The following is a 144179-nucleotide window of genomic DNA, read 5'->3' on the forward strand; positions in this document are numbered from 1 at the left end:
AAGATGAAACACCCGCTGCCGACAGCTAGCACTAGCAGTAATGCTAGCACCAGTGAGCAACGGACCGGCGTCAGCACTGAACAGTCAGCACTGAACAACCCTCTCACCCCGAGTGAGAGGGTTTTTTCCCTGGCAGGCAACACTGTCACCCGAAAGCGGTCAAGCCTCCTTCCCCCACATATCGATGCGTTGGTGTTCAAACCAAACAAAAAATATGGAAAGGTGGACGTTATCGTGGAGGACAGCGAAGTGTTGCGCAATGCGCTGTTGCGCACTGGATTTACGTGGCATTTATGTAAACAAGAGTTTTTTGCTATCGATTTTGGTGAGTCCAGTTACTGTTTGTTATTTACTGAGCCATGTAACACAAATTAAAATGCAGTGTTTAATGTTACTGTATGAGTTCCAATATAAAATACAGTTGTACACCTCTCTTTGTGTGTCTTTATTATGACGTAACGACTAGTCGACTGCTATTTTGAAAAATGTGTCGACTAGTAAATATTGGTAGTTGTGAAACCCCTAATACACATATATATATATATACACACACACAGAACACTCACAGGCCAGTTAATGCTGAAGGCAAGGCGACAGACGTAACACTGCCCGACATGAGTCCATGTAGCTAAAGTTAGCTAGCTAGATGTCTCCTAATAATGCTACTTAGAGGTAAGAAGGTATAGGTAGTTAACAATCACGATGATGTTTTAGATGTTTTAGTCTGTACCAGAAACACCCCCTGTTAAGCTATGAACAACCGACCGGTGACCTGAGCACAATTATTGAAAATGATTGTTAGATACAGGCTACTAACCCACAAGTACAGCTTTGTATGTACAAACTCTATGAACAAGATTCCCCAGCAGATAGTGGCGACATTGCAGATATGTCCAGTCACAAAAGTTACTAAGGTTCTAAACAGTGTTGAAAGTGTGCCGGTCCTACCCGGTCCTTAGTACCGGTAAGAGATTTCCAGGCGGTCCGGAGGACCAGGAAGAATTGACAGCTCCACCCGTGGAATTTATACTACGAAGGGCAGATATTTTGGTTTGGATTACTGGTCTGGGGGAAGCTCGCGAGTGTGTGTGTGTGTGTGTGTGTGTGTGTGTGTGTGTGTGTGTGTGTGTGTGTGTGTGTGTGTGTGTGTGTGTGTGTGTGTGTGTGTGTGTGTGTGTGTGTGTGTGTGTGTGTGTGTGTGTGTGTGTGTGTGTATACGTCTGTGTGTTTGTGTATTTTTGCGTTTGTGCGTATTGTGTTTGTGTCCCGGGGAAAACAGTAACGAGAAACACCGGCTGTTGTTATGCCTGCTGTGACCTCAAGTTACTCCGTTCTCCGCTTGTAATTATGCCGTTACAAGCTTCTAAGTTGTATTTATCATCTGAATTTGTCGGAACAAGTTTCATATTCTGAAAGCCAAGACTTTGTTTATTTAAAATCAAACAAAACACCCGAACCCCGGAAAACTATTTTTTTACGCAAATCCACGTTTATTTTGAAATGAGCCGTTGCGACTTCCGACTGATTTCGAAAGAGCGGGTCACATATTAGCTTTTTCCCACTTGATCAGAACAGCGGGAGGAGAAAAGAATGGAGTGACTGAATGACAGCTAGAAAATTAGGCTACGTGGTAATTAAAGCAAACATGCAAACGACGACTCTTCAGATGTTTAAGAGAAAGGAGAGAGATGAAGAAACTCAGAATGTGCTTAAAATTTGAAAAACAACGCCCACAGATGACACAGGTGATGATGCTTATTTAGCCCAGAGAATGGACATGAACCTGGCCATGATGAATATAATAAGTTAGCTAACTAGCAAACTGTATATCTCTATATGGGGTGCCCAACCAGTCGATCCCCAGTCGATCTCGAGATGTCTAAAAGTAGAACAACAATATTCTGTTTTATCGTTAATGTCCTACAACAGGGGTGGCCAAACTTTTTGGCTCAGGGGCCACAATGATGTATCAATGTGACAGCCGGGCCGGAGGGCATTGTTTGGTTCCGTCTTGATTCATGTCGGGCTGAGGGTTGTTTTAATCTCATTCTCCCGCGCGCGGGGCGACGTCCACGCGCAGCTGCGACGACCAGGGAGGAAGGGACTTTTCGCGGCGCGTGCGACGTGTGGACAGTGGGGGATAACATAAATAAAAATTGGATCGTTGTATTTTAGACTTTAAGGCTTTTTAAGATCAGCGCGGGAACCCTGGCTCATTTATACCAATATTGGACGGGCCACATTAAACACATCAACGGGCCGCATGTGGCCCGCGGGCCATAGTTTGGCCACCTCCAGGCCCGGTTCTACGGGGGTGCATAAGGGTCCCAGTTGAATGTTATGCACCCTCACTTGAAAAAGAGAAGGGAATGAAAAATATTACATATACAATAACAGGCAGACAATGGCAGACAATATGAAAAAAAGACTCTTCACAACCACAGCAAACAGAGCACAGGCCAGTGTTGCAGCCAACCGAAAAGAGGCTTATAACAGCCTTATCAATCAAATGGCAGTCCTCAACCCTGACAACTGGGACCATGACAATCCTCGATTTGGAGATAATGAGGTTAGGGCTTTGTGTGATGTCCTACATGTGAACCAACAATAGGCCCATCTTGGATTCACAGAATACAAGGCCAGTGGAGGAAGAAACATTCCCAACAAAATGAAGAAGTTGCTCATGGCAGTGGCACTGTCTCCAAGCAATGCTGACTGTGAACGGGGGTTCAGCACAATGAATAACATCATAACTGAGTATAGGAGCAAACTTACAACAAAAAATGCAGCAAATCTCCTCTTCATCAGCTCTGTGGGACCACCATGCAGACAGTGGGATCCACTGCCTTATGTGAAGACCTGGCTGGGCAAAGGAAGAAGAGCAGCCCACTCAACAAGCTGCATGGCTTGCCGGTACACAGAAGAGGAGAGCTACTTCAGCCCTCTGTGGAAAATGTGGAAAAGTGTGTAGTTTACGTCCCTCAACATGCCTTGCTAATGGTCTGTTAAGTTTTGACACAAGTTGTATGCACAATTGAAAATAAATAATTGACGATACATATTGTCAAGTGTTTCTAATTTCTACCCAATAAAGACATTAAAAATGTGAAGTTTGTGTTCAGGGATGCATGAAGCTGGGGGCGGGAGGAGAACAATATGAACCAATGAAGGTCGGGGTAGCATTATAGTACCTGCAAGAAATTCAAACCACTTTCACCCCTGCTGTCTTCATCTACGAAGTCATCTAAGTGACTAGATTTCCTCCTTTCTCTAGTTGGATACCTCCTAGTCTCAGGTTCATCACCTGTCACACTCTGTTGTGTTTGGTTATGGCCATTTGGCCTCATAACTGCACCTGGACCACCACTATGTGTACTTCTACTCCGCACACTTGGCTCTTGAGCATTCTCCGCTCTCCTATTGACCTCTTGCTTGGTCTCGCTAGTCCTAGGCTGTCTCATATGGCCATAGCCATCATTTGGGTCTGTCTCTCCTGTCTGTGTCTGTTTCTCTACAGCTGCCCTGCTCACAAACTTCACTAGCCTGTGTTTGTGTACTTTATTAGTATCTGGATTATATACCAAATACGCCGGGCTGTTTTTGTCATATCCCACAAAACACCCCTGGTCACACCTGGAATCCAGTTTACCCTTATCCTGTTTGTAAATGTAGCATACAGACCCACATTTCTGCATGTTAGATACATTAGCCTTCTTGCCTGTCAGCAGCTGGTAAGGGGTCTGCCCTGTACGCCTATTAAAGCATCTGTTACGTACCACCGCTGCTGTTTGTATTGCATAGTGCCATAGCTGTTTTGGTAGCTTGCTTTCAACTAGCATGCACCTGCCCATCTCAAATAGAGTACGCCAACCCCTCTCAGCAGTCCCGTTCTGGTGCGGGGAATACGGAGCTGACGTTTCATGTCTGATTTTATTTTTCCTCATCAGTGTTTGGAAATCATTGCATGTATACTCCGTTCCGTTATCTGATCGCATGCACATCACTTTCCCATAAGGGGATATATCTGCTAGGAACTTTTCCGTAGCTTGTACTGTGTCGCTTTTCTTTTTCAGAAAATATACGAACACTGCGCTCGAGTAATCGTCAGTGAACGACAGCGCATATTTGTAACCATCTGCTGACTGTGTGGCTACAGGACCTGCTAGGTCTGTGTGCACCATCTGTAAGGGAGCCTCTGCTCTGGTATCAGGGTTTCTATTTCTCGTTTGGGCAAACTTTCCTTGAATACACACCTCACACTCATGTTCGGGCCTAACTGCTTTGCCCTTGATCTGCATACCCTCAACCACATTCTGCAACTTAAGAACATCGTCATAATTACAGTGGCCTAATATCTCATGCCATGTCTGAATGTCATGACATGCATTACATTTGTCATTAGACTCATCCTCAGTATGCAGATAGTACAATTTTCCATAAACATGAATGTCAAATCTGGTACCGTCTCTGGTTATCAGTGAGTCTTCCTCTTACGACGGTATGAATAAAGCGTCTCTCAGCGTCGCCTTGTGTCGCCGTCCTCCGCTGTCGATTAGGGAAACCTCAGCATTTCCCCTTCTCTGAGTGACCCCGCTGCATCGGGTGCCGTCTGCCAACTCGACGCTGTGCTTTTCTGGTCTGAACGCGCTGTCGAAATCTTTGAACTGGGTCACGTCGGTGATGATATGTGATGTGGCTCCCGTGTCCACCATCAGGCCCTTCTCCTGGATGCCGCTCGCCGGCTGCTGCTCCCCGTCCCTCATCTTGAACGCAAAGTCGGTGCCGTCATCATCTTCTGTGATTTTACACGCTCCATCCCTTTTGTCCTTACCGTCCTTATCCTTACGCCTACATGTGGCGTCTTTGTGTGTGTCGCTTCTGCATCGACTACACCATGTCTTCTGTCGACAGTCTTTCGCTCGGTGACCTTTGGTGCCACACTTGAAGCACACCATCTCTGTGTCTTCTTTGTACCGGTCACGTGCGTTTGTCTTGGCGGGTCGCCGCCCGGTTCTCCCCTGGGTCTTCATCACACTGTCGCCCAACTCAGCTGCATTTGTCTTCTCTGTTTCTTCAAAACTTCGTAGCTTAGTCTTGAATTCAGCAAATGTGATATTATCATTTGTATGTGCCACATGTATTGCGAATGGCTTAAAACTCCCAGGCAGTCCTTTTAAGACCATAGCTACTAGTAGACCATCTCCCAACGTCTCACCTGCATTTCGCAGTGCTGTGCGGTTTCTGCTCTGATGATGTAGTCCATAATACTTTCGTCGCCCGCTTTCTGGAGCGATGTAAGCATGGTGTACAGGTTAATTATCCGGGGTTTTCCCTTCCCGGCATAATACTCTCTTAATATGTTTAGAGCCTTTCTTCCATCGTCGGCAGCATCCCTCATAACTAATGAGAGGCTCTTGTCGTCCAACAGTTGAATCATCTCGGCATACGCGTCGGCATTTTTCTTGTCGTCTGCCGCTCTTTCCGCTTCAGTCCTCGGTTCTCCCAGGACCGTGTGTTTTAGTCCAATTAAATGGAAATGTCCCAACATTTTGGTCTCCCAAATCTCATATTTGGTCTCATCTCCGTCGAACGCCAGTCGAGGCAACCTGCTTGTTCCTCGTTGATCCATGATGCTAGCTTGCTCTCCTTGCTACCTTAGCAACCCGTTAGCACGCTGTTTGTTGCGACTACTACATGGTGGAAACCGACAAACTTTTCTTCCGAACGACTCCTGGGCCCATAACCTGTTAAGTTACGCTTGGTTCTGCAGCTTAACGTTGCATTCGGAGAAAAACACGGAGATGTAATCCATTTAGCCAAGCCTGGCATATTTTATTATAAGGGCTGCACGCATCACTCTCACGGGGACAGCCTCCACTGGAATGAACTGGTTCAACACACACGTGGCAATCAAGAGCTGCGATTAGCCTATAGGAGGCAGGCATGCATCCTATACCCCTTGTCCTTGCGCCTCACTGTGGCACAAGCACAACATTGCACATCACATGGAACAGTACAGTACCACATACAAGTGAGGACATATATCCCATCAAATCTCAACACATCAGTTTTCATGTAACACATTCTAAACGCTGTAATCAATACTCTAAAATATACAGAAAATACTTCACGGCTGGTTTGGTTTCCGGTCATTCCGGATGTTGTCACATGCTACTCTCGTCTGTAAACAATATTGTATTCAAATAAACTGTACCTTCATTTAAGATTCAGCATGGTAGTATCTCGACATCTATAGTTGTAGTGTTAAATCAGTAGGTTTCGGTTTGCACCACTCCATGTCATTTCGCTACTAAATTCACCTCTTTAGGAAATTGTATATTAGCCACATGCTAAATGCTAACGGGAGATGAAGGATTTTCAGAATAAAAGCTTAGCTGGTTGTGCACGAGAAATTTCTGGTTTTTCAGTATAAAAGAGCATTTAACTTGACAGTATGTTTAAACTACATTATACCATCAAAACATTGATTTTAAATTTCTAAAACTAGTAACGTTATTAGTTACCACAAAAGGTAGTTGTATGCGTTAGTTTGTAACACGTTAGTCCCAACACTGGTAAACACACACCTGATCAGCTGCCGTTTCATTCAGACTGTTTAAAAAAAAAAAACGGTCTGATCTTAACAACTCAATGTGTGATTGTTATAGCAGTAATATTAGACACTAATAATACAGTAAACTATTAACACTGTACATATTATTGTTTGCCCGTGGAATTAGGATTATCGGTAGTGAGAGCCATGCTGCATTTTCCTCCGGTCGGATGTGATATAAAAACAAAGCTATTATTTTTGTTGTTGTAAACTCACGTGGATTAAACTACATGTATTAGTGCATTCATTTCAATTCGCAAACATATGATACATTAAATGATCGTGAGGATGATGATTGAAAATCGTTTGTTTGAGCCGGGCTGCATCTCCTGATGAAAAAACATAGCGATGGTTTTGTACTTACGCCAACGTGAATTAAACAACATTATTTTGTTAAATAAATACATGGTGATGTTTTGTAAATGATTACATGTCTCTTATTTAGCACAGAATATGATCCTATCCGTGACATATGGATCTTAACAAATATCCGCTATATCAGACACCTGTAGATCTATCAGCTGTTTATTTCACATGAGTTCCAGTGTGGCAGCTTTTCACGCCCCCCTCCCTGGTGGATCCATGATCCATTGCAGCTGGTTTCATTAAAATTACATTTATTTATCAATGGGGCGTATCAAGTCCTGCGGGGGGGTTTCCTTTTCAGCAGGGGCCCACCCCGTGCAGATCACGGACCCGCACGGGTAGGCGTCTGAAATGAAAAGCTACATCTGTAGTCAGTGGAGTTGTTAGATGGCTGCTTGATTTCGATGTGGGTTCCGTCCACTGCTCCTAAACATTTTGGCATGCGATGTGCACAATGGAACCCCTCAACCAGATCCGCGGTCTCGGGATCAGTAAAAGGCAGCTTGATATATTTTGGACCCAGGTGGATGGAGATCGCTCTGCATGTCTGCCTAATAATGAGGGACAAAGCCTGGCGCGAAACACCGAAGGCGTTAGCAGTCTTCCGCATCCTTCCCCCATCGCTCAGGTAATACAGTACTAACGCAACCATTTTCAGTGGATCAATTGGTGCCCTCATGTTTGTTGTTTCCTTTTCGATATATGGGCACAGTTCTTCGGTCAGGGCGACGACAGAGGCTCTGGACATGCAGAAGTTCTCCCTCCATTCATCATCCACGACAACGCCATTGACAAAATTGTCCCACCAACTGCTGCTTCTGCCCGGTCTTACCCAAAACCTTCTCCTGGTTGCCCTTCTGGTTATTCCCCGCTGTAGTCTTAGCAATATGTAGGTCATGTTCTCCATGTCATGTTTTTGCTGATGGAGGGTCTGCTGTAGATGTTGCACAAAGAACTGTAGCATGTCCAGTAGCGTCCGGAGCACAATAGCAACTCTGTGATCCGCCACTGTTGTTGTTGTTAGTGGCGAAACACATCAGCAATGACGCGGGGTACGCAGAGGTGAGCAGCAGAGGTGGGGAGAGGCGGGGCTATTGCAGAATCATTATCAGAAAATGATCGTATAGTGCGTACACACGGAGCCGTTGGACCCCCCAGAGTGCTGCGTATGCCGTTCTATCCACCTTGGGACCCGTTATCGTTTCCGCAGTTGTTTACTGTCATATTTGGTCGTCCTCGTGTGGCCGAACGGTCTATATGACACTAAACAGTAACGCAAACGACCGTTTTCGTCCTCGTGTGGCCGGGGCCTGAAATGCAATCCATTTGAACACAGACAGTGGCAGAATATCAGTGTTAGTATTATTAGATCTCAGCGCTGCCTTTGATACTGTTGACCACAACATATTGTTAGACCGCCTGAAAAACTGGGTGGGAGTTTCAGCAAAAGCTCTAAATTGGTTTAGCTCCTACTTGAAGGACGGAACAAACTTTGTCTCAATAGGCAATTACAAATCAACCCTGATAAATATGTCATGCGGGGTTCCTCAAGGCTCCATCTTAGCTTTGCTTTTTAATGTTTATATGCTACCTCTTGCTGAAATTATTTAAAAGAGCGTTCTAAGCTATCACATCGATGCAGACGACACCCAGATTTATTTTAAAATTACACCGGGAGACTACTCTCCGATTACACAAGCTGGTGGGGGATGGAATTTCTTGGAGTGGTATGACACAGTGCGCTCCACCTCACGATCAGTTCCAATACATCTGCACGCTGCGCATCAGGCAAGTGGGCTAAATGTGACTCAATATTTACCAGAGTCTCCGCAGCGATCGGGGCTTTCGAGGTGACAGGGGAGCCACTTTCAGCACTGGACAGCGCCATCACACAGGCAGCGACAGGGTTATGAACAGCCCCGGGGCTTATCGTGCCTTCCTTCCCACCCTCACGCCACGATGGAGGGTCCCTGATCGGTCTGTCCAATCCCGTAGCCGTACAACTGTCGCGGGTGACTGCAACCGCATTCACCCCCGGCTTAACGAGCACTCTGCCACCGGCTAAATCATTCCCCAAGACCAAATCTACCCCTTCAATGGGAAGACATGGCTGAACCCCGACAGCTACCAGACCTTTGACCAGATTTGACTCAAGGTGAATATTATGCAATGGCGAACCCACACACTGCATGTCAAACCCCCTCACAAGAACACCCGAACCCACAGCAGACTCCTTAGAGAGGGGCAACACATCCCTCACCATAAAGGATTGTGACGCAGCCGTACCCCTCAAAATGGTCACTGGAACCCTGTTGTTCTTCTCCGGTAAAGACACCATTCCTTTCATGAGAAACGGAGCAAAAACTTCCAGTTCTGATTTGAGAGACCCTGGCTTTGAAGTACTCATCAAGGCGACCGTCTTTACAGGCTTCTCCTCATCCCGCAAAGCATAACAATTCGCAACAACATGACCTCTTTTCTTGCAGAAATAACACACTGGGCTATCCCTAGGTCCCCAATTCACCTCTCCCGGTTTTTCCTCAACATTTCCTAGCCTGCTGGACTGCCATGGCATGTTAGTGGAGACTGGGGTTTCCCTGATGTTGTTGTCCACAAACCGGGCCTGTGCCCTACCCCTCTCACTGAAGACAGACTTGTGAGTAAGCACATAATCATCAGCCAAAACCGCAGCATCAGACAATCTGACAGTTTTTTGCTCATTGAGATATGTGGCCACTCTGTCAGGTAAACAGTTTTTAAATTCTTCCATGAGTAATAAGGTTTTCAGGTCCTCTAGAGACTTTACCCCGGTCGACGAGCACCATCATTCAAACGGAACCTCTTTCTCACGGGTGAACTCCACATAAGCCTAACAATCATTTTTTTTTAAACTACGAAACCTCTGACGGTATGCCTCTGGCACCAGCTCATAGGCGCGCAGAATCGCAGCTTTTACCTGCTCATAATCCAGGCTAACCTCCTCAGATAATGCAGCATACACCTCCTGTGCTTTACCCATGAGAACGCACTGCAGCATAACAGTCCACATGTTCTTAGACCATTTCAATGTGGTTGCTACCTGTTCAAAAAGGACAAAATAATTATCAACGTCCCTCTCGTGGAACACTGGGATAAATCGAGTATATCTACCCACGTCAAAGTCATGAGATTGTGCCGAGTCCAACTGCTGAGTCTGGTGCGATAATGTCGTCAACTCCAGCTCCTTCAAACGAAACATGCGATTAGTCTCCTCATCAACCTTCCTGATTTCGAGGTTACAGTCGACCTCCTTCCCTTTCAGTTTATTGTCAATCTCCTTCTCTCTCAGGCTATTTTCAATCTCCTTCTCCCTAATAATCAGCTTGTGCAACTCCATCTGAAGTTGAAGCTTGCTCATTGTCGGAGCGACCTCTTTCTCCTCGTCTTCGGGAAAACAAGCAACGCCCCCTTCCTCCTCCGACAACACTTCCTGCTCTACCAGCGCAGCCAACTGCTGTTCTTTAATTACTTGTTTCTTGCTCTGCTTACTAAATGCAACGTTAAACCTGCCTGCGATTAGTTCAAGTTGTTGTTTGTTACATGCATCCAACTTCCCCCGAGTTAGATCAATAACAAACTCCTCCAAGTCACAATCCATATCTCCACGTTGAAACTCACCCTAACAAAAAAACAACAACAACACTAAAACCAGGTAGGCTATTTAGGCAACTCTATACTGCACACAAACAAACACAAACATATGCTATCAAGGGCCATTCTACAAAAGAAACACAACTCACCACACCGGCACCTGCCCGAGACAGCCTTTAGACGAGCCCCCATATGTTACGACCCGCCCTCTACTTAGTGGTAGTGGCTCGTGGGGAGACCCGCAACATAAAATAAAACACACCAAACAGGCAGCACTTAATGGCGTTCATTTATTTAGACACACCACCGTACTCACATGGGCCAATCGGCAAATGAACAAGGTCTGGAGGACAGGAAAAACCAACAAAAGGAAGAAGGGGGCCTGGGTCAGCCACACCACGGGCCGTAGGACCCAGAGCTTCCCTCCCCTACCCAGAGATCAAACAAATCCCTACGGGTAAAATAAAGCCGCAAAAACCTATACTACCTGGTCCTCCAGAGTACATATATAGACAAAATAACACAAGGGATCTACAGATCCTAAACAGCAGAGAGTAATGTTCATCGACGAAGTCTTCCGGCATAAGGATAGAGATAGAGCGTATTCTCCTCCAGCTTCTCCTTTTAAGCTGAATGGATTTAGGACACCCGGGGGAGGCGGAGCCAGGGGCGGACCAGGTGTACCTGTGCAGCAGAGAGACAGAGAAGAAAACAGAAAAGGGAGCACGTAACAATAGCATATTTTATTAACACGCTAATTTGATATGAAAATCAATGGAGGCTGAGTTAACTTTTTAGGAAAACCTACCGTCCATGATGCCCCTGAGCTGTGTTTTATTTGATAACTTCATATTTTTCATTTCCTAAAACATTTATTTTCCTCTCATATTAACAGTGGATCATTGAGACAGCGTGGTGTCTTATCCCGTTTTCCCACTTCCTCTGAGGGGAAAGCAAGGAGGGGGGGCATGAAGAAAGACCTGCATCAGCTTCATCCACGCTGGGCGTTGCTGTTACTTATCACTGGCTCAGTGTCATTTCATTTGACCAAATAATAGTCTTTACACATACATTTAATAGATTATATTATTATCCACCTTTTTGTTTTATGTCCTTTTATTTAAAACATTCTTTGAGACTTCATCTTCTGGTTTAAATTTCAATAAATGTAATTTGTATAATCACTCTTTTGTATTTATTCTACATGAACATTTTAGAGATTCCATTCAAATCTGTTGATTATTCATATCTTCCTCAGGCTAGGAATAGTATGTCAAGTTTTTAATGCTAAATGTACTGTATATCATTTTCTCACAGGATATAGAATGAGACAACACAGTTTGTATCCATTGTGTGTGAATGCTTCAGCTCTTCAGACCAACATAGTAAGATGTGGTTTGCAACCTAGGTCTGGTCTATTTAATAAAGCAAATCTGCCACTTTTATATTGTAGAATTAAAGCAGTCTTTAATTGTTTATCCTAAAAATAGCAATATATGCTTTTGAAATGTAACATGTCTTGGAAAAAATAACAGTCGATATTGTTTCATATAGTTGTTTCTACACGGACCACTATTGCGGTAAGCATGTTGTAACTTCCGGTTCTTGTTGTCATCTCCGGGTATCCCGTGTGCCTGTTCTGTTGCTGATAGCTTATTATCTTAACTTAATCGATCGTTTTAAAACTCTTGATCACGGCAACTGCCTGACGTTGTAATCACACGTTACTACAGCTTAAGCACTCACAACTCTCCTTCTCTTAGTGACTGTAACTCCACAGTTGCCTACACTCTTTTCGGGTTTGCTAACTGTAGCTACTTTAGCTTGATAGCTAGCCATGGCTCTTTCCCCACCCTCGGGTGCTATTTCCTGCTCTAACTGTCTCATGTTTGGTTACTTCCCTACCTCCTTTACTGATACCGATACATGTGTTAAATGTAGTATAGTTGTTAGGTTGGAGGCGGCAATCATAGCCATAGAAGCCCGGCTCCGCATCTTAGAAAATAACTCAGCTACAGTAAAGCCCATGTTAGCCGGTGCGGACCGGCAAAAGGTAGCTCCTCTTAGCCATCCCCCGGCAACTCCCGAGCAGCAGGGAGATTGGGTGACTGTTCAGAAGGGGCATAACGCGAAACCCACAGGTCCCCACCAACCCGTTCACGTATCTAACAGATATTCCCCACTCAGCGAGACACCCGCTGAGAAGCCAACTCTGGTTATTGGTAGCTCTATTATGAGACACGTGAATTTAGAGACCGAAGCGTCCACAGTCACATGCATTCCGGGGGCCAGAGTGGGCGACGTTGAGGCGCATCTTAAACTGCTGGCTAAAAGTAAACGTAAATACAGTAGGATTGTTATTCAAGTCGGTGGTAATGATGTTCGTTTACGCCAATCAGAATGCACCAAACTTAATGTGGCGTCGGTGTGTAGTTATGCTAAAACAATGTCGGACACCGTAATCTTCTCTGGTCCCCTCCCCAATCTGATCAATGATGACATGTATAGCCGCATGTCATAATTTCAGCGCTGGTTGTCTTGGTGGTGCCCAGCAAACAATGTGGGCTTCGTAAATAATTGGACAGCTTTCTGGGGAAAACCTGGTCTGATTAAGAGAGACGGCATTCATCCTACTTTGGAAGGTGCAAATCTCATTTCGGTAAACATTTCAGGGCTTTGTGGACTTAATCCATGACAAACTGGAGTTGAGACCAGGAGGCAGAGTCGCAGTCTTACACGCTTCTCTGCGCTCTCTCCTAGGCAGTCATCCATAGGAATCCCGAACCCAATAAAATACCCAATATTAACGGTGTGTGTGTCTGCCCAAGGACAATTTAAGGTAAAACCTACTAGAGGTGTCATACATAATAACCTAATAAAAGTAAATGTAACAACTACTACAGTGCAACAAAACAGGAAGATTAAATGTGGTCTCTTAAACATAAGATCTCTAGCATCTAAAGCAATACTGGTAAATGATTTAATATCAGATTATAATATTGATATATGCTGTCTCACTGAAACTTGGTTGAGACATGAAGAATATGTCAGCATAAATGAGGCCACTCCACCCAGCCATATCAACACTCATATTGCCCGAGGCACGGGCCGAGGAGGTGGAGTTGCAGAAATCTTTGACTCAAGTTTACTTATCAATACTAAACAAAAATTAAATTATACCTCCTTTGAAAGCCTCATTTTCAGTCTTACGCATCCGACCTGGAAAACTTTGCAGCCAATCTTATTTGTTACAGTGTATCGTGCACCAGGTCCTTATTCAGAATTCTTATCAGAATTCTCTGAGTTTTTATCAACTTTGGTTCTTAAAACAGATAAAGTAATTATCGTAGGTGACTTTAATATTCATGTTGACGATGATAAAAATAGCCTTACTGTTGCATTTAACTCTATATTAGATTCTGTTGGTTTCTGTCAGAGTGTAAATAAACCAACCCACTCCTATAATCACACTCTTGACCTTGTTCTGACTTATGGTATTGAAATTGAGCAACTATTAGTCGAACCGCATAATCCTGCTTTATCCGACCATTTCTTAGTAACTTTTGAAGTACTGTTACTAGACTACAAAGCATTAGCCAAAAGCTCCTGCCGCAGAAACCTATCTGTTAGTGCTATAGCCAAATGTAAGGAAGAGATTCCACCAATACTTAACTCGATAGCATGTCTGCATGTAGGGGAGGAAACTTATACAAAATGTACACCACCCCAAATTGATCATGTTGTTGATAGTGCTACAGATGCGCTGCGAATAAAATTAGACTCTGTTGCTCCTTTGAAAAAGAAGAAAATAAAACAACATAGATTAGCTCCATGGCATAATGCCGAAACCCGCAAAATAAAGCAAAAGTCGAGACAACTTGAAAGGATATGGCGTTCCACTAAACTTGAAGAATCTCGTTTAATTTGGCATATTACTCTCAATGAATATAAGAAAGCACTGCGTAAAGCGAGAGCAGCATACTACTCTTCATTAATAGATGAGAATAAGAATAATGCAATATTTCTTTTCAGCACTGTAGCCAGGCTGACAGAGAGCCACAGCTCGACTGAGCCTTCTATTCCCATAGCACTCAGTAGTAAGGATTTTATGTGCTTTTTTAACGATAAAATTGATACTCTTAGAAACAAAATCAATGACCTCTTGCCTTTGACCAGTATAGTATTATCAACAGCTCCCGGAAACGTAAGTTCTAATATTACACTAGATAGTAAACTAAAATGCTTTTCAGCCATAAACCTTGAACAATTAAATTCAATGATTCTCTCTTCTAAACCATCAACGTGTATCTTAGACCCGATTCCAACTAAGCTGTTAAAATAAGTTTTTCCATTAATTAGCACTTCTTTATTAAATATTATGAATATATCTTTATTATCAGGCTATGTTCCACAATCATTCAAAGTAGCAGTGATAAAACCGCTTCTTAAAAAGCACAACCTCGATCCAGAGGTTTTAGCCAACTATAGACCTATTTCTAATCTTCCGTTCCTCTCAAAAATTATTGAGAAAGCAGTCGCAAAACAGCTGTGTGATTACTTAAAAAACTATGATTTATTTGAAGATTTTCAGTCTGGCTTTAGAACACAACATAGCACAGAGACAGCTCTGGTTAAAGTCACAAATGACATTCTAATAGCCTCTGACAAGGGACTTGTCTCTATTCTTGTCTTGCTCGATCTGAGTGCTGCATTTGATACTATCGACCATGATATCCTATTGTAAAGACTAGAGCACTTAGTTGGCATACAGGGAACTGCTTTAGGCTGGTTTAGGTCCTATCTATCTGAACGCTCTCAGTTTGTACGTGTCAACGATGAATCTTCCATGCAAACCAAAGTTAGCCATGGAGTGCCACAGGGCTCAGTGCTTGGACCTATTTTGTTCACACTATATATGCTTCCGTTCTGGAAGGAATCATTCTGTAAACTTTCATTGTTATGCGGATGATACTCAACTATATTTATCAGTCAAGCCTGATGAAATTAATCATCTAAATAAAATTCAAGACTGCCTCAAGGACTTAAAAACGTGGATGACCTTACATTTTTTGATGTTAAACACGACCAAAACTGAAGTTATTGTACTTGGCCCAAAGAATCTACGAAACAAATTATCTAAAGATATATTAACTACGGATGGCATTAATTTGGCCTCCAGTGAGACTGTAAGGAATCTTGGTGTTATATTTGATCAGGATTTATCCTTTAAAACCCACATAAAATCAATTTCAAGGACCGCCTACTTCCATCTAAGTAACATTGCAAAAATCAGGCATATCTTGCCTCAAAACGATGCAGAGAAACTAGTCCATGCATTTGTTACTTCAAGGCTGGATTATTGTAACTCCTTATTATCAGGGTGTACCAAGAAGTCAGTCAAGTCGCTTCAGTTGATTCAAAATGCTGCAGCTCGTGTACTAACCAGAGTTAGGAAAAGGGACCACATTACTCCTGTTCTGGCTGCCTTACACTGGCTCCCTATAGAACACAGGATAGAATTTCAAATTCTTCTTCTCGCCTACAAAGCCCTTAATGGGCAGGCGCCATCTTACCTTAAAGAACTCATTATACCCTATTGTCCTACTAGGGCAGGAGTCTGCAACCTTTTTGACCAAAAGAGCCATTTTGCTCCTTTTTCCCCAAACATTTTTTGTCTGGAGCCGCAAAACATATTTCATAGCTTGATAGCTAATAAAGTTGTATTTATTGTTATATCAGACAAAAGCTACAGTTTTTTTGCATTTATTAGGCTATTTATTACATTCTATACAACTGTTAACCTCTAATAAGAAACAAAGAACTCCTATAAGGAGAATTACAAATAATACACAGGCCTACTTTAAAATAAATTAAACACAGCACTTGGGGAGTCCTCTGAACATTTGAAGGAAAAAAAAATATTATTAAAATGGGCCCACTTTGAAATAAATAAAACATATAGCTGCACCCTAAAAAGAGTTAAAGGTAGGGTAGTTAAGAATGGAGAAACCAGCTCGAGTGTGCTAGAATTTGAAAATACACAACTGGAAAAAATAGGCCTCTTCCTTCAGACTTTCTTAAAGAGTCCCTCCTCCAACACATACGAACGTGCATCATCAATGAGGCCACGAGATAAGTTTGTGCACAGATGGAACAGAGATGGAAGGCTGACAAGCAGGTAGGCCATCCAGTTATTTTAGCTGGGTCGGCTAAAATGATTGGTCGTGCTTTTTACAGCGCTCCGGCTTCCAGAGATGAATTTTTGTATGTATTTATTGTCAAAGCATTTAATATATTCATTGCTATCGGGCCGTTAAGAGCATTGCATGGAATATAACAAAAAGTGTTTTCTGAAATAAATTACATACCCCATTGAATTATGAATGAAGATTGTCAGCTGTCTTCCTCTCCCATGTTGTTCCTCGATACGTAAAGGCTGCAGCACCTTTGACAACTTCTCTCTAGATATCAAACATACCGGTAAACCAGCATCGTTTGCTGTGAAAGCATATAACTCTGTCCACACAGAATTAAATCCTGTGTTCCTCCGGTACTTTTCTTTGATTTATCCATAGTTCGCTCATCGAGCTGGGGGTCCCCGCGCGAGTGCCTCCAAGAAAAGGCGCTCGCGCGGGACTGTAGCAGGATGTGATGCATATTTTAGTTGACCTAATTAAAACCGTTTTGTTTTTTATTTATGTGTCACAGTATCACCTCAAAATACAAGATACGAAACATTTTCAACCGTGCAACAAAATATAAATAGTCCTACAAGTACTTTTATTTTATTTCCTTCTTATTTTTGTCTAAACTCAAGGGAGCCAGAGCAGAGGGCTTAAAGGGCCGCATGCGGCCCGTGGGCCGCGGGTTGCCGACCCCTGTACTAGGGCATTGCGTTCCAAGAATGCAGGGTTGTTGGTTGTTCCTAGAGTCTCTAAAAGTACAATGGGAGCCAGAGCCTTTTCTTATCAAGCTCCACTTTTGTGCAATCAGCTTCCAGTTTGTGTTCGGACGGCAGACACCCTATCCGTTTTTAAGAGTGTGCTTAAGACCTTCCTTTTTGATAAAGCTTATAGTTAGGGCTGATTAGATTCAGCCCCTAGTTTTGCTGATATAGGCTTAGTTTGTCGGGGGACATCTTACTTCTTCCTTCTCTCTGTCTATACCTGTGTACTCTCATGTTCCGATTTTCTTTCTTTTTGGTGTCTATATACGCCGGGATCCGGAGTCATTGGTGATCCTGCGGTCCTGTGTCATGGATTGCGAGTCCTGGATCTTGAGTCGTGGCTGTGGTCCTGGATCATAAGTCCTGGATGGATATACTCGTGGATTCATCTTCCTATTATACACACATGCATTTCCAAACATTTGGACTACCTATGTTGCAAATGTATTATCTTTTCAATTTACACACGGCATCTATTGCACGTCTGTCCGTCCTGGGAGAGGGATCCCTCCTCTGTTGCTCTCCCTGAGGTTTCTCCCATTTTTCCCTTTAAACTGTGGGTTTTCTCTGGAAGTTTTTCCTTGTACGATGTGAGGGTCTAAGGACAGAGGGTGTCGTATTGTCATACAGATATTCTGTACAAACTGTGAAGTCCACTGAGACAAATGTAACATTTGTGATATTGGGCTATATAAATAAACATTGATTGATTGATTGATTAGTTACCTAGCAAGCTGACAGAGCCACATGAATCCTGTATGCTTCGGTGCAAAGCGAATGATTAAACTATGGAACAGTAGCGTGGCGTGGGGAAAAAATTAGGGGAAGCCAATAATACGTCCTTTCTTTTGGGGGGGGGGGGGGTGTGGTGGTCAATGTAATAACGTAACCAGATGAGTGATTACAGCGCACGGTATCATTTTACACACATTTGTATCATACAGATGCAGGACTTACACACGCCTGTTATCTAACCGACAGGTCCGCACGCACTCTCCAGCCGAAACTCTAATAAGCATTCATTCACAAACTAAATCAGGAGACCTTTAACGTTTTACATCCGGTTCGCTCCTTTGTTCCTCGCTGTACACAGCTCCAGTTTGGGCATTGGCCTGTCATCAGATTGTATTTGTTGTTGCTGCTGCTGCAGCGGAAGTTTAGTACAATTATTTTTGATTAAATACTCCAAATCTCCACCCTCCATAATTGCACTTGCTTCAGTTGCTTGCTACTTTCTAACGGCAGTGAGATTGGTGCAGTGACGCTATCTATCTTCTATCGATTAGATTTATGATTCGAAAATTATAAAAGTAGGGTAGACATGTGGATATTATCCGACTGAACAAAACGTGCATTTACCTAACAGGTTCGTTTTCCACTGACCTTTTTTCAAGCTATTTTCCAAAATCCTATGGAGAAATCCCATTGCTATTTTGTCGAGGGAAACCGGGCGTAGCTTACTTCCGCTTTTTGGGACGCGTCACTGCACCACTAAGTTGATGCGATTTGATTGGATTGTGAGGCAAGGGAAGCCAGCCGCCTCTGGCTTCCCTTGGCATGGCCCTGACCAATCACAGGTTGGCAGGGGCATGACGTGAGCCTCATCTGATTGGTCAATCCCCCCATTTTTTTTCACCAAGGGAAGCAAATTTCGGCTGGCCTCCTCTCGCAACAGAGAGTGCAATCTACTGTTTCACCGTAACATCTAGAGGGGCGCTGTTTCACTCTTTGTAAAATAATCAATGAGAATGGGGGAGAGACGGGCCGGTAGCAACACACAACAAAGAATTTCCGAAACTAAACGAAGTGTTTTCATTTATTTATTAAAATTATAACTACAATCCGAAAAAACAGGGGAAGCCTGGCTTCCCTTGGCCTCCGGGAGAAAACGCCACTGCTATGGAATGCTTCCAGAGATGATGTTTGGTATGTACTCGAGATCTTCTTGATGTCCTGAAGTACATGGGGATTGGTTAAGATGTCATTCAGCAGCTCAGCTGGCTTAGATCCTGCAATAAATAGTTTACATTTTTAGGGAAAGAGATTAACACCAGGACTGCTGCCTGGGTAGGTGGCTTTCTGATTTGGCAACTAAATTTGACTCTTCATTTTGCCTTTAAATTATTCTAGTATGTGCAAAAACATTTTCCATGTACCTGGTTTAAGCCATTGTTTATTTCTATTGTCATCTAGTAAATGGGCATTGCCACACATGGGGTATATCTCTCGGTATCATGCTCATGTATGTCTTGCACATGGTTAGCAACAGACTTCCACTTTTCCCCTAACAAGTCAGCCTGCCCTTCTGGAACTGTCCCTGCGACATAGTACATTTCAATCAGGAGAGACGTGATGTATGGAATACATGTTTATTATCGGGTCACATTATATAAATGAAACATAATGATGACAGTTTATAACAAGTGAATGAAATGGTGTTTGGCGATTAGGCCCAGGTTTTGTAGGATGTCATTGGGGAAGGGAAGAACCGTTTCCGATGAACCCCCCCGGGTCTAGACACTGGTGGTGGTGATAAGTGGTTAGGTCCGGTTGGAAGGGAGAAGGTTGGGCTTGGCCCTGAGTTGGAAGCAGGAGGCGAAGGGGTGGAGGAGGGTTGCGCGTTGACACCTGGAAGACAGCTGATGGAAAAGGGGAGAGCATATATAGAGGGATTAACAGGTGCGATGATTAGGCTTGTGAACGGAGGGAAGTGATAGGTTAGCTGAGGAGTGGCGCTCCCTATCATTTAGTGAAGGGAGCGAGTATTGCCATGACGCGCAATACAAAGTGATAGGTCTTCCTGCCTGAACTTGCGCTGAGCTTCATTTCAATCAGGAGAGACGTGATGTATGGAATACATGTTTATTATCGGGTCACATTATATAAATGAAACATAATGATGACAGTTTATAACAAGTGAATGAAATGGTGTTTGGCGATTAGGCCCAGGTTTTGTAGGATGTCATTCGGGAAGGGAAGAACCGTTTCCGATGAACCCCCAAAAGAAGTGAAAGTATGAAGTACTGAACGTGATGAAATCTTACCTTGTGGGATGCATTGGAAATCTATGGATGAAATGAGAGGTTTATACATGTGGGGATTTAGACGTACTGATGCCTCCTAGGCATCCTCCCTGGACGTACAGGGCTTCCTGGACGTACAGGGCATCCTGGACGTACAAGGCGTCCTGGACATACAGGGCTTCCCGGATGTACGGGGCATCCCGGACGAACGGGGCATCCTGGACGTACAGGGCATCCCGGACGTACGGGGCAGCCTGACTTCGCAGGGACACATTTTATACAGACCCAAAGGTTACAACCTGGACGTACAGGGTTAGACATGCAAGGATAAACATGAGCCGCGGGGCGAATATACGTGCTGACATGCTAAGAACCACCACCAGTTATATGCATACGTACCAATTTGAAGGTTGGAGAGACCTTTGGATAGCCAGCACGGCACTGGGGTTCGGACGAATGTAGGATGAGAAGCGGTTGTTGTAGGGAAGAGGAACAATTACCTTGATTGCGGCAGGTTTGCTGCACCTATCCTGAACGAGCCCTGAAATGCTCTTAAGACACCACCACCAGTTATATGCATGTTTACCAGAGGTAAGCTGGAGAGATCTTGGATAGCCGGCACGAGCCGATGCCCGGCGAAGAGGGAGATGTAGACAATGTAATGCGGCTGTTAGCTTGAGTACAATGATGCATGAATATCATACCCTGCTTAACATAAGCCATGTGAGCATGAAACCAAATATATGAGTGCAATATGAGCGGCATGAAATAATATTCGCTTAGGTAAATGCTGAGACATGACCCATGATATAGGCAGGGCTCAACGCTAACTTTTAAAAGTGGTTGCCAGGCTGGCAACCAGGCATCCGCTTTTGGTTGCCAACAGAAAATACGGTTGCTCTTTTTTTTTCATACCTTATATTTTAAATAATTAAGATGCTATACAGTTATACATCAACTTAATAATGAACATGTGACACAAGAATGTTCAAATGCTTTACGATAAGTAATTAACGCACTTATTTGAACCTAAGTGGTAGTAATCTTGTCCACCCTCAATTGCTGGTATGCAAAATACCAGTAGTGCTGCTGTTGTTCTGTCTTCATAGATCCCTCACAAATGAATTGAGCAAGTCACCAGTTTCTCGATCATCCGTTGTCTCCCTTTCAAATGTGGGTTTTCTTGAACTTTGTGCTGACCCCCCACCATAGACCCGTTGGCCCTTCAGCATTGAAGTCTTGGATTGGCCAGACTAATACATTTCTAATGTTAAATAAATGAAAACCATCCATAGTTAAACATTTGATATTAATTATTGATGCTGTAAATTACCTTTAATATATCTAACTATCTTTCAAATGTGTTACCTTTTTATAGAAGTGATTATAATTTAATGCAACCATTTTCTATGGTAAAGTTTCGTTTTGCACTTTTATTTTGGTAGTAATAAGATCGGGACTCTTATTTTGAAGGAACTTTTACCGGAAGTGAATGGAAAACATTCCTCTTTGTTTTTCGTTCGGGTTTTACCTTACGCTCCATCAGTTGAATCACTTTGAACATTCATTGGAGAAGTTGAGGTGTTGGCTGAACTTTTTATCACAGTCAAGCAACTTATTTTTGCTTCGCCATTTTGTTGTAAAACAAACACACGGCGCACCGCGCACGCGAGTAAACGTGCATCGCTTTCTGGCTCCGTAATCACGCCAATGCACGTGCAATTTAAGTATCAGGTTCCGACTGGTCACAACAATTAAATATCACTCTTAAAAGCGAATATGAACATTTATCTATTTTGGGGTGCACGTTTTGCTGTCCTTATTTCTTATGTTAAAAACTGGTTGCCACTGATGGCAACCAAAGTCCAAGAAGTGGTTGACATTTTTCAAATGGTTGCCAATGGCAACCTGGCAATCGTTACTGTCGAGCCCTGGTATAGGACTAGCTTAATTAGCAGTTTAATTACGCCACGGTGAGACGTAGATGCTGATGTGCTGGTTGGGTGATTAGACTGTCTTCTATCCTCTTACATGAGCTTCTCTTTCTCCCTGAAAGAAACCCCCCAAAACCACGGATGGGCGGCATCCGTGGCTGTGTTGAAGCTTGAGACAGCGGTACTTACTGAGCATTGTGACGGGTAGTAGTTACCCGAACTGCATAACTCCATGCTGTAACGCGTTACACCCGTTACGTATTGCGCCGAGGCTTCGGAGCGTGTGTCGAGTAATCCCCGAATCTTTGTGAAGCATGTATCGAGGCTTGTATCGTTTCGGGCCAGTGACGTCATCGATGACGAACGAACCTCGCTGCCTGTCGATACCACGTGACTGCTTCGGGAAGCGATTCGGATCATTTGAACCGTTGAGCCACAACGCTCATAATACCCATGGATGTATAACAAGAACCATATTACCCCTCCTGTACCCGGGTCCGCTGGTGACACGATGGAATTAAAAGAGCTCAGACCCTCACTTATATAGAGGTCGGAAAATGTCATAAGTATAAATAGATACAAGCATAAATAAATGTAGGAATAAAACATGAATAAATAAATGAATAAATGCAGATTAGATATATCCAGTGTTTTTGGGTAGATTCAGCGTGTGGGCTGTGGCTCGCTGGAAAGCAGCCGACCCACGACCGCCGGGTTTGCTTATAGGAGCTACAGCTAAATGAGATAATGCAGTTAATAAATGTATTCCTGATATGGTTTAGCCTTCTCAGGCTACGACGTGGTTAAGTTTATGAATAATATTAAGGAATACGAATCCCTCTCTGCAATGTTTACCAGCCTCCTATAGGCTTTTCAATCACAATCTTTCAACTGGAATGAAAACAATATTGTTAACATGAAAATAGGATTTTATGTCCGTTGTTTAGAGTTATTCTAAGGCTTTACTCATTGGGAACTCGGTATGAGATAGAGCGCAACCGTTGAGATTTCCAATTTGCCTGTTTTACACGCTTTGACCAACAGGGGGTTTATGTTCAAATGAAGCCCATGATGAAGCCTCATGAGATGAACCCTTTGCGAACCAGTTGGCTGGAAATCTTCAAAGCTTCATAAGGCTTCATCTCGCCATCACTACTTGCTTGCCACCTAAGACGCACTTATAGACCAGTACTGCTACTGAGCCGGAAGGAGAAGTAGCTTCGATGAGATGTAGCTTGAGCCCTGCCTGCCTGCAAGAGGGGTTGTGTTTGAAGCCGGAAGTGGGTGAAGCTTCGCAAGCGATGAGGGCCCGTTCCGCGTGAAGGCCGGAAGCGCCGCATTTGAGCGGCCCTGATGCCAGTGATGCCCTCTCGAGAGACTGAAGGCGTGTGTCAATTGTTTGCCTGAAGTAGCCCATTTCCATTAAGCCGGAGGAACTTCCGTGGAGCTCAGTATCCTTGTCTTTTTCTTCCGCATCCGGGTTTGCGGGGTGGCCGGCTAGAACCGCTAGCCAACTGGGGAACGCCCCCTGTAGGTTAATCCGCAAAACTGCGGAGCTGATGAATAAATACCCGGAGCTGGGACGAAGCCCTGCTGCTGCTTGCGCGTTGACACCTGGAAGACAGCTGATGGAAAAGGGGAGAGCATATATAGAGGGATTAACAGGTGCGATGATTAGGCTTGTGAACGGAGGGAATTGATAGGTTAGCTGAGGAGTGGCGCTCCCTATCATTTAGTGAAGGGAGCGAGTATTGCCATGACGCGCATTACAAAGTGATAGGTCTTCCTGCCTGAACTTGCGCTGAGCTTCATATGGTGAATGATCGATTTCTTCCACAAACCAACATCTTCACAACCCTACTTTTTGGCGAGGGCATCGATCTTTTTACCAAGTCCTGTAATTAAAAGATTTAATTAATTACCAACATACATGTAGCAAAGAAGCATATATATACAACACAACACAAATGTACAATAATCTAATAAATTCAGTTCTACTTCCATAATGAGCACACAAATTCACACCTTTCGCTATATGCCATGCATCGAAGTGATGTTTCAGCTCTGCTGTGCGGGGGTTGTGTGGAGTTTCTTCTCTCAGGTACTTTGCAATAGATTTGTGCCGGTCAGTTACCATAGATGCGACATCCAGCTCATTCGTCTCGGTCAGGAGTGTCAGACACCTCTTCAAGCCCTCGAGCTCACAAGCATTGCTGCTGGTTACCTCATTGCTCTGAATAACGACATAAACAACATTGGTAATATGTCATCATTGTCCTATACTGTATTTGTATGGTGGTTTCATACCTTGCATTCATTATTATTAAGTTAGAAGTGTGGTAAACTGTACTGTACCATGTACAAGAATATTACTACATGTACTTAATTCACTAACTATTTACCTGGACTAGTTGGGTATCCAGCACTTTGTTGATCCTTTGTTCGATCACCGTGTAGCCTCCATATTTGGCCGAGTGGCCAGGGCTGTCACAACGACCATCCCCTGTCAGATGTATGCCACCTTCCATGCCTTTGAGTCTCTCCACAAGACTCGTCTGTTCTGTTTGCCAGGCATTGACTATGGATGGGATGATGTAGGATGATTGATGACGATGGTAGGTATTGCGGCTAATCCTGCAAACTTTCATGATGTCAAACACCCTTAGAGTCTGGGAGGGTAGACTTCCTGACAACAAAATTGATGCCGACATGATCAGATTTCCAACAGGAAGTTGATTGAGAAATGGCTGGCTGTTCCATACTCTTGTTTCCACATTTCTGCCTGATCTGCACTAAACTGCCAATGTTGTTAACAACCTTGCTAGAACTTGATCCAGCACAAATTGGGCAATACTGGAACAGCTCCAACAAATTGGCCTCAAAGACAAAATACTTCTTGTCTTGTGCATATTTCCTGGGGCATTTGTGCAAAAGTTCTTCTTGCCTTTGCCTGGAAGCAAAAAAACTTTATCAATGATGTGTTTTGTTACAAGTACATTAATGTAAATCTGGTTATATTAATTTTCATTACCTTCTAACTAAACTATGGTATGTTCACACACAACTAACCTATCTTCTTCACATATCTCCTCCTCTTTTTCCTGTAATGCCTCATCAATCGACAGCTCCAAAGGCTTGTAGTCAGAGTCAGAGTCATCTTTGATGGGTGTCTGATCAGCGTCGAATACAAGTGTAGCACAACCTTTCTTTGGTGTTGACACTGTTGGTGTAGATGCACTTTCTTGCTCTTCATACTGTGTACATGCATCAACCATGATAACTGGATCTGTTGAGGTCCCTGTAAATTGGAAATGATAGTAACCATAACATTGTCCAACACATGGAATGTCAAAAGTGATACTGAGACACATGATAACAACAATTCACCAATCTATATTTTGTAACTGTTTTCTTCTGTACCTTTGCTTCTATAGTAAGGTCTTGTTCGAGTTGAGCACTGTGTGCTTGCCTCAGATCTATGTGGCAATGTGCTTTCAGTCACCGAAGCTGCAGCAGGATCTTCTGGCAAATTAGATTCCATATAAACATCTGAGTCGCTCGAGAAATGATGATGTTCTGTCAGCAACTGGAACCAAAAACAAACAGTTAAAAACACCTAACAATTTCAGGGATGGATCCTGCAGCAATCATGTTGGTCTCAAAACGTTTAGCTTTTAATGAGACAGACATATGCACACAAGCTAATTCTATTGTATTTAGGAACACATCTTAACAACTCAAATTCTTACTATTTATGTATATTTCCCCAGAAATGGGTTGAATAACTTAAATCACACTTTGATCATAGGCCCCACAAATACAGCACACCAAACTCTCATAGATCTACATTTGTTTTCAGTCTAAAACAAAACAAAACATATTAATTTGATATAAATGAAATAACACATACCCTTGCCACCTCTAATTTGGAAACAGCCCTTCTAGGATGTGGGCATTTTTCACTTGTTTTCGTTTTTTTGCGTGACGAAGTGAAGAAACTGTCAACATTGCTGGCAGTCTTTGCCGACGAACATGCAGCAGATCTGGCTCTCTTTGCGCCTGATGCTTTTGGAGTTTCGGCCGGTCTTTCAGGGTTTATGCATCTAACTTAAGCGTTTTTTTGGTCTTGTAGCCTAATTCCACCATCAAAGCTCCTTCAAAACTATCTGGGGTGAAATGGCTACCACATATCACAGCTTGTGATTTCTCGTGCGGCGGATGAAAGTTCGCTCTTTTGGTCTGTACAAAACGGATCCACTGACGTCTAACAGCCGTCTTTTTCGGAAATTCATGTACACTGTGACCTGACAGGCTTGAATTACCACAAAACTGAACTAGCCTACACATCGTTTCACCATCATGAATTGTTGGATAAAAAAAGTTTAGCGAGGTCCGGTTACACATATGTTGAGCGAAAATAGCGGAAGGATACAAAACAAACAATCCAGACGAGGCTGGTGTTTGCCACGTGTGACGTCACACAGCTGGGTTAATGGCTGTGCTACCGGAGCGGAATAGCACGGGAAAGTGGCACACATTTCATGTTATTTGGGGGGTATTTATGGAAAGAATCATTGATGTTGATATGTCAAATGAAAAAGTGAAAAGTGATGAAGCGATTTATTAACACAGAATAACGTTTATTTTGGACATTTCATGGACTTTAATGTGTGCTATGTTGCAAAACGTGCATTTTTTCAAATCCATATCTTCAGCATGTGAAGAATGCATGTTATCAACGTCTAGCAAAGCTGCTTTAAACAGAAGATGATAATGGCATGGGGTCTGCGAGACAGCGAGACACAGAGGAACCCACACACACACTCTCACAGCCAGGCTGTGTGTGTGGAAATCCGTTACGTCACTTTACTCAGGAAGTAAACAATGGAAAAAGAGAAATCCCCAACGAGGCGTTCTGGGGCAGCATAGACAGGTATTTTCTGTGTTAGAGTTTTACTCCCTACAGGGTGTACTTTGAGGGTTTGTGACTCTGCAGACCGTTTACATGCAGAAAAAGCTACATAACACAAGGGGACGGGTAATAACCAGAAAAGCATGTCATGGGACCTTAAGAGAGAATGTTTTGTGTGCTTGTGGACAAAAGATGTTACAAAATGTAAAAAAGAAAAAAAAGAAATGTAAGCTTGTGGACAAAAGATGTTACAAGATATCATTGAATCGGAATAAATAACTGAATAAATAATGGGCTCTTTTTTTGTTTGTTCATTTTTGTTTATAGACAATATCTCAATGTTGATTCAATGACTTTTTGCAATCTGATAATAACATTGTTTCAATGTATAATGCAATGCATAATATAGTTGAATCAATGTTGATCCAATTATACATTCTTTCAATGTTGATCATATCATAATTGAATCAAGGTTGATTCATTGTTGGGATTGGTTGAAAATTCAATGTTGTTTCAATATTGATCATATCGTAATTGAATCAAGGTTGATTCATTGTTGGGATTGGTTGAAAATTCAATGTTGTTTCAATGCTGATCATAGCGAGCACATTCACTGTTGTTTCAATGTCTGACTTCAATATTGAACACAATCTTCAGTGTGACAATATCTCAATGTTGATTCAATGACTTTTTGCTATCCGGGTAAGGTCAGGTGGAAGCTTTAGTCCCTGCCTCTTCTGTAGAGGCTGAGAGGAGTTTTAGTGCCCTGAGGAGGTTTAAGACATGGCTTGGATCAGGGGTGCCCAATACGTTGATCGCATGGCATTGAAAAAAAAAAAAAAAAATAATAAAAAGTTAGCCAATCATCCATCCTTACTATGGCATTTGCCACTTGATTGACGTACAGGTAAACCGGTCTGAGATCTCATATTTTCTAACATGCAGTTCACCACGCATGCGCGGTCAACCGCGCCAGCTGCAAACAACCGGCGAACTGATGACCTAGTTAGCCTTCCAATTTATACTATTCTACTAAAGAAAGGGTATAACATTGACGTAATGATCAAAAATGTACTGAGTTGTATTGTGCCATACGGGTTCATGCAGTTATACAAGGTACACCAATATAAGGTATACTCATATATAAATAAATATATGTTTAGCATTTGTAATGTAGGTAGATCATTTTGACTTGGTCATTTTAAAAGTAGCTCCCAAGCTGAAAAAGTGTGGGCACCCGTGGCTTAGATCATTGATGAGTCAAACAAGGCTCAATAATGTGGCCATATGTCATGTGCACCAGAAGAAACTGGACAGACTGGACCTTGAAGGAATATCCCAGTCCTTTATCAATGCCAACAATAAGCGCAAAAAGGCTTTTGGGTGCTTTGCTTGAGGGTTAGGCTTTTTGGGCGGGTTTCTGGGAGGAAGTGGGGTTTCTTTTGATTTTGATTGAGCGGCAAGCAAATGGTGTGAGTTGTGACTATAAAACAAAAGGGCAATAAAGTGTTCCTGTTTCTACTGAAATTGCGTGGCACAGACCTTTCTTTGGATTTAAATGCTTTAATATGATTATGGTTATAATTGAACTTTATTCATCCCTAATCTCTGCCATTGCAAACAATGAAACAAGAAAAGCTAAACAAAATAAAATAGGGCAATGTAATACAATGCACAATTAGACATAGTGTTGTCACGATACCAACATTTTGGCTTCGATACCAAGTCAAGAATTGCGATTCCGATTCTTTTTCGATACTTTTCTTTTATTATTTTCATGATCAATAAAATTGTAGTTTATCTGTTAAGTGTTTTCTTACAACATGGTCTCTTCTTTATACTTGAGTTTATGTGATTTCTTTGATAGTTAACTTTCTATTTTAATAACATGTAATAGTACAGTAATATAAATAATTATTGACAAAATGTACTTTGCAGATGTTAGCCACATTGGTAAGTTAGCTAAAAAGATAGCCATATTAGACAGTTATCATTGCCATTAATTGCCTCTCCAAACTACGAAAACGTTCGTTTGTCACAAAATAAATTACACTTGTTTGACTTAGATTTGAGGGTATGGGCTTGAGCATGATGTAATTATGTTATCTATCGCATTCGCTAACCTGTCTGTCTTATTAATTAATTATTTAAACAGCTCTGGATGCCGGTCGGCGAGGTGCTTAGCCAAGTTTGATGTGTTGGCTCCCTTGGTTTGCAGGGATCTAAAACATTTCTTTTTTTCAGGTGTCCGTAGGCTTGGTGCCCTCACTGTCAGAGATATAGCTAAAATACTTCCACATTTCTTTTTTGTCAACAAGCCGAGGCGCAGCGGCAGTTGCACTCCCACTTGCAGCCATACTTCTCGTTTTCTCAAATGCTCTGGCAGCTAGCGTGTGCATGAGAGAGGGGAGGCACTTAGAGCGTGCTTGAGAGGCGCGGGACTGCAGGCACGGCTGCAGTGCAGGGAGTGGAAGCAGAGCGCTGAACACACACAGCTCTTATTAAAACAGCGCTTTCTCACCGGAGTACTTTTCCCCGTCATTCTTAAAGTACCGATACTAATGAAACGGAGGAATCGTAACGTTTTTAACGGCAGGGTATCGCGGTAACTTTCAAGTATCGGTACACCGTGCCACACTAATTAGACATTATGGTAAAAAATGTAAAAGTATCCCATGTGTTCGTTTTATATATTTTCCTTTAGAATGGCAGGAAATTAGTATTCAAATTTTGATTGAATTTTTGGTCCCCCCCCCAGGTTGACTCCATGGTTACGGCCTTGCAGCACACAGTTCATTAATTTAGTCCGTGAATTTAACCCATCCTAGTGCTAGGACAGGGGTCTGCAACCTTTTTGACCAAAAAAGAAATGTTGCTCCTTTTTCCCCACAGACACTGAAGTATTAAAGTAACGCGTTATAGCTGAAAGTTTAATACAGCGTATTTCTGGTATATTCATTTTAATGTCACCTGATATATAGGATGTGTGTTAGACTTGAATGGACGAGTCAATTTTTTCCTCTTAATTATAGAGAGGTTTTTTATATATATTCCTAAAATCGATGTCCCATTTTAAGTAGAAGTAGATTAGCGCAAATAGTATTTTCTTCCACTTTTGTGTTAAAATCAAAAGGTGTTTTTTTGGCTATTTGTGAGTAGGTAAGGTACATTACAACCTGTGATTTCTGCCTTCAGTGAAATGATTACCCGTTGATAAGTATTTTTCAGAAAGTCATTTTGGGCTTTCAAGGGCGGAAATCAGTAGGTTGTCTGTAAGAGTTTTTTGTATGATCTGGAAGCTTAAATTAATAAAAGGAGGAAATGTTTTGTCAATTCTTGGAACTTCTCAATATACTGTAACTATACTTTGATTACAGTTTCCAGATATTAGGACAGGCCATGAGACGATTGGGTCACACAGTTAAAGAGACAATGGTCGTTCTGAATTATCAATAGATGTTTTCATGTTATTGTGAGCGGACTTTGAGGTTGGAGGAAGTTCAGAGAAGGCCTTAGGGTATAAGAACAGTTAACCTTTGTTACATATACAAGTATGGCTTTCAGAGGGAAAAACATGTGACATTTGTGTTGTAGGCTGCATGATAAGATGTGTGTGTGTTAAAGATGTTTAAGGGGAATGGGTGTGCGTTCTGTCTGAGTCCTCTGTCTGTAAGATTCTGCTACTCCAAAGCATGGCTGTGGGACATCTTGAGGGCGGAGGGACACACACACACACACCGCAAGGAGATGGAGCGAAACAGATGGAATCAACGACTGCTCAGTCATTGCCTAGGGCCCCGCCCCGAAGTGAAACCGGCCAATGGAGAACTGCCAACTCACTGGCTAGCTCGCCCAGAAGTGAAATCGCCAATAACAAATAGCTAGGGAGGAGCAACCGACACAACTCCTCTGACTGGCTGTCGTGATACGCATTATCGCACAGTGGTGGAATTGAGCCCGGAGCACTCTGTATTTTGTACTGTTGCAGAGTACTCTGTATTATGTGTTGTTATTTTCTACCATTAAAACAGATTATTGTTTAACTATTATTCTGGTGCTTTGAGTTCCTTCTGTTATAATTTAACCAGCTCATCAGACATCAAGGGACACGCGGAGCCGAGGTGAACCTTCCAACCACTCAATTGGGTGGTGCTCCAACAACACGCTGCAAACGGTGTCCACCAAAAGTTGAGTCCAGTGTCTGTGGAGTGTCATTTTTATTTGTTATAGTTTGGGAAGATTGAAAATCGGTAGGGAAAGCCAGCTAAGTCGGTAGGCGGTAGAAACATGTCAAAAGTGGTAGACTACCGCCCAAATCGGTAGGGTTGGCAGGTATGCGTATCAAACATAGACCTACCGGTAGGCGGGCATCGTTTGCTGTGAAAACATATAACTCTGTCCACGCAGAATTTCAATCCACTTTTCTTTTCTTTGATTTATCCATAGTTCGCTCATCGAGCCGGTGGTCAGTTTATTCGCCTGCAAGAAAAGGCGCTAGCGCAGGACCGTAGCAGGATGTGACGCATATTTTAGTTAAACTAATTAAAAGCGTTTTTTTTTTTTTATGTGTCACAGTATCACCTCAAAATACAAGATACGAAACATTTTCAACCATGCAAGAAAATATAAATAGTCCAACAAATACTTCTATTTTATTTCCTTCTTATTTGTGTCTAACCTCAAGGGAGCCAGAGCAGAAGACTTAAAGGTATCAGCTAGAAAGTTCTCCAGTTAATTACTTACAATGAGGCAATTGTTTTTTGTATTACAAATTGTCTGAAATAGCATATTTAAATATGCAAATTACCCATTATCTCATTAAATATGTGCATATTTTAACACATTTCAGGAATCGAAATCTGACCTTTGGATAAAGCCAGGTTCAAAATTATTGTTTCATTTTGTAGTCATATTAGCATCTAAGGCTTTTACAGAAGGGATTTTGGATATCTCTTTTTATCACTCCATAAATCAGAAAATACTGTCAACAGCCCTAAAATATCAATTTTCGCCATGTTTTTAGGTATACAATGTTGTATAATTCAGGCTATGCATGATATATGAACAAACCCTTCAGTAAAAGCCTTTATAATATTGATAGGAATATAACTGGAAGGTTTGGTGTATCTACGTGCTACTGAAGTTGACATTTCGAACTCAGAGTAGGAAAAAAAACTCATTTTGAGAAAACGACCTTTAAAGATTGCAGTGAAGCGCTAGCTAAACCCTCCTGTTCTTTGGATGACAGCTTGTACATCGACGCACTCCGTGAAGGTATTTCATGTTCGGGTCATTTCTATTTTGAATAACCTTGCTTCGTGCAAGGGACAATTGTTGTCGTCTTCTCTATAAATGTTTTTTTCGCCGTTCTTTTGCCATTTTGAAATGTACATTTCTAGCGGAAAGCTAACTAGGAAGTGTTTTAGCACACCACGTGACGCATCTGAACGAATCACGTTGTCTGAAATTGACACCAGCCAATGAGATTTTGTTTCTTGGTTTAAGACCCCTGTATACTTTCACGATTGGTTGAAGACACAGCTTTCCAACGATATCTCTGATGACATGGTGCACACAGCGGTCGCGGTAATGATAATAATAATTTTTATTTTTATAGCGCCTTTCAAGAGACCCAAGGATGCTTTACAATGGGAAACAAAACAACAAAATAATAATAGTCACAAGGATACACAGGTTAGAAAAAATAAAATAACCGGTTGCTGGGTACTGTATTTTAGCTGAGGCCAAAGGCCCGGGTGAACAGATGATGTTTGAGTTGTTTTTTGAAAATGTCCAGAGAGTCGGCATTCCTGATAGCAGAGGGGAGAGCATTCCAGAGGGTGGGAGCTGCGACACTGAAAGCCCTGTTGCCAAAGGTTTTTAGCTTGGAGCGCTGGATGGAGAGCAGCCCTTTGTCGGAGGACCGCAGTTGACGAGAGGGGGTGTAGGGCTGAAGGAGGTCAGAGATGTAAGCAGGGGCTAGGGAGTGGAGAGATTTGTATGTTAGCAGGAGGAGTTTGTACAGGATGCGTGACTTGACCGGGAGCCAGTGAAGGTGGATGAGGGTGGGGGTAATGTGTTGCCAGGGCTTAGTGTGGGTGAGGAGCCTGGCGGCAGAGTTCTGGACGTACTGGAGCTTGTCCAGGGCTTTGCTGGTGACCCCGAACAGGACTCCATTGCAGTAGTCCAGGCGTGAGGAGATGAATGTATGAATGAATGTTTCTGCAACGGGGTCGGGGAGAGAGGGCCGGAGTCTGGAGATGTTTCAAAGGTGGAAGAATGCAGTTTTGACAGTCGACCTGATGTGGGAGTTGAAGGTGAGGCTAGAGTCCAGAGTGACGCCCAGGCTGCGAACCTCAGGGGAAGGGTGGATGGAGCAGCCATCGATGGTGAGGAGGAGATCTCCGACCTTCCGGAGGAGTGTTTTTGGGGCCACAACCATGAGCTCTGTTTTGTTATTGTTGAATTTAAGTAGATTTGTTGACATCCAGGTTTTGATGTCGTGGAGGCAGTTGACTACTGACGGTGGGGGTAGCTGGGATGATGGATTGGTGCTGATGTAGAGTTGCGTGTCGTCGGCATAGGAGTGAAAGTTGAGACCATGTTGGCGGATGATTTCACCGAGGGGGAGCATGTAGATGTTAAAACGAAGGGGGCCGAGCACCGAACCTGGCGGCACACCTTGGTTGACAGGGGCTGGGGGAGAGCTGGATTTTCTGATGGTTACAAACTGTTGCCTGTTGGAGAGGAACCAGGAGAGGGCTGTACCAGAGAGGCCAAGGTAGAGGGATAGGCGGTTGAGTAGGATGGTGTGGGAGACTGTGTCAAATGCCGCAGAGATGTCCAGGAGGATGAGGATGCTGACGAGGCCTGAATCGGCAGCTATGAGGAGGTCATTGGTTATTTTAATGAGGGCAGTCTCTGTGCTGTGGTTGGATCTGAAGCCTGATTGGAAGGGTTCGTAGAGGTCATGGCTGGAGATATGATGGTGGAGTTGGGCAGCAACAGCTTTTTCCACGATCTTGCTGAGGAAAGGAAGGTTGGAGATCGGCCGGTAGTTGCTGGGGTCCTCAGGGTCAAGACCAGGTTTTTTAATGATGGGGGTGACAGCTGCTATCTTGAAGACGGCAGGAACCTTGCCTGATTCCAGGGAGGAGTTGATCATTTTAACCATGGTGGAGCAGAGGATGGGTAGGCAAGTCTTGACCAGGGCAGAGGGCATGGGGTCGAGGGAGCAGGTTGCAGCCTTAGCTTTCGAGACAAGTTTGGTGACCTGAAGGGCATCCACTGGTGCAAAGGAGGAGAGACAACATTGAGGCAGGTACGAAGTTGAGGGAACAGTGACCAGAGGTGGCATTGCGTGTGAATAAGAGGGGGCAGGGGCCTGAAGTTCCTGGTGGATGGAGTTGACTTTGTCCTCAAAGAAGTCAAGGAACCTGGTGCAGAGCTCGGGGACGTCTGCTGGGTTGGAGTGGTCAATTGGGCGGACTAGGCGGTTTATGGTGGAGAAGAGCATACGGGGGTAGTTGTGCCTTGGCTTTTGAGAGAGCTTCCTTGTAGGATCTGACATGCTCTCTGTAAGCCTCCAGATGGACTGTGAGGCCAGATTTTCTGTGGAGCCGCTCCAGTTGGCGGCCAGAGGCTTTCATGGCACGGAGACTGGTGGTGAACCAGGGGGCTGAGTGGGTGAAGGAGACAGTACGAGTAATGAGGGGAGCAAGTGAGTCGAGACTCTGGGAAAGAGCAGTGTTGTACTGGGCTACCAGGCCGTCGACCGAGGTGTCGGGGGGATCTGAGGCCAGGTGGGTAGCTATGAGGCTGGTCATGGCTGGTGCGCTCACTGATTTTAAGCTCCTGTAGGAGATTGTCCGCAGTACAAGTTGTCTGGGGAGGGGGATAGGCACAGTGAAGAGGATGGCATGATGGTCAGAGACAGCCAGATTGAGGCACTGTAGGTGGGATGCAGTTGTGCCAGTGGTGCATACCAAATCCAGGGTGTGGCCTTTGGCATGGGTGGGATCATGGACATTTTGTTCAAAATAGAAGCAGTCCAGAAGTGCCATGAAGTCAGAGGCAAACGTGCAGCAGGGTGAGTCCACATGAATGTTAAAGTCTCCAAGAAGGAGCGTAGATGGGGACATGGAGCAGATGGAGGTGAGTAGCTCAGATAGTTCCGACAGGAAGATGGCGGAGGCTGAGGCTTTGGGGGGGCGATATATAAGAATAGCCTGAAGCTGTGCAGATCCAGACAGAGTGAAGGCAAGACATTCAAGTGAGGTGGTGTTGGGTACAGGAAGCTCTTTGATCGAGATATCTGCTTTGTATATTACAGCCATTCCACCGCCCCGACCAGTGGAGCGGGGCTTTTTGAGGTAGACATAGCCAGGAGGTGTGGCTTGGTTGAGTAGTAGGAAATTCTGTCCAGTTTGCCATGTTTCAGTTAAGCAGAGGAAGTGAAGTTTATGATCAGTGATGATGTCATTGATCAGAGTTGCTTTTTTGTTCAAGGAGCGAACATTCTGCAGCATGAATATTGCATTGTTGTTTGTAGTTGTTGAGGCAGAGGGGTTGAGTGGGCTGATGACGTCGATACAGCTGAGAGGTCTCAGGTTACAACTATGCACGTAAGGTTTGCTCTGATGACGTCGGCGATGTGCGACGGACCGCCTGTCTGTCAGTGTAGTGGGGATGTCATGATCGGAGTTGACAAACTTGCGACGTGCAGCCCTATGCACATAGCGGGGACGGCAAAGGAGTCCAAGTGATTGTATTGTAGTGAGGAAATTGAGAGTGTTGTGACAGACAAGATTCCAAATTTGCAGAGCGGAGTATTTCCGGAGAGCCATGTCAGCAGCAGAGAGGAGCAGCGGCTATCTACAAGCTGCTAAGCTAGACGGCAGCTAAATTGAGAAGCCAGCAGCAGCTAGCAGTGAAATGCTATCAGAAAACTGAGTAGCAGCTGAGTTGAGCGGACAAACTGGGGATGTGGAGAAGGAAATGGAGCTCCAGAGATCCCAGGTTGAAGAGGATGGCTGGTAGGAGCTAGCGGCTGAATGGCGGCTAGCAGTGACAGCCGATCGTCGGAGAATGTTTAAGTGTAATAGATACACAGTCAGTAGATCCAGACAGTTATGATAGCTTTAGCAGACTATTTGCAGTGGATTTTTTGGTTGTTAGAATACAAAATAAACACGATTTTGGCTACGAAGTGAAGCGGCGACAAACACGCCAGCGTCCTCACTCTGCCAAGTTCTGAGTGATCAACATGCGTGTTTTTGTGGACAAAAAGGTACTTTATGTTATGTTAGAATGCTAACTTTTGATGAATTTAGGAGAAATCTATTGACGCAAATAGACAAACTATAGTAAAATAAACACTTAAATTTGTATTTTGTACGTTTTACTTCCAAAAGCCTGAAAGAAAACATGTTAAAGAATCAAAATAGCACAAACTCTCAAAATTGACCAGTGCTTGAAAAGCGATGTTTTTGTCTCCCGTGTCTCGCCTTAACAACAGGCTTCTGCTCCCCTTTGATTTTGGCCCTGTGAGTATTGATAGAAATCCGGAGGAGGTCTCCGCCGTCCTTCAGTCCCTCAGTCCCTCAGTCCCTCAGACTCGAAGTCGGGAGTTCCCAATCATCTTTTTGGAATCACGTAGTGGGTCACCATTTTGTTGCGTTCAAAATTCCAGGAAAGACAAACGACTTCTAAGTTCAACTATTTATTAAAAGAGAGCAAAATATATATATTCACTTGGCCAAGGACTCCGTCACATCATAGAAATTACAGGCAAGTAATTTGGTCATCGATTAAGTCGATTAGTTGTTGCACCCCTAGTTTACACCCATCTCCAACGCAGCTTGGAGAACTGTGGTAAACTGTGATCCGCTCAGATTAATTTGTGATTCAACATCTGTAGGCTGTCTACCAGACTTGGAATTTTGTCATTTTAGGGGCAAGGCCATTTGGTCTTTAGTGTCACAAAATATTTGAGGGCACAAAGGCCACATGCCAGGGGCCTCATTTATAAACGTTGCGTACACTCAAAAGATGGGGTACACCAGTTTCTAAGCAATCTTTGCGATTTATAAAAAAAACTTGACAGGAACATTTGTGGTCCTCCACGCACACTCTGACCCATCCGTACGCGGTACGCACAAAAACGGGAGAGACGAGAAACTGTGACACCATTGGCAGAAGGAAGAATGGAGAGAAATATGTGAAAATAATACCATACATATCATGTTACCTCTCATTTATCATATATGAAGAATTAATTTGCAAAAATTTATTGAAGCTAATCTTAAAATTATTGAACAAACGCCTGTTTGAGACTCCTCAGTGCACACAAAAACGTATCTTGGAGAAATAAATATATACGGATATGTTATTGAAAACCACCTTGAATATGTTGTCTTAATGTTATGACATGTTTTCTCATAAATTATGCTCTCAGCAGGACAGAATTACGTCTAAACTGAGGTCATTTTGCTTTTCTATAAGTTGTATAGATACGAGAATGGTTTTATAATATCATGTTTAATCATGTTTTATGCCGTTTGCTAAGACTTGATAAGTCGCTCATAAAACACAGGAGGTATGGAAACTCAGAGCAGCTGATATTACACAACCCATTTGTTTTATTTCATTTAAATTAGGGGTGCAACAACTAATCGACTTAATCGATTAAAATCGACGACCAAATTAGTTGCCAACTAATTCAGTCGTCGATTTGTTGGTGACGTCATCACGTGTGTTTTACGCGCCGCTAAGCTCCAACGTTATCGGTGTTTTTATCGGTACTGGAGACATTTAAAAAATATATGTCATATGTATTATTGCTACAAAAACATTATATCGCAGTCTTAGTGTCTCGCCAACTCGTTCCTAATTATGCAAAAAGACAAACAAATGCGATCTCTCTCCCCTGTCTGTGTGCGAGGGGCGGGGCAGTTTACACACACACGGCTGCTACATGCATGCAACACACAGCGGGGATGGCGGAGAGAAGCGCTCCAAGGTGTGGTTAAATGTTACCCGTCTTGAGGTGGACAATGCTCCTTGCAAAAAGTACAATAAGAGTTTAGCACGTAAAGGCGGTAACACGAGCAATTTGTCTCAACATTTAGCAAAAGTGCACCACATTCAGACAGAGCAATGCACTGGGTTCGACTGTCTTTCTAGCTCTGTTGCCCCCCCATCCATGAATAACTTTTCCACGTCAGCAACACACGGAGTGAACACAATTATACAAACATGGGTTAATGAGGTAACTGAGTTATTTATTTTGTTAAAGTTTCAGCTATTCTGTTCACAATTCTGTTCTCACATTATTTAATTTGATTTGTTAAAACATTGTTGTTTCTTTTGATGTGAAATATTATTTATTTAATTTAAATAAAAAGCCATGTTAATTTTGTTCACAATTTGTTAAGTTCATTTCATAATATATGTATTTTTGAATCAAGTATTAATCTTTATTGTCTTCATTGTTAGTTTCCACATGCCTAAAACAACCTCAAGCTAAATCTAAAAGTTGATGGCTAAATAAGAGCGTTTGAGAAATTGTGCAAGGCATAATAGTCCGAATAGTCGATTAATCGTTTCATTAATCGATAGATTAATCGATTATCAAATTAGTCGTTTGTTGCAGCCCTAATTTAAATGGTGGATAGAGTTGCTGCGGGGGGGTTGAGATGCACAGGCTGCAGTGGAGACGCTGCGCACAGCTGATTGACAGCTGGAACACAAACCACCAAATATTTTTTTTTTAAATGGATTGACTCCGGCGCTGTGCCCCGCCAACGGAGCCCCCTGAAATTCAAGGTGTTTAAAAAAAAAAATTATATATATTTTGTAATATATATATATATCTACTGTCACTTTTCACATTGAACATGTGCTCTTTTATTAAATAAACTAAACACTTTAATTTTAAGTTGTGAGTTTAGTGTTTTTGACCCTAAGAAACATTGCATTAAACATTGCATTAATCAATAACAATTAAAACTGCAGTCGCACTTGTGCGCGCAGTGATGAGCGGGCCCTCGCGTCCGTGCGCCTGTCGGGGAGGGCAGCCGGTCGTCCCGGCGTCAAGCAGACGCGCGCGAGTCCTCGGAAATGAGCCGTTTGTCATTTCTCTAATTTTCGCGTCCCAGGTCCTCCGGCATCGACCCGGAAACGGATGTTGGCACACAGAAACACATTTCTCTAAAGGCTCGTCGAGGATCGATATTCGAGGAGGCTGTCTGGAGGTGCCATAACCGAGGATACACTGATTTAGAGGAGAGAGAAGTCTCTCTGGAGGAGCTATAACCGAGGGTACAACGATGGAGAGGAGAGAGGAGAGAGGAGTCTCTCTGGAGGAGCTATAACCGAGGGATGTATCCTCCGGAGTCGATTTCAGCCAACAGTGATGTTTAAAAGAGGCGTGACGCATGGCTGGACTTATGTCAACGAAGCACAGCTCTGCAAACTGTTCCCGTTGTGATTATAAGTTATTTTTTGAGATGATAAAATGTGCATCAGACTTTCTGCCCTTTACCGTTTCTTTACTCACTAATTACATCTCCCCTGGATGTTAGGCTATTTCTTTTTTTTAATACAACTGCTTTCATTGTAACACGATGTTTACAGTGAGAACAGCTGCTGAGGTCAGTGCAGAAACAGAACAGTGTGTATAATATATATCGCTCAATAATATATGTAGCAGGCAGCCCACAATTCACACTTTATTTGTAGGCTTTAGGAGATATCTACAAATAAACAGTAGGGTTAGGGTTAGGGAGTGTATAGGTGTCTGTTGTAATGAATATGCCCCCAGCAAAGGGCGTTGTTGGACTAACAGTAGGTGTGTGTGTGTGTGTGTGTGTGTGTGTGTGTGTGTGTGTGTGTGTGTGTGTGTGTGTGTGTGTGTGTGTGTGTGTGTGTGTGTGTGTGTGTGTGTGAGAGAGTTGATGTTGCAGGCAGACAGGCAGGTGTCAGTAGGTTATCTGACATATAAATCGTCAAAAATGGTACATTCTCCGTTAGCTTACGAGCTCCCCGTTTGAGCTAGCAAATATTTTCTTCACAATTTAGCATCATATTGGATAGGGGTTGAATTTGTCCTGGATTGGACTTTTTCCGATCATACCCCTAGGAGGAGTTTGTAAAAATGTCCTTAAAATGGCTGAAAAACGCACATTTTTCCAAGTAGCCGACTTTCTGGGGGGCGTGGCTAATGAAAAGCAATTTGAAATATGTGTGCAATTATAATAGCAATGTGTATACAGCGTTTCGTGAATATCGGAAAAAATATATGCGAGTAGTTTGTAATAATTTGTGACATGTAAATCGTCAAAAATTGAACATTCTCCGTTCGCTTACGAGATCATCGTTTGAGCGATCAATTATTCCTTCGCAATTTAGCATCACATTGGAAATGGGCTGAACTTGTCCTGGAGTGGAATTTTTACGATCATTCCCCTAGGAGGAGTCTGCAGAAATGTCCTTAAAATGCATGAAAAACGCACATTTTTCAAAATGGCCGACTTTTTCGGGGGCGGGGCTAATGGAAGGCAATTTGAAATATGTCCGCAATCATAAGAGCAATGTGTATACAGCGTTTCGTGAATATCAGAAAAACTATATGCGAGTAGTTTGGAGTAATTTGCTACATGTAAATCGTCCAAAATTGTGTATTCACTGTTAGCTTACGACCTCCACCATTGAGCTATCAAAAATGTTCTTCTCAATTTAGCATCATATTGGATAGGGGCTGAAGGTGTCATGGATTGAAATTTTTCCGATCATTCCCCTAGGAGGAGTTGGCAAGAATGTGCTTAAAATGCATGAAAAACGGCCGACTTTGTCGGGGGCGGGGCTAATAAAAGCCAATTTCAAATATGTCCGCAATCATAAGAGAAATTTGTATACAGCGTTTCGTGAATATTGGAAAAACTATATGCGAGTAGTTTGGAGTAATTCTGAGTAATTTGTGACATGTAAATCATCAAAAATGGAAAGTTCTCCGTTCGCTTACGAAGTCCTCGTTTGAGCGATCGACTATTCCTTCGCAATTTAGCATCACATTGGATATGGGCTGAACTTGTTCTGCATTGGAATTTTTCCGATCATTCCCCTAGGAGGAGTTCGCAAGAATGTGCTTAAAATGCATGAAAAACGCACATTTTTCAAAATTGCCAACTTTTTGGGGGGCGGGGCTAATGGAAGGCAATTTGAGATATGTGTGCAATCATAATAGTAATGTAGATATAGCGTTTCGTGAATATTGGAACAACTATATTTGAGTAATTTGGAGTAGTTTGGAGTCATTTGCGACATGTAAATCGTCAAAAATGGTGTATTCGCTGTTAGCTTACGACCTCCACGATTTGAGCTATCAAAAATGTTCTTCTCAATTTGGCATCATATTGGATAGGGGCTGAACTTGTCCTGGACTGGAATTTTTCCGATCATTCCCATAGGAGCAGTTTGCAAGAATGTGCTTAAAATGGCTGAAAAACGCACATATTTCAAAATGGCCGACTCTTTGGGGGGCGGGGCTAATGGAATCTGTTTACAAATATGTCCGCAACTTCATGAGGAATTTCTGTGCCAAAATTCGTGAAGTTCTGAGAAACTATATGTGACTACCACACAATAGGGGGCGCTAGTGAGCAGTTTTTTTGAAAAATTACCTTTTTTTTACATTCTCGAAAAGGTCGTGGGCTTTGACGTGTCTCCCAAGTTTTGCGTTCCGAAGCTCATTTTATGCTATCGCAATTTTAAAAAAAGTACAGGCCACGCCCACATTTGTCATTTGTTGTGACACTTTAAATATAAGTTCATACTCATCCCCAGAGTATGTCTGAAAAAAAAAAATGCATCCATCAGTTCATGAGTTATACATTTGTCATGTTTTTGGCGCCCCCTATTGTCCAAAATGAAAATTACTTGTTGTGCCTATTCCCCAATACAGACTGAACCTTACCACCAAAATGTGTGTTTTTTTGGTACATTGTTGATGAGTTATGAGCATTGCTATCTAAGCCCCGCCTTTTTGCGAACACGTTTAGTGCAATGACGGCCACATTTATCGACTGAACATGCTCATTTCCTACGATAATGTGTCTGACCCTCCAGCGATACTGTATACTGAGTTTTGTGTTGAAAAACAAAAATTTGAAATTTAAGTGAATATTTAACTGTTTTTAAAATTATGCTAATTGAAAAAAAATAAAGTAGGCGGAGCTTAGGGGTTCAAGGAGATTATATGTAGAACAGGTCCACCCGAGTAAGTGTGCACAAATTCAGGTCATTCGGAGTTACGGTGCGACTTTGTACATCTTTTCAAAAATGGAAATGGCCATAGGTGGCGCTAGAGAGCATGTTGGACAATTTGAACACATTGATTCCAGAATATTGTATTTTTCACCGATTCTGGAATCGGTGCAAAATTATAAATTTTTTGAATCATCCTAAAGACCTCAAAAACAGGAAACGCCAGCAGAAAAATAAGAATAATACGTGGAATAACAATAAGTTTCCTCGCACTTCGTGCTAGGGCGCCGTCGGGTCCTAGCACATCGTGCTCGGGCCCTAATAATCCACAGCTCCTCTCTCTGCTCTAGAGGATGGATTTAAAATATATATATCCCAATACCACCCCCCCGCTCAGGCAGCACCCCCCCAAAGCAGTAAACCTAGGGGACATACTGGACATAGGGAGGTAAGTGGAGTAGGGCTAGCTGCCTGTGGGTCAGGGTTGAAGTTCAGTCTTGGCCCATATGGTTGAAAGTATGGTCTCTTTCTCAAGAGGCCAGCTACCCACCATCTTGCCACCGCCTCCTCGCTCGCAACAGGGTCATAGGCCTGGGATTTGATTAAAAGGAGATCCTCGATGGTCGAGGTTTTCAGCCTTAAGCGCCAGTCTCCTTGCATACACTTCTTTGTGGAAAACTAGTGCTCCACTTGAGATATGGAAACAGGGAATACAAGGACGATCCTGACGAGGTGGAGTAAGTTAGGGTACTTGCTCTCCTTTTCAGTCAGCATCCTATGCCAAAGCACAAGGAAAGCCTCCCTCTTGTGGTGCCGCACAATATCATAGTTGGCTTTTAGCCATTCCCTCTCCACCTCTGCCAAATTGCAGCCATTACTGGTAAGAAGTGGCTCGAAATGCTCACAGAGCTTACGCAGCTCACTGTCTCCATACTGCTGAATGGCACTGATGATATCTTCAGCTGGCATGTTGACAGGATCGAAGACTTCAGAAGCCAGGAGCACAGGATCTGTGGAGAATGTGGAGAAACGCTGACCAATACATGCAGTGATGGTGTTTACTATTTCACTCCTTTTGGCGGTGGAAGGCCTCAGCAGATGTTGATGAGGTGCTGATCTCTACTCCCTTGTACATAAAGACACCAGTGCTGCCAGTGTTGGTGACAGGGCGCAGGTAGGGACCTGAGGTTGTTCCTTCTGTTTCAGCAGAGCAGCCTGGGAAGCCATGACCCTACTCCTGACAGAGGAAAGAGGACAGCTCATCTGCCTGGAAGTCAAGGGAGAGCACTGCCATGTCCGCCAGCAGATCCTGGTACAAGGCATGTAAAGGACAAACCTGGATGATGTTAGTTGCCGCCGGTAAGCCTTGAGCTTCTGCTGATCTGCTCCAGAATCCCCCTGCCTTTCCAGAAGGTGTGCTACGAGAAGGTGTGCTCCAGCTTCCTGTAGTTGGAGGCGAGGGAGGATAAGGCCTTTCGCCAGGGGCGGCGGGTACTGTAGACTAGGGAAGGCTAAGCCTTCCCAAATATTTTTGTCGCTGCATCCTGGTAAAATAAAAATATAATGTTTGTGTCTTTGACATTGGCGCTTCAATGCAGCCACTTGTGCCCTGTACTACGAAGCCAGTTCAACATACCCATGATATCTTTGAGTTATATTAACTAACCCTAACAAATGAGATCTCGCAATGTGGTCCTACAACGCTGGTTATCAACTCGGTAAATCAAGCCAGGGTTTCTTTCTCCAGCTGAGAGCGCATTCACGTGAAAGGGGCCGGGTTAGCTACATTTGACCAATCACAAACAGGGACAAGTGTACTGACAGCGCAGCGCCATACTTCATTAATGAAAAGTAAACTAACATTAGACAAATATGAACTTTAACCATCCATGACTTAGGGTGCATTCACACCTAATAGTCCGCTCTCTGGTGCGCACCAGACCACAGTTTGTTACATTGTTTCATTTTTCAGAAGGTTCGGTTTGCGTTCACACCAGGTTCACACGGGCAAAACTCAAACGGACTATAAACTTTAAACACAAGTCATGTGCTCGGAAATGCTGTTCAACCATTGGTCAGACATTAAGGGGGTAAAAACGCAAATCCTGGCAATTTCTAGCGGAGCCTCCGCCATGGAGCATCGGCACTTTCGGCAGGTTATTCTCATGCTGCTGTTAATCTGGAGATCAACAGACACTAGCGGCCCGCGCATATGATTATATAATCAGACAACATCCGTAAAAAAACTGCGGAGACGTAACGGGCAGAAACCCTCTTTTTTACGCAGCGGTCCAGACATAGACATCAGACGGCGACACATATTCAGTTGCCAGTTACTTTGGCATTAGGTAAGGGATATCTAGATACTTCCCAAGGTTTGACATAATGAATTGTGCTACTTTTAAAGCAAGCAACGATGTTTTCAAATCTGTAATCAAAAAGCTCCTCAAAAACGCTATCGAAGCAGTTCCTGCCGTTGCTACGTTAGTTCAAACAGTAACAACGGACTATTTTTCTTAGCGGACGCATGTCAATTTAAATCAATACTTACAACTATTTTTCAAATCAATAAAATCATTTTGTAAATCCACAAAAGCATTTCAATTAATATTGGGAGTCATGTCGTTACTTTGTTGAGAATGTGGCCATGTAATAAGCGGGCTAATGTGCAGCGGCGCGGTCATTATGGGGAAAATAACACCGACAGGCTGATCAGGAGCCCAATGCGAAGCGGAGGGATCTAGATCGGCATGTTCTTGTTTATGAGAGACGTTCTGCAGTAAGGAGGGGCGTTTCACCGACGACAGGCGTTCTTACTTTTATGTAGCTGACGGAGAATTTTTACTTTACACGACACTGTTCAACACTTAATTCTGCTTTACTCTTTAACTAAAATACCGCGGATGTCTTGAAAGTCTCTTTCGCTAAAGATTTTTGAAGATATCCGCGATCTTGTGACATGTAAATACTGCGCTTCCTATGTTTTGGTGCGGACTGCATTCACACCAGCAATGAACCGCTCCAGAGTTCGCAAGCAAGCGCTCCGAGACCACCTATTTTAGCGGACCAGAGTCCGGTTGTTTAGTTCACTTAAGACAGGGGTCGGCAACCCGCGGCCCGCGGGCCGCATGCGGCCCTTTAAGCCCTCTGCTCTGGCTCCCTTGAGCTTAGACAAAGATAAGAAGGAAATAAAATAAAAGTATTTGTAGGACTATTTATATTTTGTTGCATGGTTGAAAAGGTTTCGTATCTTGTATTTTGAGGTGATACTGTGACACATAAATAAAAAACAAAACGGTTTTAATTAGGTCAACTAAAATATGCGTCACATCCTGCTACGGTCCCGCGCGAGCGCCTTTTCCTGCGGGTGAATAACCTGACCCCCGGCTGCGTCTATCGTTATTCCAACCCAGTTTAGATTTAACCACGCCCACTTCCGCATTACGCAAGAACGTAGCTTTAGCGTAATAGACTTAATCTTCGGCAGTTATAGCCATAGTGGTCGCGGTAAAGCAGGAATAGTTGTTTTTTGTCTTACTGGTGTTTTATCATCTCAGCTGGTGTAAGTATTAGCATTATTTAATGATACTATTTTATATATATATAGGCCTACACACATTTATTCATTTATAAACATATAAATATATAAACACACACTTATATGTACTCACACATGTATTTATTCATTTATACACACAGATGTTTACTGCTGTTTTATCATCTCAGCTGGTCTAAGTATTAGCATTATTTAATGATACTATTTTATATATATATAGGCCTACACACATTTATTCATTTATAAACATATATATATATTAATGTTAAAATAGACATTTATAACATATTATAAAAGTCTATAAAATATTAAATAAACGTTAACATGTTACATGACAAACAAAATAACAAAACATTATATATAGGCTATATATACAGATGTTTGCTAATGTATCCCTCTTATATCCATCAGGAATTAATATTAAATGATGAATTAACATTACCTCAGCACTGCATAAGTGTGGTCGTCAGTCATATTGACAAAGATATTGTATATTATGCATACAGTCTATGATATTATGCAGCGTTTATAAGGATGGTATTTTGCTTAGCGTTTATAAGGATGGTATTTTGCTTGTCAGATTCATTGTCAGATTCAGATTTTGCGGGTGTGCCGTGTCTACGAAGAGCTACGTCGATCCTTGCGTAATGCGGAAGTGGGCGTGGTTAAATCTAAACTGGGTTGGAATAACGATAGACGCCCCCGCGAGACGTCCCCCGGCTCGATGAGCGAACTATGGATAAATCAAAGAAAAGTACCGGAGGAACACAGGAATTAAATTCTGTGTGGACAGAGTTATATGCTTTCACAGCAAACGATGCTGGTTTACCGGTATGTTTGATGTGTAGAGAGAAGTTGTCAACGGTGCTGCAGCCTTTACGTATCGAGGAACAACAAGGGAGAGGAAGACAGCTGACAATCTTCAGCCATAATTCAATGGGGTATGTAATTTATTTCAGAAAACACTTTTTGTTATATTCCATGGAATGCTCTTAACGTCCCGATAGCAATGAATATATTAAATGCTTTGACATTAAATACATACAAAAGCCGTGCCGGCTAAAATGATTGGATGGCCTACCTGCCTGTCAGCCTTCCATCTGTGCCTTTTATATATACAGTCTATGATCTGTGCACAAACTTATCTCGTGGCCTCATTGATGATGCGCGTTCGTGTGTGTTGGAGGAGGGACTCTGTAAGAAAGTCTGAAGGAAGAGGCATATTTTTCCCGGTCGTGTATTTTCAAATTCTAGCGCACTCGAGCTGGTTTCTCCATTCTTACCTACCCTACCTTTAACTCTTTTTAGGGTGCAGCTATATGTTTTATTTATTTCAAAGTGGGCCCATTTTAATAATATTTTTTTTTTCCTTCAAATGTGCAGAGGACTCCCCCAGTGCTGTGTTTAATTTATTTTAAAGTAGGCCTGTGTATTATTTTTAATTCTCCTTATAGGAGTTCTTTGTTTCTTATTAGAGGTTAACAGTTTTATATAATGTAATAAATAGCCTAATACATTCAAAAAAACTGTAGTTTTTGTCTGATATAACAATAAATACAACTTTATTAGCTATCAAGCTATGAAATATGTTTTGCGGCTCCAGACAAAAAAATTTGGGGGAAAAAGGAGCAAAATTGCTCTTGTGGTCAAAAAGGTTGCAGACCCCTGACTTAAGAGGTCTCGGACTGTGTTCACACCGACCCAAATGAACCGCACCAAGCGGCTAAACGCACCAGGGTTCGATTCAACCGGACTATACAAGGCAGGTGTGAACGCACCCTTAAACATATAATCCAGGATACAAGCCACATAGTTGCACCTGCAAGGTGAATATAGAACAACTGGTTAAAAAATAAATAAACTACCGAGTGTTTGAAAGCGTACAACAGTTTTATGATATCACTGCCCCGAGTGGATCTGACTTTAATTATGTTTGAGTTGAGTGTTTCGTCAACCTAATGTGTTTCTTAAAATAATACTTCTGCATACAGTATGTGACACTGTGAGTGTTGCACGGCCAGATACAGCTCGAGAAGCTGACTCAGATAAGGAAATATATGATATATTATGATTTTTATATGATCGATGATCTGATTGATGATGTGATATGAATGATAAATGTGACACGTCTGTGTCTTCTCTGCATACGGCAGTTTAAACTGTATTTCCTTTATCCTGTTATAGAGAGGCGAAGTCCCTCCCTTTCCGGGGGATCTCCATGGGACCTTATTTAGGAAAAAGCGTGTATTAAAGTCAATGGAGAGAGAAAGATTATCTTTCGATCCCGTTTGAATTGTGCCACGAATTACACATATGACGTTTGTCAATTTAAAAGATAATTTTGCAAGTCGGTTAGATGGACTTCGCCTCTCTATATGACTTGATAGATTTAAACTCCGCATACTGAGCTCTGATTGGTCAGAAGGCGGTGCTTTCACTGAGTTGATCTCTTTTCTATACATGCCGGAGGCGGGTAGCGTAAACAATAGTATACAAGTAGAACATGTAGCAAAACTTTACTGCACATTTTTTTCAAAATGTATTGTTAATTAAACATATACAGTACCTGTGTGAAGTATGAATCTTTAAAAGCACCCTTCAGGCACAACTCAAGCCTGTGGGCGAAGCAGTGCACCTTGATCATCCACAAATCGGTTTCCTACTGGAGATGAGTAAGGACACCGTTTGTCGTCCCAAGATTGACAGAAGCCCCATCAGCTGCTGTTGCAGTCAAGCAGTTACTGAGGTTAAGACGGTTCTCCTTACACTTTTCTCTAATGACCTTCAGTATTCCTGCAGCATCACAGGACTCTGGCTTTGTAATACTGAAATGCAAAAGCAAAAAAATACACTCACAAAAAAAACATTATTTTATTTACATGAATGTAGCCGACCATAGAGGCAATAATAATTATAAATGACGTAACAAAGTTGCCTTGATTAAAAAGAATAACACAATTAATGTCATAGTTCAATTAGATAAATAAATACTTTATTTCATGTTATTTTATAATCGTTAAATATGGCATGATTTAATACAGTTTGTTTTACATGTTAAACCGATATGCGTATGTGTTTCTTGTTCCTAGGAATTAATGTTTGTTCATGTGCTGGTACTGCGTGTTTTGCTGTTACACTGTACAACTCAACGTGGGTTGACGTCTTTGTTTGAAGCTCTGCTCAAGTCTGTGATAAAGTTTTAATGTGACAAGAAGTCTGTGACAAAGTTATACAGAAAAGGAACTAGATTAATCTCCTTTTACGACAAGTGGCCAACGAGGTATTTGTTTTATGTTTTCATTTTCTTTCATATGTGTAGCACAATATGCTTATATGTTTGGCTATGTATACGTGTCATTTCGGTGTTGTAGTTCTCACGGCGTAACGGAAGAGGGGAGGCTACAGGATGAAAACTCCAAGAAATAAACGCCCGTTTTAAAGAACCGACCTGTGTCCTGAAAAGAGCTACAGTGAGAACTATATGTTACTTACGTAACCCCAGTTCTCAGAGTAACATGAAGTGAGATGTCTCACTATGGGATGCGCCTCAACGCGTATGCACCAGAAGCATCAATCTCATTACGCCAATCCTGATTGGCTGGTGATCTTGACGCCAACGTCAGGGAATCCACCAACCCTATAAGTAGCTTGCGCCACGACGCAGGCGTCATTCAAAATAAGCACCTCTTCTCGCTTCGCCTCAGCAAGAAGGGCCGTCAGGTGAGACATCTCACTTCATGTTACTCTGAGAACTGGGGTTACGTAAGTAACCTATAGTTCTCATTCATAACACTCCGTCCGATGTCTCACTATGGGATATTGAGACTCCCGCATTGCCAGACATGCTTATCTCGAAAATCACCAACACAAAAACAGAACTTAACAGGTAGAACCCTGTCCCAATACGGGGCCCAGCACTGCGCGGGCCACACTTGGAGCAGAAACATCTAGCCTGTAAAAGCGGACAAAAGTGAGCGGCGAGGACCAGCTCGCTGCTGCACAAATGTCTTGAATGGAAACACCCTTGAACAAAGCCCAGGATGTAGCCAATCCACGAGTAGAATGAGCGCGCAGGCCCGTTGGTGCCTGCAAACCCTGGCTCGTATAAGCCAGAGCAATCGCCTCCACAATCCAGTGGGAGAGCCGTTGCCTGGTAACGGGCTTGCCCTTATGAGGGTTAGCCCAAGATACAAAGAGTTGGTCATTGCACCGAAACTCTTTCGACCTGTCCATATAAGTGCACAAAGCACAAACCGGGCAAAGCAAATTCGGCCGCTGTTCCCCACAGGAACCTAGCGGTGAAGGAAATGCCTCAAGGTCAATGGGAGTGCATGAGCCAACCACCTTAGGCACAAAGGCCGGGTTGGGCTTCAGCAATACTCTCGTTTGCCCCGGGGCAAACTGAGTACACGAAGGATGCACAGAGAGCGCGTGAATATCACTGACTCGTTTGGCAGATGCCAGAGCCAGTAACAACACTGTCTTCAGTGACAGGTGCTTCATGTCAGCGTCTTCCAGGGGTTCAAATGGAGCTCGAGCGAGCCCATCTAAAACCACTGTCAAGTCCCACAGGGGCACCAATGACCTGGAAACGGGGAGGAGCCGGCGAGCCCCTTTCATAAAACGGCAGACCAAGGGATGTTGGCTAGCCGTCTTTCCCCCAAAGCCCACATGGCATGCGGCAATAGCAGCCAGGTACACTTTGATCGTGGAGAAAGCTCTGTGTTTATCAATCAGATCCTGTAGAAATGATAGAATCACACCGACAGGGCATTGAAAAGAGATGTGTTTCTTTTGAAGACACCACTCCTCAAACACCCTCCACTTACAGTCATAGAGAGACCTGGTGGAGGAAGCCCTTGCACTCTGAATAGTGTTTATCACTTCCTGAGGGAGCCCCACTGTACTCAGGTTATACCACTCACGGGCCAGGCCCATAGCGCCAGGCGCTCTGGGTGTGGGTGAAAAATCATCCCCCCCGCCTGAGATAGTATGTCCCTGCGTAGCGGGAGCTGCCACGGCTGTCCGCACAGCAGCTGATATATCTCCGCCAGCCAGTACATTGCAGGCCAGTGTGGAGCTATCAGGATCAGTGTGTGGCGTTGTTCTCTCACTCTGGCCAGAGTTGGAGGTATTAGAGCCAGGGGTGGGAACGCGTACAGAAGGGCCGGGGGCCAAACGTGCGCGAGCGCGTCCACGCCTAACGGTGCATTTAGATCGCGCATTGAAAAGAACAGCTGACATTGAGCATTTTCTTTTGATGCGAACAGATCTACCGCGGCCCGGCCGTAACGCACCCACAGCTGACTCACAATCGTTGGATGTAGAGTCCAGTCTGCGTATAGTGGTGCACCTCTGGACAGCAGATCTGCCCCGAGGTTCATCACTCCCGGTACGTGTGTCGCTCTCAGAGAGAGGAGACGTCCGCAGCTCCATAAGATCAGTTTGCGTGCCAGCATGTGTAACTGTAGAGAACGCAAACCCCCTTGGCGGTTTATATACGATATTGTGGTCGTGTTGTCTGTCCTCACGAGGACATGATGTCCCCTGAGAAAAGGCAGAAAGCGTCTTAGGGTGAGAAACACCGCTAAGAGCTCCAGATAATTTATGTGTGACCGTTGGAGGTCTCTGCTCCAGAGACCCCTCACAGGTCGACCTTCGTATATGCCCCCCCAGCCCGTCAGACATGCGTCCGTGGTGACCACCTTCCGCGATAAGACAGCACCCATAGGCACGCCTCGCACCAGGAAAGTCGGGTGCAGCCAGTGGCGTAGCGCCGTTACGCAGTGCACAGTGACCATCACTCTCCGCGCGCCATGACGGGGCGCGGGGTTTAGTCTGAGGGCAGCTACCCAGCGCTGAAATTCCCTCATGTGTAAGCGGCCCAGACGTACTACTAGGATGGCTGACGCCATGAGCCCCAGTAACCGCAGACACGATCTGAAGAGAACATATTTGCGTGGCTGGAAACGAGCGAGGCAGGCCCTGAAGGCTCTCACTCTCTCCGCTGACAGGCGGGCTGTGAATGGCACCGAGCTCAGGCGTAAGCCAAGGAAGAGCACCGACTGGGCTGGGGACAACATGCTCTTTTCTGTGTTTATTACAAAACCCAGGTCGAGCAGGTGTTTCATGAGGATATTCGTCTGCATAATAGCCTCCTGCTCCGACTGTGCCAGAAGGAGCCAGTCGTCTAAATAGGTTGCCAGGCGAATACCCTGTTGTCTTAACGGGGCTATCGCTGCTTCCGTACATCGCACAAACACCCGTGGGCTGAGAGACAGACCGAAGGGAAGCACTCTGTACTCGTAACAGACACCCTGAAAAGCAAACCTCAGATATTTCCTGTGTGGATAATATACTGGGATGTGAAAATACGCGTCTTTCAGGTCGATTGATGTGAACCAATCGTCCTGACGCACGAGACGCAGCAGGGATGTGTGAGTGAGCATCCGGAATTTGTATTTTCTGAGATACCCGTTCAGAGCCCTTAAATCTAGGATGGGGCGAATTCCATTCCCTCCCCGTTTGGGAACGAGGAAATATTTGGAATAGAAGCCGCTCTGACTCCGTTTGGAGGGTACGATGGATATGGCTTTCTTTTCTAGTAGCGAGAGAATCTCCTGCTCTAGAATGTGAGCCGACGCTCCCCGGGCATGTGATTGCACAATGCCCGAGAAGCGAGGAGGGGTGACAGCGAATTGGAGTCTGTAGCCCCGTGATATCGTCTTGAAAACCCAAGCAGAGCATGTGAGCATTTTCCACCTTTCGCTCCTCAGAGCGAGCGGGGATGTCACCATATCTCTGTTGTCTGCACCCTGTGACCGCATTGGTTGTGTTATGGCGCCCTCTAGTGTCTGAACACGGTGGCGCTCTAGGGTGACAACCTCGGTCGACACTGCGCATGCGCGCGGTGATGGTGCGTTCACAGACCCGGCCACCGTCCGCATTCCGAGAGAGGCGTTCATAGCCACTCTCAGAAGCGGGGCAGTCACCTGACTGTTTATTGACATTATTATTTGTCTTTTTAATATTTTCGACTGTGCCCTTGGCTTTAAGCCTGGAAGCAACAGTGGCAAACATTTTATTTTTAGACCCTTGTTTGTGTGACTTGAACGACTGGCAGGAACTGTTGTCAGTGTTGTGAAGTCTGCTTCCCTCATGGCGCGAACTGGAGGATGACGTGCAGTCATCACCCGAGGCGGCGGAAAGGCGGGAGCGTGGTTGTCCCCCGGAAACACATGGGTAATGGATACGTGCGGAACACGATCCAGGGCTGAAAGAGAACAGGAAACCTCCAGCCCTTTCCCCGAGGGGGGGAGGGAAGGCTGTCAGGCTGCCCTCTTCTTCTTCCTCGCCTGGTGACTGAAAGTCTGGGTCGGCGGCGCCTGTGTGGCTGCTGCCGGGACCGGGGACTTTCTTGGCCAATTCGTCCGCGCCTCGTGTCTCGGTGGGAGACCGGGGGCGGGCTGTGGCTTCTGCCATCTCGGGACCTTGAACAGGGCCGAGTGCGGGGTAGCCTGGGAGAAGGTCCGTCGCAGGACCGTTGGGGCCGGCGGCTGGGCTTTCCGAGGGAGGCAAAGCTGGAGAGCTTCATCCTCCTTCTTCTTGGCCTCACACCGTTGTTGCATGGAGGCAAGAGCGGAGCCGAATATGCCCTCAGGGACGATTGGCATGTCCAACACGTCCTCCTTTTCCCGGTCGGGGAGGTTTGTCAGGTTCAGCCATCTGGCTCTCTCCTGCACCACCATCATCCCTAGCGATTTGCCTGTGGCCTGGACTGCACAGCGCTGTACGCGGAGGCAAATGTCTGTGATCGCCATGATCTCCTCCCACACGGCCGGTTCAGGTTTCACCGTCATGTCCGCACACAGCTCCGCTTGGTACGCGGTTAGCATGGAGGAGACATTCAGCGCCCTGACGGACAAAGCAGCCGCTTTGTAGGCCCGTTCAGTCATTGCGGACTGGAACCGGTCCGCCTTTGTCGGCAGTGTGGGGTTCCTGCTCGGGGCCGCCGACAACCGCGGTTGGAGGTGGGCTGCCACAAGCGGCTCCATAGGAGGCATGCGGAGTAACCCGAGCTTCTCCATGCCCTCACAGTCCAGAGAGGAGGCTCCCTGGATTGGGGCCTTGCTGCTGAAGGGGCGGTCTCTCCAGGAGACCGACACTTCGTCCAGCAGCTCTGGAAATACGGGGAGAAGTTGCCTGGTCAGCCTCGCGGCTTGGGGCAAGTTCTTTCCCTCGTATCTAGACCTGGAGGGCTCTCTGGCCGCTTCAGGCCAGGGGATGTCCAGCTTGGATGCAGCGCGTTGGCACACGGCCTGCAGGTCCATGCTGAGGCGGGGGAGCGGTGGCTCGCCTTCGCCCGGGGAGGCGGACATGGCCCCAGGCTTGGCAGCCTGGGCAGACGAGACGAAGATGTCATCTTCGCCCTCGTCTGAGTCGGAAAGAAGAAACTCCGGGGCGTATTCTCCTTCCTCCTCCTCATAGTCCAGCTCCAGGACATCCTCCGCGGGTGAGACCATGGTGAGGTCCAGTTGGGAGCCCCAGCTTGACACAGCACGGGGCCCCCTTCCCGCGGCTGCCGCCGCCACCGAGTCCCAGCTTGACACAGCGCGGGACCCGGCACCCGTGGCGGTCGCCACCATGCCCTGCTCGCCGGCCGGCGAGTTTACAGGCATGAGGAGGTCTCGGACCGGCATGCTAGCTTGGCGTGCTAGCCGGCGGCGGCGGCTTTTGGCGGTAAAGCGGGAACAATGCCCGCACGCGCCGGGGGTGTCGATAGCCTCCTGGGCATGTTGCAGCCCGAGGCAAGACGAGCAGACCTGGTGTGAGTCAGTACTCGATATCTTCAGCCCGCAGCCGCAGAGCCGAGCCTCCGACACTCCGTCTCCTCTGGTGTGAGGGAGGGAAGAGTCCATCCTAGCTAGCCTTGGTGCGGCGTAGAAGGGACAAACGAGCAACAGGCGTGTTACCGTTTGCGGGAAAAAATCCAAAACCTTACCGTTATCTGTTGGAAAAAAACGGCAGGGTAGATTCTGATATTAACTGGAGTGTTAATAAAGGGAATTCCCGTGCGAAGCAAAAGTAGCTGGCGAGCGTCCGTCGACCGAAGGTTAGCTTCGTAAATCAGTCTGTGGACCGTTAAGCTAGCTAGCTACTGATCTTTCTCGAGATGTGCTCCGAAGCGAGAAGAGGTGTTTGAATGACGCCTGCGTCGTGGCGCAAGCTACTTATAGGGTTGGTGGATTCCCTGACGTTGGCGTCAAGATCACCAGCCAATCAGGATTGGCGTAATGAGATTGATGCTTCTGGTGCATACGCGTTGAGGCGCATCCCATAGTGAGACATCGAACGGAGTGTTATGAATGAGAACTCGCCTGCTCAGCGCGGGTGGGAAAGACAACGAGACTGGAGCGAGAGACGACGCTGCGTTCAAGGACCATCCAGCACATTAGAGAAGCAACGCCAGCGGAGCACTTTCGGCATGACGACCGCAAGCTACGTGATTAGACTGTGTCAAAGTCGCAACATTTCAGGATAAAGCCAGGAAGTGCTCTACCACATCTTTCAAGTTAAAGGTGGTGTGAGAAGTGGTTAATCTGGAAATTGCAAATAAGGACTCAGGTCTATCATCTATGCTAAGCCTACATGGTGGAGAACAAGTTTATGTGTTGGTGTTCATGAATGTTGTATGTCAAAGGGTTTAAAGACGATAAGTTCAAGTTAAAAAAGACAGTTTTCACATTTTATGAAAGGTATTCAACTTAACGGACAATTTACTTGAGCTTTAAAGGGTCATTCCACTGATGACAAAAACATTTTATTTGTAAAGTATAATTGATTTAATGCCTTTCTAAGAATATTTCACTACATTTAAGGTTTATTAGTAACAAGCTAAATCTTATTCTTGTTATTTTGTTGTAAAGCTGAGGTCAAGTTAAACTTGTTAAGGAGTGCATACATTTGATAACCTCACTGATTACTTACATTTATACCTACTGTAGCTTACATTTATACATTCAGAGATCCAATTCAAGCTTAGTGGTGTTAAGAACTCCGACAGTTAGGAGGTAGGACCCAATTGCACGACCCGGGAGACAGAGGTAAAGTATTTGTAAGATACTTAATTTTTTTCAAGAACAGCAAAAATGAAAAAAAAAAAGGTTTCTCCAAAAATGGAGAACAAAATGAAAACGCTCACGTAGTGAGGATCAAAACTAGACAAAAACAAGAGCTCATAGAGAGCATAGACCTGACTGTGGCAAAAGACAAGAGCAAAGGTCTGACCATGGCAATAGACAAAAACGAACTGACACTGAACACTGGGAGACAGGGGAATTTCCGACTGTCCATTCCATTGAGGGTGGTAACCTGAAGACAAGCTGACAGTAGCGCCAATGAGTCTGCAAAACTCCTTCTAGAAAGCTGAAATGAATTGTGGACCCCTGTCAGAAACAATGTCATTTGGGAATCCGTGGATCCTGAATATATGGGTCACCATGACCTCTGCGGTACCCTTGGCAGAGGGAATCTTGGTTAAGGGAATGAAATGAACCATCTTGGAGAACCGGTCCACCACTGTCAGGACCGTAGTTTTGCCTCTGGACGAGGGGAGACCTGTCACAAAGTCCATAGATATGTGTGACCAGGGACGTTGAGGAATCTGCAGCGGTTGGAGCAAACCCATCTTGACCTGGGACGAGGTTTTATTGCAAGCACACCGGACAAGCCGCTACGTACTCCTGCACATCCTTCTTTATGGCTGGCCACCAGAAACGCTGCTTAGTCCTGCACATAGTCCTTTTAACTCCAGGGTGGCACGAGAGCACAGACGTGTGGGCCAGTCGATGACCTTAGAGTGGAGACACAGGAACAAAGAGCAGGTTGTTTGGACACTCGCTAGGTGCCGGGTTCAACATATTAGCCTGCTTAACATCCGACTTTATTTGCCAGCAAAACGCTCCGACCATACGGTTTAAAGGAAGGATGGTCTTGGGCTCTACAGCAAGGAGTTCTGGTTCGAAAAGGCGAAACAAGGCATGAGGCTTTTGATTCTGGGAACCGGGGCGAAAAGAGAGGGTGAAATTGAACCTACACTCAAAGAAAATAAATATTAGATTTACTTAATCTAGTTATGTCAACCGGTTGCACAAGGCTAATTAAATAGGAAACAGATTAGTAAACTAATAATTACTTCTTGCATTTAAGTAAATATTACCAAAGCATCTTAATTAAATGCTACATCATACAGTTATGTTGTATTTGCTTAACAGTTATGTTGAATTTACTTAAATTGTTGTTTTTACTTAACACAATTATGTTGTATTTGCTTAGTTTACATTGATTTACCTAACAGTTAGGTTATAGTTACTTAAGACAAATTAGTTCCATTTATGTTGTAGGATTGTGTTTTTTGCACTTAACATAATTTAATCCAAATTGCTTATAAGTAATTCAAATGATTACAACTCAGTATTTTTAATTCCTCACTTTATTTAACATTTTCATTTTAGACACAACATTTGCCACAACAACAAAAACACTTAACTCCAACAGCCTGTTGGTGGTAGGTACATAAATATTAATACTTTGAAACTCTTTGCCTAAAAACAGCTGCTGAATTGAACAGTGATGAGACGCCTTTTATACACATGAACAAGTAACAAGTAACTTCAGCAGTTAAGAAGGCCCAGCAGCGACTACACTTCCTGAGGGTGCTTCGGAGGAACAGACTGAACAAGAAGCTGCTGGTGTCCTTCTACCGGGCGACCATCGAGAGCTTGCTGTCATACTCCATCTCTGTGTGGTATGCTGGCTGTTCAGCTGCGGACAACAAAGCCCTGCTGATTTTTTTAACTATTTATTCCCCCCGTATGATTGCTGTCCTTGGGATTACTCTTGTAATCGGTTTTTCAGAACCTGCACCTTGGTTGACAGTCTGTTGCCATCCAACCCCATCAAAACTTTTTGAATGAATTCAAATGTTTGTTTCATTTCCTTGGGGTAGCTCAGATTGAGGCTGTAAATCAGTCCAAGCAGTACTGCCCATCCATTTGCCAAGTACTTATGATCTCGCAGCACTCCAACACCCTCGATAATGACGCCAACATCCGCAAGTGGTTCCCCGGGCTCTGCTTCTTCGTGTTTCACGAGATAGATTCCCAATACCATTGGCTCCATTGGTGTCGTTGCAAGTTCAACATCCTAAAGTGGGATTAGAACATAGTATTCATGATTATCAGTATGAGAACTAGCCCTGACACACAAATACTTTTGTTGGATTCATTGTAAATAAATACATGTAGTTGTAAATGTACATGAACAATATTACCAAAGTAGCAGCAAATACTTTGAATAAAAAACAAATTCAATGATTTAAGTAGTTATTGTTGCTTTTAATTTAAAGAGGACATATTATGCAAATGTTCAGGTTCAAATTAGTATGTAGTGTCTCTACTTTAAAGAGTCCTCTCCTGCTGATGTTTAAAGTATGGAGTGTCTCTACTTTAAAGAGTCCTCTCCTGCTGATGTTCAGGTGTATATCAGTATGGAGTGCCGCTACTTTAAATAGTCCTCTCCTGCTGATGATGTTCAGGTGTATATCAGTATGTAGTGTCTCTACTGTGACATGTCTCCATGCTTTAATGTTCAAAAAGCTCTGATTGGTTAGCTTGGTGGCTCTGTTGTAATTGGTCAACAGCTTAGATATGTCCCACCACTTAGCCAATCATGTTAAATGTGTTGGAGCCCTAGAAAATATAAGTGCAAGATTTGACTTGCACGACAAAGGGAGGTCACTATGTCGCAGAAGCACATAAAACCTGTACTGTTTGCACAACGGCTTTAACCGGGATTAGTAACTGCACACAAAAATGCAAATATATTTAACAATCCGGATTCAAAAATTGATATATGTTCATTTAATTCATTTTCTGTTTTAACAGTTTGTTTTGACAATTACTACCTGTATATAATTTAAACTCCTGAATTTTCCCACGGGATTAATAATAAAAGGTACATCTTATTTTAAATAAGCAAAGGATTTCAAAACTAGGTGTTTCATGCAGTTGATTTATACATGGAAAATGACATTATCATGTATTATTGTGTTATGATTTACCTAAATAAAAGTGAATAATGATGTGTTTGGCTATGTTTCAACTTACCAAATATTCCTTTATGAAGTTCTCGGAACTTTCATTCAGGTAAACGCAGAGCGCTTTAAGGACACAGTCCCGTCGTGTTTCAACCATGGGATCCTGAGGGACAAACACATTTTCAAAATCTTCACACAAGAATACTGATTATGCTTGTGTGCTGATTTTTGGAAAGTCAAAGAAAGGGGGTCAGAGAGGTTAAAATATATGTATACGAGAGGGACAACAAGAGAGAGATAAAGAGAATGTGCTGTTGCAGTGCCCAAACTACACCATTTAATACAACTACATACCTTGTCCATGGCTGCCATGATCAGGCCCAAATTGCGTCCTGCTGTTCCCCCCTCCTTTTTAAAAACCTTCATCAGCTGAGCTGAATGGCGATCCAGTTGCGACATGAAGGTAGACAGCAGCGGAACGGTGGTGATGCGGGTGAATTCTGCGTTTACCTGCAACACATTGTGATACAGGTTAAAATGTGTTGTTTAAAGCTGTTGCATCTATAATAATATCCATCAAGTGTCATAGCAGAAAGGACAGGAGTTCATCTACTGGTGTAAACCAAACAAAGAATTTCAGCTGAGGTTCTTCTCTTATACAAATATTAAAATATTTAAAAAATCACCTCGCTCTCTGAAAACAGAGCTGGCCATCTCTCTCCGAACTCTGTGATGAATGGCATAGGATTTCCTATCGTCTATAGGAAAAGGTTTTTTCCATTTTAGTTTTGATCAGCTGACTGTTCTTCTTTTTCACCTCGATTAAAAGTGCTTGTCTTTCTTCTTCAAGGCTGTCTTTGGTTTCGCCTACAGGATAATCAGGACAGTAATTGACCTCAGCTTTCCGTGGCTTCTTCACCTGGTTTGGACCTTGGGTTGTACCACGATTTTCTTTCATAGCATTTATGCTCAACTCTGTGCAGCCAATCTTCCGCAGTCTGGTCCGGTAGTTGGCCATTTTGTATTTTAGGCTAATTTTCCACCCGTAGTAACCAGACACAGATCCTTGCTCCTTTAAACAAGGATGCTTTTTTATCAGAGCCAGGGCCACATCATCAAAGTCTGCACTTGATGGATACACTTTGAACTTGATCATTTCTGATGCCAAACCGTCTAGAATATCAGACTTTAGTTTGGTGCTTGGAGACAGGAGAGTGCCAGAGTTCTAAAAAGCATGACTGTCCATCTGTAGCTGAACCTCTACCTCATAATTGAACTGAGGTATCGGAAAGATGTTGGGCCATGGCTGTGATCTAAGGGATGACCCTGAGGCTGCAGATTCAGGGGAGGACAATATTTGTGTGTCTGCTGCTGATGAAAATGAAGAATTGTCCTCTAATGCTCGAAGTGAAGCAGTATGGTGTGGGCCAGTGTCAGTGCCAGCGTTATTTGGCAGGTAAATTACCTTAACTGTGCTTTTGTCTCTGATTTCAGAAGTACCATTCAAGTTCATGAACTCATTGTCAAATTCAATGTCTCTGTACTGCAATCTCACTTGTTCTGTCAAGCCAAAGTGTCTTTGTATCTCTCCTTGTAATTCCTCTAACGAAGCTGGTATTCCAGTGGGAAGTCAATTTGGATGCGTTGTCTTGTCCAAGAATGACTCTTATGGTTGCCGCCATCTTGTATTCAATCTGAAAATACAAAAAGATGAACAACTGTCTTAGAATTGAGGTTATATATTAGGAGTCTTGTGCACACTAATTGCTCATGCAATCACTAGCAATACATCAATGTATTCATACAATTAATTAGTCCCCAAACACGTTAAGTTGCCCTGCAAACATGTATTTTTCTTCTTGTTACTACAGTTAAAAGTTGGATCTTCACTGTACAGAATAATGTATATGCAGAGTTTCAGATTAGGAAATCAACATTTGCAGAACTGTTGATAATACTTTCTTGATTATTGATAAATGAGAACATTATAATTTCTAAATTGAAAATAAAAGATTACCTGTCACGTGTACAAATCTTTTCAAGGTCACCATTCTTATGGAGCCAATTTTATAGTCATGCAAAGGGTACTGGTCAGCAAGCTCCTTCAAATCAACCAATGCCAGGTCACTTGTTGGATGTAACTCGTAGGCTCGATAGTGATCTCTATACCAGGAGCCCAATTTTCTGATGATGAGACTCAAATCATCTTTTAAGATACATAGCTGAATAATTTCGGAGAACTCTGGCAGACCACCACGTGATCCATGCACAACTATCATGCCCTTTTTGTAGTTAATCCCATTAATGGTGACACTATGAGAAAGATTTAAAGCTGTGACTTCAGGGTACTTCTGAGTAAGAACATGCACAACATCCTCATGTAGGACATCAATGGGGACCTTTGAGACTTCTGAAACCTCCAACGAAGACTTTTCATTGTAAGGTTTGAGCATATTGTAGCCCACCATAAACTGATGTTTACTTGCCAATGAAAAGGGTATGTTTCTGAAGTTCTTTGTGTGCCTAACAATCTGCTTAAAAAAAGCTATGTTTCGCTTCAAATCGCATGGTCCACAATGCTACAAGTGGGCCAAAACATTTGATCATTTCTGGATAATGTTCCAGAAAATGATGTTTTTTCAGCAACCTTGCACCGGGAAAGACTTCTTGATAACGTTGTCGATGTTGAGATTTTGCACTCCAAATACACAATAGACTCTGCAGTATGACTGGGAGCAACAACTAGTTCCACAATATCCTTCAAATCCAAAATCACCTGCCATGCAGGTTCATCATTAGGAACAAGTTTTCCAACCATCAAAGGAAGTAATCTAAGGAGACACCAGTTTTCGTGGGCATTGCCTCCTATTGTTTGTTTCTGCTGGAAGGTTTTTGGTAACAAATGAGGGCGGTTTTTCTTGTCACCCCACTTGTAGGGAAACAATCTAGTAAGATTATTGACTTGCTCAAGAGTGAAAAACTCAATGCACCTTGCTAATTCAACCAGAACTATGCCCTCAAAAAGGTTGTGCATAATGTCTGGGGGATAACCACTAATGACATTGAAATGAGAAAGACTGTCAGTCAAAACACAAGCCCTTTTAACACCACAGCAGTTTACTCCTTTTTCCTGAGCTGTTGTGACGTGAAGCTGATGTGTTTCTTTGTTTCTGCGCTGAAATGCTCCTGTTCTTACTTCTAGAGCCTGAGTGTCTGAACGCTGAGCTGTACAAAATCAACAGAAATAGTTACCTGAAAAACTCTCTATAAACCCAGCTAGCCCGTGAGCCCCAAGATTATCAGCAAGAACACACTGAACTGTGCCTTTTATGAAAGACCCCAGTTGTGGTATAAAAAACCCTTGCTGTTCCAAGATCACTAGATCACGCAAAAGAGGCTCAAATATTTTCTCATCTTCTTTGACATAGTCACTTTTGCACAGCAATGTGAGGTAAATTGAGGACAAGGATGAGCTATTGCCTGGATGTAAGTTACCTAAAACCCAGTAAACTGCACAAAGTTTGTGTTTCTTCCGTGACGTTCCCAAAGGATTACAGACTTCAAAGTCATCTACATAAAGGCACAGGGAGATTCTTAAATCTTCACCTGAAAGAAACTGATTGTTTTTGTAATGTTCACCATCCCGAAAAGACAAATACTGCTGTTGATTTAAAGAGCAGGCTCTGTGATTATCAACAATCTTATCAACTATATCATTACGACTGAGCAGTTGTTGTAGAGACTGAAGTAAGGGAACATATTGGAATGTTTTTTTGGACCTTGCATCAAGTACATATTCAACAGGTTCCACAACCTTAAAGTGCTCTTTGTAGAATTGTTTACGTTTGTAAGCTGAAGCTAGTGGACCATCCTTAGCTATTGCGGTTACCAAAGGATTGTTGGTAGAAATGGCATTGATCAACTTATCAATTATTAACTGATCAACATGAAGGTCATACTTTTTGAAAACTTCAGCTGCTGTACTGTTCGATATGGGGACTACTGCAGAGGTGAAAATAAAGTGCAATTCTTCTAGGAACTCATCAAGTGCTGAGCTTGGTACATGCAAGTTAATCTCTATTTTTAAAAGAAGAGAAGCCTATTTTTTTACAATTGTGTCTTTCAGGTTCTCATTGTCTATGCCAGTTTCAAATGAATTGTGAGCAACTATACCAGAGCCAAGTTCTGCATGATCAGTGCAAATTTCTTCAGACGAGGTATCCTCATGTACATCACTACTTTTCACTACGCCAACTTTAAAGTCTTTCACTGTGCAAGTGCCATGCTTCCTGCTCTTATGAGATTTAAAAGTAGTGTATGTTAGTTTGAAAAGAACAGTTCTCAAACATACAAGTAACCGTTTCATAGCGCTTCAAGTGGGTGTTGATATGGGAAAAGTACTCTCTACTAGATGAGTAGACACTTCCTGGACATAAATAGCAAGTGAATGTTACTAGCTCTGCACTTAACACAGGTAAAACTTCAACATGACATCTACTTAAATGTGTTTTAAGAGCATTCCATGTTTTGAAAGAGCATGGGCATTCATAGTATGTGCATGGATATGGGTTTCTCTGACCAAAATGGCCGTGTTTTAACTTGTAGTGCTTCAGTAATTGGTACCTTGTAGTTTGAGTCTTAGTACACTGTTTGCATCTCCACATTCAAAACCTAGAGAAAAAGAGAAATGTGTTAATGATCAAAATTGATTGTAAACAACAACTATTGTTGCAACCATTAACATAATTCAGGGTGTGAGGTGTAGGATATAGCAACCCATTAGTGGATCTTAAGCAGTGATGGAAAAAGTACTCAGCTCCTGTGCTAAAGTAAAAGTATAAATACTCCATTACTTGCTAGAGTCCCAAGTTCAAAAATAATACTTAAGGTAAAGCACCAAAGTGTTATTAGCCAAATATAAAAAGTACTTTGTGCAGAATGCCTTTTGTAAAAGGGTTGCATCATTATAGAATAAAATAAATATAATATATTCATATAAAATATATGAATACAAACATATTATCTAAAAAGGTAACTACAACTGTCAAATACATTTAGTGTAGTAAAAGTACAATATTTCCCACTGAAATGTAATTGAGTAGAAGTACAGAGTAGCAGAAAATGGAAATACTCAAGTATATGTATGTTGTACTTGTACTTTACTTAAGTGCAGTAATTGAGTAAGTGTAGTTGGTTACATTCCACCACTGATCTTAAACATGGCATGCGCTTTGAGCTGAAGCAAACTTAGAACATTGTTTGTTTTTAACTGAGAAATCCTACTCGTTTAGCCTTCAACTTATTTGGAGACGTGAAGGATACTTACTGTACTTTTGAGCCGCTGGCTTTCATCTATACATTTGGCTCTCCCCAACAACTTGGAAATCTGAAATTCAAAGTAGGAGAATTAGTCACACAATGAACTTAATGCCAAAAATTAAAATGTGTATATTGCACTGTTTTAACATGTATGACTTATCCTATACCATGAATCACCCTATTATATCAATCTTACTTTAATATTTACTTTGTTTTTTGATCACACACACACACACACACACACACACACACACACACACACACACACACACACACACACACACACACACACACACACACACACACACACACACACACACACACACACACACACACCTTTCAATAAGAGGGAAAACAATATGATATTTATAAATTCTGAGTTTTCTTAGAATTATAAATTAAAATGTCTAATTCACCCGAAAAAACACGTTTTCGGGTGAATTCCGTGTCTATTTAAGGGCTGTCCTATAGAGAGGCGAAGTCCCTCCCCTTCCGGGAGCCTCCATGGGACCCCGGAAGCGGAAAATTATACATTGAATTCAATGGAGAGAGAAAACGTATCTTTTGATCCCGTTTGAATTGTGCAACGAACTACACATATGATGTTTGTCAATTTAAAAGAACATTTTGCAAGTCAAAAAAATAAAAATGTGTCGTAAAACTGTGAAGTAACACATTTTTTTGTGTTAAGCCGCTCAGTGAACTACATGTCTCTGGTCCCGCACAATACGCGTCACCAACACAAAGATGGCCGTCACGTTGGCACATTTCACCTCATTCTTTCAGAATGAGAATAAAAGTATAAAACGAGGTGAAAATCACTATAAGTCTGGGCATGTTGAAAGCTGTACATACACGAAAGAGGAGTTAGTCGGTTCTGTAAGAGCCAGCATGCGGGACCGGCTTTACAAGGTTTCGGTGAGTAACATAAGTGCAATGTTTAAGGTTAATGTCAGTCAATAAGGAGGAGAATGAAAAAGAAGATGATGAACCACAGACCCGGCATATAATGACTGCAGTGTGCAGGGCTGTGTTAATTTATGTTACTGTTATCAATAGCATTAGTTGACTGAGAAAACCGTCAAGAAAAAAAGTTTATCGATGTTACGAGTCGACTAGTATAATATGCCCACGGCTGTGATTGACAACCTGGACAGCCAGTCAGAAGCTAGAGTGCCAACCTAGAGAGCCAATCAGAACCTAGAACGGGTGTACTGTATACGGGTGTGTATGCTATGGATAACATTAGTGTTCACAAGAACAAGGTACACTCCCGTGTTTTGTTTTAGTTGCTCTTCAGATTGAAGCGGCCAGTTTTATATCGACTATGTGATCTCCTTTTTACATCTCGTTGTGTCATTTGAGTTTATTTGCTGTGTGTAGATTCAAGGATTTTGGTTATCTTGTCAATTTGTTTGGTTATCTAGGCACAGCTGTGTGTGACTTCCTCTGGTACACTGGTATGTGTTTTCCTAATGTAGAGAGCATTGATTAATTCATAAACTACACACTGAGTCTAGATCCTGACCAAATCCATTTTTTTTTGATCAAATGTTTTTCAAAAATGTAATACACATTTAAAAAAATACAATGTACAATCACAACCAATACAACACAAATTACAAAAAATACAGAAAAAACAAAACAATAACAACAATCAGACAAGAGGACAAAACTATGGAAAAATAAACCCTCCCACCCCCAGATCCGGACCATCCTTGTATTGCTCATTCAATCTATTATAGCATGTTAACAAACATGGTACTTACTTTATTTGTACAGATCTACATGGGAGAGGATGGCGCGATGCAGAGCGCTGTCTGTGGTTGTGCACGGGGGATGTACAAATGCAGCCACGCTGCAGCATTGGCAATATTTGCCATGTGGCAGATCAGCTCCACAGAAGTTCAGTGCCAGTGGAGGAAGCCTGGCACTTCAAAAGTAGTCCAGCCGGTGTCTCAACTCTACCAACAGCAAGAGGAGACCTACAACCCACTGGCCAGAGACATCGCCACTGAGGAAGTAGACTGGTTCAGGTCTGCACTGAGGGGCGCAGCGTGGCATGGCATGGCTTTTGTCACCTGAGCCAGAGCTGCAGCCTCAACATCAGGCCATTTTCAAAGTGCCGGAGCTGGTGAAGGAGCGTGGGGGTCGGGGGCTTGAGGCAATTCTTGCCTCAATGCGACTGAGCAGAGACCAGCAAGCTGCCATCCAGACAGCCACCGTAGGACAGCGGACAAATCCTCAGTGGCAGTTACACAGGCAGGGCAGGTTGACAGCCAGCAATTTTGGTGCTGTGCTGAGGTCGGGACTTTCATCTACTCCATGAAGAGGGTGCTTGGGGGGTACAATTTAGACGGAGTCATGGCTGTCAACTGGGGAGTTGTAAACGAGGTGTATTTGGCCAGTGTGTTTGGCCTTTTAAGTGTGACACATATGTAGTGATAAATGCTTCACTTGACCACTGTTCCTAAATAAAAAAGGTTTTCTGCATCGTCAGTCATTTTTTCCAAATAATTACCAATATTTCACAAATTCTTCATGTAAACTTAAGAGCACAGTTGTATGTTGAGTGTCAGCTTTGCTTGGTTCATCTTACTGGGGGGCAGCTACATGGATGTTGGTGCAGTCCACAATCATTTTGCAGTTGAAGGCAGAATGAATTTATTATTGAGTCAGAATGAAGCACAACTTCATGTCATACAATACATTGACTTTATTTGTAACTGTAAAAAAATAAAGCATTGATTAGCAAGCAGGACCTGCAGGAACAGAGAACGGTGATGGATGGAGCTGGGAAGAGAGAAGAATAAAGAAAACAGATCAACTTTATTATCGGATATTAAAAATTCAATTTCAAAACAAGTTGCCGCTCCTACAGTTTTCTAGTATGTAAAGATGATTTCACATGACCTATGCAAAATATCACACTCAATACGTGTGTGTCTCTGGGGGGTGCATTGTGCCTTTGATGTATATAAATAATATACCATAACCAAATACTATTACGTACAGTGGAAATCAGGTTGCCAGAGCAGGTCAGTGTGCATGTTCCTCAGGGTCTCAGCAGTTACAGGTGAGGTAAAGAAAATAAAAGAGAAAAAGGTCAGTAACAACACTTTAAAGTAACAACACTGAATAATTATCTCTTTTAATAATTTTCTCTCAGTAATCACTCAACTACTGTCTTTCCAACAAACAGATTGACTCACTCTCACTATCATCACAATGAAACACGTCCAGAAGAATGTCATGCAAAGCTGCCTGCCTGCTTGCCTTCCTTCGACTCTCCCTCAGGGTATATGCAGGAATCCTGAGGTCAAATGTAATACCTTTTAAGACCTTTTTTAAGACCCTTTCCATACATGTTAAGACCTCATCGCAACTTTGAGTTCTAACCGGTTACATTGGCAACACACTTTACCTCACATTGACTATATTGATTGTAAGATAGCAAAACTAAACAGAGTGCAGACAGACTACTGAAGCCTCCTCTCCACATGAACTTCAACCTCTCTGTGAAGGTCAGGTTTAATGCAGTATGCTGCTTTGTTGCTTCTGTACTCTGTGCTCTTTCATTCCAGTAAAACTCCTCAGAAACCATTAGAAACCAGTATTTGACCAATAAACAAAACAATTGACCAAACTTTGAACTATGAAATATATTAAACTTTGGTGAGCTTCAGCGGGGTAATGCCATATAGGAGCTCCCTCACAAATACCCAGGGGTTAAATTGGGCTGGGGCTGTCCGGGGCTAAGCCCTGGCACATAGGACGATGCTCTGACGTCATCACCCTCACACATTTGTCATATGTTTACAAAAAACAATATATATGTTAAGACTTATATGTTAAGACTTCTTAATATAGACTATATTAGGGTCGATATGTGTTGACTTTACTTTAAAATAGCAGATCTCTGTGACCGGATATAGTTTGGCTTAGACCCCGGCCCCACGAGGACGCATACGGTAAAACGCATACGCAAGCGCAAAAAAGTCTTCCGTTCACACGCATTCAATTCATCACGTGTCCGTTCACACTAGACCGCTGGAAATGCTGGAAACGCTGTAGTACATATGTCAGGCCTGTAAGTGGCGCCGCTGCCTCCCGAAATACACCAAAAGCAGCGAAGAAGACCCCGGAGCATGGTTGCCATGGTTGCCCTTCTGTTTATTCTCCGCGGTGGACGACGTGTTCTCCTGCTAGGTAGTCCACCAGCAGATGAGAAACACCCACCTCTCCGCCTCTTCCAAGGGACGAGGGAACCGTGCGGCAGAGTTTCCGTTAAAAAAAATGTTCCGCCGGTCAACATGTCCGTTAAAGTTTAAATCTTCCGTACAAAATTAGAAAAGTGCCGATCATAGGTCTTCTTTGTTATTTATTGAGCTTTAAAACAAATTGATGACGACTCTGTTCTCTGTATAATAATATAATAATATTTAATAAACGGTGCCTGCCTCTCTTTTCCTCCCCCTCTTCTGACAGCCCAGCAGCAGGAGGAGACGTGGGGAGAGGGAGGCGGGCTATTTCATCGTAATCAGAAAATGATCATATAGGGCTTACACACGGAGCCGTTGGACCCCCAGAGCGTTGCGTATGCCGGTCTACCCACCTTGGGACCCCACCTTGGGACCCCACCTTGGGACCTCCCCCCCACACAGAGCGGAGCAAGGCAACGAAACTTAAAATAAGAAGCAGCATTTTACGGCGCGCTATGCATGGCGCCGCCTTGAGGGGGTTTCCCGACATGTCGTTTCAGTAAATTAATGGGTGTTTCATGTTGTCGTTGCTGCGGGACTTCTTAATACCTTGGAAAATGCCGTTTAATACTTTTTAATACTTTTTAAAAGCCTTAATTTTCGCTAAATTGATTTATCAACTTTTAATACTTTTTAAGACCCCGCGGACACCCTGCTCCCTGAACTGCTTCCTTAGCACCCGGTGGAGGGCGCAGTAGGCTACTCTTCAAATATTTCACGAAATACTTACCATGATGACTACTCTTACTGTTTAACATTTTGGTGTACTTCATGTAATAAAATAATAACTTCATGGTAAGGCTACTAAAAATGACAAGGCTTAGTAATGTAATGCTAACTAACGTGCTCGCTACTCGTCGCTACTAGCTAGGTAGCTAACTTGACTATGTTCCATGCACAACATGTATATTACCTATGATATTACCTGATATGTCTGATCCAGCGACTCCTGGTCCTTTCATCAGACGGGAAGCGATAGAACGAGCAAGTGGTATGATCACTTTTGTGATTACAACATGGTACAAAGCACACAGGCATCTTGTAAAAGTGAATTTATTGGAGCAATCTCTTATATTTATGGGAGGGAATAAATCAGTTATGAAATCTTCTTCTTCGCTTTAATTACGAGTCTCAACCACTTGGAGCATTATCGCCTGTGACATCACATACCGACCCAGAATGGGATTTGGGATTTGTAGTCTTTGTAGTCGCGTATTTTTCATAATCTTATATTTCAACAGTTTTACGAAAAAATGTGACTTTTTTTTACATGGAAATGATTGTTTAAGATTGACAAACATCATATGTGTAGTTCGTGGCACAATTCAAACGGGATCAAAAGATACGTTTTCTCTCTCCATTGAATTCAATGTATAATTTTTCGCTTCCGGCGTCCCATGGACCGGAAGTAGATGGGCGTGACTTCGCCTCTCTATTGAGTCGACAGTCACGCTAGCGTGATCAGATCACATGACCTGTTCAAGCAGGTGCCGCATAAAAACAATAGTCCGGACAACAATACCGTGTCTTTCCGTCGAAAGTGCTGGCTTGAAACTATTTGCCAGTCTTTGTTTCATGCAAAAAGACCCAGTAAACACGGAGATACGATTATATAAAGTTAATACAAATAAAAAATGTCGCACACTCAAAAGTATGAAAAATGGAAGCACATATTTTAATATCTTCGCCGTATTTTATCATTTTACGAAACGGAAAATACTAGAAACTGTAGATCCTGCTCACCAGGATGTATTTACCAGGGAGGGGGTGAGGTAATCTGGTAAACGGAGTGATACGAAGCGAGACGAAGAGGGACGGCGGGAACCGAAGAGAGACGCGAAGATATACGAAGACAGACGGCGGGAGACGGTGACTGAAGTAAAGTGACAGACAAACAGACAGAACTTGAGAAAGGAGGAAAAAACGCCTATGGATACACCTGTTATTTGTTCATAAAATGTGTATATAGGTTCATGCTACCTCAATCAAACGTTCACATTATCATAGTGACATCCCATGTATATATTTCCAGCTTTCAAATTGTTTCGTTGTGCATGTTTGTGTTGCCTATATAAAAAATAATATCATTTTCAAAATCCGTTTTTATGTGATTTTGTGTCCAAAATGTTCATATATAGTATCTCAAAATGAAAAAAATAATCATAATCAAAAACCAGGCTCTCAAATCTTTAAATCAGGCACATTTAAAAAAAAAAAAATTAAAAAAAAAGAGGGAAAAAAAGTGTCTTAAGGTAAAAGTTAAGCTAACATTACTAATTATAACCACATCAAGCTAAAATCATTAAAAAACATAACGATCGAGACTTCTACAGCCAAAGCTTGAAATGTCACCTCTTTTGTGACATATTCACACTTTTAAGTGCAAGGGAACATGATTAAAAAGTGACCGTTAAGCTAGCTGTTAGCTAGGCTGCACCGCTTTTAAAATCTATCATCAAAGTATACAGTTGGGAGCAGGGAAATCAAAAATACACATCAACTTTTGTATTTCAGGGACCGTTTGTGTTTAATATATGTTAATATTTAAGAAACTTACCATAAAATAGCAGGATGGCACAGGAGAGTGATAACATGCGGCTCTGTCATCCAGATCTCAGAGTCAGAGAATCCAAATGGCGCATGTCCCCGGTCGTATAGCGCATGTGCTGAGAAAGTACGGCAAGCACTTTGGGACAATCAGCGCGTTTTAAATAACTTTACCATTTAAATACAACACAACATGGTAATGTAATCCCAAAACATTGAACTTTTACATAAATGCAATTAATTGTTAAAAGTGCATTTACTTAGTAGTTTCAACATAGAAAAAGCAATTAATGCAAACAACATGCATATTTCATTTCTTAGAGTGATACTGAAAAATAGAGTCCATCTGGCCTGGCGGGAGTTGAGGCTTTTACAGAATGTAGCGCTTCGTTTCGGACGCCTACCCGTGCGGGTCCCTGAAAAGGAAAACCCCCCGCAGGACTTGATACGCCCCCTTGATAAATAAATGTAATTATAATGAAACCAGCTGCAATGGATCATGAATCCACCAGGGGGAGCCGTGATTGAAAGCTGCCACACTGGAACTCATGTGAAATAAACTGCTGATAGATCGCAGGTATCTGATATTTGTTAAGATATGTCACGGATAGGATCATATTCTGTGCTAAATAAGAGACATGCAATCATTTACTAAACATCACCATGTTTTTATTTAACAAAATAATGTTGTTTAATTCACGTTGGCGTAAGTACAAAACCATCACTATGTTTTTAGATCAGGAAATGCAGCCCGGCTCAAACAAACGATTTTCAATCCTCATCCTCACGATCAGTGCTTAATTTGTAAATCATAAGGTGCCGGAACGCAAAGTACATATGACAGCTCAGGGATGACGAGACGCGTACAGGTCCCGGAACGTATACAGAAAAGGTGCTGAAAACAACATGAAAATGTCCACTTGCAACGCTGTGGGACTTACAAGCCTCAATTTCAAATAGTATCCATGGTATAAATGTTATGACGATAATTTATAATTTTTTAGGCTAGTACGCACAACATAGGCCCACATCACCACAGGTGGGACTTCAGTATACAGCCAGCAATTAATTTCTCAACAGGTTTAACGTGTAAAAAAAATATTTATTAGGCCTATTCAAAGATTGGCACGGCGGCCTATTAATAGACAGTATGTTTGCTCACCATATTTAGTTGTTTAAAACACCCCACATCACGAGCATGTCCGGATTGTCCTCTATCTCTTTTTTTCTGCTTTTACTGCGTGTGTCTGTGGCAGTTCTGTGTCCTTTGGCCACCCAGGACCTCACGTACGGGACTGGATTGAATTTAGCCAGGGGGGGTCCAACAAGATTTAGGAAGATGACATGGTAGATGTGAGCAAAGAGCTACGGTTGGGAGTGCAAATCAAGTTCATTTGAGAAAATCCGCACTCACATTCAGCACTTGCAATGGGAATGGTGTTGACAGCAACAAGTAACTCCATCAGCTCATCGGGGGTGTCTTTACCATCTGAGTCTTTGTACGTTCTGTAGGCCCGTATGACTGCGCGCGGGTTGGCAATGTTGAAGCGCTGACACAGTGACTCGACCTCAGTCTCTCCATACAGCGCACCTGCGTCCTCGGGCCAGTATTGTGCGTAAAGCACCTTCAACTCCTCAATGAACTTGTTATATCCAGTTTTATCTGGCATCCGGCCTCCTTGAGATAACATACGGTCCTCCAAGTTCTTGGCCACAGTTAGAAAAAACTGACCTGTCGCTGGACGTCTCACACTCTTCTACGCTCAATGCGCTCTCCTCTCCTACTGAATCTTCCTGCTGTAAGCCAGCTGATGTCGCGGTTCCGCTCGCCTCTTGCTCCGGCTGTTGTACCGGGCTAGTTGATGCCAGGGTACCCACCCTTTGCTGTTGGTGGTCCACCTGGCTGACGGTAGCTGGCTCCTGTTCCGGCTGGCGGTGAACCTGACCCGCTGCCTGGGCTTGGCTAGCTGTCGGTTAGCTAGCTGGCTAGCTGTTGCGGCGCTAACCTCCTCCTGGTTTTGACCATCAACATGACCGCTGCAGCTGCCCTCGTCGCTGCTTGTGGAGGCTTTTCTGACTCGTTTTGAAGTGTCTATTACCTCTTCCTTCTTTTTGAAGAAAGACAGTAAATGTAACTGTCTTTTTGACATGCTTGCATTGAATCACCATTTCTTCCTCTCTGCGACGTGCTCCTCATGTGGCGAATTTCAAAAGTGAAAGACGTTTGTCCGTTGGTCCAGCTTTTCAGTGCGTCAACACAGATCTCCGACTCTTTCAAATCTTAATCTTAATAAACGACCTGAAATTCTTGGGATTTTTTCTGTAAATTAATATCTGCATATTTTATTTCATTTTAACCATTTTTAATTTTTATTTTTTGTGAGAGGTACCGGATCTGCCCAAATAGGTGCCGGAACACAGGGTGGCCAAAATGAAGAGGTGCCGGATCCTGTTCCGGCAGGATCCGGCTCAAATTAACCACTGCGTCACGATCATTTAATGTATCATATGTTCGCGAGTTGAAATGCATGCACTAGCCTACATTTAATTTAAAAGAAATAAATGTGGTTAATCCACATAATTTACTGTGATAATTGTTTACTGTTGTGCACATTACTTTTCGCTGCGTGATGCACCCTTGGCTAGAAGCAAAAATGCATTTCGTTGTCTCATTTCGTTCGTTGCAATAACAATAAAGTTGAATCTAATCTTGAGCAGGAACAAATGTATTTAGTACATATCTGACATTAACGATTAAACACACTTTGTGCATTCTTTAAACCGAGTCAAGCCGACTCCGGAGGTGGCGGCACATTAACGTGTGCAACTTGTTTAACTTGAAGGTGCCTGATGACATGTAATCATTCAAACAAAATCATATTTCGTTTCTTTTTAACGAAATAAATGTGGTTTAATCCACATAATTTACTGTGATAATTGTTTACTGTTGTGCACATTACTTTTCGCTGCATGATGCACCCCTGGTTAGAAGCTAAACTGCATTTTGTTGTCTCATTTCGTAATACAATAAAGTTGAATCTAATCTTGAGCAGGAACAAATGTATTTACTTAGTACATATCTGACATTAACGATTAAACACATTTGTGCATTCTTTAAACCGAGTCAAGACGACTCCGGAGGTGGCGGCACATTAACGCCCCGGCCACACGAGGACGAAAACGGTCGTTTGCGTTACTGTTTAGTGTCATATAGACTGTTCTGCCACACTAGGGCGACCGAATATGACAGTAAACAACTACGGAAACGATAACGGGTCCCAAGGTGGATAGAACGGCATACGCAACGCTCTGGGGGGTCCAACGGCTCCGTGTGTAAACCCTGTACGATCATTTTCTGATAATGTTGAGGCAATAGCCCCGCCTCTCCCCACCTCTGCTGCTCACCCCCGCGTCAAAGTAAACTGCACACTGAATTCAGATTATTTATCTTTCCCTCGATATGGACATAAACGCGAGTGAAGTCTAATCTGACAGGATGGAGACACGCAGCTCTGCTCACCTGCAGCTCCTCCCGCTGTGATGCAGCGGTGAACGGAGCAAAACACACACTTCCAAGTCAGATCATCGCCCTTAGCAAATTTAATTACCTCTCAAACTACCTAAACTAGTTATAAATATGTTTATTTTTACTTTCGGCCGGGTCAGTCATTACTGGATCAGCTCCTGCATGAGACAGACACTGACGCTGTCCGAAGAGAGGGAGGAAAAAGAGAGGCTCCGTGTGTTTTATTATATTATATAGTGTAGTGCCGAGGATATGGAGTCAGAGGCGGTGCAAGGAAGGTGCAGAAATAGTAATTTATTAACAAGCTGCAAGGGACATGTTGTCGGGTCGCAGCCCGGGTCGACAAGAGAGAGAGCCAAGAGGGCACACACTATATATAGGTAACCCATAACATGTCCGTGTGGGAACAATAACCGCAACTGTAGTTCCTAGTTTGAATTGTGTCCCAGTGGTTAAATAGGTGGTCACCACACAAGCCCCCCCAGAATTCAAACAGGGCAAAATAAATCCTCGCGCCCGTGGAGGAAGCACCATAGGGGCCTACGAGGGTGTGGTCGCAGGTGAGGACCGGGCCATGAAACGGGCCACGAAAGGGGGCCGCAGGAGCGGGTAGGGGTCCTAACGAGGGCACCCCCACCGGGGGCAGGCCGCAGCAGGAGCTGAGGCGTCCCCGGAAAGCAGGAGAGCAACCCGGCCGCAGGCAGACGTGCCGCGGCAACGGGCATGAAGTCCTCAGCAGGCGCCGAGGCGTCCCCGGGAAGCAGGAGAGCAACCCGGCCGCAGGCAGACGTGCCACGGCGGCGGGCATGAAGTCCTCAGCAGGTGCTGAGGCGTCCCCGGGAAGCAGGAGAGCAACCCGGCCGCAGGCAGACGTGCTGCAGGCAGACGTGCCGCGGTGGCGGGCATGAAGTCCTCAGCAGGCGCTGAGGCGTCCCCGGGAAGCAGGAGAGCAACCCGGCCGCAGGCAGACGTGCCACGGCGGCGGGCATGAAGTCCTCAGCAGGCGCTGAGGCGTCCCCGGGAAGCAGGAGAGGAACCCGGCCGCAGGCAGACGTGCCGCGGCGGCGGGCAAGAAATCCCCGGGAAGCAGGACAGGCCAGACAGGGTCCCGGAGCGTGCCACCCATGGGTCGATGGAGCATGGGCGACGTCCGGAATTGTTAAGGCGAGACGGGGTCCAGGAGTGCACCACCCAGGCATCGATGAAAACCTGAGTGGCGTCTGGAACCACCGTCGATGCGGTGAAAAAGGTGAGAGTGTCCACATGAGGTCAACCGGCTGGTCGAACCTCCTCTCCGGCACCAGAAAACTCAGAAGGGCCGATAGCCGTTAGCACTAGCCGTTAGCACTAGCCGTTAGCCGCTAGCTAGCAGCCTTGGGTAGCTGCTAGCCGTCGTTAGCCCCACGTGGTAAGTGCATATGTCCTATTCTGGACTTTCTCCCCATTCATTTGTTGGGGGCGTGGGTCACCATATGCTGGCGGTGGGATTGCCAGGCGTTTATGCGGTTTTGGTTAGCAGTCGGGATGTGCAGTCGCACGCCCCGAAGAACAAACCCACGAGGTAGCAATGGGGTTGCTGGTCGACCCAGCAGGTCGTGCATCGTCCCCCTGTTGTATAGAAAGCCGATGCGGGAACGGCGAGCAACGTCCCCAGCCTTCTGCGGAGCGCGCACCGAGCCTCAGTGCCGGTGGCAGCCATGGACGTCTCCAATCAAACCCCGGCATTTCGAGAAAGGAAAACGGGTTCCTTTTGCCGTGTTCGGCTCCGTCCAGGAAACTTCCCAAGACGTATCGGGGTCACCAGTATAGTGCCGAGGATATGGAGTCAGAGGCGGTGCAAGGAAGGTGCAGAAATAGTAATTTATTAACAAGCTGCAAGGGACATGTTGTCGGGTCGCAGCCCGGGTCGACAAGAGAGAGAGCCAAGAGGGCACACACTATATATAGGTAACCCATAACATGTCCGTGTGGGAACAATAACCGCAACTGTAGTTCCTAGTTTGAATTGTGTCCCAGTGGTTAAATAGGTGGTCACCACAATAGAGTCGTTATTCATTTGTGTTAAAGCTCAATAAATAACAAAGAAGACCTTTGACCGGCACTTTTATAATTTTGTCCGGAAGATTTAAACTTTAATACACTTTGACTGGCGAAAAACTCTGTCCGGTTCCCTCTGCCCCCACCGCGGAGAATAAACAGAAGGGCAACCATTACAACCATGCTTCTTCGCTGCTTTAGTGGAGGAAGTTACAGCGCCACGTACAGGCTCCTGCATATGTACTGCAGCTTCTCCAGCAGTTGGAGCTAAACGGAGCTGTCTCGTGTGGACAGACACTAGGCTTGTTTGAGACGCGTTGCGGCTCGCCTCGAAAGTAGATGAGAATAGCCGATCGCAGCCAGGGGAGGTCTCAAAAAGATCGCCTGAAGTCGGACAGCTCCGAGTCGGCTTCTTCTTCTTCTTCTTCTTCTTCTTCTTCTTCTTCTTCTTCGGTGGTGGATGTGTGTTTGAAGAGGGAAGAGGGAATTTCAACTTTAACTCTTTTGTTTCTGTTTCAATCGTTTCTTTAATTGTATGATCTTTCGTTGGGATTTTTGTACCCTTTGCAAGTACGGTTAATTTGTTAATTTAGTGTTTTTCCGTGCCTCGTGGCGGGGATGGCGTCCTCCGGGGCGCCGCCGGTGTCTCTGAGACACGGAGTGCGGCTGGTGGCTCAGGCCGCAAGCACAGTGGAGCAGGTGCTGCTGGCTGTGGGGGATCAGGTCGATCATGTAAATATCTCCTATGCTTCCCGCATGAACAAAGCGGTCGTGGTCTTTTTGAAAGACCAGAAATATGTGACGGAACTTATCGAGAGCGGATTAATGCTAAACGAGGAATACATTCAAGTTTCACCGCTGGCAACACCGTCCACGCGGATCACTGTGTCTGGCGTTCCTCCGTTCATCCCGAATGAGGCGCTGGAACGGGAGCTGAAGCGTTTTGGTAAGTTTGCCAGTAGTCTCCGCACTGTTGCTCTGGGGTGTAAGGATGAAAAGTTAAAACATGTCCATTCTCTGCGGAGACAGGTTTTCATGTTTCTGAATTGTCCCACTCAGACACTAGATGTGTCCTTCCGGGTGAGGCACGAAGAGGGTTTTTATATGGTTTATGCAAGCTCAGGGAGCGTAAAGTGTTTTGAGTGCGGGGAGTCGGGTCACAAACGTGTTGCATGTCCACAGAGACGGCACGCCGCTCCGCCGGGTGCGGCTGGGCCCGGGGCCGCCGAGCCGGGGGCCGCCGGGGCCGCCGAGCCGGGGGCCGCCGGGGCAGCCGAGCCGGGGGCGGCTGGGCCCGGGGCCGCCGAGCCGGGGGCCGCCGGGGCATCCGAGCCGGGGGCGGCCGGGGCCGCTGGGGCGGCCGGGCCGGGAGCCGCTGGGGCAGCCGGGGCCGCTGGGGCAGCCGGGGCCGCTGGGGCAGCTGGGGCAGCCGGGGCCGCTGGGGCGGCCGGGAGCCGCTGGGGCAGCCGAGCCGGGGGCCGCTGGGGCGGCCGGGGCCGCTGGGGCGGCCGGGCCCGGGGCGGCGGGACCCAGTGTCGCGGGGGCTGCTGCTGCACCCGCCGGGGCCCCGGTGGCTGCGGAGGAAGTAGGGATGAATATCGTGAGAGATGAAACAGGGACTGTAGAGAGTGTGGTGAGTGTGAGACGAAAAAATGTGGAAACAGGTAAACGGGTGAGAGATGATGTAGCAGGACAGGTGAGGACTGGTGCTGTGGGACAGGTAGAGGCTGTTGGCACACAGAAGGAGCTGCCGTCTGGCTCTGGGCGGAAAAATGAGCTTCAACAGGCTGCAGACAATAATGAGGTGACAGAGATGGACACAGACGGTGAGGGGGATTCTGACTGTGGTTCAGTTGCAGATAGTCTCTGTCAGAACGCAGAGATATATTCTTTGGAAGAGATTAATGTCTTTTTAGACGAGTCTTTTGGCAAGTCAGTGGAAGTTAGAGATTTTTTCCCTGACATTGACAAGTTTCTTCATACAGTGAGAACTCTTCAGAAAGTTGTAGGGTTAGACCTGCTGGATGAAAAGAAACGTTATCGTCTCAGGAGGCATGTAACTGCTGTGAAAAAAGATACGCCAGGAAGCAAAAGAGGGAAGAAACTGAAAAGGTCTAAATAATTTCAACATGATCATGCAACACTGGGTGTCTCCTCTCTGCTGTGTGTACCTGTCTGTTCTTTCTCTCTGTCTCCTTCCTCTAATGCAGGCTTTAAGGGTTGCTTCCTTGAACATGAACGGGGGTAGAAGTGCACAGAAAAGAGCTTTAGTGTTAGAAGTCTTTAATCAGAAAAAGTTAGATTTGATATTTCTGCAGGAAACGCACAGTGATAGCCTGAATGAGACGGACTGGGGGATGTGGTGGGGGGGTCAGTATGTACTCAGTCATGGCTCAAACCTTAGTGCTGGAGTAGCTGTTTTATTCTCCCCCTCTCTAAATGTAAAGATTTTATCCAGCACTGAGATAGTGGCAGGTAGAGCCTTGATGGTGAAAGTGGAACTGTTAGAGTTCAGTTTCACCTTTATTAATGTGTATGCACCCAATCAGGGCCCTGCACGTGTATCTGTGTTTCAGTTATTAAAAGACAAGCTAGACACTAGTGTACAGGGGGAGTGTGTTATACTGGGGGGGGACTGGAACGTTTGCACTAATGTCACTTTAGACAGAATAGGACGGGAGCCTCATCCTCAGTCGTCCCTTTTACTGTCACAGGTGATAAGAGAGGCTGACTTAGTGGATGTGTGGAGGATGAAGCATCCCTCCGTTAAACAATACACCTGGATGAGAATGCTAGATGGGGGCATCAGTGCAGCCAGGCTAGACAGATTTTACATGTCTTCTTCTTTTATTACTCGTGCAGTGAACTGTCACATCCAACCTGTTGGTTTTACAGATCATCAGCTAGTTTCTTTGGATTTGGTTTTATCCAACACAGAGAAACCTAGATCGTTCTGGCAGTTTAATGTTAAAATTTTACAAGATTTGATTTTCTGTGAGAATTTTAAATTGTTTTGGATCAACTGGAAATCAAAGAAAGAGTCTTTTCCCTCCCTGAGTCAGTGGTGGGAGGTAGGAAAGGCTCAGATTAGAGTGTTCTGTCAACAGTATACAGCCTACTCCACTGCAAACACTAGGAGAGCTATAGAGCAGTTAGAGAGAGAGATCAGAGAGTTAGAGAGTGTGTCTGCTCGAAATATAGAAAAGTCCCTCCTAAAACAACAGCAGCTTAACTGTTTTCTTCAGGAGAAAGCCAAGGGAGCTCTGATCAGAGCCCGTTTTACTTCCATGAGAGACATTGATGCACCAACCACCTTTTTCTTCAACCTGGAGAGGTCTGTGGGCCAAAGGAAGCAGATGGTATGTCTGCGTCTTCCCGATGGACAGGTAACCTCTGAACCTGCTGAGATGAGGAGACATGCAGTGTCCTTCTACACGGACCTGTTCAAAGCCGAAGGTTGTGACGTGGAAGCCGCTGATGAACTTTTTCAGGGTCTTCCACAGCTGAGTCCAGCCGAAAGTGACACCTTGGGCTCTGACATTACGCTGGAGGAACTGACCTCTGCGGTGACACAGATGGCCTCCGGCAAGGCTCCGGGCATAGACGGTTTACCTGCAGACTTTTTTAAACATTTTTGGAGCATTTTAGGACATGATTTGTTGGATGTATTGATGGAGTCCTTTGGGAAAGGGACTCTTCCAGCTTCCTGTAGGCGTGCAGTGATTTCACTGTTGCCTAAGAAAGGAGATCTAACCCTGCTGAAGAATTGGAGACCTGTGGCTCTCTTATGTACGGACTATAAGATACTGTCAAAGGTTTTAGCTAACAGACTGAAGTGTTTTATCGAACTTCTTGTTGGTACTGATCAAACATATTGCATCCCTGGCAGATCAATTGTGGACAATTTGTTTTTGATGAGAGACACTTTTGATGTTTGCAAACTGTACAATATAAATGTTGGTATTATTTCTATTGACCAAGAGAAGGCCTTTGATCGTGTGGATCACCCTTTTCTGGCTGCCACATTGCAGGCTTTTGGTGTTGGGGAGCATTTTTTGTCCTGGGTGAAGTGTTTGTACAGTGATGCATGTTGTGTTGTGAAAGTGGGGGGAGGGCTGAGCAGACCTGTACCAGTTAAAAGGGGGATCAGGCAGGGCTGCCCTATCTCAGGCCTATTATATAGTATTGCCATCGAGCCACTTTTGTGCAGGCTTAGAAACCGGCTGAGGGGCCTGAGTCTGCCAGTGTCAGCTCAGGCCCCCCCGGTGGTTGTATCAGCTTATGCTGATGATGTCAGTGTTTTTATCCAGGGTCAGCGAGATATCCAGGAGCTACAGGACAGTTTAGTTTTGTATAGGAAGGCTGCCTCAGCCAAAGTTAACTGGGAGAAGAGTGAGGCAGTTTTGGTAGGTCAGTGGAGTTTAGAAAATAGGCCCAGTCTTCCTGGTAACCTCAGCTGGGGAAACGAGGGTTTAAAGGTCCTGGGAGTTTGGTTGGGGTCTGAGGACATGGTGGCACAGAACTGGGAGGGATTGCTGGGAAAGGTGCGAGCAAAATTAGCTAAATGGAAATGGCTGCTACCCCAGCTGTCCTACAGGGGAAGAGTTCTTGTAGCCAACAATCTGGTTGCCTCATCTTTGTGGCACAGACTCCAGGTGTTAACCCCACCGCCGGGCCTCATGAAACAACTGCAGCGGCTCCTCGTGGATTTCTTCTGGTCGGGTCATCACTGGGTGCCAGCATCGGTCCTGTACCTCCCTGTGGCGGAGGGGGGGCAGGGCCTTGTGGACATTACTGCGAGGACTGCTGCTTTTAGACTGCAGGCAGCTCAGCGGCTGCTGTATGGTGCCTCTCCCTGCTGGCTGGCTATGGCCCGGCTGTTGCTCTGGAGGGCAGGGGGCTTTGGTTTTGATAAACACCTGTTTCTGCTGAAGGCCCCTGCGTACAAGATAACTGGACTTGCACCTTTTTACTGCTCAGTCATCAATGCCTGGAAGATTCTGAGTTTTACCAGACCACCCGACCCCCGGCCTGGGATGTGGCTGTTTGAGGAGCCCCTGTTTGACACTGGTTTTCTTTCCGGAACCATTTTCTCTTCAGCCGCCCTAAAAAATGCGTTCATTGAAGCGGGAGTGGTAAAACTTGGCCATTTGACAGGGATCTCCACGGAAAAACTGGCTGAGGTGACGGGCATTCGATCAACTCGAGTTCTGGAGAACCTGGTAGAAGAGGTGTGGCAGTCGCTGTCGCCATCCCACCGGACTTTTGCTCTGGATGCAGATCTGGCCGACCAGTGGAGAAAGGGACATGATTATGTTTTTCCTGCCTTGAGGGTGGGTCCTGCGGTGGGGGAATGGAGAGAGGAGGATGGTCTCCTGCTATCACTGGGGACTCTAACACCTGGAATGTTCAGCTCCTGCAATGGGAAGAAGCTATATCTTAGCTGCGTAAAGGTGCTAAACCTCAGCTCGCTCGCAGGCGTCAGAGAGTCGAGGTGGACAGATGTGTTTGGTTTGGGCTCTTCCCCTCAGGGCAGCTGGCGGATCCTGTATAAGTCTCCCGTTGAAAAACGGATGGCTGACATCCAATGGAGAATTATACACGGTGCAATAGCCACTAACAAATACAGGGCTCATTTTGACCCAGGCACAAGGGGGGGCTGTCCGTTCTGTTTTATGGCAGAAACTTTGGAGCATTTAGTGGTGTCCTGTCCCCGGTTGGCTGGTCTTAAATTTTTTTTACAGGAGTGGGTGGAGGGGTTTGGGGAGGTTTTCTCCATACCACTTTTTGTCCATGGCCCCAAATACATCCTGAAAAAGAAGGAAATCCTACTATTGATCAATTTATTGTTTGCTAATGCAAAATTAGCCATCTGGAAAAGTAGGAAGAACAAACTTGCTGGAGTAGGGTGGACGGATGCAGTGCTCTGTCTGAGGGGGCTGGTGGCAGCGCGTCTGAGGGTGGAGCATGCATACTATACGCTGATCAATCATCTACAGGGGTTTCTGGATGTGTGGGCTGTTGGGCAGGTTCTGTGCTCACTGGGGGAAAATGACTCTCTAATATTGAAGTTTTAAAGGGTAGGTGAATTTTTTTGTTTTTAAGGTGTGTAAAAGATGATGTTTTGAAATCGGTAAAACGTTTTCAAATGACATTTATTTGGTAGACGTGAAAATCTGTTTATTTATTTTTGATTTGTGTAATGTTTTTTGTTTTTTGTTTCGGTGTATAGTTAAAACAAATGGAAATAAAATTTGTTTTAAAAATCAAAATCTTCTTCTTCTTCTTCTTCTTCTTCTTCTTCTTCTTCTTCGCCTTCTTCTTCTTCTTCTTCTCTCGGTTTTTTGGCGGATTGCAAACAACTTTAAGGTGCATACCGCCACCTCCGGAGTCGGCTTAACTCGGTTTGCATTTATAAAGAATGCACTATGTGTTTAATCGTTAATGTCAGATATGTACTAAGTAAATACATTTGTTCCTGCTCAAGATTAGATTCAACTCTATTGTTATTGCACATATTACAGGTACTGAGACAACGAAATGCAGTTTAGCTTCCAACCAGGAGTGCAACAAGCAGTAAAGTGAAAAGTAATGTACAGAATAAAATATAGAATGAATTGAATGATGAATAAACAGTGAGGGGTATGCATATACACAGCAGCCTGTGAGCAGTATGAACAGTGTGTATGAATATGCTAAGATATATAAAGTATGAAAACGGTAAGCAGTGCAAGTATAGTATAAAATATATGGATATTAATTTCATGATGATAAACATTGTGGAACAATGAGGAAAAATGTTAATGGAAGGGGCGACGTAAAACTGACACAAAACAACAACAAACTTTTGCCGAGCCAATTGGAGAGTTTCATCATCAGCACGTGGTAAAAACCACCAATGAGCGCTCAGCTCGAGATACCAGCGAGTCGTTTCCAATTAAGCATTTCGCTTCCGCAGCCCATGGAGAGGAACTGCGCCGCCTCGCCGCGCCTCGCTCTCAAGGCTGCGGGCATCTTTGTCCTGCGAGATTTCAATGTCTCATGTCGGCGAGCCTCCAGAGCAAGTCGGACAAAATGACTAACCATCATGCAACGCACTAGCAAGGTCGACTCCAAAGGGTTAATATTACATCAATATAAGTATTGTTACAACTTGTATTTAGAAATACTCTGTTGTACTTATTGATGCATAAATGTGTTCATCCATTCAATGTGGCATCTGCTATAATGGGGTTAATGTATATATTACTTAATAATACAATACATTAGAATATATGATATGATAATTACATTTGAGTTTTATTCATTTCTTATTTTATAGTTTCTCATTATTTTTATTTTTATCGCTCATCTTATTTTTGATTTTATTAATCTGTGCTATCCTGTTCTTCACTCTCACTACTGTGTAAAAACACCCCAACAATATTACAAAAAATATACTGCATAAAGAAAACTATATACTTTATTTGATCTAAAATATTGATATTTTTTCATTATAGTAGCCTGTGAAAACCATAACAAATAAGGGATTAAATGCTACAGTATTCAGCAAACACAACTGCAGAGCTGCAAACATTGCAAACAGACTAAGTTCTACAATACCTTTGTGTATTTGTGAATGAAGCGCCATCTCATGGTTAAATCCTGTAATTGAACAAATGGAGAACTTTGGCAATGCCCTCTAGCAATTTGGCAACACCCCCAGCCACTGGGATCCGCTGGGTTTTTGACTGGGACACACCCATGTGAGTCCTATCTGGAGTGCTACATCTGTAGCTTTCTAATGTACTCCAGGTTCTTATGGTCTGTCCAGACTAAGAACGGCTGCTCTGCCCCCTCCAGCCAGTGTCTCCATTCCTCAAGAGCAGCTTTCACAGCTAACAGTTATTTATTCCCCACATCATAAGCGTAATCGTAAGCGTCTTTGAGTTGTGAAAAGCGCTATATAAATAAAATGCATTATTATTATTATTATTATAATTCTTCTCTGCCGTACATCTTGTTGTCTTCACCGGATCTTTGAGACAACACCCCTCCAATACCCTCATTGGAAGCATCGACCTCGACCACAAACTGGCGCTGGGGATCCGGAATGGTGAGTATGGGAGCTGTGGTGAACCTTTCCCTGAGGCGCTGGAAGGTAACGTCAGCCTGGGGAGTCCACTTGAAGGGAACCTTAGGAGAAGTGAGAACATGCAGAGGAGCAGCAACAGAACTGAAGTTTCTAATAAACTTCCTGTAGAAGTTTGCAAACCCCAGGAACTACTGAACCTTTTTCCTGGAGTCTGGTGTTGGCCAATCGGAAACTGCACTGACTTTGGCAGGAGCCATTTGCATCTGGTTAGGAGATATTATGTATCCTAAGAAAGACAGTTTCTGCATGGAATTCACATTTTTCTGCCTTGACATATAATTGATTCTCAAGCAGTTACTGAAGAACCTGACGGACATGGTTAACATGGGACTTAGTGTCTGGTGAGAAAATCAAAATGTCATCGAGATATACAAACACAGAAACATTAAAAAACTCCCCGCAAAACCTCATTCACAAAACCCTGAAACACAGCCGGTGCATTGCACAGTCCAAAAGGCATTACAAGATACTCATAGTGGCCTCTCTGAGTGTTGAATCCTGTCTTCCACTCATCCCCCTTACTTATTCGAACCAAGTGATATGCATTTCTTAAATCCAACTTGTTGAATATCTTGGCAGTCTGAAGTAGTTCGAAAGCAGAGGACATGAGTGGCAGAGGATAGCGGTTCTTTACCGTAATGTCATGAAGAGGACTGTAGTCTATGCAGGGTCTCAGAGAACCATCTTTCTTTCCTACGAAGAAAAACCCCACTCCAGCTGGGGAAGATGAAGGACGGATAATCCCTGATTTGAGAGAAGATGAAATGTACTCATCGATTGCCGCTCTCTCAGGCCTTGAGATTGAATACAGTCTTCCTTTGGGAATGGGAGCCCCCGGTAGGAGATCAATGGGGCATTCAAAAGATCGGTGAGGGAGTAGTGACATGGCTTTCGATTTGTTAAAGGCTTCCTTTAAATCGTGGTAAGAAGGAGGTATTTTCTGTAGGTCAGGATAGTCAGGGTGATCTGTAATGATCCTATCAGGGTCTGTTGGTGCAGTAACAGAGCGCAAATGTTTACACCTGTTAATACAATCCTCTCCCCACTCCTTAATTTTCCCTGAGCGCCAGTCAATGTGTGGGTTGTGAATTTTTAACCACGGAAAACCCAAAATAATTGGGTGCTGAGCAGATTCGAAAATGTGAAACTGCATAACTTCTGTATGGTCCTTATTGACAGTGATCCGAATAGGCTCAGTGCAGTGGGTAACAGTGAACAAAAGACGACCGTCTAAAGCACTGGCGTTAATAGGGCGAGATAGCAGAACAGTATTTATTTTTAGCTGTTTGACTATGCCCCAGTCCATAAGACTTTCGTCAGCCCCTGAGTCTATGAGCACTCCCTGGTCAATGGCCTGATTGTTAATAAAAATGTTTCCATGAGTAACAGGTCGAGGAGTGAAGTCTGTGGGGCTGGTGAGCTCGGTCTTTTCCCGGACATGAGGAGAGTTGGTGATCCGACTGGCCACAGTAGAAACAGCAACCCTCCCGAAGGCGGTGCTGCCTCTCCTCCAAAGAAAGCCTGGTCCTACCCAACTGCATGGGTTCGTCTGAGTCAGGCGGAGGCGCTGTCCTCTGACGGTCCGAAGCCGCGGGCAGGAAAACTTCCCCCGGCGGAGCGGCTCTCCGAGGAAAGCCCTGGAAACTGGGATGTCAGTCACGGGTGCGCCGGCGTTCACTCTCCCTCACCCGAAGTCGGTTGTCGATCCGGATGGATACAGCGATGAGAGACTCCAGGTCTCGTGACACCTCCAGAGGAGCCAGCTGGTCCTTTATTGGATCCGAAAGTCCAGTCAGGAAAGCGTCACAAAGAGCCGGAACATTCCACCCGCTGTCTGCTGCTGCCGTGCGAAACTCGATGGCATAATCAACCACCTGACGGTTGTGCTGGCGCATCAGAAGAAGCCTTCTGCTGGCCTCTGTAGCAGGTGACGAGTGGTCAAAAATGCGACTCATAGTGTCTGTGAAGTCGGTTAATGAATAGCAAAGCATAGAGTCTCTGGACCATTCTGCAGTAGCCCAGGCTGCTGCTCTTCCCGTTAAATTGGACACAATAAACGCCACTTTACCATGGTCTGATGAGAAAGCCCCTGGGGTGTGCTGGAAATGCAGATCGCACTGAACCAGGAAAGCTCTGCAGTTCATGGAATCCCCGGAGAACCTCTCCGGAAGAGCCAGCCGTAGTTAGGAAGGAACAGCCTGACTTGGGTAGATTGTTTCAGCTGGAGTATTGACATGTACATTCTCAGCTGTGGATGACGTCACCGGAGGAGCAGTCTGTAGGTGAAATCTGTCTGGCGTCCTTCCAGCTCTTTCCTTTCATGGGCAGCTATGCCCAGCTGTTCCTCGTGGTGAAAAATTATCACGCCTTGCGCTGACAGAGCAGCATGAAGCGTTCTTGGGTCGGCTGGATCCATAGTGGTCAGTTCGTTCTGTTAAGAACTCAGACACTTAGGAGGTAGGACCCAATTGCACAACCCGGGAGACAGAGGTAAAGTATTTGTAAGATACTTAATTTTTTTCAAGAACAGCAAAAATGAACAACAAAAAATGGTCTCTACAAAAATGGAGAACAAAATTAAAACGCTCACGTAGTGAGGATCAAAACTATCACAAGAGCACATAGAGATAGTGATGGCAGTTTGACACTGAAGCTTCGAACGGAGCTTCAACCCTGGACTTCCTATTCCATAGAAGCAGTGCTTCGAAGCTTGCTTCAAATCACGTGACATGTGACGTCCGAAGCAGCAACTGCTTCAAATCACGTGACATGTGACGTCCGAACCAGCAACTGCTTCATTTACTGAATGAATCAACTCCAATCAGGTGATTCAATGCACTGCCTCGTCTCGATTCTGACAGGTGACAGGTTGAAACAGTTTCACATTTGAGCGCTTCAACACTTTATAACCACTCTAAACAATGCGCAATGTGTGGGTTGTTGTCGTAGTTTGCATTGTTGCTGTTGAGTTGTTGTTGGCATTGTATTTTAATTGGATCATTATAGAGCAAGCCAGAAAGATAAATAGGTCGTTCTGGCTCGTGAAACACTTCGAAATGTGGAGAAGTTGTGAACAAAAAGACAATGAGTAATATAAAAACACTTCGATGGTCTAAGGAATTGATAGCCCAGTGGATAGAGCCGGCGGGTAGGATGCGGCGATATCCTCCGCGGAGCTGGTTCAAAGCTCGGAATAGTTCAACTTTTAATCATTGCTTTTCAACTTTAATACTTTAATAACTGATAAAAGGCCCTCTCCGCCCAAAAAAATGTCAAGCACTCTCGAGTGTCTTCTCAATAACCCAATACACACTATTATCAATCTTTAATTGCAAATAGAACATGATATTCAGTCTTAGTGTGTGTGTGTATCGAATATTTTTCAAGGCAAAGATGCATTAAACCCACTGCAGCCTTGCACTTCGCCAGGAGAGGTCGCTGTAACTGAAGCTTCGAGAAATGAACCTATTTCCGACACAATTGTCCAAGTGGTTCGACGCTTCATTCAAAGCTTCATTTTGCCATCACTACATAGAGAGCATAGACCTGACTGTGGCAAAAGACAAGAGCAAAGATCTGACCATGGCAATAGACAAAAACGAACTGACACTGAACACTGGGAGACAGGGGAATTTAAACACAGGGTAACAAGACACAGGTGGGAACAATCAGGGGTGGGGCTGACGCTGATTAGCAAAGGAGACACAGAAGGGGTGACAGGTGAAAACAATCAGGGCCGGGGCTGGTGCTGATGAGTCTGGAATGACAGGTAAACGGTGAGTGACAAAACAAAACAGGAAGTGGAAGACAATACAACCAAAAAACAACATAAATCTCAACATTTCTGTCGGTGCACAACAAGTAGTTACATATGCTCTATTACAGTAGGTTATAAGTTATTAAGTCATTTCAAAATGTCAGAAGCAGGGATTGAGACCAGCCACAACAATGCCAAATCATCTGCTCAACTTGAAACAACAGAAACAGAGTTGGCAGAAGAAGTGGAAGAGCCACGAAGAAGTGAAAGAAATCAAACACTAACAGAAAAAGGAAAAGTGTACAACGTCACCACAGAATCGTCTATGATAAATGGAGGTACCATGTGAGAATAGGCAAAGAAACACTGAAGGATGGCGCCTCCAAGGATGAATTAAGAGAGGTTATTGCAAATATAGAAAACTCTTGCTCGGATGTAAAAGCCATGTATGAAGAGTTACGTCTCATACATACTCCTGAACCAAACCTGCGACGCAGAGTTGATACAAATGTAATACTTAATTTCAGACTCCAGCTTACAGCTTCCTGCCTACGACCTGCCTAAGACCAGTATAGAGAGCCGCAGTGACGCGTCGTTAAACCCGGAAGTAAACGGTTCCTTCGTCTAAAACGCAATGCAATTTCTCCATAGGATTTTGGAAAATAGCTCGAAATAAGGTCTGTGGTTGACACATATTTAAGAGATGGATCACGTTTTGTTCAGCCGGATAATATCCACATGTCAACCCTACTTTTATAATTTTTGAATAATAAATCTAGTCGGCAGAAGCAAAATGCTAACTTTATGCTATAAACGAACTACAAGCCAGTACAGCAGCAGGGTCGCACGACTTCAACGTCACGCCAACTTAAGATCGTTTCAACTGACTTGCACTGAAACTGCACTTTGAAAACTTTAAATATATTAACATTTTAAACTGTATACCCCGGTTATCTAGGCCCGTTTTGTTTAATGTATACCACGTTTATCTAGGCCCTTTTTGTTTTATGTATACATGTCACACTGTGGGAAACGATATTTCGAGATTTCTGGATGTATAACACATGTAGAATTTTTGACAATAAAGCTGAATTTGACTTTCGCGTGCTTGCATATTTTAACAAAGCTTTTCATTTTAGCCACACTGAATTTTACTAGAAGTCATGGCTGTGTCAATTACCAGTCTGATATCATTTTACAAAGATGACAAGAAGAGTGTAGATAGAGGAGAGAACCACTACAAGTCAGGACACGTTACAGTGCAGCCTAGATGAAGGTGTGCTTACCGGTGTTGTCAGGGCTAGCATGAGGGACAAGGTTTATGGTGTCGGTGAGTAGTGATAGCAAGAGTACCGTTAACCTTTTAAGACCGAGTTAATTGATTCACATTAATTCCCATCAACAAATCAATTTTATGTGTCACATGAAATCTTTATTAGGCAAGGCAAGTTTATTTATATAGCACTTTTCAACACAAGGCAATTCAAAGTGCTTAACAAAAAATGAAAGACATTAAGAAAATGGCATTTAAAATCAGTCATTAAAAAGAAAAGCTAATAAAATAAACATTAAAAGAAAAAATACATGGATAAAAGTTACACTGCAGTCTAAGATATTAATAGTTCAATTAAGAGCAGCGACAAAAAGAAAAGTCTTCAGCCTGGATTTAAAAGTAGTAAGTTGCAGCGGACCTGCAGGTTTCTGGGAGTTTGTTCCAGATATTTGGAGCATAATAACTGTACGCTGCTTTACCATGTTTAGTTCTGACTCTGGGGACAGAAAGCTGACCAGTCCCTGAAGACCTGAGAGATCTGGATGGTTCATCATTTAGCAGGAGGTCAGAAATGCATTTTGGTCCTAAACCATTCAGTGCTTTATAAACAGCAGCAGTATTTTGAAATCTATTCTTTGACACACAGGAAGCCAGTGTAAAGACTTCAGAACTGGAGTGATGTGATCCAATTTCTTAGTGTTAGTGAGGACTCGAGCAGCGGTGTTCTGAATCAGCTGCAGCTTTCTAATAGATTTTTTAGTGAGACCTGTGAAGACACCATTGCAGTAGTCCAGTCTACTGAAGATAAAAGCATGGACACGTTTTTCCAAATCCTGCTGTGACTTTAGTCTTTTAATCCTAGATATGTTCTTTAGGTGATAGTAAGCTGATTTAGTAACTGTTTTAATGTGACTGTTGAAACCAATAACTAATTTAACCCGCTGACAAGAGAGCCTACCTCCGAAGATCGTGACTGGCTGAGGGACAGACTCGGGGGCAGGTTCTCAGGAATTTCTTGGCTTCTCTCCCCCGAGCCAGAAGAGGAACATTACAGCTTGGAAACACTTACTGTTCCTGAAATTATTAAATCTGTTGGGGATCAGGGACCTGAGGCAATTGTGGCAAGCATGGCATTGTCTGAAGAGCAACAGAGGGCAATTCAGGTGGCTACCACTGGTCAGCGAACCAACCCAAACTGGCATTTGTTCAGGAAAGGAAGGTTGACTGCCAGCAACTTTGGAGCTGTCCTGAGGTCAAAGCGTGTGACTGCTTCCTTTATTGCCAGGGTGCTAAGGCAACAACAGGCCCTTGATGGTGTTTTGTCTGTACAGTGGGGGACTATGAATGAATGTGAGGGCGTCAGGGCATTCACCACTGCAACTCAGATGCAGTTCCATGAGTCAGATTTGTGGCTCTCCCAATCAGGAATGTTGGGGGCATCTCCAGATGGTCTGGTAGGGTCTTCCGCTGTGCTTGAGGTAAAGTGTCCCTACGGAGCAAGGGAAATGACAATTAGTGAAGCATTGCAAATCAAGGGCTTCTTTGTCAGTAAGGAAGGAGAAACATTCAGCCTGCGTGAGGAACATCCTTACTGGCACCAAGTGCAAGGTCAGCTTCACCTCACTGCAAGAAAGAAGAAGAAATAATAAAATAGTGAATTGTTTTTAATTTACATTTACTCGCCTTTGCAATGTTGTGGTTGTTAGAGTGTTAGGTTTTCTGTCAGCTCGTCTGTTGGGAAGATATAAAATATAGTTTCATGGAAGTCACACCGTCACATATACTGTAAGAGCATTAAGACACATAGACATAGGCTAAAACAAAACATCTAAAGATATAACCTTGCACTTTGATAAGTCTCGTGAACATTTTCACTATTTTGACATCTTTATAGATGAAAATTGAACTAAAGAAATAAATGGTAGATTAATCCATATTGAAAATAGGTGTCAGCTGCTACACTAATTATAATAGTTATATTTCTTAATGAATTAAGATAAGATATTACTGTATTGATCCCAATTTGGGAAATGTTTGTGTTGCAGCAGCATAACAAGAAAAACAAAATATAAGTTATTATATATACAAAAGTATGTGAGGGATGGAATATTAAATTGAATATAAATTTAAAATGTACATGTGATTTTACGTCCAAGAGAAGCTATGGAGCAGAGAGTTCTCTGCCAGCCAGAGGTGATTTGTTATTAGTTCAATATGTCAAACTGATTTCCCTGACTACAATCTTTAGTTACATGGTGAAACGTTATGCTGCTTGTACTAATAAGACTTATCATATAAGCCACATAGGTTTTAATAGGATGTATTCATTATCTTTACTTGTGTTGCGGTCTTTTCAGCAGCACCATCTCTATAACGGCGATACAGTCACTACCCATCATTTACATTTCACCGTGACATGGACAAAAATGTAACGTCAGCTTACCTCATGGCACGAATCCAGACTCTCCTTTGGAAAACATTGGCCGGGAAACGATAGAACAAGCACGTTTCATGCGAAGACCTGTGGCTGCAACCCGGAGCAAAGCAACAAACCATTGCGTAGCTAACTAGTAGCGCTAGCTTTAGCTAACGTTAGCCAACGAAACGAACTGCCGAGTAAAATTGGAAAACACTGGTAATTAATTATTCTATAATTTGTAAAACTACGGTGTTAAAAACGACAATTTCAAAAATACAGATTCTAATGGTCAGATATAGATATACAGATACTAAAGATAGGCAGGTACTTGCTTTTAAGCAGAACAGAGGGGAAAACAAACTTAGCGGCAGTGTTTACGTGTTCGGCGTAATGACGTACAACGGCCTCGACAATTTCTGTAGTCCTATTCAGCCATTCGGTAACAACCATCGTTTTTCAGACACGTAAACTCTTCAAAAATCCCCAGTGGGGTCACTGCTGATGTATTTAATGTCGTAGAACAAAACGTCAATTACCTCTTAAATTTGTGTCAACCACAGACCTTATTTCGAGCTATTTTCCAAAACCCTATGGAAAAAATGCATTGCTTTTTGAGGAAGGAACCGGAAGTGCTAAAAATGCTAACTTACTTCCGGGTTTTACGACGCGTCACTGCGGCTCTCTATAGAGGATTGTTAAGCCCTCCCACTATTTTCCAAGAGGGCGTTGCCAGATTTTCAATTTCAGGTTTTAACCAGGAGATGGCGCTTCATTCACAAATACAGAAAGACAAGTTTCATGTACTTTCAGTTGTGTTTTGAAGAGCATTTGAACACATCAATATTTTAGATCAACTAAAGTATATCTAATCTTGTAATTCAATAATATATAGTCTTTATATATTAAATAATCATAATAATAATGTAAATGTTTACATTACACTTCTTTATTTGTTATGCTCATACTTTTACCTTTACAATCGTTTGCTTTAATATGCAGTATATTTTTTGTATATTTTTGTGTTTGCTTCCTCCTGCTCCCTTTCGGACACATACTGTATGATTTATTATTTTTATTAATATGAAGATATTATTAAGATAAGATAAGAAGTTACTCTATTGATTGAACATTTTAGTTTAGAATGTGCTGTCCCACGGTAATTCAGAAGGCTCTTAGGTCACATTCCGACCATTATTTAAAACAATAGGTGCTTTCACACCGTCTACAGTTTGATTTGTATAGAGGGAGCTCTGTGGCTGAATGGCCAGCGATTAGGTGTGACGCATTTATCATAGGTGATCAGAGCTAACTGCCTGCCGTCAGATTTCATTTAAAAAACAGATCTGATTTTAAGACTATTTCTGCACTCATAAAGAATGATAAGAATAAGAATAATGTGTATTGAACTGGTTTCATTACTTAGTGAGTTTATTTAACACTAGAACCGCCAATCGGGTCAATTTGTGTGATGTGTGTTGTGTGTGTGCAATGTAACTTTTTTTCAATACAATTTTAAATTCTCCCAGTCCGTGACTTTTCCTGAAAGTGTATTATGTAGCACCCTATGTTGTTAAAAATTGCATTCTAATAGCGGGATTTTACGGGTTTAGGTAGGCCTATACAAAAACCTCTGGCGGTTCTAGTGTTAAGGTAATTAGGTACAGTAGAAGCCCTTTTTTATCAGTAACGAATTTAGCAGTTGAAGATAAAAGTCAACTAACTGAGGGTCACTTGCAATGACAGTGTTGTGTATACCTGTAAGCTTGTCACTCAGAGTAACCTACAGTTAATTTAGCTGCTGGAGGAGAAAGATCAGGGGGGAGGGGGGGAGAGAGCTGTGGTTGATGGGCCATTAGTTGTGTAAATACACAGCTGAGAGTTGCCGTTTCATTCAGACTGTTTAAAAAATGGTAACAACGGACAATTTTTCAAGATCAAGATCCCTCCGCTACGCTTTGGGATCCTGATCTGCCGACGAGACTCCATTAAAATATAAATATATTTCTATTGAATTACTGAGTTTAGGCACGTTAATAAAGTTTTAATGAAGTTGAATACAGTATATTCATATTTGTCAGTGATTTCATGTCATGTGTGTGTGTGTGTGTGTGTGTGTGTGTGTGTGTGTGTGTGTGTGTGTGTGTGTGTGTGTGTGTGTGTGTGTGTGTGTGTGTGTGTGTGTGTGTGTGTGTGTGTGTGTGTGTGTGTGTGTGTGTGTGTGTAGAGGTGTGTGTGGTTAAAACACTTTCATGAAGTGAAGGAGGTATTCCTTCTATAAAACAGCTGTGGGCAGCAGTGAGTTTCACGGACATGAATTCATAGATCAAGGCAGACTGGTGCACACACTCTCCTGTCCTGCCAGGGGACACACCCGTTCTAAGCCGTGTCCCTCGCTCCTCACATCCCAAGCTGCATCCCCACAAGTGTATTATGTTGTTACATCGTTTCAGATGTTATGTTTCAGTTGTGCTCTGTCTATGTTCAGTGATGCAAACTTGTCACCTTTCGGCGAAATTTCCCGTTTTGAATTCAATATAGGTCGTTTCTGTGATTCATGTAGATCTGCAATAAAAATATTTTTGGGGTATGGGGGATCTGGGACACGGAGTAATCTGCGGCCGTGAGCTGTTATGTGCCATCATGACACGCATGGTGTTCTTTTTTTATATATTATAATGAAGTACGAGCTGTGTGCTCGAGTATTCCTGCCTGTCGGCTCTGCTCATGGATGTATAATAAGGCTCTGCTGCTCCGAGATGATGGTCTAGCTTCAGCAGCTACATTACCTACGGGTGCGTTCGTTAATATTAACTGCGCGTCCGGAGTCACTGTGACACAGACTGGACCGCTGGTGAACAGCTGTTAGAATGGGCCGTTCAGGTGTTCAGAGCAGAGCTCCCTGTCGGAGCGGCAGAGCGTGATGTGAACTGAAAAGTTTTTCTGTGGCAATATTATTTAAGGAATCGTTGAGCTGGCTAGCTAGCATATATTGTCACTATCTGCTAACGTTAGCTTTAGCCTTCTATTTCTAATAGTTTTTTTCATAGGCTATAAACAGAGGTGGCAGTGGCGGCCGGCCCATAGGGGCATTAGGGGCGCCGCCCCCCCTCTTCCCACATGTTTGATTGTCATTAAAAATTTAAAATAAATAAAAATATATATTTCCAAAAAAAAAATATTTTTTATTTGTATTTGTATTTTTAAAGAACAAGGTAAATATGATATAGTTGGCATCAGTAAAATGTATAATCTACAATAAAATCTCATTTAAAATTGTTTTACGATGTCTAAAGTTACTGATAAGTCACATGATTCCTGCCTGGCCGCAGCGTGTATCATTACCCTCTCTCGTCCGGGCGGTAGAAAGGAGCCCTCAGCCAGAGCAGTTGCAGCCAACAAGCTGATTGTTGCTATCTGTAAACTATGCCGCCGAAACATAATTTCAGCCAATCAGCGTCGTCAGATCTGATGCTCAAAGGGCGCCCTTTCAGCGCCCTGACCTGTGAGTTGTTTAGACTCGTATCCAAGGTGACGCTACAGTAGGGGATGGCTGCTTCTGCAGGTGTAGACTCCGGTGATAGTGGATCGCCGGAGCTGTAGATTAACATTTGCATGCTTATTGTAGTTGTAAGGGCAATGCCTGTGGCACCATGGAGCATATGTGTGGGCTGGACCTGTATTTTACAGGAAAGGAGTCATCAGAGGGTCGAGTTGTCGATTCTTGTTCAGTTTTCATTTTCCTCACCCTCTCAGACTTTGAGTTGCGCGTGCTGCTAAACAGACACGCTACCATGGAAACCAAACAATGGTGTAGCTGTATTAAAGTCCGAGTGGAAACAGTGGTGAGTAAATCTGATTTTGTCAGAAATCGGGAGAAATGCGGGAGTGTCCCGCGAAAATCGGGAGGGTTGGCAAGTATGACACACACACACACACACACACACACACACACACACACCACACACACACACACACACACACAATGTTCGTATTTAGTCTCCTGATTTTAAATGCGCTAGTATGGTTTTGTCACCATTTCCATAGCCCCACCAAAAATATTTTCCACCAGCCGCCACTGAGAGGTGGTATAAGTATATATATATATATATTGTACTTAAGTAAAAGTAGAAACACTCAGATCTTGTACTAGAATAAAAGTAGAAGTACTCAGATCTTGTACTTGAGTAAAAGTAGAAGCACTCAGGTCTTGTACTTGAGTAAAAGTAGAAGCACACAGATCTTGTAGAGTAAAAGTAGAAGTACTCAGGTCTTGTACTTGAGTAAAAGTAGAAGTACTCAGATCTTGTACTTGAGTAAAGGTAGAAGTACTCAGATCTTGTACTTGAGTAAAAGTAATAGTACCAGAGTGTAGGAATACTCTGTTACAGTAAAAGTCCTGCATTCAAAATGTTCCTCAAGTAAAAGTAGAAAAGTATTATCATCAAAATATAGTTAAAGTAGCGACAGTAAAAGTAGTCATTGTGCAGATTGGTCCATTTCAGAATAACATATATGATGTGTTTTATAATGATTGATCATGAAAGTGTGTCACGATCCTCATGTTATGTCACGTTTATAGTTTTGTAGGGTTGGGTGTTTTTGCTGTTTTCCATGTCATGTTTTCCTCTGGGTTATTGTCTGGTCCTTTTCCCTGTGTTTGTCCTCTTGTCATTAATTTCCCTGGTGTGTCTAATTGTCTGATTATGTTCACCTGGGCCCCTGTGTTTTCTCCTCCCTCCTCACCTGTGTCTTGTTGTGTGATTGAGTCTTGTGTGTATTTAAGTTCTTGGTTGTCTGTCTGTCTTGGTCGGTTCGTCTTGTTCCCTGACTAGTTCTGCGGTGAGTGTTCTGTTTTTGTCATTGTACATATATCTCATAGCCTTGAAATAAAGGAAGTTCAGTTTATATCTGCATTTGGGTCCTGCTTGTTTCACAAACCGTGACAGTACGAACCGACCTTAAAATGGACCCAGCAGATCGTTTGAAGCTACAGGCGGAACGTCTTGGATATTCTCTGGAGTATATTTTGTATACGTGGAAAGGCGCCTCATCTAGACGGGGTAGAGAGGCTGCGTTGAAGGAGGTACGTCAGGAGGTTGCTCGCAAGCCCTGGCTCTGGAGCTTGTTGCCCGAGTGGCTTAGGATTTTTTCACGTAGCCCTGAGAGCCAGTCCTCATTTTCTGACCCTTTCTTGGGGTCTGGTCTGGAGTTTGGGGGTCCACGAAGCCTCTTAAAAACTCCTAAGAGACGCAAGGCCAGGGTTCCGCGCCCAACAGCCATGGTTCCGGCTCCAGCGCCAGACCCAGCAGCCGTTGCTCCGTGCTCCAGTGCCGGCCCATGCAGCTTTCCTTCCATACTCCATTACCTGGCTTACACAGCCAGGGTCCAGGCTTCTGCTCCGCGCCCAGCAGCCAGGGTTCCGGCTCCAGAACCGGACCTTACAGCCATGTTTCCGGCTCCAGAACCGGACCTTACAGCCATGTTTCCGGCTCCAGAACCGGACCTTACAGCCATGTTCCCGGCTTCAGTGCCGGCTTCAGTAACCATGTTCCCGACTCCGGCCCCTCGTCACCTGCTGACTCATCGGCCGACGCCAGCTCCTCGAGTCCTGTCGGCGTACCGGCCGACTCCAGCACCTCGTCTCCGGTTGGCTGTCTGTCCGACGCCAGCTCCCCGAGTCCTGTCGGCGTACCGGCCGACTCCAGCACCTCGTCTCGGGTTGGCTGTCCGTCCGACGCCAGCTCCCCGTGTCCTGATGGCTGTCGGTCCGACGCCAGCTCCCCGTGTCCTGATGGCTGTCCGCCCGACGCCAACTCCATGTCTTGTCACGTTGGAGGTCCCGCAGACTACTCTTCTGCCGGGGGTCCTGCCAACCCCATGTCCTGTGGCGTTGGAGGTCCCGCAGACTACTCTTCTGCCGGGGGTCCTGCCAACTCCATGTCTTGTCACGTTGGAGGTCCCGCAGACTCTTCTGCCGAGGGTCCTGCCAACTCCATGTCTGGTCCCGTTGGAGGTCCCGCAGACTACTCTTCTGCCGGGGGTCCTGCCAACCCCATGTCCTGTGCCGTTGGAGGTCCTGCAGACTACTCTTCTGCCGGGGGTCCTGCCAACTCCATGTCTGGTCCCGTTGGAGGTCCCGCAGACTACTCTTCTGCCGGGGGTCCTGCCAACTCCATGTCATGTCCCGTTGGAGGTCCCGCAGACTACTCTTCTGCCGGGGGTCCTGCCAACCCCATGTCCTGAGCCGTTGGAGGTCCCGCAGACTGCTCTTCTGCCGGGGGTCCTGCCAACTCCATGTCTTGCCATGTTGGAGGTCCCGCCGACTACTCTTCCGCTGGGGGTCCTGCCAACTCCATGTCCTGTCGCGTTGGGGATTCCGCCGACTGCTCTCCTGCCAGGGGTCCTGCCGGTCCTGTGTCCTCTTCCATGGGGGATCTTGCCGACACCGGCTCCTGACTGGCCTCCGGAGCTGTCTGGTCTTCACCCCTCCTCGGACTCTGCCTTGCCCCCGGGCCGTCCGCCCGAGATTCCCTCCATGGACTCTGCCTTGCCCCCGGGCCGTCCGCCCGAATTCCCCTTTTTGAACTCTGCCTTGCCCCCGGGCCGTCCGCCCGAATTCCCCTTTTTGAACTCTGCCTTGCCCCCGGGCCGTTCGCCCGAGACCCGTTCTCCAGACCCCCTCCACCCACCCTGCTGGATTTTTGTTTTTTTGGGACGTCTGGAATCCGTCCCTTGAGGGGGGGGGTTATGTCACGATTCTCATGTTATGTCACGTTTATAGTTTTGTAGGGTTGGGTGTTTTTGCTGTTTTCCATGTCATGTTTTCCTCTGGGTTATTGTCTGGTCCTTTTCCCTGTGTTTGTCCTCTTGTCATTAGTTTCCCTGGTGTGTCTAATTGTCTGATTATGTTCACCTGGGCCCCTGTGTTTTCTCCTCCCTCCTCACCTGTGTCTTGTTGTGTGATTGAGTCTTGTGTGTATTTAAGTTCTGGGTTGTCTGTCTGTCTTGGTCGGTTCGTCTTGTTCCCTGACTAGTTCTGCGGTGAGTGTTCTGTTTTTGTCATTGTACATATATCTCATAGCCTTGAAATAAAGGAAGTTCAGTTTATATCTGCATTTGGGTCCTGCTTGTTTCACAAACCGTGACAAAGTGTTCTCAAAGCTGGTAAAGGTGCAGCTAGTTTGAATGACTTTGTCTACTGCAGGGTAGCTTGTGGATTTACTCCAGGTGGAACTAACGTCTGATTTAACACTTGATTATATTTCACATCATTCATCCACATCTTTAAAGTAACTAAAGGTATTAAATACATGTAGGGGAGTAGAAGTACACCATGTACCTCTGAACTGTAGTGGAGTAGAAGAACAAAGTAGCAAAACATTGAAATACTTAAATAAAGTACAAGTATCTCAAAATTGTGCCCAAGTATAGTACTTGTTGAGTTTATGAACTTAGTTACTTTACACCATGTGGCTATAAAGATAAAAAGACTTAAGCCCTGCACAGAGGTGTGAAAATACATTTTCAAAATGCTCAACAGTGCTGCCAAAATTATAAACTGACTGCTACACAATTAAAATAAATGCTTTTATATATTTCTATTAGATGTGACTCTTTGGCGTTTCTGTTATTATTAACACTGCTGCTTTAGTTGTTCTGACTGCTAAAATCCTCTGTTATTCCTCATTTTAAAGCCGATATTCCGTGGGGTGGGGGAGCCGGGGGCTCGGATCCTTTTCAACTTTTTCATACAGATGAGTTTGCATCCCAAAGCCTCAGTCACCTTAATTCATTTAATAAAAACATATCGGGTCAGTAACACTCAAAGCTAAATGTGCAATACCATGTTCAGCTATGTTACTATTTATAATGTTATTGTTGTTACATCAGAAGATGTACATATTGGAATGATTTCTTAACTTACAGTAGGCAATTTTTTACAATGTGTGTTGGAAGGATTTATCAAATTACTATGAATATTGTTGAAGGCTTTTAGAGAAGGGTGAACTATAAGCCTGAATTACATAACATTTTATACCTAAAAACATAAAAGCCACAATAAATAAATCACAATTATTCTAGTTATTTTGACCTCCCGTATTGCTTTCAACCCACCAGCTTTTATGGTGTTGTTACGTCACTAACTGTAAGCTTGTCACATACAGTCTATGGTCACTCAGAGTAACCTACAGTTAATTTAGCTGCTGGAGAAGAAAGATCAGGGGGGGAAGGGGGAGAGAGCTGCCGTTTCATTCACACTATTTAAAAAACGGTAACAACGGACTATTTTTCTTAGCGGATGCATGTCAATTTAAATCAATTCATACAACTATTTTTTAAATCAATAAAAACATTTTCTAAATCGATAAAAGCATTTAAATTAATATTGGGAGTCATGTCGTTACTTTGTTGAGAATGTAGCCATGTAATAAGCGGGATAATTTGCAGCGACTTGTTCCTTATGGGGAAATTAGCACCCGTCATGCAGATGACGATCCCTCCACTACGCTTTGGGATCCTGATCTGCCGACGAGGCTCCATTTAAAATATAAATATTTTTTGTGAATTACTGAGTTTAGGCACGTTAATAACGTTTTAATGAAGTTGAATACAGTATATTCATATGTGTCAGTGATTTCATGTAAATTTGGCGAACATAAACATAAATGATCATGGTGAAGATGATGATTAAGTTAGGATTAAAAATCGAGAGCCGGGCTGCATTTCCTCCCGTTCGTTTTTTTCGACGAAACAACATTATTTTGTTAAATAACAACATGGTGATGTTTTGTAAATGATTACATGTCTCTTATTTAGCACAGAGTATGATATCCGTGACATATGGATCTTAACAAAGTTCCGCTGTACATCCAGTGTACTGTATCTGACTTTATTTCACATGAGCTACAGTGTGGAACCCCCCTGGTGGATCAAGGATCCATTGCAGCTGGCTTCATTATAATTACATTTATCTATCACGGGGGCGGTCTCAAGTCAAGCTGGAGGTTTTCCCTTGAGCGAGGGCAGATCAGGTACCAATCACGGCCCTCGCGTTTCAAACTGTCTGAAATGAATCGCTACATCTGTACATGCAAATCACTCTCAGGATTCATTATTCGAATGGCAGAGAGACAGCTTGAAGAGAATACAAGACTTAAAGGAAGAATCTTGGCCCGCGGTTGGACCTGTTCTAAACTCAATTGACTCTTCATTATCTCCACTGCCTTGTCGATCAAAATGTAGCTCCGCTCATTCTAGTCTTCTCTCAGTCAAAAGATTTGAAGCTGCAGCTGAAGCCGCCGCATCTCAGGAAGTCCTAGCAGTTTTAGGTGAACAAGAATAGGAAGCAACAGAACTTCAAGACTGAAGATAAAAAACAGATGGCACAATTTGAGTTCGAAAAGCAAGCCAGACAACAGGCAATGCAAGAAAAGCGCAGAAAGCTTGAACGCCTAGAAGAGGTTAAAAAGCTGAAAGCCGCAAGAGCTCGAGTCAAGGTGTACAATCGAATAGAAGAAAATTGTGAAGCAATCGACTCACTGTATGATGTTGAACCAGCTAGAGAAACCCGAGCTCTGTACTCCACAACTCCACCATTAGTTTATCAGTCAAAGCCAGTAACAGCACAAGTCATCAATGCTTCAAGTCCTCCGTTCATACCTCAACCTCTACAACCTACAAGTCCAGCTTATAGTCTCCACAGTCCACAGCAAGTACCACAAGCTCTACCAACCTCAATACCCTTAGCTCAGATGCAGAATAGTGCTGACTTGTTTAAATTACTAGCAGAAGCAATACGTGCAAATCACCTTCCAACACCAGAGCCTGCATTATTCACAGGAGATCCTTTGAAATTCAAAGACTAGCAACTATCCTTTGAAACTTTAATAGACAGGAAAAACATTCCAAAGAATGAGAAACTGTATTACCTAAGAAAGTACATAGGAGGTGCTGCAAAGAAAGCAGTAGAAGGATTCTTCCTGTTAGGCACCGAAGCAGCAGACTCTTTCAACCAGAAGGTTGTGGGTTCGATCCCAGCCCATGCAGTCAACATGTCGATGTATCCTTGGGCAAGATACTTAACCCTGAGTTGCTCCCGATGGCATGGCCGACGGTGTGTGAATGTGTGTGAATGTTAGGTCCTAGAGTAAGGTACACTGCTCTGTATGAATGGGTGTGAATGGGTGAATGACATGTAGTATGTAAAGCGCTTTGAGGGGTCTTAAAGTCTGGATAAAGCGCTATATAAGTACAGTCCATTTACCATTTACTCTGCCTGGCAGCTGTTAGAAAAACGTTTCGGAGACCCATTTATTATTGGGAAGTCCTTCAGAGACAAGCTACATGGATGGCCAAAGATAAGCTCTAAATGAGGCTGCAAACTAAGAGAATTTGCAGACTTCCTTAAGAGCTGTGAGGCTGCAATGCCCCACATTAAGACATTAGAAGTACTGAATGACTGCAACGAGAGTCAACAAATATTGATGAAACTGCCAGATTGGTTGGTATCTGGCTGGAACCGAAAAGCAATGGAGGCCAGACATGCAAACGGTGGTTACCCACCATTCAAAGTATTTGTAGATTTCTTATCAAAGGAAGTAGATCTTGCATGTGATCCCATATCCTCGATACAAGCTATCAGGAGTGTCGAAAGTGAAAAAACAAAGAATCCAAGAAGCCAAACTATCCAAGCAAAGACACTGTCCACAAACACAACACAAAGTCGCATCCCAACATGCATGTTCTGCAAAGGAACAGGGCACGTCCTCCCAAAGTGAAGAAAGTTTGTAGAAAAGACAGTTGAAGATTGCATCAAGTTTGTGTATGCAGAAAGGCTATGCTTTGGATGTTTGAATACTGGTCATCAGTCAAAGGCGAGCAATGACAAAAGCACATGTGAAAAGTGTCAGAGGAGACATCCAACGTGTTTGCATGATGACAAGTTCAAAGGCAAAAGGTCAAAAACCTTTCATGGAGACGACATCTCAAAGGACAAAACAGACACCAAAGAAATCGCTGCAACCACCAACAGAGTCATACAAGAAGGCCCAAGCAGACAAACGTCCGCAATCATACCAGTCTCGGTCTCATCCACAAAACAGCCAGAACAAGAAGTTCTTGTCTACGCACTCTTGGATACACAGAGTGACACGACTTTCATTCTAGATGAAGTGGCCCAAAATCTTGACACAAACAAAGAAAATGTTCGTTTGCGGCTATCTACAATGTCAACAAAGTCAACAGTCATACCCTGTCAGAAACTGACAGATCTTCAAGTGAGGGGATACGACCTGGAAAAAAGGATTCCTTTGCCACCTCTTTTCACAAGAGAGTTCATTCCAGTTGACAGGTCACACATTCCTACCTCAGAGACAGCTCTAAAATGGCCACATCTGGAACAGTTTGCAGACAAGATTCCACCACCATTGGATTGTGATTTAGGTCTTTTACTCGGATATAACTGTCAGCAAGCCCTCCTTCCAAGAGAGATCCTATCCGGTGAAGACAATTATCCATATGCACAATGGACGGATCTTGGCTGGAGTATCATCGGCTCCTCGAATCCAGCAAAAGACTACAGTGACACAAAGGGAACTAGTCACAGAATCATAGTGCGACAAGTAACACCTGCTGTCCAGCCAGCAATTTAGGTGAAGAGAGAAGTACATTTTGTGTGCAGAACTCAAGTAAAATAGATCAATCCAACAGAAATAATCAAAGTTCTCGAGTCTGATTTCACTGAACACACTACAGAAAATAACCCAGCCCCCTTGAGACTATGTCTCAAGGGGGCTGAGTGCAGTTCGGCTCCAAGAGTCTAACTCTCTAACGGCCCGTCCACACAGCGGCGTGCGTTGAAGCTTCAGCGCTTCTGCCCATTCACTTTGAATGGGGTGACGTCACGTTTTGCCGAACTGCATTGTGGGAGCGAAGTGTAGATTTGAAGCTTTGGCGGAAGCGTCAGCAAATCAAATCATATGCCAGTACAAGCTCTGGCCAATCAAACCGCGTGTTTGTGTTTTCCGGGGCGGGAGATTCATGTGATTGGTTTTTGGTCGAGTTTCAGCCGAAAATCTCACATTTGAGTTAATGAGTGATTTGGTGGGAGTGTAAATGACGTAACAAAGTTGCCTTGATTAAAAAGAATAACACAATTAATGTCATAGTTCAATTAGATAAATAAATACTTTATTTCATGTTATTTTATAATCGTTAAATATGGCATGATTTAATACAGTTTGTTTTACATATTAAACCGATATGCATATGTGTTTCTTGTGCCTAGGAACTAATGTTTGTTCATGTGCTGGTACTGCGTGTTTTGCTGTTACATTGTACAACTCAACGTGGGTTGACGTCTTTGTTTGAAGCTCTGCTGACGTTTTAATGTGACAAGAAGTCTGTGACAAAGTTATACAGAAAAGGAACTAGATTAATCTCCTTTCACGACAAGCGGCCAACGAGGTATTTGTTTTATGTTTTCATTTTCTTATTTTCATTCATATGTGTAGCACAATATGCTAATATGTTTGGCTATGTATACGTGTCATTTCGGTGTTGTAGTTCTCACGGCGTAACGGAAGAGGTGAGACTACAGGATGAAAACTCCAAGAAATAAACGCGCGTTTTAAAGAACCAACCTGTGTCTGTGCCCGGAAAAGAGCTACAATAATAATAAATTGTATTTGTAAAGCACCTTTCATTTCTAAAAGCAATCCCAAAGTGCTACAGGAGGTGTAATAGAAAAAAACTAAAAATAACCAAAAGTTTAATCAAAGGCTTTTTTTAAAAGGAAGGTTTTGAGGCCTTTCTTAAACTGTTAAGCCCCGAGCCTGTTTTCCAGGTCTCAGGCTAAAAAATGACATTCCAAGAACAAATGACCATATCTTCTCTTCTAAAAGGGGTAAATTAATAATTATTTTTTCTCAAAGCAAAGATAAACCTGTGAGTTGGATGTAGAAGAGTCAGAATCAATATAGATTTTTTTTATTTTAAAGTAAATTCAGATTGAACATGTAAACATGTAAAAAAATGTAAATGATTGTGTCCGTCCAAAGAAAAAACATTACTTATAGGCATCCAACTTCTCCCGAGTCGGACCACTAGCAAACCCCTCTAGCTCAAACTCCATAGCGCAAAAATCCACCCTAAACTCACTCCAAAGAAAAAAACTAACTGAAACAAGCTAGGCTATGCACACACAAGCAAAAATATATACAGTATGCTGTCAAGGGCCGTTCTAGAAAGAACACTGGCACCTGCCCGAGACAGCCTTTGGACGAGCCCCCATATGTTACGTCCCGTCCCTCTACCAAGCGGTAGTGGCTCGTGGGAAGGCCCGTAACATAAAAACAACCACGCCAAACACAGAATTCAGTTAACGATGGGCATTTATTTGTAGCACAGCCGTAACTCACATGCATGCCCACCGGCAGAGAGAGGAACCAAGTCTGGAGGATAGTGTAAAACAAACAAAAAAGAAGAAGGGGCCTGGGCCAGCCACACCATGAGCCGTAGGACCCAGACTACCCTCCTCTACCCAGAAGTCCAAACACAGCCTACTGGGAAGGAAACAAAGCCGCAAAAAAACCTATACTAATATCCTCCAGAGTTCACACAATAAATACAGCATAAATATATATGTCCACAGGAGGTGAGAGGAAAGCCACGGTCGTAATCCCTCGGTTTCAGGATGGGAAAGGAGTCCCCCTCTTCTTCTTCTTCTTCTTCTTCTTCTTTTCTTTAATGGCGAATCGCTTCCACTTGGAGCATATATCGCCACCTACTGTTTAGTTATTAAATGTTCATACTAAATCCTTGTCCTCAGACCAGTGCTTTTGAGGAATTTGCAGATCAGCTTGTTTGCTTCATTTCTTGATTTACTTTCAAATATTGCCTTGAAATCCATGTCCTTAATGTTGAGTTGTTCCAGTGCAGTTTTCAGAATGAATCTTTGTCTGTTATAATCCGGGCAGCTAAAAAATACATGATGTATTGTCTCTGGTTGTTGGCAACCATCACAATTGCCATTTGGATGTTTTCCAATCAGATGCAGTGATGAGTTTAGTCCAGAGTGTCCCAATTTTATCCTGCTGTTAATGCTCTGCTCTCTTCTACTACTCCCCCAAGTGCTTCCTGTTCCTACTTCCCTTTGTATCTGATATAAATGTCTTCCTTTGGTGTTACTGTCCCATAGTCTTTGCCATTGTTGCTTGATGACCACTTTTGTAAAAGATTTGACTTCTGCTCTACTGATGGGTACCATAATATCAATCTGGTTTGCTTTCAAACCACATTTTGCCAGTTGATCCACTACTTCATTCCCTCTAATGCCCACATGCGCTGGTACCTACACAAATTGAACAACAATTCCCAGATGAACTAACCTAAACATGCTTTGTAAAATGTCATGTAAAATATCCTGACGACATTCTGAAGAGAAGTTGTTTATACTCTCCAGAGCTGCACTGGAGTCAGAGCAAATGACCACTCGCATTGGCTGTATTTCCTCTACCCACTGAAGTGCTAGAGCAGGGGTGCCCACACTTTTTTGGCTGGTGAGCTACTTTTGAAATGACCAGCTAACCGAGGTCTACCAACCAAAAATAAAAACCCAAATTGCAAGGGTTGCTGAATAACACGTTTTATTTTTACATGGGATAACTACAATAGGGCTGCAACAAACGACTAATTTGATTATCGATTAATCTATAGATTAATGAAACGATTAATCGACTATTCGGACTACTACTGTGTGCCTTGCACAATTTCTCAAACGCTCTTATTTAGCCATCAACTTTTAGATTTAGTTTGAGGTTGTTTTAGGCATGTGGAAACTAACAATGAAGACAATAAAGATGAATACTTGATTCAAAAATACATATATTATTAAATTAACTTAACAAATTGTGAACAAAATTAACATTGCTTTTTATTTGAATTAAATAAATAATATTTCACATCAAAAGAAACAACAATGTTTTAACAAATCTTATTAAATAATCTGATGACAGAACTGGAAAGAGAATAGCTGAAACTTTAACAAAATAAATAACTCAGTTACCTCTAATCATTAACCCATGTTTGTATAATGTAGTTAACTCCGTGTGTTGCTGCTAGCATACATAACACCTGACGTGGAAACGTTACTCGTGGATGGGGCTACAGAGCTACTCGAAAGACAGTCGAACCCGGTGCATTCCTCCGTCTGAATGTGGTGCACTTTTGCAAAATGTTTAGACAAATTGCTCGTGTTACCGCCCTTACATGCTAAACACTTTTGGTGACGAGCATTGTCCACCTCAAGACGGGTAACATGTAACCACACCTTGAAGCGCTTCTCTCCACCATCTCCTCCGTGTGTTGCTGCATGTAGCGGATGCGTGTGTGTAAACTGCCCCGCCCCCTTGCAAACAGACGGGGGAGAGAGAGATCTCTTCTGGATTGGAAAGATAGAAAATACACCGACCATAGACGCATTTGTTTGTCTTTTTGCATGTTAGAAACGAGTTGGCGACACTAAGACTAAGAGATCATGTTTGTGTAGCAATAATACATGACCTTTCTCTTTCTCAACTCGCTACTCGGAGGGAAGTCGCTGTCATATGCCTTGTGAACACTCCGATAATGCCTCTCCACGTTACCTTTCTTTGGCAGAGCGACGCTTGCTTTACAAATAAGGCAAATAACCTTTGAATGTGACATCACAAAAAAAAAAGATTCTCCCTCCCATTCTGTGTGGAAGTGGTATGTCTTTAGCTTTTTGCTCGTTCCCGCACTCATTTTGTTGTTTGTCTCTCCCGGTGTTACAGTATAAGTTGAGTCATGACAACTGGCGACATTCTATTATTTTCGTCATAGGAATCCGGGGCGTGTACATTGAGGACCCATTGTTGACTTACCAGGAAAGAAACATCGTTTGTCGTTTACGTTCATCTTTTGCTATATCTGCCTTCCTAAGATCACTTTGCTGCACATTCAGTACTCGTATGTGAGGTTGTGGGTGAGAGTCCGATATCGTGACGCTTACAGGGAGGTATCGAACATTACAAAGTAGGTGACTGTGTGGATGCCTGTTCAAAACATTGCAAACTTCAATAAATCATTTAAATTATATATTTGTGTCCGACTTTCATTTGTTCATCGTTCTTAATGTGATGTATAGTAGCTTTGATAGCTGTCCATACCTTCAGACAGCCTAAAAGTAAAACAAGTTGTTTATTCACAGCCCGAACGCTCATCGAGATGACTGGATCAGTCATGACAACTTGTGATCAGCTCCGATTAAATTGTGATATCAATTCTGTAGCTAACCTCCAGGGAGCACGTTTATTTTATGAAATAAACGTTAAACCTATAGGCTTAAAGGCATAATAGAACTACCGTATTATATGTATTCAACTTGTGCCCCGCTGGACTTACTTTTCTGTGGTTTACCGTTACTGTGACATATCAGTATAGCCACGGAAGATAGTTTGTGTGTTTAATTCCCATGCATCAAGGTTATTTTCATGTATGTAATTGTTTTTCCTGCACAGTGTAGAGTCTTGTTGTGATGAGAGGGATACAGGTATTTCATAAAATAAACGTGCTCCCTTGAGGTTAGCTACAGAATTGATATCACAATTTAATCGGAGCTGATCACAAGTTTCATGACTGATCCAGTCATCTCGATGAGCGTTCGGGCTGTGAATAAACAACTTGTGTTTTACTTTTAGGCTGTCTGAAGGTATGGACAGCTATCAAAGCTACTATACATCACATTAAGAACGATGAACAAATGAAAGTCGGACACAAATATATAATTTAAATGATTTATTGAAGTTTGCAATGTTTTGAACAGGCATCCACACAGTCACCTACTTTGTAATGTTCGATACCTCCCTGTAAGCGTCACGATATCGGACTCTCACCCACAACCTCACATACGAGTACTGAATGTGCAGCAAAGTGATCTTAGGAAGGCAGATATAGCAAAAGATGAACGTAAACGACAAACGATGTTTCTTTCCTGGTAAGTCAACAATGGGTCCTCAATGTACACGCCCCGGATTCCTATGACGAAAATAATAGAATGTCGCCAGTTGTCATGACTCAATTTATACTGTAACACCGGCACTTGACTGATTTTGTATCGCTTTGCATTCTGTGTTAACAGACTGGAAAGCAATAGGTCGCTTTTTCTGTCAATCAAGTCAACTCCTGAATTAAGTGGCAGGGAGGCCAAAGGAGGAGGGATCAAAACCTGTTTTGTCTATTTTAACGGAGCTGGATTTTTTTTAATTTATGAATGACTCGCGATCTACCAGCATTGCCCCGACCGGTCGACCGCGGTCGACGTACTGGGCACCTCTGTGCTAGAGAGATAGCCATCATCTCTACTGTATATACTGCAATGTGATCACTTCTACGCTTTCCCACTTTGACTTTTAACTCAGGAACATAAAATGCACAACTAGTTAGACCATTTTCTGGATTTTTGGATCCATCAGTAAATATTTTTATAAAGTGCCCATATTGTTCATGTAGAACAGTGTTCACATAAGCCTGTACATTGAATTTGTTTTTCATTGATTGTAACCGTTTCAATAGTGATAAATCTACTATAGGTTGAGGTAGCAACCATGGTGGAACAGCTGATAACAACACCGTTGGACTAATATTCCATTCTTTAACTTTGAATTCCTTACATATTTCCGACACACAAAAACAAAAACTTTCTTTTTTTATTTTGTTACTTTCCCAACTTGTTTGTACAGTTTGTTTAGTAGGGTGAGTATCTTTATGGCCCTGTAGATTTGCCCAGTAATTAACAATTAACTGCTTTCTCCTCAAAGAAATAGGTACTTCTCCGACCTCTACCTGAAGTGCCGACACTGGTGTAGATCTGACTGCCCCACAGCATATCCTTAGTGCTTGCGCCTGGACTCTATCTAATTTTTGAAGAGAAGAGTATGCAGCTGACCCATACACTATTAGTCCGTATACTATGGCTGATCTGATTAAGGCTGTGTATACGTTCCTCAAAGCAGCTTTATCAGCCCCCGACTTAGTGCCTGCCAAGCACCTCATAACATTTAAAACCCTTTTACATTTATCTACTATTTTATCAATGTGAGTACTCCATGTGACTCTCTCGTCCAACCATATTCCCAGAAATGTAAATGTCTTCACTTTCTTTAGATCTTGTCCATAAAGTTTTAACCTAACCTCCTCACCTATCCTTTTCCTCGTAAAAAATAAAGTTTCAGTTTTTTCCACCGACAATCTAAACCCCCATGTCAGAGACCAGCTTTCAATTTCCCTAATGGCTTCCTGTATCTTAGCTACAATATATTTTACTTTTCTGCCCCTTTTCCAAATAGCTCCATCATCTGCAAAAAGTGACTTACCAATATCAGATCCTACTTGTGTATATATATCATTGATCATGATAGAAAATAAAAGAGGACTGATGACACTCCCCTGCGGGGTGGAGTCCCCCTCTCGTTCATCTTCTCCTCTTTAAGTCATCCCCAGCTGAATGTCATCAGGACACCTGGGGAAGGCGGAGCCAGGGGCGGACCAGGTGTACCTGCACAGCAGAGAGACAGAGAAAAACACACCCAGCACGTAACACCCTGACTGGCAGTGTTACTTGAGAAAGGCACTGTCAATGACTGACTCTGGGGTGAACCTGACCAAACTTGACCTTACAACCTGACAGTGTGAGTGTGAACTTATGTCTGCATGTGATCAGTGTAACTGCATGATTTAAAACAATGACTAATAAAGCATGTTTTTGGACTGACACGTTATTCTGGGGCTCTGTGGGAAACGAGAGGTTTCCTAAAATTCCACAAAATTGGAAAACCGCACATGTGACCCGTTTCTAATACTTGATGCTATTGTACTCCCACAGGCAGTGGCGGCTTGCACAATGTGAAGCTCAAACTAAAATCTGAAGATTCTGTTTCTTTTAGGACTGAAAGACGGAGAGAAACACTTATTTTCACTGGAGTATTGCGCTACCTATTTATCTAAAGACGAGGAAACCGAGGTAGCTCCGACAATGAGCGAGCTTCAGCTGCAGCTGGAGCTACGTAAATTAATGATTAGAGAGAAGGAGATTGATAACAAGCTAAGAGAGAAGGAGATCGACTGCAATCTTGAATTCAGGAAACTAGAGGAGGAGTCGAATCGAATGCTTCGTTTGAAGGAGCTGGAGTTATCGGCAGTGTCGCACCAAACTCAGCAGTTTGGATCCGCACATCCTCATGAGTTTGATGTGGGTAAATACACCCGATTTATTCCAGTGTTCAATGAGAGGGACGTGGATAATTTTTTTATTATTTTCGAACGGGTTGCAACAACCTTGAAGTGGCCTGGGGATGTGTGGACTGTGATGCTGCAGTGCGTTCTAACGGGGAAAGCTCAGGAGGTATACGCTGCATTATCTGACGAGGTCAGCCGGGATTATGGGCAGGTGAAAGCAGCAATTCTGCGCATCTATGAGCTCGTGCCAGAGGCGTATCGTCAGAGGTTTCGCAGTTTTAGAAAAAGGGATTCTCAGGCTTATGTGGAGTTCGCTCGTGAGAAAGAGGGACTATTTGATTCGTGGTGCTCGTCGACAGGGGTAAGATCTCTAGAGGACATGAGAACATTGATGCTCATGGAGGACTTTAACAACTGTTTGCCTTACAGAGTAGCCACATACATAAATGAGCAAAAACCTGTGAAACTGTCTGAAGCTGCGGTCCTGGCTGACGAGTATGTCCTCACTCACAAGTATTTCTTTGGTGAGAGGGATAGCGCGCAGGCCCGGTTTTGTGACAACAAGGTCAGGGAAAGCTCCGATAACGTGCAATTACAGGGCAGCATGTCGAGAGCTGTGGAAGAAAATGCGAGGGAGGTGAATTGGGGAACCAGAGATAGCCCAGTGTGTTATTTCTGTAAGAAAAGAGGTCATAGTGTGGCGAATTGTTATGCGTTGCGTGATGAGAAGAAGCCTGTAAAGACGGTCGCCTGTGTCAATACTTCTCAACCGGGTCCTCCTAAATCAGAACTTCAAATGTTTGCTCCGTTTCTTATGCAGGGAGTGGTGTCTTCGCTTGGGAAGAACAACAGGGTTCCGGTTACCATTTTGAGGGATACAGCAGCATCACAATCTTTTATCGTGAGTGGTGTGTTGCCCCTCTCGGAGGAGTCTGCTGTTAATTCCGGTGTTCTTGTGAGGGGGTTTGGGATGCAATATGTAGGTTCACCCTTGCATTATATTCACCTGGAGTCAGATCTAGTTACAGGGCCGGTGATTGTCGGCGTTCGGTCATGTTTTCCTATCGAGGGAGTAGATCTGATATTGGGGAATGATTTAGCCGGTGGCAGTGTGCTCGTTAAGCCGGGGGTGAATGCGGTTGCAGTCACCCACGTAGGGTCCAAGTGGGAGTTGGACGGACCGATCAGGGACCCTCCATCATGGCGTCCATCAGGTACGATAAGCCCCGGGGCTGTTCGTAAACCTGTCTTTGCCGGTGTGGTGGAGCTGTCCAGTCCTGAAAGTGATCCCCCCGTCACCTCGGTGGCCCAGATCGCTGCGGAGACTCTGGCGAATGTTGAGTCTCATTTGGCACACTTGCCTGACGCGCAGCGGGCAGAAGTACTGGAGCTGATCGTCAGATGGAGCGCTCTGTGTCGAACCGCTCCGGGAGATTCGGTCACCACCAGCGGGTGTGTTCCACCATCAAAAGGGAAGCACTGGCTAGGGTTCTGGCTTTAATCCACTTTAAGCTTTGTGTGGATTGAGTGGTAAAGCACGTCAATTGACTTAGTCGATTGTTGTGATTTTTTTTTCCGTTTCTTTAAAAACATTTTTTTTTTAAATCACTAACTCATGGTGGGGGTGTTATGTGCTGGGTAGGGGTTTCACCAACTAATCGACTAGTCGACTAGTCGACTACCTTTACCACTAGTCGGCGCTGTAGGCCCTAGTCGACTAGTCGTGAAAAAAATGGGAGGTAAACGAGGTGCTGCAAAATGCTACAAAACACGTCCGACATTATTATGTATGGCAGTACTTCAACGAAGATGTAACCAACTCCACAGTGAAGTGTCAGTTGTGTACAGCTGTACTGAAGTACAATACAAATGCATCTGCTATGCGCAACCATCTAAAGATGAAACACCCGCTGCCGACAGCTAGCACTAGCAGTAATGCTAGCACCAGTGAGCAACGGACCGGCGTCAGCACTGAACAGAGGCAAACGAACAGCAAGAAAACATGGGTCAACAGTGATGCGGATGATGAGCTACGGGATTACTGCCAGCGGACACCGCATATCCCCACAATGGATAATCCACTGGAGTGGTGGGCAGAAAACGTGCACCGCTTCCCCCGCTTTCGAGGAGCTACCTGGCTATTCCAGCCACAAGCACCCCGAGTGAGAGGGTTTTTTCCCTGGCAGGCAACACTGTCGCCCGAAAGCGGTCAAGCCTCCTTCCCTCACATGTCGATGCGTTGGTGTTCAAACCAAAAATATGGAAAGGTGGACGTTATCGTGGAGGACAGCGAATAAAGTGTTGCGCAATGCGCTGTTGCGCGCTGGATTTACGTGGCATTTATGTAAACAAGAGTTTTTTGCTGTCGATTTTGGTGAGTCCAGTGTTTGTTATTTACTCAGCCATGTAACACACATTAAAATGCAGTGTTTAATGTTACTGTATGAGTTCCAATAGAAAATACAGTTGTAAACCTCTCTTTGTGTGTCTTTATTATGACGTAACGACTAGTCGACTAGTCGACTACTATTTTGAAAAACGTGTCGACTAGTAAATATTGGTAGTTGTGAAACCCCTAGTGCTGGGTGCGTTTTTCTCTGTCTCTCTGCTGTGCAGGTACACCTGGTCCGGCCCTGGCTCCGCCTTCCCCAGGTGTACTGATGACATTCAGCTGGGGATGACTTAAAGAGGAGAAGATGAAGGAGAGGAGGACTCCTTTCCCATCCTGAAACCGAGGGATTACGACCGTGGCTTTCCTCTCACCTCCTGTGGAAACATATATTTATGCTGTATTTATTGTGTGAACTCTGGAGGATACTAGTATAGGTTTTTTCGCGGCTTTGTTTCCTTCCCAGTAGGCTGTGTTTGGACCTCTGGGTAGAGGAGGGTAGTCTGGGTCCTACGGCTCATGGTGTGGCTGGCCCAGGCCCCTTCTTCTTTTTTGTTTGTTTTACACTATCCTCCAGACTTGGTTCCTCTCTCTGCCGGTGGGCATGCATGTGAGTTACGGCTGTGCTACAAATAAATGCCCATCGTTAACTGAATTCTGTGTTTGGCGTGGTTGTTTTTATGTTACGGGCCTTCCCACGAGCCACTACCGCTTGGTAGAGGGACGGGACGTAACATATGGGGGCTCGTCCAAAGGCTGTCTCGGGCAGGTGCCGGTGTTCTTTCTAGAACGGCCCTTGACCGCATACTGTATATATTTTGCTTGTGTGTGCATAGCCTAGCTTGTTTCAGTTAGTTTTTTTCTTTGGAGTGAGTTTAGGGTGGATTTTTTGCGCTATGGAGTTTGAGCTAGAGGGGTTTGCTAGTGGTCCGACTCGGGAGAAGTTGGATGCCTATAAGTAATGTTTTTTCTTTGGATGGACACAATCATTTAAATTGTTTTACATGTATACATGTTCAATCTGAATTTACTTTAAAATAAAAAAAATCTATATTGATTCTGACTCTTCTACATCCAACTCACAGGTTTATCTTTGCTTTGAGTAGAGGGACGGGACGTAACAAGGGTCAAAGGTCATTTGGTCTCAGTCTTTTTGGCCATGTGTCATGCTCTGCAGAGACTTTGATATTCCAGCATAGGCCAGTATCCTTTGTCTAAAAAAATCTGTCATATATGGAGCGCCATCATTTATTACTTCACGATTACAACTTTAATTTTCATAATATCTCTAACTTTTCATTGGGACAGCTGTTTCCCACATTTCTTGAAATGTGTTAGCCAAAAATGTAACTTCCTTATAGTACTACTACTGCTGTTTATTAACATCTAATCTATATTAAATTGTCTAATAGATCTATTTCAGAAACTTGTGCATATCATTATTTTCTTGAATCAAAACATTATTAGGATCTGTAAAGCTCTGCCATGTATTTCTTAACTCATTATATTAATTTATCTTCAATTCTGGTCCACTTAAAGAAAAACGTTTAACCTCCCTAACAGTGCGTGGAACCTTGGGGGTCCGAACATGTAACAATCACTCCTTCCTTTATCAAGGATTTAAAAACAGAAGTAATTTCATCAATGGTTTGTAGTTGAATTTAGGAATTATCACTTATGGTAGGTATGTTTCTACATTTTAACATCTCTAAATTTCAGGTCATTACTAATTAATTGGATGACCATTAGGAAGTGGTGACGCTTGTCTTTTAAACTCATAATCTGGTGCCGTGCGCTCCCTGTGAAGCTGCAAGTAAGATTTAAAAAACCACTGCAGGGTGGGTTGAGTGACCCCTTCTCCCTATTGGTTGTCTATGATATGCACCTTTACAATGGGTGATTCAAGGCCCCACATTTCTTTGCTCCCAATTATATTGCTTTTTCAAAATTAAATATGCCGTTTTTAATTTTTAATTTTAAACTCTACATTTTGGACGACAAACAACAGTGTTACGACCCTGGTCGTTATGTGTATTGTGTGTAGAGATTTTTCCTTCCTCCTATGTCTGTGTGTGTGTGTGAGCAAGGAGGTGGTGCCCATTAGCTGATTAGCTACCTTCAACAGGCTGATTGGTCGACCTGGGGAGACGGGAGGATATTTAACTGCAGCCGTGCAGTTCCTCGGCCGCTCTCGCTGACTCCACTTCTCTTACTCAGCGCGGCGCTTTTTCATATTTTGTTCTATGATGTTGTGAGCGCACTTTGGTATCGTTTGTCCTTCTCCTCTGGCTGCGGGCCAGTGTCACTTTACCTGTCTTTGCAAGACAGATTATGTTCTCAGGAGTGCAAACCCTTTTGTTTTCTTTTCCCTTTTGGATCGATCGTTTTCTCCTGTTTAAGGTAGTGTAGGTAAGAAGCCTGTATATTTATTTTCTCGGTTAGGTAAGATTTTGATTTGTAAGGTTTGTTTCTTTCTTGTTGGTTTTGCTACTCCTGTTTTTGTATATATTTGGTAAATACATTTGTCAAACGCTTTCTCTGACTCAGTGTCCGTGTTCTTGGGAGTGGGAAGAGTGGGGAGAGTGCACATTTTGTGCTGCGCCTAGGTTCCCCTAGATCTGGGCGTAACAACAGTTATTTCCACATAAAAAGTTCTCCTGTAGTAACATATGCTACAATTGTGAAACCAATACCTCAAATAGCAATTTTTTGTTTAGAACTAGCTTTCCCTTCAACATGGCCTATATAAATAAATATGTGTCTGATTTTATAGAGTGGTTACTAAAACTATTCCTTTAAACTGTAGATGAATACTGTAACAAATTAAAAAAACTACCTAATTCACACATGAATAAGAATGTCTTAAAGAATAATTTGTTAACATGATGAAAAGATTGAAGAATATGTTCTACTCTGTACTCTTGACTCCAAAACACCCACTGCATACAGTGTAGTGAATATTTCCATCATGTCTCCCCCTTTTTCCCACAGCACCCTCAGTGTGTTTTAGGATTATTTTCTCATTTTACTTTAATAGTTTCCTCTTTACTACTATTTTTAATTTACCAATTGATCAATTCATGGGTAATACATCTTTTTATCTTTACTTAAATCAAGTCAATTCAATTTCTTTAAATGTGGTTCTTTTTATTTTAATAAGTGTGTTTATGTGCAAACTCACTCATTCTGATTGATTCCCTTCCCGTCTCCTCTGGTTTATCTCGAGCCGTGACCCCGGCCACCTCACATTCTGCTCGACCAACTCCTCTGATTCTGACTCCTCCCCCTTTGTCCATCAGCTCTTGAATCCATCCACTGTAACTCTTTAATGCAGCCATCTGCCCAGTTACATCTGCAGCCCCCATCATGCCACTGTTCTTGTACTGCATTGCATTTCATCTCCTCCTTTACAGTCTCTTTGCTGTTTTATGGAGCTTTGGTTCTTGCTGCCACAGGTGGAGATAGTTCTGGATGCAGTCTTGTTGTTTTTGTTGTGGTTGGTTCAGCTCTGGTTCTCTGTCTGTTTCCGTGGAGAAAGAGGAGTCTCCTGCTTGGGTTAGGTCTTCGTTTGCTCAGGCGGATTGCGGCCTTAGCCGTCTGACAGGCAGAGAGAGAGAGTCCAGGTCTCGGGACGCATTACCGATAGAAATTCTAGCACACTGAGGTTAAATAAATCCCACCCTTTCCACTCTGTCTTTTTCTAATCATACTATCTGTCTTGGTTGTTAAATGCCATCTTAACAACAAAATGAATGTCTCCTAATGATATTACAGAAGTCCTTAAAAAAATTTATTTCAACCATTTGTAACATATTTACTCAAAATAACTTTTTCAGTAAACCATTTTCTCCTATAAAATGAAATACTCACATATTTCAAGCTCCATATTTCACACAAGAAGAAAATCCCCTCATATTCTCCAATATTTTAAATCCTACTGTTACTTAGAACAACAGTAAAAACCAGCAGAGAGCATACTAACAGATCACAACAATGTAAATTGACTCAAGAGTAGGCCTAGGTTTTCTTTCTATTATAACTATTAATATTATCACTTTTAGTGAACACTTATTCGTATTATCTAAATGCCCTGTCAGACATGCAAATAGTTTGAGTGTAAAAATGTGTTTTTCCCTATCTGTTTACACTCTAAAAATTCTTTAAATTATTATAGATTAATTACTAATCCGTTTTGTACTTCTGATGAAAATTATTTATGTGTAATGCTTTAAATATACAAATATGTGTTAAATGTAATAGTTCTAAATTTGAACACAGTGGTATAGTTCTGACTAAAATAATATACAATATGTCCAGCATATGGAGCCAAACCTTAATTTATAATTACTCTCTCTTTCTTATGTGCCACACCCTGTTGTATACGTTCTTTGTCCTTTTCACTCTGACTTCTCCATTTTAAAAAACCTCTCCTTATTTCACACTTTCTTATGTGTTTGTTCTGTTCTTTTAATCAAACAGCGTAACAAGTCTTGGTCATTTAGCAATGTATTACATTACATGTCACTTGTTAGACACTTTTATCCAAAGCGACTTACATACTCAATACTGTGGGCAATCCCCACAGGAGCAATTTGGGGGGAAGTGTCTTGCCCAGGGACACAACGACATACTGACTGCAGTGGGGTTTGAACCTGTGCTCCCCTGATCACAACACCAACGCACAACCCACTGCACCACACGCCTCCCTGTAAAAAGTATTTTTAGCAACCACATCCTATATTTTCTGTCATGTGCCCTAACCTGTCCCTGCCACCATTTTAGGATAATATAGTAAATTCATAGGAAGGAATGAGACAATTAAGCTGTCGTCACTCACCCAACGTAATCACCCTTTTAAACCTATGCCGTCTTGACGGGCTCTCCATAAAAAGTCTTCACTTACTATAAATATCTTACTTTAAATCCAATCACTTGCCCTATTCTTCATTTCCCCCAACCCACAGCCTCCACACGGCGGTGGAGCCTCACGGCGGAGGATTTAAACTATTTTCTGATAAGGTCCCAGACTCTTATCTTTAATTGATCTATAAGGTCCCAGACTCTTATCTTTAATTATTAACATAGGTCCCAGACTCTTATGTTGATCACTAATTCTTAACATAGGTCCCAGACTCTTATGTTTAATTCTATAAGGTCCCAGACTGTTATCTTGAATTCATCTATAAGGTCCCAGACTCTTATCTTTAATTCTTAACATAGGTCCCAGACTCTTATATTGATCACTAATTCTTAACATAGGTCCCAGACTCTTATGTTGAATTTTTTAACATAGCTACCAAACTCTTATGTTTATGTTCAATTCTTAACATAGGTACCAAACTCTTATGTTGATTTTCAATTTTTGTCATAGGTTCCGGACACCTAAACCATGTGCACACTTATCAGAAATATATCCCTTGCTCCCCCCACACTTCAGTTGTCTCATATGTTTTACATTACCTCCTCTGTTCATCCACCAACACTCACAGTTCTAACAGTCCTATTCTACCTATGCAGAATTTTGGTAGTTATACAACAGGCTTCTGCTTACCTTTGATTTTGGCCCTGTGAGTATTGATAGGAATCCGGAGGAGGTCTCCGCCGTCCTTCAGTCCCTTGGACTCGAAGACTGGAGTTCCCAATCGTCTTTTTGGAATCACGTTGGGGTCACCATTTTGTTGGGTTCAGAATTCCAGAAAAGACAGAAAACTTCTAAGTTTAACTATTTATTGTAAAGAGAGCAAAATATATATATCACTTGGTCAAGGACTCATCACGTCTTTCGGAATCACAGGCAGCAAAGCTGTAATCTGTAACCACCAAATCCGTCAAGAGCCTCGAACCTCGTGCGTGCATACATTTTTATTACACAGGGCGTTGCCCGTACATTTATTATTGGTCAAGACTAGCTGAAGAGATACCGCGGTTTAGACTTGGTTCTCTTTGGTTGGTGCGCAGACTCAGATAGAGTCTCTTGGCAACATGATCCTCCAATCAGCATTCGGCCGGCCTGTGGAAGTTCCTCCCTACTCTGGTACCATCATACTAATTAGTTTTCTCTAACGTTTCTTCAGATATAGTGGGAAACCATAATGTTGCTTCCTAGCTTTGCGGGGGAGCGCGGCTCCCTTACAAACTGAAGGCCGGTGCGATGTGCTGTTCTGACTACCTCTTTGTGTTCTCTCAGTCTCTGCACTCGACCTTGCTACTTTCAATATTGCAAGCTAAACACTTTCTCATGTAACTTTTCCCTACGTTCCTGTCCACCCCATCAAAACTTGGGGGGGGTGATTGGGTCCATTTATTATAAAGTCACAGCACATACAATGAGCACAATAAGCAAATCATGTCATAATAAGAATCAGTCTTGTAATGTTATATAAAAATAGACTCCACACGTGTAAACATAGAAGAGGCACAACATTACAATATGAACCTGAAAATAATATGTCCACTTTGATGGTTTTATCAGGTTTTTCCATGTTTCCACATTTCCATGTTCTGCTCCACTGTAGCCCCATAGCGTCTGTTCTCCATCTGATCCGCCTCCATGATAATAATGTAATTTCAAGCTCCGTCTGATTTTTTGTTGCCATGACATACGACTCTGAAAATCACTAAATGTGACACATTACTTTAAATTGGGTTAGGCAGATAGAATTAGCCAGTGGATCAACAATTCAGTGGATAGTCTGACAAAGAGAGTTTTTCTATTCCTCTTTTTCCTCTTCCCTCTTTCCATCCTCCATCTTCTCTCACCAGAACTCTTCCTCCAACATTCTGCATTTCTTCCTCCACCCTACTCTCCCATCCTGAACCCCTCTCAGCTCCGTTGATTTTGTAACTTATAGAGAAGATAATTCAATTTCATGTTCCATTGGCTCAGGCGACAGACAGTAGGAAATAAGCTGTGGCATCCAGCTGCCTCACAAGTTATTCTCTCCTGTTCTTCATTTGCTGGTTCCTCCTCCCTGTTCTCTTCCTCCCTCTGTGCTGCTAGCTCGTGGTTTCATGCATCTCCTTTTCACACCAAAACTTCCAATTTTCTTCAGTGGTCTTCACTGTCAAGCACTGTCCTCAATAAACCTTAATTTCGCTGCACTGTGCTTTTCAAGAATGTCTCTACCTGTATAAATTAAAATAGATGACATTTTACATCCATGTATCAACTGTTTAAGGTTTGGTTATGTTTTGCTCTTTTTATCTAAAAGTACTATTATAACTTTGGTCAGTGAAGTCAAAAACTATTAACACCCGAAATGAGCATTTTGAGAGGTTCCATTTGAATGTCTCTGTTCTGAAATAAGAGGTTTCCGAAAGTGTTTTTATGATAAGATTCTAAATGACGTCTCTGCCGCTGTGTTGTCGATGTAACTGTTAAACAAAGGTGTAATATTCTACAGTATAAATGTATATTGAGCTTTGTGTCTGCAATGCTGTCCTTAATCCTTCATAGGGGTTCGACTCTATTCTTCTCTGGAGTTGCCCATGATTTTTTGTTGACTATGGCACAGATTATTCAGGCGATATAAACGTTTTTCTTTTACCTATAGATAAGCATAAACCATATTTGCTTGAATTCTTCTTTCCTCTCTTCATCTTCTCGAGGTCGCTCGTGTGTGAACTGATGTGTCCTTTTTACCCTCACACTTTCTATTTCCCATTTCACTTTGTTGTGTTCCTTTCCAAATGAGGAAAAGGAAAATTGATTTCTATCTCTGTGTCCATGTGTTTTTTCTCCCTCTCTCCTTTCTTACTCTTATCGCAGTGACGGATGTAGGTGTGCTTTAATCATAGCCTGGCATTTATATGGGCGGATATTATCTTTAAAACTTTTCATGCACTTTGATATGCCTTTAAATTAATAACCCCTTACACAGTTTACTATATCACTTCCAGAACTGCAGAAAATAGAAAAATAAAATAAATGTTTATTCTTACGACTTCAATCGTTGGACATGAGGACATGATTGGCTGGAACCAGAGCCGTATAATAGAAGAGTTACGACATCTCCGTTCACTCCAATGGACCTTTTTTGTACAGCAATGGCGGATCGTAGAGCCTCTCAATAGTTCCCTGGAAATTAGCGCTCCACGATCTGCGGCTAGCAGCGCAGTAGATTTGCAGCATAATAGACCGTTCGTGATGGACTTTTAAAAGGTAAGAAGACGTTTAAAGATTTATATTGCGGATATTATCAGCACATCTGAGTCAAATTAACATGTTAACAATGTTAGTGGATTATCCCTAAATCAGTAGATTTAGGGAACGTTTACAGATTAGGCTAGGATACCGGATAAAGTTAGCAACACACGTTAACCATGAACAGCCTATTAATGTTAAATATTAGTTAAATATAACATTGGTGCGTGTGATTGTAGTGGGTGGAGGTGGTGAAATGAGGATATCCATCTTGGAGTTCAAGCTAGTATATTATAGTTAACGTTACACAATAATAAGGAAGAGAGCTATTTTTGTGATACATCGCTATTGACATGGATTTAGAGTGCATATTTGAGACTTCCAAACAGTAAACAGAAACGTAACTTATGGGTGAGTGTTTTTAGCAGAGCCATATTATGTCCTTGTGATTCTGTTGATTATTACCTGTCTGTATTATGTTGCAGCTCAGCTGATTTTGGATTGATGGCAAAGGGAGAGGGACTTAAGTGAGAGTGAAAACACAAGGTAAGTTTCATATAGGTCAGCAATTTCCCATCCTATAGGTTGCTAGATGTATCTAACCCTTTCTCCTGTCTCCCTCTCTCAGCACAAGAACCCCAGGGGGATTCAATGGAGCCTGAAGACCTGCAATGAGACCCTCACCCTGAGCCTGAGTCTCAACTCCCAGAGTTTTGCAAGCCTCTCCCTGTTCCTTATTTTGATTAAACAGACGTTAAGCTTCCCAATGGTGTGGTCTTTGTTTTGTGAAAAATACGATTACATCACATGTTTTGTTGCTGTTGTTGTCTTTTGTGATAGTTAAATTGCTCCTGCTGACTTGAGCCAGGCATTCTTTCCTCCTCTCTGTGTCAGTGGGGAAACCTTACATTTGTACTCCTTTCTCTGAGCGATTGGAGCATCCCCAGGCAGCACAGCAAACCATGGGGGAGACTATATGCCAGGACAACAGGGAGGTAAAGGCACAGACAAACTGCATGATATGCTATTCAATGTTTATTGAATTCAATTTATTTACAATGGATGTTCCTAAAACAACACATTTATCATCATCATGCTGCTGCTGCTAGTCCTTTGACTCATTGTGCTGTCAGTTGACAATCATTGATGGCACCTGTCGGCCTCCTGAAAGTCATAAAGATTACATTAGTCATTTAGATTACTTATGTCCTCAATTACCATGGGATTACTGAAACCACCATGAATTAAAGAAATGGTAGAAATTAATCTAATCTACATTTGTAAACCGTCCTTCCCATCCCTTCCCTCTAGATATATCAATAAAGATTAGGATGTGATGCTCCTGACTACCATACAAGTTTAAGAAGATAATATTTGTTTTAAAGAATTCAAAGCAATAAACAACAGCAACACGCTCTGTAACCAAGGCAACGTTAGCCTAACATGTATTAGGCAGGTAAGATAGCTGTTCACACTATCTGTGTATATTTTATTTCTAATTAAGATGTTTACATTTTCGATTGTTTGATTCTAGTCTTTTAACTGTCTAATGTAAAATGCCTTGTCTTTTGCTGCTGCAGCGTTAACATTTCCCTAATTGGTATCAATAAAGTACTTCTTATTTTATCTTAATCCTCAAATATTAGCGAATTGTACTTTTAAAAAAAACATAACATATTGATGTAACTACATACACATATCGATATGTTGTATAAATATTGCAAATCAAAATATTTATTGACCACTAATTACCAAAAATTGCATTTCTATCTCCTGTTATTGATGCATTCAAATGGCCCGCCACGAACTTCCGGGAACTTTCTGAGTCTCTCGGAACCACGTGACGGTCAAGCATTTTGGACTTCCGCTGTCGTAACTCTTCTATACGGCGCTGGCTAGAACCAAGCATAGTTTAATCCAAGTCAGTGTTTCCCCTACCATTGTATTTGAGGGGCGCTGCCAGGGGCTGTCTGAGGTGTCATGTCCCTTCTGCTTGGGGCCCCCAGAGTGTCTTGGGGCGCTGCACGCGGAACCCCGCGCGGCCCCTGAAATCGAAGATGTTTTTTTATCATTTTATATATATAACGTGCCAAATCACAACTGAAGTAATACTACGGTCATATTTAATATTGAACAGGTGCTTTTTTATTAAGTAAACCAAACACTGATGTTATTTATCTAATTTATGTGCACGTTTCAGTGTCCACTGCGTTGCTTTGCGCATTCACATTTTCTCCTCTGCTCTGTTTCCAAAGGGTGGGGCTCCACTACACACACACGTGCGCACACTAGGGATGTGAAAGGGCACATGTCATGGCCATTTCCACTGATCATAATTCCATTGTTGAGGTCTACTAGAATAGATTTATATTGTGCAATTTTCCAAACTCACATTGGTTTCTCATACAGCATCTCTGTAAACTACGTGTATTCATTGAATTTCACTCTCTGCCTTTAACGGCTCGTTGTAGCTCCAATAGCTCCAGCCCCCACCCTCCCAGTGTGCTCTGATTGGTCGGGACGTTGTGAATCACGCTGAGCTCCGTGGAGGTGTGGTTTCCTTGTTTAGCGATACACAGCCAAAGTCATCCTGAGCACACACAAACTCACAGCCGAAGTAAAAACAATAAGTGTGGCTTGATATTGAGTAAGAAAAAAGTTGATAAACGCTGTGAGAATGGGTCTGCAGAGAGAATTTAGCCGCAATCCCAACTGGCTGTTATCAGCCTGCAGCCAGGGAGGAGAAATCAGCAGAGCTATCTGCACTGAGTGTGTGTGTGTGTGTGTGTGTGTGTGTGTGTGTGTGTGTGTGTGTGTGTGTGTGTGTGTGTGTGTGTGTGTGTGTGTGTGTGTGTGTGTGTGTGTGTGTGTGTGTGTGTGTGTGTGTGTGTGTGTGTGTGTGTGTGTGTGTGTGTGTGTGTGTGTGTGTGTGTGTGTGTGAGGAAGTCCGTGGATTGGTCAATTTGGACCAATCAGCGGGAGCTTAACGTAACGGCTCCGCGGACGTAACGTAACGGCTCCAAGGATTGGTCCATTTGGTTCCGGGTACCGCATGGCGTTAAGCCATACCCGGAAGAAACATTGGACAATGACGTATCAGTCACGAATCTACAACGAGGCGTTTTGGGGAGGTATTTTCTGTGTTAGAGTTTTACTCGCTACTGTAGGAGCAAACACAGTGGTGGTGGCTTAAAGCCCACCTCCGCTCCGCGCCGTCCGTTAGATGAGCCTGGTCACATTAATAAGAGAAGGAGTTCAAAACACCGGCATAAAAGTTATAACAATAATCTGATTTTAATGGTAAAAAACTACAATACAAGTTACAGAGTACTCTGTCACAGAGCAATCCGGGCTCCCCGCTCTACCGCCGTGCGATACAGATATCGGGACCAGCCAGTCAGAAACAGGGGGCATCGTGCATGAAGAAATCTAGACCGCAAAATAATTAAACAAGTGAGTACCTGTTTTTCCTGGCCAAGGTCAGGGTCCTTGAACACAACACGAGCCGTGTCATCACGTGGTATATGTCTCGTCTGACAGGGGTGTACTTCTGCCGGAGAGCACCAGAACGCCGCTCCGGGCCGGGACTTCACAAATTGCAGTACTCATAAGGAGCCGTACACATGCCGCAGTTTTTACGTGGCTGTGTCTTTAGTCGTAAGCCCAGTGGGGATCTGTTCATCTGTCATACTGATCATACAGTCAATAACTTTGTTGTTATTAGCATGTGGTTAGCTAGCTATGCTAACGAATATAAGAAGCTTTTTCTACAACCAGTGAGGTAAAGGCACATCTTTATATGATCCTTATAGTTATAAAAACACAAGAGAATAAAGTAAACAGGTATAAAATACAGTGATGCAAACACAGGTATGGTGAAAAAAGAGAGAACTATTAGAAGCAGAACAAAAACAGCGTAATTTACCATCTGAAAATGGTCTGTGCTATAATCCTTCAATTAACTGGCTGTTCTTTATAATTTACTCAGATCAATAGGAGACAGAGGTGTTAAGTTATAAGTCAAGGGTTTTTATTATTATTTACAGCAGGGGTGGGGAACCTTTTTCCTTTCTATTTGTACAACATCCTCCGACTAATTATTGAACTCAACCTCTGCTTAAAAAAACTAAAATCACAGCCCATTCATTTGGCCTTTCTTTCATGCTGTGCAAAGAAAAAGCAACCTCTTAATCCAGATATCTCACCATGACTCATGTTTGACACATGCATGCATTCACGTGCACGATTGTGTCATGACCACCAAAACAGAAAGATATGGACACAAGATGTGTACAAATGTATTAAGTATCCTATCCATGTGAACATGATTTAAGTGGGGGGGACCTAACCTCCTCTCGGGGGGTCCGGGGGCATGCTCCCATGGGAAGATTTTTTTTTAAATATTGAAGTTAAAAGCATCAATCTGGTGCACTTTGAGAGCAACATGAGGAGATCTATGGATACATCTTTCAACACCCCTATGAAACAGAACTGTAAGCAGATTTTTCTTTTGGGATATTTTACAAATCACTCCCCTTTCAAACTCTATTCGTGTTTATTAATAACAACTTTTTTTTGTTACTGTCATATAGTATTTTATACCTGTTAATAATTTAGTCTCTAATCCCTCATTAATAACTATAATGATCATATCAAGGTGTGACTTAACCTCACTGAGCTGAGGTTATTTGAGCCTCTCAGGAGAGAGCTCTCTTCCACCTGGTTGTAGAAAAGCTCTTTAAATTTGTTAGCATAGCTAGCTAACCAGATGCTAATAACAACAGATTGCTACTGTCCTTACAACTAAAGACACAGCCTCGCAAACACTGCGGCATGTGTACTGCTCCTTATGGGTACTGCAATATTTGAAGAGCTGGAGCGGCGTTCCGATGCTCTCCGTTACTCCTTTCAGACGAGACATAACCACGTGAAGACCTATGGTGAAAACACGTTATGCTCGTGTTGTGTTCAATGAACCATGTCCTTGGCCAGGAAAAACAGGCACTCGCTTGTTTAATTATTTTGCAATCTAGATTTATTCTTCTTTTTTGAAGTGAGAAGTTGTCCGTCCAATGGACGGACGAACAGACCCCCCCCCCAAAAAAACAAGTCACCCAAATTAGCGTTAAAAAAGCGGGAGGCGCCGAAAAGCGACTAATTTGCATCACTGAATATACCATACGACAGTAAAAAAAAGTTGTTATTAATAAACAAGAATACAGTTTGAAATGGGAGTGATTTGTAAAATATCCATAAAGACAAATAAAATATGTTTACAGTTCTGTTTCATATGGATGTTGAGAGATGTATCCATAGATCTCTTCATTTTGCTCTCAAAGTGCACCAGATTGATGGTTTTAACTTATAATAAATACATTTAAAATAAATCTTCCCGGGGGAGCATGGGACCCCCCTAGAGGAGGTTAGGTCCCCCCGACTTAAATCATGTTCACATGGATAGGAAACTAAATTCATTTGCACACATCTTGTGTCCATATCTTTCTGTTTTGGTGGTCATGCCACAACCGTAGACGTGCATGCATTCGCGAGTCATGGCAAGATATCTGGATTAAGAGGTTGCTTTTTCTTTGCACAGCATGAAAGAAAGGCGAAATAAATGGGCTGTGATTTTAGTATTTTTAAGCAGAGGTCAATCATTTGTACGGCCCTCGGAGGATGTTGAAAAAATGGCCCTTGAAAGGAAAAAGGTTCCCCACCCCTGGTTTACATGCATAAAAACCTTCATAACACACAAGGGGACGGGTAATAACTGGAAAAGCATGACATGGGTCCTTTAAGATTTGCATCGGTGCACCGGCATAAACGTTCAAAATTTAAGTGCACATCGGCTACAGTTTGGGTTGAACTTGCGATCCATCTATTGTAGCATCTTTGCATCGGTAAAAAAACATTCATTCATATAATATGTGACCCGCTCTATCGAAATCAGTCGGAAGTCACAACGGCTCATTTCAAAATAAACGTGGATTTGCGTAAAAAAACTACTTTTTCGGGGTTCAGGTTTTTTGTTTGATTTTAAATAAACAAAGTCTTGGATTTCAGAATGTGAAACTTTTATTTCCAAAATCACACGATAAATACATTTTTGAAGCTTGTAAAGGGAAGATTACAGGCACCTCTCACTCGCACTCTGCTATTCCGCAGCGCCGCCCCCCCTCCCTCCCGCAGAAATTATGAATGTAAGGCGTATAGTAATCACGGCAGGGTCCGTGACAGTTTGTTTTCATCTGATTTCAAATAAGTCTTGGCTTTCAGAATATTAAACTTGCTTTCACAAATTCAGATGATAAATACAACTTTGAAGCTTGTAACGGTATAATTACTAGCGTAGAGCGGAGTAACTTAACGTCACAGCAGGCATAACAACAGCCGGTGTTTCTTGTGAGTGTTTTCCCCGGAAAACAAACACAATACACACAAACGCAAAAATATGCACACATACACTCGCAAGCTTCCCCCAGACCAGTAATCCAAACGAAAATATTTTCCCTCCGTACTACTTTGATAATTTATTAGCCGCTAATAATCAATCAGATCGATGGATTCCAGAGAAGAGGAAACTTTGAAGGTCTTCTTCTCAAAATGATGACTCGGTGACTGTCAATATATAATTTGACATATTTTGCTTAATATTTGGAGTACAAAAACAATCCTGATATTATTAGAAAGCTAGGAATTTCCTCTTTCCAACAGTGTATATTACTCAAAATGTCTTTGCTTCGCCACTACGGAGGCCAAGAGCCGACAGTTATCAACAAACAGGGCCGTCCCTCCCTACAGGCCGACCATGCAGGCTGCATGGGGCTTCACATTGCGCAGGGGGCCTGGTGCAGGGGGCCTCGGCTTATGAGCTTGGCTTGTGCGCAGTTCTCCGCGCACCCGTCGGTTGGCAGGGGGGGCTCATCTCACAATGTCGCTTGGTGCCCCAAGTTGCCCAGGGACGGCCCTGTCAACAAACATAGAAGTCTAGGAGAAAGAGATACACAGCCCACCGAAAAATACCTACAAATCAAACGTTTGGCAACACTTCGGGAAAACCTTAAAGTAGGACATCAGGGTATATGCAGGAATCCTGAAGTCAAATAAAAAAAAAAAAATGTTTAAGACCCTTTCCATTAGGGCTGCACGATTTTGGGAAAAAATCTAATTGCGATTTTTCTGACTAATATTGCAATTGCGATTCGAATTGCGATATTTGTTTTTAAGCGACCCAACGGAAGTTTATTGTAAAATTCGGCCATAACTCCGGCTAGGAAGGTCGTATCGACGTACTCCCGTCTCTAGCACCCCCGCAGCCCGAGCTACAAGTGAAATAACTAAACTTACATGAAACTTCCGTTGGGTTGCTTTAAAGTCAAGCTTCAGTTTAAGATTCACCCTGTAATAGATGTAAAACATGTGATGGAGCATTACTAACCTGACTCAGATGGTTTGTTTCACCAAACCATCTAGGAGAGCTCCATTGGAAGCCATTTGGAAAGGGCAGGCACTTTCAAAAGCACTTGGCAGTTGATTGGATCAATCTGTCTATCACCTTCTATCATGGGCCACTTCTGATTGATTAACAATGGCTGGTATGTGGAGCACAGCACTTCTGATTGGTGTGGATTAGGCATGGGCGGTATAATTCTTTTCATACCGTCATACCTTGCTGACATTATACCGTGGTATACGGTATATGACGGTATCAGTCCCAATTTAAGGGGTAATTTCTCCCCCCAAAAATGTTTTTACTCACTATATCAACAGCCAGCCCCACCAAAAATATTTTCCACCAGCCGCCACTGACGGTATGACTTGGTCGACTTGAGTGAGGTGGCGTTCGGCGGCAAATAGATGTTTCGAACGGTATATTATATGTTCGGTGTAAAATGCAGCCCGAGCCGGTAGACGCTCGCAAAGTGCCGCGACGTGCGCGCAAGTGCAAAACAAGGGCTGCATACATGACACATTGTGCAAATGGCACATTTTGAGATCGGATACAGGACGCGTTTGTAGACGTCCGACGTTGTTTCCATAGTGAGCTAAGTTAACAATATATCATCATACATAAACATTTTCCGGGAGTAAATACTTGACTTATGTAAACTGTGTTCGTTATTCTCCCGTCCAGGAGAGAAGCTTTAAAAGGAGACTAAATGGAGTCTCTGTGAAAGTTCAATTGGGTACTTTAATTAAAAAAGGCACGGGTTGGTCACAAGCATGATATTGTTCAGTCAGACAAACAGCTGTGATCCGCTCCTCGTTAGGGAAGCCAAGAGTTGGATCTCTCCTCCGGTGCTGTTATATATCCTCTGCTTGCTCCTCCCCGCTTGCCGGCTCGCCTCGTCTCCAATGTCCGTTGTTGCATTTAAACAGAGGATTGGCTCCTTTCACATCCAATATATGCTCAACACGCCTTTTCTCCTTATATTCTCTTTCATCACTTTTCATTTAACACATTCTAAACGCTGTAATCAATACTCTAAAAAATACTTCTCGGCTCGTTTGGTTTCCGGTCATTCCGGATGTTGTCACATGCTACTCTCGTCTGTAAACAATAATGTATTCAAATAAACTGTACCTTCATTTAATATTCAGCATGGTAGTATCTCGACATCTATAGTTGTAGTGTTAAATCAGTAGGTTTCGGTTTGCACCACTCCATATCATTTCGCTACTAAATTCACCTTTTTAGGAAATCGTATATTAGCCACATGCTACATGCGTAGATGAAGGATTTTCAGAATAAAAGCTTAACTGCTTGTGCGCAAGAATTTCTGGTTTTTCAGTATAAAAGAGCATTAAAACTGACGGCATGTTTAAACTACATTTCCCCATTAAAACATTGATTTTAATTTCTAACACTTATTGAATAAAGTTTGCTATATTCACTAACTAGTTTGGCAATATTATTCCGTGCATGTGTTAAAAACCTTATTTCCATTTGATTCATTGGATTACTCGCGTGAATGTTTAGCACGTAAATGCTTTTGTTTTTAAAACCGTCCGACCTCGACTACAAAACCATCAACCAGTTGCATAGGATTAAAAAATGTCAACACTCACTCACCCCGTCTTAAACATTCCCAAAGAAGTGCCTCCGTCTCTCGTTGTGCTGGATGAAGTCACTGGCGACGAGTAAACCCAAAATAGTCCCAAACAGGCGCAGAGGCATTTTTCTTTTTTACTAGGCAAATGCTGCCGCCATCTTGCTCAGCTCAGCTCTGTGCTGAGCTCTGAGAGCGGGAAAGACGTACTGCCCTCCCCTGCCCTCTGCTGGCGCGTGCTGTGCATTACAACCAATGTCGTACCTGTCAAAACTCCGTGTCAGTGTAATAGAATGAAACGCATCTATGATTTGGCGCACAGTCTGTGACGTCACGGTATTGAAAATCATACCGACGGTATCTCGAAATACCCTGGTATACCGTAATACCGTCATACCGCCCAAGCCTAGTGTGGATGACTGACACACAAGAAGAATTATTTTTTTTTAAATATATATATTTAAAATCGCAGGCTTTGTGATTTGAAAATCGCATCATTTCAAATCGCGATTTTGATTTAAAATCGATTAATCGTTCAGCCCTACTTTCCATACATTTTAAGACCTCATCGCAACTTCGAGTTCTAACCGGTTACATTGGTGACACACTTTACCTCACATTTTCTACATTGATTGTAAGATAGCACAACTAAACAGAGTGTAGACAGACTACTGAAGCCTCCTTTCCACATGAACTTCAACCTCTCTTTGAAGGTCAGATTTAATGCAGTATGCTGCTTTTTTGCTTCTGTAGACTGTGCTCTTTCATTCCAGTAAAACTCCTCAGAAACCAGTATTTGACCAATAAACAAAACAATTGACAAAACTTTGAACTATGAAATATATTAAACTTTGGTGAGCTTCAGCGGGGTAATGCCATATAGGAGCTCCCTCACAAATACCCAGGGGTTAAATTGGGCTGGGGCTGTCCGGGGCTATGCCCTGGCACATAGGACGATGCTCTGACGTCATCACCCTCACACATTTGTCATATGTTTACAAAAAACGATATATATGTTAAGAATTTTCTCCTTCTTAATATAGACTATATTTAGGGTCGATATGTGTTTACTTTACTTTAAAATAGCAGATCTCTGTGACCGGATATAGTTTGGCTTAGTGAACATGTATCTCTTCCTTGGAGGAGCAGCATCGCCCGGACTCCGCTGCTCCTTCGCGGCTCCTCCGTGCAGAGAGTCTGCGCAGCGGTGTGTGTCAGCGACGTGCAGTCAGGGGCACTGGTGTAGTGGGGTTTTTTTACTGGGGGGACGCTATTTTAATTAGGTCATTCCAAACAATGCCACACAAGTGTGCACGCGCGCAGTGCACTCACAAAACGGGTAGACAGGTCCACAGAAACTACCGGTATGCTTAGTCCTACTTTATTTGCTGTACTGCAAAAAGCCGACGGCGCTGCGCTCAACACACACACAGACTCAAAACCATGGACACACTGGCACATAAGTTACATAAACAATTTATAGGCCTAAATTGCATAAATGCTTGAGCTACAGTATTGCAACTAAGCAGACAGCGCTGCTTCTCTCTCTCTCTCTCTATCTCCACTTTCAAAATGTATTTAAAACTCATAAAAAACAAACACAATTCCCAAAGTTGTCCTGAAATTAACTTATTAAATTAACGAAACGAAAAATATAGCCTACTTATGCAAACAACATTGAATCTGGACTTGAAATTATTCTGATTAGGCCTAGCCTACATTGCAAATAAGCAGACAGCGCTGCTTTTTTCACACACACACACACACACACACACACACACACACACACACACACACACACACACACACACACACACACACACACACACACACACACACACACACACACACACACACACCTTGCGTTTTGAAGACTGATAAATCCGAAATGGATGAACAAACTTTGCAGCCCAGCTTCCCAGCTTTGCAGTCTATCCACGGGTATTCCTCTTGTTTCCTCTGCCACATCTCCTCCGTCCATGCATCTGGGAAAGGTGAGCTTGAGCTAGCTAGGGGAACGTTGCTAGCATAGCTAACGTTGACGTTAGTGCTAGCATTATCCACATCTTTAGGCGGGTCTTCTGATGATGTACTAGTAGCAGCTTCACTTGTAGCTTCGGTGCTGCTAGCCCCTTTCTTTTTGTGAATGATATTCTTTTTAGAAAATAAGTCAAGTATATAATGTTTGCCTGCCGTTGTAGAGCTTTCTCGTTAGCGTTCTTGAGGGAAAGAGCTGCCGCCAAATCACTGACACACCCCCAGCTCGCCGTGGGTTTACAAGCGTGATGACGAATCATCATTTTTTAAGGAAATCGTTTTTATTTTTTTTATTATAATTACTGTGAAATGTATTATGTTTTTGTCATTATTACAAAAAATACACACTTGCAACTGATAACACTGGCAATTATTTTATATTTATTAGACTATTAAAAAAAAGATCATGCTCCAAATAAGTGGGGGTACGGCGTACCCCGCGTCCAACGCCCACTACACCACTGGTCAGGGGAGGCACGGATTGGCCATTTCTGGCTAGCACTTAGCATGTGGGACCGGACTCTTTCGGAACCGGTTTTTCTTTTCAGCCCCCATTTTGTTTACACCGCCCAGAGCCCGACTGGTGCTGCCGCTGCTGCGTCATGACGTCACCGCTTACGTCGCTGATTTTCTCCCCAACGGCGCTCACATCAACAACAATGGGGGACTGCGTCGGGTCGATGACCGTGTTACTTTTAATCATATGAGGCCAGATTAAATTAAATAACTACTTGTCAACCCTTATACTTTTCTCCAGAGTGCCGTGGTTCATTGTTTATCAATGTGATTCAGCGGCATTGAACAACCGCTGCAGTGCTGCTCATCCACCAGAGTTTATTCTCCCGTTAACTCTCAGCAGCGGCCGCTGTAAAGTATTCACTGTCTGACTGTCACACAAGCATCTGGTACATATCCCCAATTCCCCATAAGTGAATGTGTTTCAGTCTGAATTGACGCTGTTTGGCATCACAACGCTGTTATGAAAGTTTATCTGGTATAAAATGGGTGATGTTAGCAAAGCAACCGAAGCTAAACTGACTATCTTGACTACTTGTTGCTATCCTATTGTGGCATAAGCCGTTGTCTACAGTCCCATTTTACCGGTGTATTTTTCATTATGATTCTACTTGTGATAGTCGGACATGACAACCTGTGCAGCCCATGTATTGATTCCATCCGATAGCTGCTATAATCCACAATGATCAATAACAGCGAATGGATGGTCAAAGTAAGGTACAAATAAACTAAGCCTGGTTAGTGTTGCCTGACTTTATAAAGTGTGTTTTTTTTTACAAATGTGTGGTTGCGTTCTAGTCACTTTGCTCAGCACTACTGCTTGTTAAAACTTGTATTAGCCATAAACTGTTATTGCTCAAGTTAATCTTCCCCGCCTCCGATGTAAACGTGACGTATGTGGTTCTTGCTTCTAGACGAACAATTTTTTCGAGCTTGATATGATCCGGTTTTCGGGGAAAAGAGCCGGCTCCGCTGCGGTGTGAACAGGAAAAAACTGCTTATCAGGCTCTAGCTCCGAACCGGCCCTGGAACTGCATTGGTGTGAAAGGGGCGAGTGAGGTGTTATGTCAGTGAGAGTGGTGTTTAGTTTACAGCAGCCTTTGACTGCCAGTAATAGTTTAATTGTCTTCCTTACAATTGTAAGCAGTTATGAAATACCTGTTTGTGAAAGGTTATTTGTATTTTTTATTGTTCATATAGAAACCACACCACTGCTTTCTGCTCACTGGTGAGTTAGCCTATGAATGAGTGTTAAGCACATCAATCTGTCAGTTGTATGGGCATTGTTAATCCTGGGCAATGCGTCCTTAAATTGTTTAACTGTGAGGTGTTATAAAATTGTACTGTACTCTGGAGACTGAGAACACTACTACAAAGGACTTGTGAAAAGGCCTGTTTGTGAAAGGTCCAAGTGTTGTTTTTTTTAAGGTAAAAAATAAACAGCATAATGTAATGCACATAGGGGTTAAATTGGGATTTGACATGTGGGCGGGCTATATATGAGGCCCAATCCTAAAGCAACTGCTCCTGTATCAGATGCACTATTTCATGCCACCAATCGAGAAAGTAAACATAGAAAGTATGTCAAATAGACCGTATTTTTATTAGTATTACTTAACTGGAATGAATTTACATTTGAAATTATTAATATATACACAAACATTTTTCACAAATTACAGACCTTCAAATTGCCATTTTAAGTACAACATTACTGTACGTACGACCAGCTACTTCATCAAATCCCAGATGGGCTGATAGGGGGAAGCCTGTGTAGTCGTGCATCTTTGTCTACAATAGTCTGCAGACCTTCTGGTAGCTACCCACTTCCTCACATATTCTGTGGGGTCCCAAGAGGTAAGAGGAGGTCCAACCATTTGAATGAACATTAGAGCTGAGACATTTTGAGTTTTCAGTTGTGAGCGCGTTGATATTACAACTGCATTCATTTCTGAAAAACCCCTCACACACTCTGCACTGCTCACAGCAATGGTTTCCCCATGCATTCTTAAGCTTTAGAAGGGACATGTGCATCGGCACACTGGCATTCTCCTTAAAGTCCCTATACTGTAACTTTGCTTAACACCAGAGAATCCGATTTTCAAAAGAGTGCATAGCTCTCTAATTTCACACTCACCATACATTAATGGTAGAGGGCTTGGCCATGTCTTTGTATCAAGAACATTGACCTTTTGAAAGAGGGATTCCTCTTCACTTGTGACCATCCTTGTTTCCATGCTTTTGCATAGTGCTGCATAAAACTTTGTGGGATCTATTATCTTCTGCCTTGGGTCATTGCATAGTGTTATGCCATTAAAAACACCTTGCTGCTCTGCCTCACATGCGGTTTTGTAGAACAGACCACTGTCTGGGTTCCTGCTCGTGGTTTTAAAAACATCTAGCTGTCTTTTTATCAGATTTACTGATTGAGACAGTCTAATGTCTCTCGACTGTAGAGCCTCAGACAGGTCTTTCAGCTCCTCAAGTGCATTCATCATCAGTCCCAGGTTTTTAACAAAAGCAACTGACGTGAGCTTTGCTGCTAGCCCCTCATACATGCATCTATCATTTGAGGAACGGTTCACATCTACACTTGCAGATGTGAGGTGATGATAGAGTGCAGCATACATGGTCCAAACAGCATTTACTGTCCTAAAAGATGAAGCCACCCACCTTATCCAGAGGACGCGACCAATCTTCCTCAAGCATACACCTACTTCAGAGACTGCAGCATCAAGCCCTCTTAAGTTATTTGGTGACTGATGATAGCGACAGTATAGCTTGTCAAGAAAAGCTGTGAAGTGGTTGGTTTCGGTGCAGTGCTTGACTGCATCTGACACAGACAACTCCAACCTATGGTTTAGACCAGTGGTTCCCAAAGTGTGGAGCGCGCCCCCCCTGGGGGGCGCAGAGGCATGTCAGGGGGGATGCGAGAGACCAGGAGGAAAAATGGTTATTAAAAAAAAAAAAGATTTAAAAAAAAAAAGCAATCATAATTTGTAAATTATTGATTCGAAAATAATATGATTCAGTACTATTACGTCTGGGTCTCTGTGTTTCATTAAAGCTCTGCTCTGTGTGTGTGTGGAATGAGCCATTTTGTGTGCGTGCACGAGCGAGAGAGAGAGAGAGAGAGCGCACCGGTACCGGAGATCGTAGTTGTTAGCTTCTGGTGCTAGTGAGCTACGCTAACGGATATAAAGAGTTTTTTCAACAACAAAGTGGAGGAGAGTCCTCTCCTGTCAGACTGAGAGGCTCAGTGAACTAAAGGACTCTCTGAGTGTTTAGATAGTTAACTTTAGTCTAAGTTATCTCAGTGGATCTCAAACGTTTTGGTCACCATTAATGTAAACAATTATTTCCGAGGCACACGTTTATATGATCATTATAGTTCTAAAAAAATAAGAGAATAAATTTAAAACAGGTATGAAATACTATTAAAAGGGTGATTTGTAAAATATCCATAGAAGAAAGTAAATCTGTTTACAGTTCTGTTTCATATGGGCGTTCGTTGAGAGATGTATCCATAGATCTCTTTTTTTTGCTCTCAAAGTGCACCAGATTGATGCTTTTAACTTCAATATTTAAAAATAAATCTTCCCGGGGGAGCTTGCCACCAGACCCCCCTATGTGAGGTCCACACACCACCTATAAAAATAGCACTGCTTACACCTATATGCCTCGAGCCTTCATTGTAACTGTCACAATGTGTATTTGCGTGGGGATTGTTGCAGTAGAAATTTCCACTGTATTGCCTGGTTCATTAATGGGAAACCCTAAATGTTTGAGCAGCCTCTATGAAACGTCAAGCTACCCCGCACCACCCCAAAATAAATATCTGGCGCCGCCACTGAGCCTGAATATTTGTGTTGGTGGGGCCCGACTTATTTTTTTCTCCAAAGGGTGGGCCCTGACAGAAAAGGTTTGGGAACCCCTGGTTTAGACAATGCCAGCCTATGAGGCCTGGGTACTTACTTCTCAGTTTTGTATAGAGGCCATTCTTTCTGCCTACCATTACGGAGGCTCCATCTGAGCAGAATCCCACCAGACATTCTTTCAGAAAAGCATCATCAAGACCATATTTCTGTAGACAGTTCAGTAGTTGACTAATGATTCCATCTGCAGTTGTACTCTCTAGCTCGAGAAGATCTAGGAAGAAGGTCACTGGCTCTGAGCTATCAACTGACGTTCTTAGGTACACAATAAGACAAGACTTCTTGCTTAATGATGTGCTTTCATCCACAAGAACAGTTAGCTTTGGTCGGGTCACTTTGATACTTGCCAATAGGGCTTCCCTCATTTCTTTTGAGATAAAATGTACAATGTCTGTACATGTAACATTTGAGTGGAGGACGCCAACATTTACACCATTTATCATTTGTAGTTCTATTAGTCCAGGATGATCAGAGTATGGCCGGTTATTTTTTGCAATGTAGTATGCCGTTCTAAAGACATTATGGGTGGAAGCCAAAATGTATTTTTGAGTTTTTAGAAAGCTTGATTTTAAAGCTTCTTCATTTTGTCTTTTTACTATGTCCTGTGCTAATTTGTGACTCTGTGAGACACTATATTCATTTATTTTCTTTCTCAAAGATTTCATTTGCTTCTCATTGCTGTTGCCATATGGGCCTACCCTACAGTTCTGCCATTCATTAGAGAATGAGTACCTCTGTTTCCCTGTTCTCACATTGCCCCAAGGGATCCCGCTTCCCTGCATGATTTGCATCCTATTTTTTCATTTCCAACTATTAGAAATGTATATTTCTGTGTCAAATATTCAAATTGGCTTTGATTCCAGCAGTCAGGCAAGTTGTCAGCCTTTCCTACACTGCTTCCCTGCTCTGCTCCTCTGTCCTCCTCAGGCTGCTCTGCTCTGCTCTCCTCAGTCTGCCCTGCTCCTCTGTCCTCAGGCTGCCCTGCTCCTCTGTCCTCCTCAGACTGCCCTGCTCCTCTGTTGCTATTGCCGGCGTGCTGTTGTCAGAAAACACACCTTGTCTGGTATAATGGCTCCGATTAATACATTTCACCGTTGAATGGGAAATCCCCTGAGGGCGGGCCACGGTGCGTTCAAAGACCTCAGTAGAGAGAAGAGTCACCGCAGCGCGCGCTCCTCCACAGGCTTTTCTACAGACGAGAGAGCGTGGCGCGACGGTGAGACGAAGGGAGAGGTGCCGGCACGGATATCTCGTGCCCGCGGCGCCCTCCACCTCTTCAGCCCTACCCGTGGAACCGGCGTGCCGGCACTCACAGGGACGGGCTGCCCGTCTTCACGGATCTGACTGGCATGGCGGGGGAGAACATCTCTCCGCCCGGGACAAGAGGGCGAATCAAGCCTTCTCCCTGTATAATGCACAGATCACTACGTTTTCTAATAAGAATGAGGTTGATCTGTATCCAAATCTGAGTGTCTTTTGTTTCCACAAATGCTACACTTACATATGCGCCGCCTGCAGAGGTGGTTCTCCAGCCTGCGTTTGGATCCCAAGAGGCACAAACGGCGGCTGGTGACCATCCCCCCCTCAGTGGAGGGCAACCTCCGGTTCTGGGGGTCTACCGGGCGCCTCCGGAGGGGGTCTCCACTGGGATGGGTAACCTCCTACATCACAGTGTTCATGGGAACAGGATGGGGAGGGACCTGCCTGAAGAGGGCTATAGGTGGGCGCTGGTCTCTAACAGAAACACGACACAGCAACCTCCTAGAGCTACGGGCGGTAGTGTTAGTCCTCCAGCATTTCATGCCCCTAATTCAAGGGAGACATGTATTGGTCAGGAGCGACAACAGCACCAAAGTGGCTTATATCAACAGGCAAGGCGGAGTCCGCTCCGCCACCTTGTTGACCACAGCGGAGAGGCTGTGGTTATGTGCTTCAGAGGTGGTGTTATCTCTGAGAGCCCTCCATATCCCGGGACTGGAGAACAGGGGGGCCGACCTCATGTTGAGGGGCGGCCCCCTGCCAGGCGAATTGACGCTTCACCCAGAGGTGGTGAAGCAGATCTGGGCCCAGTTCGGGAGAGCGGAAGTGGATCTGTTCACCAGCTGGCGCAACAACCACTGTGCCCTGTGGTTTTCCATGGCCCTGAGCGACAACCCGCCTTTAGGGGTGGACGCGTTTGCACACGAGCCATGGCCAAGGAAAATGCTATACGCCTTTCCACCGCTGCGTCTCATTCTCCCTCTCCTGGGGAGAGTGAGGCGAGAACGTGTGGCAGTCATTCTGGTAGCGCCGGATCGCGTCGGGGCTCCGTGGTACTCAGAGATGACACAGATGAAGGTGGGCCAGCCCTGGGCAATTCCCCAGTTCTGGGGGGCGATGTCTCAAGAGGCAGGTGCAATCGGGGCGTTACCCACTCTGGGCCGTCCTCTGCAGGCTTGGCTCCTGAGAGGGACAGGCTGAGACAGGGTAGATTGTCTGACAGCGTTATTCAGTCTATCCAGGCAGCTAGAGCAGGATCCACCACAGCCCGTTACAGGCCGAAGTGGCTGGGATTCCAGCGATGGTGTGAGGAGCGGAAAATAGAGCCCCTATATTGTGAGTTGAGCTCTATTTTGTCCTTTTCACAGTTATTGGTGGACAGAGGACTTGCTCATTCTACTGTAAAGTGTATGCAGCAGCCATCTCGTCCTGTCATGAGGGATTCAACGGCAGGTCAGCCTTTTCTCATCCACTGATGTTGCGGTTTTTACAGGGGGTCAGGAGGCTGCGCCTAGTAGTGCGCGCCTCCACCCCGCAGTGGGACCTGCCGCTGGTGCTCGAGGCTCTGGTCACAGAGCCATTTGAGCCTCTAGAGCTCTCCTCCCTGAAAGCACTTTCTTGGAAGACACAGGGCTCTCGACTAACTTTTTTCACCATCCTCCCGGAACCGTCCCGAAATACAATCTAAGCCGTCCCGAAATTAATGTGGACTGTCCCGAATTTAAAATATTAGTTTTTCTACATTATCATTAGTTAAAATCATTCAAAGTGATCTTTAACATAATAAAAACATAATACAAATCATTAGATGATAATTCATCAACCTTTTTATTTGAGTAAATCAGTCAATCACATAAACAAAGGACAATTATATTTAAACAAACACACAAACGAGAAAATTACTCTAATATTGAATCCAATTAAGTCCCATCCAATTAACAAAAAAATCCAACACTCTATCCTGAAGACAGAACCCAGAGTAACCACTAACCAGGATGACAGTCTGTAACACAGTCAGGAGACCTTTACAAACTGCCCGCCCCCTCGCACACAGACGGGAGAGAGAGATCTCGTCTGGATTGGAAAGCTCGAAAATACATCATAGACGCATGTTGTAGTCTTATTGCATATTAGAAACGGAGTTGGCAAAACTAAAACTGCGATATAATGTTTATGTAGCAATAATACATATGACATATATTTTTTAAATGTCTCCAGTACCGATGAAAAGTCAGATAACGTCGGAGCTTAACGTTACCACTGTCTTTAATAACCCATCCCTACATGGGGAGAGGTGCAGCATATTGCTAAGGACTAAATATAATGGAGGGTTCTCATCTCAGCCTTATTACCCATAGGGGATGAAGAGGAGTAAGTAAATAAAGAGGCCGGCGCTCCAGGGTCTGGTTCTGCTGTGCGTTTTTGTGATGTAACGGTAAAACATTTCAGAATTCCTCCACGGGATGCCATTGTCATTGTACATCACTCAACCCGCGAAATACACACACTCAGAACATAGCTAGACCCGCGAATTTGCGGGCCAGGAAATCGCGGGCACAGCCAGCTGTGCCGCTGGCTGACAGCCAGTGGCACAGCTGTAGCTACGTACTTTGTGTGTGTGTGTGTGTGTGTGTGTGTGTGTGTGTGTGTGTGTGTGTGTGTGTGTGTGTGTGTGTGTGTGTGTGTGTGTGTGTGTGTGTGTGTGTATTTTGCGGGTTGCTAAATGTTTTGTGCGTGTGTGTTTATGTTGACAAGGAGGTTTAATAACTGTGTACTACACAAAATGTGCAGTCGGTTTCATTTTCGTCGCCGTTTGTAGTAGAGTTAGCAGGGTGTTTTTATTTTAACTCTCGTCCTAAATTCGTCCCAAAATTATTTTTTATCCTCCCCGACACAATTTTTTTCGGCCCCGGGACGACGGGACGTCCTTAAGCTCGAGGCCTGGGAAGACAGCGTTGCTACTTGCCTTAACATCAGCCAAAAGAGTTTCCGAGTTAACCGCTCTGTCGGTGCACCCGAGCTGTTTACTGATTCGGGGTGAACGGGGCGGGGCGACACTCAGACCGAACCCCTCCTTTGTGCCCAAGAGCCTAAGGAGTGCGTTCAGGTCGAGGGCTATTCAGTTGGGGGGATTTAGTCTTCCACCCCATGGTGGGGCCAGGGAAAGTAAATTACACCTCCTCTGCCCGGTGCGCGCGTTAGCATGTTATGTAGAGCACACAGCTACCCTGAGACGCACTGAACAGCTGTTTGTGTGCTTCGGGGGCGGGGTGACTGGAAAAGCTCTGTCCAAGAAACGCCTGGCAGGCTAGCTTTGCGGAGGCATTGCACACGCCTACGAGCAGGCAGGGAGAGCCTGCCCCACGGGGGTCCGTGCGCACTCCACACAAGCTGTGGCTGCGTCGACAGCTTTATTCAATGGTGTGAGTGTGGAGGACATATGCACGGCGGCGTCTTGGTCAACGCCAGGTCCCTTCATAAAGTTTTATCTCTTGGATATGTCTGGCTCTTTCTCAGCGTCTGTGCTTGCTGGAGCAACACAGGACTGGTGAGGAGGGGGGGTCTGTGGGTCAGTTGGCATCTGACCCCCTCCCCGGGCGTAAATGCGCTTACGTTTCTAAGGACTCCTGGAGGGTCGCGGGGTGACGTAATGCGCTTTGGGCCCTTACAGGGCTAAAGGGCTCCCCTCGCCTGCCTGGGGGCAGGAGGGGGAGAGCCCTCCATACTATAGTCCGTACACACTCTGCACGGGGTCAGTGTCTGAGTGTGGGGACATAGGGGGCACTTGCGCTCTCCCCGTGCTCTTTAGGGACTCAGGAGAGAGGGTGCATAGTGAACCCATACAGCTGCGGACTTTCCCTGTCTGCCTATAAGCGGACGCAGGGGAGCCCTCAGCACTGTTTTCGAGCACACTTTTATGCAAGGCAAGCGCGTCAGGGTGTGCTCTATCGGCCGCAGCCTGGACTTCTCCACGGTTACAACCGAGGGAGAGGTGAGTGAGGCGCAGCGGCTGCTAAAGCCGGTCAGGGACAGTGAGGTGGAACGGTGTGCTGGACGACAGTGCGTGCATACATCGGAGCTTGTGAGAGATATAACACCGGGTTACGTATTGTAACCCTTGTTATATTAACACAGGCGGAGCCCTCTACCTTGGGGCACTGTCTGTCCTATACCGCTCGCTGAAGAGTGGTGTAGGATGTTGGTCAGGAGGCGAGGCCTCCTTTTATACGGAAGTAAGATGCGCACGCATTCAGGTAGGCCCGCCCCGGGGCCGGCTACGTCTATAGAAATCTCAGTAGGTGAATGCTTGCATGATAAGGTAGTACCTATAGAGTCCAGTAGAGGGCTCTGCCTGTGTTAATATAACAAGGGTTACAATACGTAACCCGGCGTTATTACCCGTCCCCTTGTGTGTTATGTACAGGGCTGCACATAACTGGTGGCAGGTGCGCATGCGGACCTCCACCAAAAAAAGAGCACCGGGTCATTTGAAAAAAGGCGCATTTGCGTACCAACATTGAGAGAGGGAGAGAGAGAAGAGAAAATAGAAAAGACAGAGAGAGAGAGAGAGAGAGATATTTGCGAGTTGCATATGAACTCAGGGCCGCCCCGTAGCACTGGCTAGATGTTCGCCTAGGTCGCCAGATCTGGGGAGGCGCTGCGCTGGCAGTTCTGGGAGGGAAAAAAACCTTTTTGACCGTTGGGGCTCATCTTAATTTTCGGCCTTGATAATTAAGTAAATGTAACATAATTTGCCCTGTACGATGGGCGCTGTAAGTGATGAAAATGGGGGATGTTGGCTTATCTGGCGCCCGCAGCTCACAGCCAAAGTGCGAGTGAGCGAGGGAGAGAGAGAAGGGCACACCGCCCGGTACCGGCGCTGTTGTTATTAACGGATATAAGAAGAAGATGTTTCTACAATAATGTGGAGGGAGAGTCCTCTCCAGTCAGACTGAGAGGCTGATAACTACAGCTCAGTGAGTTA

General features: G+C 43.6%; 2 protein-coding genes and 1 long non-coding RNA gene across 4 annotated transcripts; 1 reads left to right on the forward strand and 2 right to left on the reverse strand.

The window, feature by feature from the left end:
• Nucleotides 1-25333: 25333 nt before the first annotated feature.
• Nucleotides 25334-48958, reverse strand: LOC307038795 (uncharacterized protein; the record flags this gene model as incomplete). Its single annotated transcript, XM_079680471.1, has 5 exons — nt 48811-48958; nt 25933-26098; nt 25582-25810; nt 25399-25462; nt 25334-25339 (listed from the first exon to the last, which is right to left on the reverse strand). Exons 1-5 carry the CDS (start codon nt 48886-48888, stop codon nt 25334-25336), a joined length of 543 nt encoding a protein of 180 aa, XP_079536597.1. The 5' UTR covers nt 48889-48958.
• Nucleotides 48959-57717: 8759 nt separating this feature from the next.
• LOC307041393 (uncharacterized protein) lies at nt 57718-71581 on the reverse strand. Of its 2 annotated transcripts, XM_079684771.1 has the most exons (6): nt 71479-71545; nt 70679-70794; nt 64667-64726; nt 59695-59850; nt 59411-59503; nt 57718-58448 (listed from the first exon to the last, which is right to left on the reverse strand). In XM_079684771.1, exons 1-6 carry the CDS (start codon nt 71513-71515, stop codon nt 58137-58139), a joined length of 774 nt encoding a protein of 257 aa, XP_079540897.1. In that variant the 5' UTR covers nt 71516-71545; the 3' UTR covers nt 57718-58136. The 2 variants fall into 2 exon arrangements, with proteins under 2 accessions (XP_079540897.1, XP_079540898.1); XM_079684772.1 differs by lacking the exon at nt 70679-70794 and having other exon boundaries at nt 71479-71581.
• Nucleotides 71582-120100: 48519 nt separating this feature from the next.
• LOC307041589 lies at nt 120101-123163 on the forward strand. Its single transcript, XR_013808805.1, has 2 exons — nt 120101-122946; nt 123029-123163. It is a non-coding gene; the product is annotated as an uncharacterized lncRNA (long non-coding RNA).
• The last annotated feature ends 21016 nt before the right edge of the window (nt 123164-144179 follow it).

Source organism: Notothenia rossii (assembly GCF_949606895.1).
Source record: "Notothenia rossii genome assembly, chromosome: 5".
Taxonomy (NCBI): domain Eukaryota; kingdom Metazoa; phylum Chordata; class Actinopteri; order Perciformes; family Nototheniidae; genus Notothenia; species Notothenia rossii.

What these genes read in the sequence shown, in the direction of transcription:
- LOC307041393 (XM_079684771.1), bottom strand. Translation starts at nt 71,515, where the DNA reads ATGTTATCACTCTCCTGTGCCATCCTGCTATTTTATG. An exon ending in GCCAGCGGCTCAAAAGTACA is followed by an intron (nt 59,851 to 64,666) that starts GTAAGTATCCTT and finishes AATGTGTTGCAG; the next exon opens with GTAAACGCAGAATTCACCCG. An exon ending in TCATGGCAGCCATGGACAAG is followed by an intron (nt 59,504 to 59,694) that starts GTATGTAGTTGT and finishes TTTGTCCCTCAG; the next exon opens with GATCCCATGGTTGAAACACG.